We start from the raw sequence: 140,415 nt of genomic DNA on the forward strand, positions 1-140,415 counted from the left end.
GTAGGGTTGAGCACACAGCAAGAGGCACCTGTGACACAGTGACCCACCATAAAAAGCTCTCAAAAAATTAAAATATTTTAATTTTTAAAAAGAGGAGACGTGAATACTTCTGTCCTTAAAGCACAAACAAGGGAGCAAAAAGGAAGCTGGAAAAAAGCTAAACAGGAAGGAAGTTTAATTTAGACTGCACTTGACCAAAATAAGATTGTGAATTTCTGTTCCGTTTCTGAAGCACCTTCCACATCAGCCTCAGCTGACAGAGCAGGTTGTTTACATGGCTTGAACCAAGCTGCAATCTATGTAATGCGTCAGAAGGATACAAAGAATAGCAATACTTGATGATGTTTCACCGCACCAATCAATCCGACTAAGGCAATAAGGAAGAGGAAGATTCCTACAGCAATTGCCACCCCAACAACTCTGAAACTAGAGATGAGGCCGAAGCCAATTCCCCATGCCGCAATTCCAATCAGCAGCAGGCTTACCAGCTGGAGGGAAGAGAAAACAAAAAGTTAGTCTGCATATTAAAAGAGGCTCAACCTACACACAGCTACATTCTTTACATTAAAGTTGCTATTAGAAAGGTACAATTTTTCTTTCCAGTGCAAAGAGAAGCAGCACAACCCTAAACAAAGCAATCCTTCACTTCATCGTAGAGGTAACTTCAGTTCCAGATGTTTTAAGGCACACATATTCTTCAACACTGTTAATGTGGAGCTGTTACAACTTAATCTACCTACAAGTCAAGCCGTGTTGCGTTACCTGTGACTGACTAGAGACACTAAACTGAAGATTATAACAGAATTGACAAGTTAGCTAAAAATCATCGGCGTGAATTCACAGAATGGAAGAATGAAAATTCCAGATGTCTTCCGAAATAGAGGCAGTATATTTAAAGAAAATAGGATATACAGCTCCACAGCTCTGAACGTGTAAAAAAGTGCACTTTGCCCAAACTTACTGTAATCAGGAATACAGCTGTAATAATTCATTAGAGAAGCTTCTACATAGTTGATGATACAACACAACAGTTAACAAGGTCACACAAAAATACTTTTTAGATCTGTATCTCAAGGACTTCATGTAGTAAAACAATAAAGGTGCCCTGTCTCCGCTACATATTTCTTCAAGAAAATAGCTCTACTATGAAGTCAATCCTATTTCAATACCCAAAACAGTCTTATGCCGTTTCCTTCCTTTTAAAGATGGTATTCAGGGAAGGCAGGCAGAATCTGGTGCAGTTAGTTTACGGGGATTTATTGTTTATACGGGGAGGAAGCTCCAGCCTTTCCTGTTTCCATGCCAAAAACGCAGAACAAAAAAAAAAAAATTCCAACATGAAAAGCTGCAGAGAAATCTGTAATGAGGTACAGCAGGAGGGAAGCAGCAGACACAGCCAACCCAGATGTCCAATACACAAGAAGCCTAACACTCTCTTGTTTGAAAGTTAGACCTATGTGTAACATATCGCCCATTATGTTCTCTGTTAAATAACACCAATTCAACATGCAAGTTTTAACTTCCCAAAATCCTGACCTCACCAAAAAATACCCAGAAGTTGTATCACTATTAAAAAAAAACCAAACAACAAAACAAAACCGTAAGTGCTTTGTCTAGTCCAACTACTTGGCTTTATTTGACAAGTATAGAACAAGCACGTACACTTCCTGACCAGTTTCCATTCAAACAAGACATATCTCATGATGTTTTACTGCTTATCCAGCAGGGTGAAAAAAAAACCCACAAACCCCAAAAGAGGAAATTTCCAACTTATCATTTCAGTATACTTACCCTACAGCAGGGCATTTTTGTTGGTTTTAATACCAAATATGTCTGTATATTTTTTCAGCTTAAGTACCTTTTAGAAGACTGACCTATATAATGCTGCTTTTGAAACATGGAAATCTAAGATAACATCAAGAAAGCTAGTAAAACAAGTAGTGATGCTCATCAAGATCACAACACAGTGGGTGTTCTTTCCGTATGTTCACAGAGGAACACATCTCAAAAAACCATTTTTACCAAAAGCCAGTAATCCACACGAGAAATTTAAGAGAGTCTGCAAGAAGAAAAGGAAGGTATTTGTCATAGCTACACCTCTCTCTTACCAAATGAAGAGACAAAAGAACGATATAAAATTCAAAGGAATTGTTCAATACCAGTAGAGTTTTAGGATTAATTTACATTTGTCTTTGTTTCTCTTAAACAAAAAGCTTTAATCACCATGTTTATTTAAAACCAAAACACAGGGCCAAGACATCATGAATCTAAATTACAGAGGGGGGAAGAAAAAATAAAACAAAAAGCCTTGGCTCTGCCACAGACAGATTTCTCAATGCATGCTGCACAAGGCTATAAACTTCCTGATGTTATTACATTAAAAATTAGCCTTGCTAATCAGACAGTTAAGTGCAAGACCTACCAGTTCTGATCTATGCCCATTCACTTTATTTCATTGTCTCATACCACTGGGAAGATTTATTTTTCCATGTAAGCGTCAGAAGTGAACAACAAAAGAAATCCCATAACCCAATTTCCAACCAGAAAGTGCTGGCTGACGTCCCATGCTCTGCATCAACTTCTAAGCACTGAACTCACACTGCCACTACACAGCTCTTCAAAGTGTTATCTCATAACAAATCTCAAAGGCAATGTCAAATTTCAATTTATTTCACAAAGAAAAGCAGAAGAAACTTTGCTCCTAATGATTTTCACCAATACTTCTTTCTTCTGCCTGAGCTACGACTGCAAATCTTTATTTTCACCGATCTGCCTCCAGGATACCAAAATGTGTGTTTGTTCAGCTCTTTGCTCATTTCATAAGAGGTCTAAAACAATTAGATGAAATGAATTTTATTCTTAAAGCATCAAAATCAAAAGAAGAGACCTAAACAAAATCCGTGCCTAAAACACCTACTAGATAAATGCAGTGCATGAGCTGCAGGGTACCAGTTACTTCTTGCTGCTGTTACTCATCTCAGCTTCTATTATTCTGATGATATGTACATGAAAACAGTGTGTATGACACTAAAAGTTATTACCATGACCTCCTGGCCCAAAAAGCTTTTCTGGTAGAAATAGCCACATACTGAATCTAAAACTGCTATGGCTTTCAAGTGGAAAAAAAGCCTCTCTGGTTTTTAAATCCGTTGTTGAACCCCAGATGTTCAGGAATCAGGTGACTGGCTTTGAAAAATAAAATAAGTGAGTTTAGTTTCTCTTTTGATCACATTCTAGTTTTAGAGCCATCAGTCTCATTTTCAAGCTTTACCTCCATAATACCAAGGCTATACTTTCTCTTCTTTCACATGACAAAGTTGTCCCTTGTCTAATTTCTTAAAATGTCTGGAAATTTGGTATGATCACAGATCCATGCTACTGGGCTCTGGTTGGCAAGCTATGTGAAAGTGCTGTATCCAGTCAGGCAGATACATGATTTCGATCAAAATAACTATCGGCTACTCCAATTTTGTCCACTTAAAATTGTGGAAAACTGACTTCGTGTTTGAAAACTGAAATGGAGACTGCAGGTTTACAAACCATTCCAGAAACAGATTTAGTACTAAGTTCCTGACTACTCTGCATGTTGACTGAAAGATTAAATTATGGTTATTCCTCCATTTTCAGGTTTGGATTGGACTATCTGAATGTTGAGCAATAAAACTACATATATATATATATATATATGTAGTTTTATAGTGCCATAATGTGAAAAACTAAAATAAAAACACACACTACTACAAACAGGAAAAATAAGCTGGTTTGGGATGAGATTTTACAAGTCTGTAAAACAATGCAAGGCTCAGCATTAGGCACTGTTTAGCCGCTAGAAATGACTGCTCAACAGTGCTTAGTCCAGTGTTTCGAAACAAAAGGATTTAGATGCAATATTTCTAAAAGTGAAGCTGCTAAGACTTTGTAGTAAAACGTACTTGAAACAGAATCACTTAGTGACCCTAACTACTTTTAAATGAGTAATATGTACATTGTAAATGTACAAGCTTTATTTACTTATAAAAAAAGGTCACCTAAAATAAAGGAAAAAGGACTCTCTATGGAGCTTCTGAATGTCACATTTTATTTTATTGAAACCACATTTCACAGCACCAGACCTCCCCCAAAGAAAACAGCGTCATCCTTCGAAGACTGAAGTACATGTGAAACTCCATTTTACCTCTATGAGTTTACTTACATAAAGCTAGCCTTGGTTACTAACACTTCAAATATTTGCTTGACAAATCTACCAGAAATATATGAAATCATAGTCCAGTTTTTAGTGATTAGGACTGATCCAGTTTCCCACAGTAGTCTCATTAGTAAGTTGAAAAGGCATGAGTTGGAGAAATGGCCTGTCAGACTGAATGACAACTGGCTGGACTGCTGAGCTTAAAGGGTAGTAATTGATGGCTCAGCATCCAGCTGATAGCGGGTAAGGAGTGCCACAAAGGCTGACACTGGGGCCAATATTATACAGTATCTTCATCAACAACCTGGGTGATAAGATGGAATGAATCCTCAGAAAATTTGTGGATGATACTAACCAGGGAAGAGTGGTTGACTCTCCAAATAGAGATTCAACTCAGACGGACCTTGATAAACTTGACGAATAAGCCAACAGGAACCTCATCAAGTGCAAAATTCTGCTCCTGGGGTGCTTCAGTGGAGCCTGGGAACAGACTGGTTGAACAACAGCCTTACTGAGATAGATCTGGAGAGTAAACTGGTTGCCAAGTTGAATATGAGCCAAGAGTCTGCTCTCATTGCAAACGGGGAAAGCCAAGAGGAATGCAATCAAAGGAAACTTAATGCTGGTGAGACTGCAGCTCAAATACTGTGTCCTATTTCAAGCCCCCCATGTCGAAAAGGAATTTGAGAACCTGGAAAGTCACCAAAACGGCCTGGAGCCCTGAGGATGATGTTCGAGAAGCAGGTGATGGAGCTGGGTTTGTTTAGTCTGACAAAGAGGCAGCCTAGGGATAATCTAATAGCAACTGAAGATGAAGGTCCATTACAAGAACAACAGAGGCAAACTCTTCTCAGTATCACAAGTAACAGCTTAGGAGGTTCAGACTGGACATTAGAAAAATCATCTGTAAGGTGGTTTGGTGTCGTACTTAGAGAGGTGATAATCTTTGTTCTCGGAGGTTTTCATGACTCAGTAGACAAAGCCACAGCTGGCAAACAAGCGTTACTTGTAATCCTGCTCGGAGCAGGAGCCTGGACAGATGAGCCCCAGAAGTCCCTTCCAACCAACACTCCCACACACCACAGCCAGCTCTTTCACCATGGAAACTTTGCCACTCTCCACACCAAAAATCAAAGTTTTAACAGGCAGATAAGAGACAGACTTAGCACTGACCAAGGACTCTTCTGTACCATCTAGCTCATTAAATAGCTCCTAAACCCCATATCAACAAAACACCTTCTTACAAGCAGTAAGAAAGTGTCTCAATAAAAGAGCAATGAATGATTCTTCAAAAAGTACTTACACAGCTTCAAAAACACAAGTATAAGTCTTGTTCTCAGAAGTTATTTAAAAGGTCCCATTCACTTAAGGCATGTTTACATAGAAAGCCAACGGGCATTAAGAGCAAAAGAATTCATTACAATCTCAAGCTGGAGCAATTTGTCTCACAGAAAGATGCTACAGGCACATACTGTCCACAAACCAGAAAAGCAACACAGAGTCATGGGAAGTGTGTGTGTGGGGGGGGTGACAGGTAGTATTCTAAATTTAACATCCTCATTTACTATATACTATCTTCTCCATCAATACAAACCCTAGCAACCTTATTTAAAAAGCACACACGCAGACACAGGCTTAGTATAATCCAATATGTAAACTCATCAATTTGAAACTAAGTGAATGCTTTACCATAACAAACCTATAGGTAGCGCGAATCCTAAGTGAAGATCAGTAGTTTTCACTATGATATCGAGTACTTGTTCTACGGAGTCAAAAAAAAAATTAAGAAAATCAAGCATATTGCCAATAGACAAAACGTTACTCCAATGTCAGCATCTCTATAGGAAAGATTTTAGGGACTGAAAGTTCAAGATCAGTGGAATAGATCAGACTCTACTTTAAGTGACTTCCATTACGGTGTTTTTATACATATATATACACATACACACACATCTGAACCTCAGAGATATTTCAAAAATAACAATTTCTAGACAAAGAAGAATTTCTTTGTCACAGAGGTAAAGTAATCACAAGTTTGATTGTCCTGTTCTCCAGTTAACTTCTAATTGACATGATTAAAGCATTAGCCTTTACAGTACTTGTTGGGGTTCTCTTTTCCCTTACTGCTGCATAAATTACTACTTCTCCTACAAAAAAAAAAAAAATCTCCTAATTTGCTCTGTTCTTTAAATCCAAGTTTTCCTGTGCACATAGCTGCTCATTTCCCTCACTGTTGCACTGGAAAAGCTTATTTCTCTTCCCACTTACCCCTTGTGTACTTATCCACAAGCTTATAGTCTACATTACAAAAAGACCCCAACATACTGACAAATGATTTCTCTAGACAACGCCACTGAGAAACAATTCAAATGCCAAAACCAGTTCCTCCTTTCTTCAACAGCAAGCCACAAGCAAATCTGTTTTGACTAACTAGCAACTTTTCAGTATTTCAACTAGCTTGGACTGCTCGCGAGGAAGGAAATCATACACAGAAGTTAGTGTTCCCACTGTTTTCTTGTAGCCTCAGCCCAAAAAGGAATTAGTAAAAACTGCATTTCAGAACTTAAATTTCAAGAAATACAGCCTGGCCATTCCCAGGTAAAGAGATTATATAGCATTTACACTGGTATCAGCAAAGGAAATATTTACAGAATAGCTGTCAGGCTGGATATGAAACAGGAACTAAAACCAGAGATATTACACACATCATGAAACACATCCTCCCTAACCTCTCTCTCCACGTGTAAGTTCATATTCCACTTCTTTTAAGGGGGCTTTAAAATTTAAACCTCAAATGGTATGTGTTTTGAAGGTAGAGATTTCCACCACCCTCCCTTTCAATTTGGCCAACCATTTCTGCACAGTCATATTGAATCTAGAAGACAATTCTTCCGGTAAAAACACCACGTTAAAACAACTGGCAGTATATAGTGGTGCATCTTTAGCAAGTTAAGACTAAGCTAAATTGATTTCTATCACAGCTGTAAGCTAGCCAGCCTGTAAGCAACTTTATCTCCTTACAATACTTCTCCAGCTTTACTGAAAGCAAAGTAAAGGCTGAGCAGTAAGAAAAGCTCTGGGTACCTCCAAAGGATTTCTAACAGAAAGCAAAATCTTCCACCTTTAGATGACTTATTTAAATGAAGAGTGATCAGTAGTCTGGTGACTGAACAGCCTGGAGACACATGATGTGGAACAAGCAATTTATTTGCAAGGCAGCATTCCTGTCTCTTATGACGAAAGCCAGTTCTTTCAGTTTCAGGCCTAGTTCAGAGTTCTTCATGTTATTGGCCAAGAATTAGGATTGAATTGTTTTTGACCATGTAACAAGCTTCTTTCACATCAAAATGGCAGTGAATTTTAACCTGTTTTATACTCCCTGGTCTTTGGAAATGCAAGCTTTCTGCTGTGTAGCAGGAACAACTGTCTTCTGAAAGGTTTACTTTTGCTTGCTTGTTTGTTCATTGTTTTTTTAAGAAGTTACGAAACGTTTTCAGGAAGCCCGGTGATCCCACAGATCCTTCTTCCACACATGTATCTCCCTCAACAAGAAAACAACAGTAGAAAGAACACAACTAATGATTTAAGCTACAAGGCTACTACAGGGCATTCAAAGGGCTTCTCGATAATTGTTCTGGTTTTAAAGTGTCCATCTGCACCACCAGGATGGCTGAAAACATCAGTGGTATTAAAACATAGCATGCTCCATATAGCCTCCTTCTTCTGTGCCCTGTTCTCCAGTTCTTTCACTAAACACAGTCTGCCTTCCTAGCTCTAAATGCCACTATGCACTCTGCGCAAGACAAGTGAAAAAACAAAACCCACCCATATCTGGTCTACAGACCCAGCACATGTCTCAATTCTGACCTGCTACCACAAACCGCTGTCACTTTGGCTATAAACTGACACACAATATAGCTGAGGGCATTCCCAAGCACTGACGAAAAGTCTTAAAATACATATCTATATTTTTGCTTTAGTCACTCTTCCGTGTTTTGAAGTGTGAGCATAGAAACCTTCCCAAAAAGCCAAGGAAAACAAAACACACACACCCCACCCCCCCCCCCCAAGACTAAACTGACATGACCAACATTAACCTTCCCTGCCACATACCTAGGAGCTTCTGTACCACCGTTTTATTTACATGTCAAGACTAGATAGCACAGCTTATACTGCCGCCTTCAAAATGTCCTTGAGAATGACAGAAATGGCTCCAAGGAAACATGTCCCATCTGCTGAGCATCCAGTTAGGACGATGAGCTAGACCAGCCCAGCACAGGCTGGTGCTGGGGCAAAGTCTTGACGCTGTACTCCTAAATGCTGACCATAGACCGTCAGACACAGCAAACAGCAGGGTCTTTACTGGTCGTTTCTTACAGCTGAAAACAAGCGTATACAAACCAAAATGGAATTGAACTCAGAGATCACAGGTTTATTTACCACTGTGAAAGAAAATGGCACATGAGCCAAGAACTGTTTCTCTAATTCCTGTCTGCTAGCACCTGGCTCCGCGTAGCCACTACAGTGCTCAGAAATTATCAGAAAACATGGAAAACAGTCACTTTCCCTAGGAAAATCCAAATGTTCACCCTGCCACAAACACCAGGTTTCCCCTATGCAGAGAGAAGGAGATGGAGCTAGCAGATCTGCATGGAAGATGCAACATGCTCACCCTTCTGCATCAGGAATGCTGCAACTAGACAAACACTATTAAAAACCCTACCATGCCAAACACGTGCTGTCCAAACCTGAGAATTTCTGTACTCATCTTTGTATACTTCCATAATACAGGAAAAGCAATTTTGATAGAGGACAGAAATGCACTAATTACACTTTCAGTAAATATTGCACCCAGAGAACAACAGGCGGCAATAGAAAAAAAACCCTTTCAAATACAATGCTTTGGAAAGCGATGCAAAAACCAGGACAGTCTAGAAAACAAGTTCAGAGAACAAAGTGTTATAAAAAGTAAATGATTTTGATAAAAGTACTTTCTAGTGTTAAGAGGAAACATGGATGCTCTTGTGGAATGAACTCTGTGCTACTAAAAAATACACACTTTTCATGGTAAAGGTAGCATATGTTTTACTTTAAAGCAAATGGTCACTCTAGGTGTAAGAAAAACTGAAAGCCTGCTTATCAAAACAAAGGCAAGATGTTTACATACTGACAACAAACAGTTTATGTCTGCTGCTGCAGCAATAATTAAGTAGCTGCTTGGGTGACAAAAACAGCACACACCATCCAAATGAACTGTATTTTTTTTTTTTTAAATCTAAATATTTAATCTTGTGGCCCAGCTACCACTTCAATCTTTCATCACTAGGTACGACTTAGGAATTTCCTTTCCCTTTCTGAGAATCTGATTTGAAATAAGATATCAACTGTTCACACTTCCACACAATTACTCAAGACTTCCTTGGAAGGAACACTATCTACCTAAGGAAATCCTTGTCTGGTTAAAGTGAGCAAATATTGGTGGAGCCAGCATCTAGGGTTCTCATACTTGGAAGATTAGAAGTGTTGAGTTACATACACATCCTTGAATTTGGCTGAACGCTGTGGACAGGCATTTGAAACAGTTTGTATGGGTTTGCCATTTGATGGGAAATGTAAATATGACTGAATAAATAAAATTGGTCAGATACCCAAAACTAGTATTTTAAAGGTCCTTGTATGCAGACAGTTCTTCCATGTAAGACTTTATTCCAGCAATACACATCATTATATAGAGTCAACAAATTGTCTCAATTATTTTTCTCTACTCTTCCAATATCCATAAGGAACCATACTGAAGTCAGCAAGACTCAGCATAGATGCCAGAATTACTCATATAAAATAAATTTAAAAATAGAATCAGGGCCTAAGGACATTAACTTAGGCCAGAGAAGAACCAAAAGTCATCAGCAAAGTACCCCCTGAAAAGAACGTTAAGCGAGCAGTTAGGTTAGTGGGTTTCTGGTTTCTTGCCTTAAACCAGTAACTGATTTATTACTGCCACAACATGTGTTTTTCTTGGTGTACTACTGTAAAAAGTAAAACAAGACAGCATTTAAAAAAAAAAAATAAATCAAGCTCCAATAGTCTTTTCTAGGAGTGTTTTAAAGAAAGGCAGAATATAAACTGTAACCTCCAATATCCAGTTCTGAGTATTAATTCATTCCAAGCATATAATGCTAGCTAGAAAAATATCCAAGAAGAGTTACCTATTTGACCTTATATCCCTTCTTACCCCCACTAGTCCCTTCCCACCAATTATTACTGTGAATTAACATTGTTTAAAAAGATGATGATGAAGTTCTTGCTCTGGTTGTCTTCTGTATTTTTTTCCAGCTGGGAAAAAATAAGCCCATCATTCACTGCGCTGTTGCAACCCAAGTCCTGTATTGTCAGGTTTTTGTCTAACCAAAGAACAGAGAAGCCCACGCATTTTGCTAGATCAACTCCACCAGGCCAACTAAACACCTCAAATGTTATTTCTGCAACTCAGAATTTAAAAGCGTTAGTCTTGAACTTGCCTATAATTAGTAAGCAACACAAGCAATAACAATCAGATATTTCAGTTACTATAATTCAAAGAAGTCATTCCTTCCCTTCAACAAAAACATATGTTCTGCATAGGTTAGGTGAAAGATACCAAGTGACACCCACAAAGTAAATTCTACTCAAGGAGACATTAGAGCAAGATTAAGGTCATAGGTGCATTGTACAGGTACCACAAACGGAACTACAGAGGTCCCAAAGATCAACCCACCCTTGGCTGAGGCCAAATATGCCCAAAAGACCTACCAGATCCCTTACACCTGGTTAATATATGGCTGTAGGAATAAGTGATGGTGTCTTCAGAAAAAACACCTGCTGTCCACATGACATCAAAATGAGATTTGTGCATGTATTATGTTAGAAAGATCCAGATTTCTCTCACTCTTCTGTCACTCAATAAATAATAACAATAATAACAACAATAACAAACAGAAGTCTTGCATTAACCTCTGGTTGACTGAAAAGAGAAATCAAGATGGGACAATTCACCTATAACCCATCCATTGGGACGGGGCAATCCCACGAAAAGTGGGCCAAGATGATCTTTTGAGGTCCCTTCCAACCTGGGCTATTCTATGATTCTAACTTACCTCCATCATGACAGTCTCCATACACTAAACTTATCTCCAACTACAGATGCCAAACGAGGCAATGCCTACCTGTTCCACTCTATTGTGGCTGGGGGTAACATGGACAACCCATAGCATCACCGAGATCCCGGGTAACTTTCATAGCGGGTAGGCTGGGCTCCCTAAGCATGCTCCAGAGACTTTTTCAGGGACATACTCCACTCCGCACGCTCCTCCAATGAAGCATGCGCAATAGCACAGCCTCTCCTACACTACGTTTTTTGTTCTGGTCTTTTCTGAGGGAACGAGGGTCACCTCATACACCAAAGAATATAACAACAAACAACTCTGGCTTCAGCACAGGCACTTCTACATCCATTCATGCTCCATGCTGGTGATTACCATCAGGTCCAGTAAACACCAGCTATAAGAACTGTTTGTTCTGATGAACAGCGTTAGACCTGTTTGTTCTCCTGTCCTGCCTTCAGTCGAGATTGGGCAGTGCTTTCAGAAAAGCACTGATACAACTGCCCGCAAGCACTGGCTGACCCCAATTTCAGTCTGCCAAAAGTCATCCCCAAGCACAGTTATTAACATGAAACATCAGAGGACATACTACCTCTCCAGAAGTGCTGTGAGAGGAAGCCATTACACGTAGACCTGTTTCTTGCTATTTCTGTGTCATTTTAAAATAGATAATGAGGACAAAACCCCACAGCTATACCACAAGCGGAGATTTTATTGTTCTCTGTTGCAAACAGGTCCTCCAACCTGCCCAAACAAAAGCAGGCACCTGCCTGGAGCTCCCCATCAAGTCAGTTATTTCAGTTTAGCATACTACTTTTTTTTTCCCCCTCACACACGTTCCCACCACCCCGAAGCAGCCAGACTTTGTAACTCACTGGTCCATCCCAGGGGAGAGCAGGGAAGCCCGCTTACCAGGGGGCTGGGGGCCTCTCCAGCACACCCCCCTCCCTCTCCAATGTGCTTTGGTCTGTACGGGTCTCGTAGGGCCCAATACACCGACATGGCACTTGTCACTCACCGAACTGCACTCACTTCGGTGCTGCTCCTTGGCTGTGGAATAGCAAAACAAACCCTTCCTCGTTCACGCCTGGGTTGGCGCAGCGACCCTTCCAGACGGGGAAAAAGGGCACAGGCGGGCTGGGCCTGCCCTCGCCACGGGGCCGCCCCCTCCCCGGCCCGGCCCGGCCCGCCGGGGGAGCGCAGATGACGCCCCCGCCCCAATCGGGCAGCGCTCGCCGTGCCGCCCGCTCCCGGATCGCCCTAGATTTTGATCCCGGGGAGCCACGTCCCTGCGGTGACAAAGCTCGGCCTGACCGGTGTCACTTTCCCCACCCAGCCGGAGGCCGCGACCGACCGACCGGCGGCCCCGGCTCGGAGCTCCCCCCCACCGGCCCCTCAGCACCAGCCTGCCGAGAGGAGACCGCCTCAGGCCGGAGTGAGCCTCGCCACCTCCCCTCCCCACCCGGCGGCGGAACCCGCAGGGCGACCGAGACCCCGCCGGGGCAGCCCGCGCCCCTCCCGCCGCCTCGCCTCAGCGCGGCGGCCACGCACCGTGTAGAGCAGGTTGAGAGCGCAGAGGCAGTTCTTGGAGCAGGCGAAGCCCCCGCACACCATCGCGACGCTGACGCCGCCGCCGCCGCCGCCGGGGAACCGCGCACCAGGAGGCCGCCGCCGCCCCGCCCCCCGCCGGCCGCCACCAAGCGGGCGCGGCGGCAGCAGGTGAGCGGCGCTCGCCGCCGCGCCCGCTGATTGGCCGCTCCCGGGCGCAAAGGTAAAAACATGCAAATGAGGAGGCGCGGAGGGGGCTGGGAGGGCTGGCGGCCCTGGCTGCTGAACCCGTTACCCGTCATCTGCGGGCACCGGAGGGCTGGGCTCCACCCCGGCCTCGCCGCAGGGAGCCGGCTTGGCCTCCCGGGCGGTTTTCGATCGGGGGCGGTGTCGCCTCCGCACCCATTTCTCCCCCTCTATTGTTACGAAGGTCGCCGGGGCCTCTCCGCCTCGCCGGCCCCGGGGCGGGGGAACGGGGCTAGCCTGCTGGGAGCTGCCCGCTGCCCCGCCCGGGCCCAGGGCACCGGCCCCTGGAGCTGGCAGCGGCAGCTGCCCCGCTGCCGGAGGCGGCCGATGGGTGTGCGCTGGCTGTGTGCCTGCCTGCGAGATGAGCTGAGGAGAGGGAAACTTGCTGGGGCTTTACCTAAGGGTGGCTGGAGGAGGCTTGGCATCTCCTCGGCCATTTTGTTGTTTAGGGAACGAGAGGTTCCTCCCTGCCCCTTTCATGATAGTACGTGTCTGTAATCGATGACCTGATCCCCTGTGTAATCGAAAGGAAACATCCAGGGATTTATTTTTCCAGGGCATTGTATTATTTGGAGTACTGTTACAGTTTTACTAGCTATTCATCTGCATATTTATTTCTCTTTTTAAAATTTGTATTTAAAATTTTTATTAACAGTCATATTTCCACTGTGCCTCTTGTTACATAGTTACATCTGCATATTTCCTTAGTTTGAGGGTTAAATATTTTTATTTACAGGTAAACAAAATCCTTTATGAATAATTTCCTACTAGTCAGTACCAAGGTTTTGTTACTATTTTTAATTGGCTTGAATGGTGTCCCAGTTCACTAGTACCATCCAAAATCCTATCTCCAGACTCGCCATGGGCTGGACGCTGCTGTATGATGCTTTATAATAAATACAACAAATCTAATAACTGCCAGCTACTTCAGTGTGTACATGTGTTGCAGAAATAGCATCCAAGATATTTTCTTATCTTTTTGCTGGGCTTCACAAAGATACAAGGAGACATATGTTCCTCCTTTGGGACGTCTGTAAGGGTACATAGCGCACTAGTTTTACTTCATCAGGGTTTGGTGCCAGAGAAGAAGTGATGGTCAGTTCCTAGTAGGCAGAGGAAGCTGCATCTACTTTCTGGTGAATTCACAATTCTTAATAGGAACTTGTCATCAAAACAATTTAAGAAGGAAATTCCAAAAGCATTTTGTTTTATGTAATTTGGCTGGCCTTCGTCTGCTAAGGGAAGCCGCAGCAGGCTAATAATCCTTGCCAGCAGTGAGACAGAAAGAGGCTGAACAGCAGCAGGCTTTGTCTTTCCTGGTCTGTCACTCGGATCTTTTTTCTCCCCCCCCATCTTTTTTCCATGCTCTTTGATATTTTGCCAGACTTCTGCAATTAAATATAATACACATTTTTTTTCCTCATGCAATAACAAAGACTTGTTGCTTTTTAACTGATGTATATCTACCTCTCAGCTGCTAGCCAGGCAACAAATTAAAATTCTCCAATATTTGTGACCACAAATTAAATCTGAATGCTCAACAGCTGCTGAAGCTTTCTGTTTGTTTCTAAACTACACACAGACTATCCCTGCTGCTGGAGCTTTGTGAAGTGACAGGATGAGTGAAAAATCTGTTGTGTTTTTTTTCCCCCTTGCTAATTAAACTGACTTGATGTTGTGGCTAATTTGGCCTATTGGGAATGCAGATTTACTGACTGGTGCTACTGCCTTTACTGGGCCACGCTTCTGATCTTCTGGGCCCAAGTCTGGCAGAGCATAAGCCCAGTATAAAAAGTCACTTGATTCAGTGCTATTTTACCAGCTGCTTTTAATTTTGTTGTAAAGACCAGTTTCAGAAATTGTTTGATGCCTACTGGATAGGAAGGAGTATCTTGAATGTATACCCTTTCCTGAACAGAACAAGCCATCAGCATATCATATGTTTTTGTTGGATTTTGTTGCAAATGCTCACATCTAAAGTTACTGTGCCATTGTTCCTTTGGTTATAGTGCTGAATTATTCAATATTATCATCCACTGCCCTTCTTCTTAGAAGATCTCTTTCACTATTAATTATTAAAAGGTGTACCTCCACTTTCTTAATTAATGCTGGTGTTTCTTATTAAGGGACTCACCTCCTACAGCCTTTGTGGGTGGGAAGTACCTATTAGAGGTTTACTTGTTCAGGTAGGCATCTAACCATGACCAATGCAACTTGGTTTGTGCCCACCTCTGACCATAAACTCTGGGGCACAGTTCAGCTGGTATAAATAATCAAAGGCTCCAATTTAGTAAATAGAGCTATGATGAATGTAGCTGAGGTTTAGTTCCCCCCATCCCCAGTTCTGTTCACAAGTTATAGTACAAACTTGGAATAATATGGTTTGGATTTAGGAAAATACTTTTGCTGTTACAGCATTCAGCTGTGCTGACTCTTGTAATTTCTGGTAGTGGTCAGGAGTATGTCTGTGCTCCTATTCCACATCAGGCTGCAGAACTTAGCTTGTATTCTGGCTAGAACTAAATTGGCTTAATTCTTTTAAATGGATAATTACAAATTGTTAGTTATAAAAAGGCTGTCTTGCAGTTGGAGGGAAATCTTTCCTTCTCTGTAGGGAAAGCATAGATAGTGTTTATTTGATTTTTTTTTTTTTAAGATTATTTAAATAGCTGGTCCAAGTGAGGATCCTAAGTATTTGTCTCCTCACCCTTTGTCTCCGTAGGGGACAAATTCTGCACTCCCATCTGTTACATGAATCCAGAGCTGCCAGACATAACCAAGAGCAGAATATGCCTTTTCCTTTTCTTCCCTCACTTTTTTCTGACGCTTATTCTTTGCTTCCTTGCACAGTCTTTGTTCTCCTGCCCTTCTTTGGTGTCTTTCAATGGCACTGCTGGCAACAGGAGGAGCCATGAACAGTGTGAATGAGTTGTTCTTTCATGGGAAACTGCGATGGGGGGAGAGTACACTGGGCACTTGTAATGCTGCTGACGTGCACTTACAGACGGTACAAAAGTATGCAAGAAAACGCTCCTGCAAGGAGAGAGGGGAGTGAAAACACAGAGTTACTGGGGCTTGATGCTGGCATGCTGCTTACTAGTCAGAAGAACTTCAAATGGAGCCGTTTGGGTAGTTTACTCTTCATTTCCCTGTAAAGCTCATGTCAGCTGGGTCATTTTCAGGAGATTTTCTGCATGGGACCTTCTGCTGTGAAATACTCTGAATGCAAACTCAGCTTGTAGGCAAATCTCTTCTGTTTCTGTAGGCTGCGATCCCACATTATTGCTGCTGGTTTATGTTATTTATTATGTGCCTGAAATCTAAAGGTCTGTGTCACTTCTGAGGCACAAATTTGAAATGGGAAGGCTCAAGTATATACAAAGTTCTCTTAAAGTGTATACTATTGTCTTAAAATTAAGACAGTGTGACCTTTTTTCTTACTCTCTACTATTACAGAGTGTCTAAAACATTGTAAGTGAAACATTGTTTGCAGAAATTGATTTTTATCGCTTTATTTTTCCCAGGTTTACAATGAGCCGTTGACAGCACTTTGAGCATTTCATTTCACTCTTTGTCTTGTAAAGTCAATTTTTTTCCCCTGTTGTTTGTATAAAGTCTCTCATGCACATCCAAATCGGGGGTAGGGGGTGTAGGGGGGGAAACAGGGTTAAAAAAAGCCAGGTGTTTCCAGGAGTAGGAATGCCACATGCAATCTCTGTACTTGTAATTATTAGACTTTAATTTGACTTTCTCTTCTTAAATGTATAAGCAAAATACTTGTGATAGTAGGAAAAATAAACATAATGAGTCTAAATTGTATGAACTCCATTGCAAGACAACCAGGTGTGTTAAAACCAGTGCTAATTCCATTAGGATTTTAAAGAAACTTGGAATGCACCTTGCCCAGTTTTCTTCTCTGGCTACATTTGTCTTGGTACTTCTGTTTGTTTTGTTGTTGTTTTTTTAAAGTCTAGCATCAGTCTTTTTGCTTCCTTTAAGACATTATAGGAAAACTGCAAATGACAGTGTTAAAATCAGTAATTTTGTACTTGTTGCTATGATGATGCAGCATCTAGGGAATTTCTCATTTTTCTTTTATATATGCAAAAAGGTCCCATAGGATTGTTTTTAAAGCTTACTGCATCAGCCCTAAAAAACAAGCCAAGTATCTGCTGTCTGTCTAAATTGTTTTCAAAGTATTTATTGTATACAGTTGACATTTTTAGATATTAGCGTTGAGGTGAATAGTGTATATGCACAAAGGGACAGGGTTTCGGCTAGCTTACCTTGAGAGTAAATAAAGGGCTTATCCTGCCTTGGCAGTTGACCATTAAAGCGTGTTCCTGTGCTTGGACCGTAAGTGTGTCTGAAGTTTGATGATGGCTGTAGGATCTGTGTTATGGTCAACAAAGTCTGTGAAGTAAAATGCTGTTTATAATCTGTGTATGATCAGCTGTGTCTCTCCATGGAAAGTAGGTTCCAGTGTCCAGCCATTTCTTGTGTTACTGAAAAGGGAAATCTGAGTCATCTCGGTCACCTGAACCGCCTCAGTATTCAGTCATGTCAATTAGTCATCTTAGTTATCAGTAACGCAGCAGGTAGAATGTATGGAGTCAATAAAACGTACACTTAAAATGTTATCTGCAGTAACAATCGAGGTGGGTTTTGTTTGTTTGTTTTTTTAAAGCTGAATTCAGTGCAAATGTCCTGTGGACATACCCCAGTTATTTACTGACTTGTTTAGTAATGAATTGGCTGTGCCATGGTGTTTGCATGCAGTCGTGAATTTCTCTGCACTTCCTGGAACAACATCAGTTTCCCGGCAGTGCTGTTGTGCTTGTGCCATTCCACCCCCAACCTTAAAGAAGCCCTTTCTGGCACCAGGCAGTGAGGAATAGCATGGGTAGGCGTAGCTGTTGCATGGATCTTTGCTGTCTTAGGGGTAGACACACAAGGTGCTGGGGTGGTGTTTCATGTTGATGATCATTACGAGCCAGACACAAGGGAGAGATGATTCTGGCATACAGAATAAACTTGCCTGTGTTGTTTGGATCGGAGGCTCTTCTCTGCAGAGGAGAAAAAATGTGCAAAACTGTTTGGGATTTTTTTTTTTTTTTTTTTTTTAGTGAAGTGGAGCATTGTAGATTGAGAAAGGGAAATTAGGACAGGAAAATAGGCCATTTAAGTACACTGGCTAGAGCAACGCACAACTAGGTCAGAAATTAGCTCCTCCAAAAGCGCAAAGACATAGCAAATATTCAGTTTAATAAATCTAACAAGCGGTTACAAATGACTACTGATGAAATAATGGTTCGTTCATCTTTGCTCTTGGAAGGACAGATGCTGAATTTATTCCTTGAGAAACTTTCTGACCAAAATCAAAATGGCATAAAGTTCTTGGATTAAGCCTGGAAAGTTAAATCGCTGTTAGAAAACTACCTAGAAGAGAGGCTCTCTTCAAGCAAAAGCAGCTACAGGCAAGCATGAAGCCATTGTTCTGGATGGAGCGGCTGGATGTTCAGCCTCGCTTTTTAAGCCATTCTTTATAATTCCCACCAGATCAACCATGCAGTGGGTGAAAATAACATTGGAGTTTAACAATAGCATGTCTACTTGTTAATTCAGTTTATGCTCATGTCTTTTGAATCGTCCTATGAATAGTGTTTGCCAGACAAAAGATAGACTTGGTGAAGTTTGTCCCTCTAATGTTTATAGACAGGTGGGGGGGGGGGGGAAAATAGCACCAGGACACTGACTATAAAGTGAAAGTGTATTATTTCAGAGGTCAGCCTTCTAAAAACAGTAAAAGAGGCAAATACTCATTTTGTAGGTTCAGAAGCTAGTTCTTGGGATTTTCTGAAGATCTTAATTGTGAGAATCGCCTTTTGGCACATTTAAAATCTATTTTCAATTAAGCTGATAGAGGATAGGATAAGGAGAGTTTGTTGTATCTAATATATTAAAGAAACAACTGGAGGCTGCAAATAGCAGCATAATGATATTTTGAATAGTAGCACATGAAAGGCTTGACCCAAAGCCCAGTCCTTCTGTTCAAGACCAGGATTCGGGGATGTCCTGGAGTTGGGCTGGTTTTAGTTAAGTCTGGAAGAGAAAAAGGCAGAATTCTAGATCCAGGCAACAAAGTGGTCTAATGCTTCCTGCAGCCAAATCCAAACTTGCTTGTGCTGTTATGTACAAGGCATTTACGTGTCTCTCTGGAGAGGTGGATAACTGCTAGGAAGGTAGCCTCTTAGAGACAGTGTTTATCATACCCTGTTCTCATGGGAAGTATATCAGTGCAGTGTGCTGGTACCTGATGCACTGTCGCATCTGTTCTTCAGGTCTGAAATAAACCCAGCAAACTTCAACAGTAAATATAAGTTAAAGATGATAACTCTGTGATTAACAGGACATGTTAATGCCTGTGGACTAACAGTGGAGTGTAAGCAGTGGGGGAGTTAATAGTTTTCAGATTAATTGCAGTTTTTATTGGTCTTATGTCTGCTGCAGGTTCTCATTACCATTGTATCCCAAAGATTTCCTCTTTATCAGGTTCAGGTGGAAACCATCACCTCTTGGTTTTGGTTTGAAGGGAAAATGGATACCATCCGCTGAACACCTTCCCAGGTGATTCCCTGGGAGAGTTCCAAGAAATCTTGAAGTAATCAGGCATCAAATGCTAAGAAGTGGAAATCCGAAGTGTTTACAAGTACGTAGAAGAACAGTAGAGGACGGTCTGAGCACGCCCTTGTACTGTGGGAGCAGAAGGGTGGGGAGAAAAGCTGTGCATCACAAAGGACATTCAAGCACCAAGGTTCTGGTGTCAGCTGCTTAGCTAAGTGCTCTCACCAGGCCTGTCTGTTGACTGTCAGGGTTCATCCTGTGCATGTGAGCTGTGTGACAAGTTGTGTTGTGCCTGTCACAGAACCATGGAGAACACAGGTTGGAAGGGACCCCTGGAGGTCCTCTGATCCAACCTTCTGCTCAAAGTAGGGCTAACTCCTGAGCCAAAGCAGTTTGCTGAGGGGGAGGTTCAGTCAAGTTCTGAACATCTCTGAGGATGGAGGGCCGCAACCTGTCGGGCAACTTGTTCCAGTGCTTGAGTACTCTCACTGTGAAAACTTTTCTGTTATCAGAATTAACCTTGCTGCAACTTGTGGCCATTGCCTTGTTCTTTTGCTGTGTCCCTCTGAGAAGAGTTTGATTCTGTCTTCGCTCTAACTGCTTTTAGAGAGTGGAAGACTGCAGTCAGATCTGCCCCCAGCCTTCTTTTATCTAGGTTAAATAAACACAGTTCCATCATCATTCCTATGGCGTTCGTTCAGGAGCCAGAGCAGTCCTTCTTCCCCTGTGACATCATGAGCTGGTATTTTCCTTTGACTTCCTGCTGAAGTGGGATAGATCACTGTCGTGGTTTAACCCCAGTCAGCAACTCAGCACCACGCAGCCGCTTCCCCCTCCCCTCTCCCAGTGGAGTGCGGAGGAGGAAAGAGGAAAAAAGTGAAACTCATGGGTTGAGATAAGAACAGTTTAATAACTAAAGTAAAATATAATACTAACAATAGTAATAATGAAATATAATAATAGTAATGAAAAGGAATATAACAAAAAAGGAAGGGGAGGAAGGAAAAAAAAAACCAGTGATGCACAATGCAGTTGCTCACCACCCGCTGACCGATGCCCAATTAGTTCCTGAGCCGTGATCTGCGCCGCCCAGCCAACTCCCCACTGTTTATATACTGGGCATGACTTTCCATGGTATGGAATACCCCTTTGGCTAGTTCAGGTCAGTTGCCCTGGCTGTGCTCCCTCCCAGCTTCTTGCACACCTGCTTGCTGGCAGAGCATGGGAAACTGAAAAGTCCTTGGCTTAAGATAAGCGCTACTTAGCAACAACTAAAACATCAGAGTGTTATCAACATCATTCTCACACTAAATCCAAAACACAGCACTGTACCAGCTACTAAGAAAAGAGTTAACTCTGTCCCAGCCGAAACCAGGACAATCAGTTGCGAGAGAATAGAGACGTTTGGTCCAAACCAGCAATCCCCAGCTGAAAGAAATTCACAGGAAGAGGAGGAAGACAGAGTGCCAACTTTTGGTGTATCTGTTGTTTCTTTCTGTGGTTTCTGTAAAGCACAGTCAGTATGCTCACCCTGCTCCATCGGCATGCTATCTGTAGCAAAGTTAGCTGCTGTGGTCCTGTGATGATGTGAGAATCTTTCAGAAATGGACAACTTAGTTGTGAGCAAAACCTTGAAAACATGACCAGTAAATGGCTCAAAGTTCAGAAGGTAAATTTAAAGAACCCAGTTTCTTTCCTAATACCAAATTTTAAACCAGCATCATAACTAGACACCTGACATACATTTTGAAGCAGTTGCTTCAGTAATAATGCTATGTGCCCCTAGCAATTCTTCTTTCTTTAAAATATCTCATTATTAGCACAGCCTAGCTTCTTTTCTTGCAAAGAGAAGACCTACAGCCATGAGCAGCTAGTAATGTGAATGCAGTACTTTTGAGCGTGCATTCGGAGCATATAGAAAAAGCTATGACTCTTTCCTCTAGTTACAAAAACAGTCTGCCGCTGCCAGCCAGTTCTGCTGCATCACCACAATCATCTGTGTGCAAGCTGGGGACAAGCTGGGAAGCAGTTTCATCATTTGGTTTGTTCCCTTGGAAGCACTGAAAGAGTATCAGGTCCTCGCATAAAAATATAAAGCAACATGAGTGCTCAGGGGTATATTCATCTATGAGCACAGCTCTTTTTTTTCCAGTAGTCTTCTTGCGAGCAGATGACACTAACAGTGGAATAGGTACCTAGTAACTATGAAATAGAAGAAACAAACCTAGTTTGTTACTTGGTGTGTCAGGTGATATCCAGAGTTTGACAGTGAAACCCTAAAGTCTCATGCTTATTCTGAATTTACTGCTTTGCTCTTGAGCTATCCGTCCAGCTCCAGTACCATAGCAGACATATCAGTGTGAAAATCAGCCTGTTTGTCTTGGCGTGGAGTGCATTTCTGACTTTATGCAAGATAAGCAATATATAGGCTTATGCATTTAAACTTAGCTTCATATTTTATCCTACATGTTAGCTGCTTATCAAGTCTGCTGTCAGTGCTTTCTGCTGGCAGTGCCTAAACATCTGCATTAGGGACATTACAGAAGCTGACAGTCAGATACTGATAGCTGCGATAAGTAATTAATCCCTTAAGCACACAGGAATTTTCTGTCAGTTGAATTTGCTTGGTACAGTTTCCCTAAAAGAAAGATAAACGTGATAGGGCATGGCTTATCTTTCACCAAAGTTTCTTCTTGGAGTCCCAAGACGTGCCTCTTTCTGTTGTCTGGCTTGCCAGCCTGCATACCCAATTTAGGGTTCACCCTTTTGAAGCTGTGGTTTTTCATGTTTCTAGTTGGTGCTGGTTGAGACAGACATCAGTCAACAATGGTTTGATATGAACTGGTGAGGTATTAACTTTGGTTTGTTCATTTTTTCTATGCAGTTGCTTTTTTCTATGCAGTTTACACAGTCAAAGAGAAGCATGTTCTGCCAGTGTGCTAATACAGTTTCCATTTAATTATGTACTTTCACATGAGTCAAGAACCCTTGTGCAAGAGAGTAAGAGAAGGAAACAGTAAGGGATGAAGGAAGGACACAGTGGGTTTTATGCTGTTCTATTTTCTTTTCTTTTTTTTTTTAAGAAAATGAATGAGTGAAGAATCCCAAAATGAGAGAAAATTTGCAGTGACTGTGCTTTACATAAAGTACACTGAATTCCAAGCAAATGTAAAGGTATATCTAAACTTAATTCTGCAGAGAATTTTAACTGATGGTGGATTTTCAAGTTAAAAATAATTTGTTTACTTCCCAGTCTGAGCTGGAAAGTGTTTTTGACACCATCTTGTGTTTTATTTCCACCTTCTATGTATGAGTGAGAGATGTCAGCTCTGGAAGCTGCCAGCCTGTCACCACAGGAGTGGCTTTTCTTCTAGAATTGTATTGAAACTTGATGGCACAGTTTCTGTAGAGCAGCCGAAGTCATGGCAGCTCGCAGTATACTTGGTGCTGCTTCCCTTGTTGATGCCAGTGAGAGAGACACAGTAGCTGACAAAGCAATAACTGGGATGCTGCTGAAAAACAAGGCTGCTTCAGCAGTAGCAAACCATTTTCAATATGAACTTATCTTTTAAAGGATCCAGCCTTAAATGAATATGAAGTACTCAATAAAGTGCTCTTAAAGGCTGCTTTTTCCCAGGAGATATTTCTTCATGTAATTTAGGTAGAGCAAGCAATCAGTCGTATTAGGAGCAGACAGATCTGGAGCACTGACCACCTGGGAGTGCACTGCGGTGCTTCTTTGCAGCCGTTCAGTGGGATTGCTGGCGTGAGTGATAATAGATATTATGAGTGCTAACAGCTATTACAAGTGATATTACGATAGAAGCAGGCTAACAAAAGTCAGGTAGACTTTATGGCCCTCTCCTTGTCAACAGCAGGCCAATATTTGTTTCCAGTCTCAATTCTGACTATTGGTGCTAAGAAGTTTTTCTCTGAGACGACCAGCAGGAGTGGAATTCAGGTCTCTCTCATCTGCTTCTCATTGCTATATCTGCGTTGGGGCTGCGGCTCCACCACTTCATCCCCATAAGTCTCTGCTGTCAGAATGCGTGCAGTATTTCCAGGTATCTTGATGTCTGCCTTGAGTGTCATCTCTATCTCTGAGCCAAAGGACAGGAAGGTCATAGGTCTGACAGAACAAAGCAGAAGATACCTCAAAAGTACAGGGTTTACTCCAAAGACTGGGTAAATCCTTAACTGCAGAAGCTGCTAAGACAGTTCTTTTAAATTGTATGCTTGTTTTATTGGACATTGCTGTGTCAAAGGCGTGTGCCCTGCACTAACCAAATGCTGTAGGCACCTCTGCATTTGGAGAGTAGAGCACATCTGATATTTTTATTCAATAGTCGGCTTTTTTTCACAGTACTTTATCAGATCTGTTTAATATTATTTTACTGAGCTGGGTGATTTCTGTTTTTTTGTTTGCCTCTGAAGAAGAATATATTTCTGCACATTATAGGCTAGCACAGCAGTGAAAGATGGCTGGTGAGAGGTGGGTCAGTAACATAATTATACTTTCTCCAAAACTGGAAGGAGTTTCTGCTTCTGATGCCTGCATCTTGGGGGAATATCTGGATTTCCAATGTTTCCATTTTGTGGGGCAGAGTAAGAACCCTTGGGAATTCCAGAATATCTCTGGGTTCCTGATATTTTAAGTGACTTCTTGTGAGAACAGTTAGCATGAATTTCATCATGGAAACAAAATTCCAGCTTAAATGTCATCTACAGCATGGTTCGGACCCTCCCACTGTTGCAGGACTTCAACTGGCAGGTTGTTGCTCTGCTGTCACTCTCTCATGAGTGTTTGTAGAAGGCAGTGCTTTTGTGCTTTTCCTCTAGTTTACTTTTAGGTTCCCATCTATACTATTAAAGTTGTCCCTAGTGGATTCTTCTTTTGATATGGGAAGAAGTTGCCCTTTTTCTTCCTCTCTGAGGATTAATATTCCCAAGAAGACCACACTTTTCCTCTGTGCCTTTTTGATGTTAAAAATTCAGGGTTGCTTTGCAACATCAGCACCACCATGTGTTCCTCTTCAGTCAGTTGTCCGTATATCCACTTACAGCTTTCAGACCTCTCCCAGACCCTGCGGAAACTATTTGGAGTTTAGGGTCATGAGAACCAGTTGCTGTAGGACTTCTTTAGTAGATATATTCACGTATCTTTGATTTATCCATGCTGATTCTTCTTGCCTGCATCTGATTCTTGCATTTCATCTATCCTACTCAAGTTTAGTAATGTATCATCAAGGTGAGTTTGCACACAGGCAGAGCATAAACAAGTGGCTATTTGCTTTTTCAGTCCTTGAAGGGAGGATTGTGTTATTGAAGTTTAAATAAATCACCCAGATGTGTGCCTGTATCATTTGAGCTGCATGTTGCCCTGAGAATTCTTCAGTTAAAGGAGCACCATCAGCTGCTGTTTCAGGAACATTTCTTTTAAAAAAAAAAAAAGTCCCTTCAGTCGCAGTAACAGCCACTAAATTATAACACAAATATAATGACATAGATGCTACATAAATCACTAAACTATAACCAGTTGTTATAAAAATATTAAAACTCACCCACACAAACAAAACTAAGAAAACATGTAAAAGAAACTGTGAATGTGATTATGCACAAAATGCACTTGAAAGCTGAAATAAAAGGAAGAAAATTGAGATAAAGCAATCTCTGCTCATTGGTAACAGGGACCTAGGTGTGACTGTAAGAGGAACAGCACATGAGAGAGCAGTACATACATGCTATTTGGTGCAGAAGTGACAGCACATGACCTTGATTTATGCAGTTATTCTGAATTATCTTTCCGTCCTGTTTTTAGTATCCTGTACTTCTCTCAGGACTGGTACTTCTCTCTCTCTGTCTTTGCAGTGTTTCCAGGTGCTGGTGTTTCCCCTGACAAGCTACTGGCCTATTTGGGATCTCTGGAGACTGCATCCCTATGAATCTGGCTGCTGTGATTATTTTAGCACTCGACGCAGATTTCCCTGAGGAACAGAGGAATCGTGCCAGCAGATGTGGTTCAGGCGCCCTTCTTCCCCTAGGCCCGGCAGGGAGGCGGTGTGCAGGCTGGAGGGGACCAAGGGGGGTCCGAAGCAGCAGCCCTTGGTCCTGCCCCAGCCCCTGGGGAAGGGGGGGATCCCCCTTCCTTCCCCCAGGCGAGGGGCTGCAGGAGGTGCTGCTGCACGTGTGCTTCGGCAGCCAGCAGCGCGGGAGGACAGATGGCTCCGATTGCAGGTCCAGAAGTTGAGCCGAGGGTGACAAAATATTTTCCCAGTCTTTTTGGAAAGCTGGGCCAGCCTGTGAGGGAGAGGAAGGTGAGATACCATGGTGAGTGAGAGGTGATCTGTCTGGGGGCAGAAGGCATTTCCATGTTGGATTTATTGAATTATGTGTGTTTTCTGAGGGGAGAGAGCATTCAGGATGTTCTCAGCTGGGTACAGGATGAGATACCCTTTGATTAGAAATCAGCCTTAATGGTTTCTTCTGGAACAGCTTTACAGGTTCAGAGGTTTCTGGATTCACTAATGTCTTAAGCTCAAAGCAAAATGCAGGAGATATAAGTCTGTGATAGCAAGAAGAAATATAACGTTGTTTCTGTTAACCCCAGAATCCCACTGTCTTGATAAAAACCACAGAAAAATGTTTTTATTTTCAAAAGGTGGGAGAAGTGTAATCTTCCAGGTCTGTCCATACACTGCTTCCATCTCCTGACACGAGAAATTTCTGGTTGTGAAAGTATAGTCTCATCTCCAGGCTCTTTCAGAAGATGTCTTTGCATTGGCGTTACCCTAAGGGCCTGGATTTTAGGGACAGAAAGGGACAGACTTGATGCAGGGATGGGCAGCCAGCCACATGGTAAATACCATTTTTTTTCAGCTAGCATAGTGCTGCCTGTGACCCTTGAGCAAAGGTCGAAAAGTCTGAATCTCCTATATTTGAACTTCTTTAGGTCATCAACACAGTAAAAGAGAGAGGTTTTGTGATATCTTTTAACCTTTTCTTCCAGTGACATGTACTACTTATCCCACAAACTATAAATTATCTGCCTGTCCGCTTCCCTTTAGAATATCCTTCAGTATCACAGATACCATCTATTTTCTCTCAGGTGGTCTTATTGATACAAATCTAACTAATTCTCAATTGGTTTTTATTTTTTCAAGGCTGCTGCTTCTATTTTGGACCTGGAGAAGGACTGATGTACTTGAAAGCTTATTGATTTTTCCCAGCTAGACTAGTGGGTCTAATAACATAGGTCTGCCTACAAACCTTATTTTGGTCATATCCTTGGATACATCAACAATACTGTTTTGTTATTTCTTCTGGCGTAATTTATGGCTGTCAGTGTTATGCAAACATCCCAGCAATAACTATTAATGATATGGAGAGAGTTATTTTGGGTGTCAGCAATGTTCCTAAACTTCATCAGGGGAAAATAAACAGAAAAATCTCAGGCAACTGATGTACTGGAAGAGACTGCAGCACAAACGCATCTTATCATTATGAAGTTGCCACGATACAGCGATTTGTTCATTCTGGGTCGAATCTTTCTTTTTTTATGCCTGTGTGTTCCTAAATCAGAGAAATTTGGTGTTCACGGGTGTGTTTCTCCCTGTTAGTGGAGTTCCAGAGCAGTTTGCAGTTTCCCTGCAGTCCCGTAGGGTGAAGGGTGCTGGACGGTACGGAAGCAGACACTCGAGCCTTGTAATGCCATCAGTAGAAGTGCTAGTGATGAGTGTAGGACGCAGTGGCAGTCATTAACGTTGAACTGTTAAATGAGACACTTGGACTGAGGTAATTGAGTTTCTGGCAGCTGGCAGCCATGGGAGTGACAGATCCAAGTACCAAAATGTTACCTGTCAGTCTGCAGCTGTGTCACATTAGCAGTTCCAGCACTGGCCTCTTTCCTCGTGCTGACTGGGAGAAGGTGGTGGATCTTGGCATTTACAGTCCAGCAATGCCTCTCCAGTGGGTAGGGGACATGTCCTGTATGTCTGCAAAACGGAGCCATCCATGTGGTCCTGCTCAGTGATGGCTGAGACCGACAAGTGCATTTCTCTCTTGCATCCCTCATGGGAGAGGCAGCGGGAAAGCAAGCACATACTCTTCACTCTCCTTGTCTGGATCGCCTCAGATGGGTACTAAGGACACTGCTGTGCTGTACCAGCATGGCTCCTGGTGCCCCAAGGCAGCAAGGAGCAGTGGTGAGGTGAGACTCCAACCTGCACAGCTCCCACCAAAGCTCCTGAGGTCCCTTGTAAGCTCGGGACTTCTTTCTCATCAGAGAATAACATGGGTAAACTGGAAGGGAGAAACCCAGAAGGGGCCGAGCACCTGAAACCCCTGCTAGCGTGTGCGGTGACGTGAGCTACCAGGCCTCCGTGGGAGGAAACCGCGGCCGCCGTCGTGCTGGTGATCGGATCGCTGCCAGGAAAAAATAGCAAGTGAGCAGGTCATCCAGGACGCCAGCGCAGCAGCTCTGTGCCAAGGGCCAAATATAGGTTATGTGCACAGCCTGGGAGTGCTCGCCTGCCTGAATCACATCTTCTGCAGGTGTTGGCGTAACTTCCCCTCCCTGAATTTATTTCCGTTTACATGAAGCTCTGAAGGCCCATGTTGGCTGGTAGGGAGCAGGAATTAACTTTTCCGTAAATATCATAGCACAAAACCAAAAGCCGGGGGGGAGAAGCGGAAGAAGCTAACCCTGAAGATTTGCTTTTCCCACCCTCCAAAATCAAAAGATGTGGCTTTTTTTGGAAAATATATACTTATGTAATTTGTCCTCATTTTCAGTCTTAATAACCAGCACAGCTCAGCCAGCAGTGAATGGTTGGCTGCAATGAACCCATGTAATATTATTTGTGGCTCTTTTTGAGAAAGGACTGGTTTGTCTTAGCCCACGAGCCTTATTTTAGATTATCAAAAGCCCCATTTTTAAGTGCAAATGTGATTTTACAGGTAGTTATTCTTGTCCATGAACATGATGGGAACTTAAAGCCTTTGAGATGCCAGAGGAGATCCGTTGCAATTACCAGGCAGTTTACCAGCGCCTCAGTAAGGGCATGTTTGAGAGCGACAGGTTTTGTTCTTCTCCATGTGCTGTTCAGACAAACCCATCGAGGCTGAGTCATCACGTGCCCTACATCTGCCACCGCTCTGGGGCTGAACTCACCGGTTCTGAAAGCTCACATTTTGAGGAAGGTGTTCAAAATAGAAACCAGAGTTCTGCAGCCCCGCACCCTTACAACACTGCAAGTAAGGGATTGGGCCACATTTTCTTGCTCTCTTTGCTTGTCATGAAGTGCTGGTCTGTCATTGCTTAAGTGCACAAGCTGTCCTGAAGTAAAATTGTGCCGCTCAAATACAAGACGCTAAGAAGCTTGCTTCTTGCTGCTAATGCAGTACCACAGTTGCTTGGCAGTGCCCTGCCCCAGGCACCGCTGTCTGGGAGCTGTGCTGGGAGCTGGAGCCCCATGATGAGCTGCAGCAGGGACCCTAAGCCTGAGTGCTACCTGCGGCGGGAGGAAGGGCCTCCATCCCTCTCCAGTTCATCGGTCCCGTCAGTGCATGGGTGTTTGAAGACAGTTCTGCATCTTATACTGTGAATTATGGCTGCGTTGTGGGTAAACATGAAATTACTCCCCTCCCCACCCACCCACCCATTTATGAGACCTTGTTTAACATTACCTTATGCCTCTTAATGGATTGGGGGTGGCTTTTAAAGATTTTAGAAAATGGCTCCTTGTCACTTGAACTCCTGAGTGCCAAGTGATCATTTGAGAAGCAAAAAGGTTTCAGTGTTTTCAGCAAAAAATTTTCATAACTGCACAGGACTTAAGAAAAACCAAAACCTAGCTTTTATGAAAATTATGAAAACCGTGGAAGCTGGCTAATATGAACCCAGGGAGAGTGGGAAAAGCTGAACGCCACTATTGCCAAGGAGTGCGTGTGGCTTAAAGATGCTGTAGTGAGTGCTGGTGGGGGTAGTACTGAGAGCTTATCTTATAGCACTGTTTAGCATAGTTTACGCTTTTCACATTATACCACTTCCCTGTATTTATACTTAAGCTTGCTAACCCCTTTTGGCCTGCTCTCAAGAGCTGGAAAACGATGATGCAAGTTGCTCACGTGTTTCTGTTTATGTGCCCAGCTCCCCATTATATGCCAAGCAACAGGCATGAAGTGTTTGATACTTAGAAGTCCTACCCAGGAGCTTGGCTAGGTAAGTCATAAGAGAACCCAATACCTCATATCTGTTAATGAAGAATAGAAGCCCTTCTGGAAGGGGTTTCTCAAGCCCAAAAAAGATGTGGTAAGAGTAGATGGTTCTCCTGCACATATGAGCATCCATATGGCACAGTTTGCTCTGGGCCATGACTAGGGTTTCAAGGCATTCCTACGTTACAACGAAAGCTGTTAATAAATAGCATGTCCTGAATTATGCTTGAGGTAAGAATTGATCTAGAGATTTTTAATAGCCTTCAAATCTTTAATTGGAAAAGCTGCAGAGGTAAAATAATGCATAGCTTAGAGGTTTTAAAAGGAATCTGAAAGCAATTTTAACAGCTAGATGATCAATTGTGTGTGTTTTCTTAAAGTAGGTGCCCAGTCATTTCTTACAGCACAGGAAGGGAGAAGGCTGAATCACTTGTTTGTCTGATTGTCACCTCAGTTACTAATAGAGAGTAGGGTAAATTCCAAGCAGCAAGTGATTGCATTGAGGCTGAAAGCATCATGTATAAACAATGCTTCAAAATCCTGGTGTTCTGAATTTTCTGAATATTTTTATTAAAAACAAACTTTTCGAGTAAAGCCAATAATACTCTCAACAAAATTAAAATATGTTGTGAAAGTTTTGAAGTTACCCAGTAGTTTATTCACTTAGAAATAACTTCTCTCATGGACTGAAACTGAGTTGTAGTCAAAATATTCAGTGTCTATCTTCCCTTTAGTATTACACACATATCTTGTACTAGTGCAGTGACTTTCTCACACATGTACATTTTAAATATTTTCTTAAAAAATAATTTGGCATTTTATAAAATTGTATATTATTTAAAGATATTTTAATATTTAAATATAATGCATGAATAATGTATTCTAAATTTGTATAAAGTTTACCAATATTAGATAATTATAAATATTATTTCTATTGAACATACGATAGTAAGCATTTTAATAATTATATTTTATTTGTGATTCAAAAAGAATGTTCAAAAATAGTTTTTCATTTTTAAATCTATTTTGACAATGGACAGGGCCTTAATCAGAAAGAAGTCATTACTACAGCTCAGGGTTCTTTGTCGAATGAAAATATGCATCAGTTCACCAGTATCTCCTATGTTCTGAAATTTTTAAATACTAAAAGAGTAACTGGCCATTAATTTAATATATGCAGCCAGTAGATGAACTCAGTTGCAAGATGCGGTTAGTTTGTTAGAAAACTACTTAAATCCATAAGACTGAACAAAGAGAAGAGCCAAATCCTTAATTTGCTGACTGGCTGCTAGAATTATCGAGAGCCACTTTTGTGTAAAAATCTTAATTGTGCTCACACACATACACAGACAAAACCACCGATGTGTCCCTCCCTCTCCCAAGCATGGTCCTGGACTGGACCCTGGCACCCCACAGAGGGTCTCACCTGGTAGAAGCTGGTTTCTCCAAGTGGTAAGTGCCCTCCTCGCTCAGGGAGGAGCTCCCCTGGAGCTGCCTCAGGGATGAGCTTGGGGACTTTTCCACCACTCCTTTTGGCATGGGTCTGGCCACTGGGTTTGGGATGTGCTGGCCAAGCAGATAAGAGGGATGCTGGTGTGGAAGGTCATCACCACATGTCCTGGGGGTAAATCTCTATCGGTCAAAATATGGTAAGGGTGAAAACAGGATTGCTGCTGAAAATGCTGAAGGGAGTGTCGGCTCGATGATGGTTTGTGATCTGTAGGATTACTAACTGCTGTGGGGTACGAGCCCCCTTTGTATAGGCCCTGACATAGACAAGTCTGCAACACAATTAGGTAGTCAAAGCAGTAAGAAACAGGAACTGTATCAACACCTTTCAGATTTCTAACCAGTGCTTTAACCAAGGAGACAGTAAAACCTAACTCACTGTTGCATCCCAAGGAAGATGCAGTCCGTCTCCTGGAGAGCACCTGCATGCTAGAAGAATGTTTTAAAGCAATATAAATGGCGCTCTCAGTTAAAACCTCAGCATGATTTCAGAAGGGAGATGCCAGAAGGGAGGAATCACCTTCAAATTCAATAATCCCCATTTTAAAGTGCATCCTATTGCAATTCATTGTTGAGTAAGAGATGTACAGTTCTGACATTTAGATTCCACTAATGTTTCAAAATTAAATGCAATATATTATGTGAAGCACATTTTCTGTGAAGTATCTTTTTATAAGACAACTGATTCCATATTTGAAGAATATATTTAGCGTTGACTGTAACTTTCATTTCTCTAGCAAAGAAACACTAATTCAAGGGTTGGGTTAAAGAAATGCTTTGGGTTGGGGACATTTTTAACTGAAATGCAGGCTCTGTGAAGGCTTCCAGGGCAGGGTACTTCCAGGACAGGCCTGAAGAGAGTCACATCAAAAGCCCTGCCCAGCTTCTAAACCACAGGTTTCTTGAAAAGCCTAATCATTACACGTTTGTACTGAAATTCAGTCTGATGCAAACCAGGTCCTATTTGTGTTCGTGCCCCTACCTAGTTCAGTTACCAGCATATATATGAAATGCCAGATGAAAATACACATGTGCATGAAAAGTCCCCATCTGAACTGATCTCAAAGACTAACTGGGGAAGATTCCTGAAAACTAGATTCAGAAACACTTAGTGCCTAAGCAAAATAACAAATCATTGTGCTGGGGGAGGGCAAGCTGAGAGGGGCTCCCAGGAGCTAAACATTAGACACGATACAAACACAGAAGACGTTGGGTTTTGGGAGTTGCGTGACTGAAAATTGGACAACTACCGTCAGTCTCGAGTGCAACTCCTCACCCTGCTCTAAATCACAGGTCTCAACTTGGCCAGCCGCCCTGTCCTAAAAACACCCGTTTCTCTCCAGCACAACATCTGTAAATGGAGCCTGGGGCAACTGCGTCAGCAATCATAGAATATCTCAAGTTGGAAGGGACCCATAAGGATCATCGAGTCCAACTTGATGGGTGCCTGGCTTGCAGGTACCCGAACTTCAGTGAAGCGGGTCCCACTGAGCATGAGAGTGAGCTTTGCCTATATCCGCTGTACGCCGAGGACGCAGACGCAGCAGGCACCCAAGACTTGCTGCCTTTTGCCACAAAGCGCTTGCTGCCGACGATGATTTTTCTCTCCAGCAGATGGCCCAGCCAGCCCGCAGCCAGCCTTGTCCTGCCATCCCTGGCAGTCTCACCGCAGGTACGTTTCATGGTGTCCTCTGCCGGTTATTCTACCTTTGAAATCAGCCTGAGTTTTAGATTATACAGAAAAGTAGTTTTACGTACACCCAACTGAATATTCACTAGTACCTTAGAGAACCGCAATTTTGAATTTGAAATGTTTCCAGCAATAGTGGCTGCATATCAATGATGACTCAATACTACCACTTCACAGCTGCAGAGTTTGGGAACAGAGGGTCCCAGGTCAGTAGTGCCTGGCAAATTTATTTTCTGTCATAAGACAGACTGAAATGGAAAGCATGCAGCTAATGCATCAATTCTGCTTTATAGTATGACTATCTTACTGTCTCCTCTAAGTTACTGGAAATATCCACATGACACATTTCTCCCTTTCCAAAGATCAATACCTGTTAGAAAAATAAATGCTGTTCTAGATGGAAAGCTGGCATTCAACAGCACTTGAGTTTCACTTGCTATTTGCTGTTTCCAGTCAAGCTAAATACATATTGAGACAAGACATTTACAACCATATGATCTGTGGTTTGCATGAAGTGTTGACTTTTCCATAGAAAAATCTGTACTATCTGTTGGCTTACTGGTTTCTAATGACAAAATACACCACTTCATTAGTTAATTATGCTCTTTCATGCTTTTCCCCCATAAGAATACAAGCCTGTCTTTTCTGAACCTTACTAATGCAATCACTCATATTTCACGTGGATTTAATTCTATGTTCAAAGGGAAGGATACAGAGTGTTTTAAGTAACATATTCTTAAAGAGAAGATGAACTGGAGCAGTGCGATGTATCAGCAAGCTGACTCGCTGCCCTGGTCATTCTGGGCCACCAGCATGGTCAGAAGCATGGACAGCAAAGGGGGGAGTGGGGCAGGAGAAGACTACTTCCAAAGTAACTGGACTTGTGAGAAATAAAATGGCAGCAACTGTTACCTGATCAACTGCTGTGTGAAAAAAAGTGCAAGTTGGGAGATGGTGCTGCGCTGGACCTTTGCTGTTGAGTTCACATCCACAAGGCACAAGACGCGATTCCAGGAACTCTGATCCCAAGTGCTGGCTGAGTATTCCCACCACACCAGACCTCTAGGTCTGGGCTTGGGTTTTGAGACTTGCAGGCATGTACAAACCTGCACGTTTGCTCTATTTATGCAACATCCTAACCAGGTCCCAGGCACTGGAATTGTAAATGGCATCACATCAACGCACAACGGGAATATTAAAGAAAGTAGGATGGGTCTTGAGAAGTTTATATATTCATTTATGTATTTCAGTCAAATATCTAATTGTAACATCACACTGATGTAAATAAATTTCAGATTTCACATGTAATGTCTTCCAGTCATGCATGTTTTGAAGCTAATGCTTCTAAAATGAGATGTTTTTTCTTGCAAAATTTAGCCATCACCAATAACTGAGTGTAGTCTGAACAGAGAACAGCGTATTATTCTACTTATCATTTGCATCAATTTTGTACATGCAAAATTGGGACTCCGCAGATTTGTTCCTGTACATTTTATTTGAATTAATAAATTGAATGAATCCACATTTGCTATGGAATCTGGTTATCTCTCCAAAGTTATATGGAAATATGGGAATAAAGATTAGACAGCGATCCCAATTAACTACAGATGCTGATTTTGTGATTAAGAAGTATGAAAACTGTCTCTTGACATTCTTGTGTAATTTTCACTTGAAGAATCATAAAAACTTTGGCAAACCAAATTTAGAAAACATACACACTAACACCACAAAACTAAGATATAAAAGCCATTTATTCAAAAAAATGTGGTGGTGTCAAATCACATACACAAGCCAATATTGAGCTACAAACACAGACCAAACAGTTCTATAAACAGAAATTGGAGTGTTCATATACCATAGTACCTGAAAAAGACCGTTAATAAAAAGGAGTCCATAAGTATTTCATTTCACTTTTTCTATATGGCTCCTTGCTGAATGTCTTTGCCTAAGTTAGTGTACAATGAGCCAGAGGTAGAGTCCCAAGTAAAGCATCTAATGCCTCAGGGCTCCATTAAAAACCTTTATTCTTCTAAACAAAAGGAAAGCCTAGCCTATAATTTTCTGTATGACACTGAAGTAAAGCCTCTTTGCTTGAACAGTACGGCATTCCCAAGCGCATTTGGCATTAACCTAGATTGAGACTGTGCTTTGTTGAACCGTCTCAGTTCTCCTCCCCTTCAGACTCCGACTCTAGAAGAGAAGAAGGTAAAACACTTCATGTAGGTTGCACAAGGACAGTGATGTGAGTAATTCTATAAAAATAACAAGATATCCTTCCAAAATTCAAATGAAAATTTTCATCACACCTAGTACTTCCTAGGAAAGGTTGGCAGATTAAACAAAGTAAGCCAGAAAGAAACACACAGCTTCAGAAGACAAAGATCTACTCTGGTACCCTCCGTGGTCGAGCTCTTCATTTACAGATCTGTCACTAGAATTTTAACCAGATCACTACGAATTATTCTGGTCCTCATCTGCAGAGCCATGCAATGCGTATCTGAGCTGAGTTTAATAAAGGATCAGCATATTTGCTCGCTCTTCTAATCTCTATGAGTAGGCTGTAGTGCTATCATCCAGGAAGCACTCTTTAAACTATTTGCTCTGCAAATATCCATCATCATCATACAGCCCATCTAGAAAGGCATATGTGGTGTTACCCTACAGCAGGTACGAAATCTGTACAAACAAAATTTTTTATGATTTGTATACCATAAGATAAAAGTAATTTCGAAGTAGAAGCAGGAGAAGTAGAAGTAATTTAGAAATAGGAACATACATGGTGTTTTTGGCACCGAAAGCTACTTTGCATCATACTGTATTTCTGTCTGTGTTCACCTGACAGGAAAGGGCTTGGTGCCAACAAATATTACACATTAGATCAGATTTCTCAGAGCAAACATGGTCTGCATGTTATTACAGCAACATTTTGCGTCCATTTGTACTGGACTTTGTAATTAAGGACATCTGGCAGAGGGGACATGCAGGAAAGGATAAAAATAAAGAGCAACAGAAAGGCATACAAGCAGAAGATTAAAAGGGAAAAAATGCATAATTAGACCAAGATTGCTAGTCCAAAGCCTCAAGTGTGAAAGGAGCTACCATTTTTATACTGCTACCTGCACATGTGAATTGCTGCAAAGTCTTATCTGCTCCTTGGCATTACTACATATTCCCTCCAAATTTCTAAAATCAATTACATTAAAGGGATGCAAAGGAATGCTAATAATTATATCCCTATCTATTACACATGGATTGATCTTTCCAACTGATTTGGAATTCCTTTTCAAGGCAAAAAAGATAACCACCTTATTCAGTACAAACCAAAGTAATTTCCTATGCAGAACATGAGAAAAAAAAACAGTTAGGGACTAAAGAAACTAGTTCCCCTCCCCAGTAACTGTTTTAAAGCAGTAAATACAGACCACAGATCTTAGCCTGATCATTCAGCTAAAAGCAATTTCAACTGCAGTGGCACAGGCAGGCTTATGCTATGTTCATGTCACCAGTACAGATGATAATAGCGGAAAAGGCACTGATACAGAAAACTGTTTGGTTGTGCACGCTAACACCAAGGTACTTCATGCTGTCATCGGTGCAATGTTCCTCCCTGCAGAAGCTTAAAGAATTTATCTACAGACAAGTGGTACCTGATGACTTAAGGACTTCATAAGGACACCACAAACATTAAAAAGCAGCAACTGTTGTTAGGCTCGGGCATGGCTGGAAACAATTTGGAGCAGTCATGCCTGCTATTTTCTGTTCTAAGTCTGTATATTTCATATGCCTGGTACAATTAAAATCTAAAAAAAAAAAAGAAAAAAATTTGATTTGTGACGAGACTACACTAGTTCTTTAAATGAACCCATACCTTCTTCAGCATTTTGCAGCCACTCCACAAATTTCTTCATCTGGTCAAGAAAAACACTTTTGCCTTTAGCAACATGCGCTTCTTTATACCACTTGAGGATAGCTTCTTCACTCAGAACATCAGCTGAAATATAGATCAGTGTTTGTAAAAAATCAACGTATTTTTTAGAGGTCAGAAGATTTTGAACACGAGGGAAGAAGGATTTTTTTAAAGGCAGCATAAAATAAGTTAATATGATCGCAGTGGAACAACCTTTGCATGAACTATATTAGGCTACAACTACAGAATATCTGATATATATAAGGGATTCCAGATGCAATAAAATGTGTAACGTATTAGGCCTAAAATAAAGTATCAAATATTGTGCTTCCGTAAAGGAGAGTTCTCTGTTCATCTGGTTTAAATGCACCATGTAAGATGGTTGGATTAAAAAAAAAAAAAAAAAAAAAAAAAAAAAAAATCAGTCTGCACATCTTAGAAGTTACCACAATAACAAATACCATGCTTTTTCTTGCTGTTGGATCACAGAACTGCGCATGGTTCTAGAAGTCTGAAGTGACAGACACCTCCTGACTGAACAGTTGAAAGACAGCCAGTAGGGATTTTTTGCAATCATTTTTCCCTAAAGGTTTTATATTCTTTTTAGCTAGTAAGTTTTAAGGTCACTATTCAGACCACCCATTTTAAGGACCGGCTCAGATGGACAGCACAGCTGACATTTTTATGTCAAACATCAAGAACAAAATAGCTGTCAGTGAGGGAATGTGAGGCTGAGTGAGATTCAGAATAAAGAAATCCTAACAAACAGCAAGGACACTTATTGTTTCCAACAGATGCAAATTTAGGTCTAGCAACAGACCTCTAGCCCCAGGAACAAAGCTCCTGCGATCCAGCCAAGCCAAATATCTCAGTAATTGATGGCTGTGGAGGCAAAATCTGGGATCCACAATGGCATTTTGGCAGTTACGTAATGCAAGAGGCAAGAACAACAACAACAAAAAAATCAAACTGTATTTGTTCTATAAAAAGACTAAAGACAGCTTTCTACATCTCATTAAAATTTCCATTCTTTTTGTCTTTGAACAAACTACCCTCCCTTGCTCTGCAAAATCAACACATTTATGTTCAGTTCTTCACTGCTTCCTTGAGCTCCTTGGTGCCGTCCCACCCATTTGGCACTCGCTTGCTGAAACGCCGACCCTGACCATCACCTTCTACTTCAGCCTAAAGATTATAGCAGATGTGGCAGGGAAGGGAAGAAGGCAAACTGAAATAAATGACACCAAAACCCCAAAGCATCCGATCAAATGAGACAGAGTAGACACATTTCACATATGCTGCTGAATAATAAACAGATGGAAGCAACCAGGGATACATTTGAACTTAATCGAAACTATCCGAAGACATCCAACAGTAACTGAATATGAAGTCTCCCTGAAAATCTGGAATCTAGTGAGTGCGTGTGACTGGAGGTTACCTTGTCTCTCAGACACTATTCCAAAATAAAACCTCTTCTGCAGTTTGCTGCAACTGACAGTAAGCTGAAAACGCAGGGAAAACAGGACTGTGCTGGCTCTGGGCTTTTTTCAGTACATACAAAGTTGTGCTTGGTGAACGGCACAAAGCCGTATCTTCCTGAAATCACAACCCACCACAATGAACTTTTTCTCCAATGCAACAGAAACACTGGAGCTAAGGAAGAGGTTTCAAACATGTTGCATTAAATACTTGCCAGTAGTCTTTAGCAGCAGCTCAAAGGCATTACAGCATTTAACAAATCAGGATTTTCATTTAGCAAATGTGAAAATAATTCACACGGACTCTCATGAAACTGCAGTTTAACCCCTGCATGTAAAAAGCTTACATTCACCACAGACTCCTGAAGTTCACACAACTACATCTGCAGAATTACTCAGGGTGTGACAGGTATTATGATGCTTAGGGACAGGCAAGGAAAATCAGGAGAAATTTCAGAAAAAAACCAAACCAAAACAAAGAGTAGCGCAATCCCCTCCCAGGGCTCAAGCTGGCTCTTGGGCATTGTGGACATTTAAAAACATGAAGTTGCTGTATAGAAGAAGCTGCAGAAGCCCGTTGCTGCATTACAGTCCTTATTACAACACTGTACAAGGAAGCGCCTCCAGGTAGGCACATATCTCAGTCCACGAGTAATAGGATTTATTTTTTTGATTTGCAGACGGTAAGCTCAATGGGTTTGTCGCCAAAGAGGAAGGGGGAACTTCTCCCTCCCTCCCCAAAACCCCAAGCCTGATAATAGCAGCATGCAATCTCACTGTGTGCCTTGAAGATTAAAACATTCTCAAGTCAGGTGGATGAAAAATTTGCCTGCATATAACTCCATAGCAATAAGCCTCCTACACTAACAGAGAAGAACAAAATGCATTCAACTACAAAAACGACAACTGCAACTCTTCTTTCATTTCTGAGCAATATTATTTGTAATACATTCATGCCTCCAGTGCTCATAAGAGATTATATTCTCCTGTCAGTGCAGACATGCTCAATTAAACAATCATGCAGGACAGGGTGTAGTTAATCATACCTCTAGGTTGCTTTGAAGCAATGGGAACACTGGGGGGGGACAGGAGGAGGAAGGGAATGATTCATTTTGTATATATATATAGTTATTCCTCATTAAAGTTGATTATAGATATATTTCAATAGCTGAAGCTGAACACTGTGGTTTGTGGGTGTGTGCACATCATTTTCACTGCAGTCCCAGGTGATGTCAGCCCAAGAGCACTGGTTTTCCTGCAGGTGCAGCCAGCTGCCACTCAAACCACCCACGGCCAGAGCCTCCAGAGAGGTCCCTCATGAAAGGGGGAAGCTGCAGAGCAGAGAGACTGAAGAGCCCAATGTCTTTACTGCAGGGTTAACTGGAAAGTTACTTGAAGTTCCGGTCTCGGCTTTGTACTAAATCACCCAGTTCAAATGAATTTCTGCTTTCAACTCAAACTGCATAGCCATCGGCAGTAAAGGGAAAAGCACACCCTGTCAGCTGCCACCACAGTCAATCAATCTGCAAGATTCAACTCTATTGCAGCTAACTCAGCTGGGAGGACAGAGCCTTAAGGCAAGGGCTCTTTCAATGCAAGGAATGTCACCCACAGCACAGTTAGGGTCTTTATGGGTTGGTTTGGTTTTTTTTTCCTGGGAAAATTTTGCATCCAGTACCAAAAGAAAGTACTTGAATAATGAAGATCTTTAACGATAATTGTGTTCCATCAAAAAACCAAAACCCGTGTATCGAGTGGAACTTGAAGATTCAGTTCTTGTAAGCACAGGATTCCTGCAGCATTTGAGAAGACAGTCTGCATCGTTTGGTTACAACATCTCCGTACTGCAGAAGAGTATCTCTGAGGCCTAATTATGCTGCCGCAAACCAAGTACTACTGCACATGTACTTGTGATGGGGTTTTTTTTGGTATTTTGTAAATGTTGTCTTGAATTCTAATGCAAAAGTACACAGAGGCTTTGTGCCTGCTAAGGGTGCTTGCTGTTCAAAGGGTGAAATTCTGATCCCCATGAAAGGAATGGTTATTAATTTCAATAGCATCAAGATTTCACATTTGAAATTTCCAGGTTGGACACAAACTAAAAGAAAGGAGATTCTGCAAGTGAATACAATATATAGCATGTAATCCAATAACAACAATGCTTATTTTACCCACAGTTAAGGGACACACTGCAACACAGAATGGACTAAAAAACAATATACATCTTACAGTGCAAGCATAACTAGCAAGGAGGCTGGCAAACTTATTAGGTGTCACTCAGGAGAATTCAGTAATTCTTATTCTGCAACTGGCTTTTAGATTATTGGTCAAAATGCAGCTGGCAGATTTACAATTGCACTGGCTTTAAGTGATAACCAGAGAAGCAACATCATAGCCAGGGATCAGTACAGAACTGGACAGCTTATTTTTCTCTATACTGTACCAGGAACACAAAGATATAATAATAAGAATGTCAACAAGCTTTAACTGACTACAGAAGTGCTTTTGCAGATTATACCTACAACCTGGTAAGAAGCTGCTACCACATAAGGGAAAACAGGGCTTGGACTTTCATTGGGGGAAAAGTGGATATTCCTCCTTGTTTAGAGACAGAATGAAAAAAAAAAAAAAACCACCACCACCACAGGCTTTCAAGACCTTCTAGGTTCTAATGAGCCCCACTGTTCCTGTTAACATGTTTAGGTATTTCCAGGTAATTCCCAGGAAAGTAATCCAAGCGCTATTTTATGATGGAAATATGGGAAGGATTTAAATGCAAGATGTTGGACATGCTAATGAGAGTAGTCATCAACTAAACTTGTCAAAGCATGAGTGGCATTTGGTGCTTGTTGTCACTGATGACTACCTTCATGCCCAGGAAACACTCCCTCATAATGAGTAATAAGCAATAAACTGTCCACATTCATGCTTGTAGATAGCTGCATTTCTGTCTGCCCATCCACAGATACTTCAGATGCCTTTATTGGTCACTAGAAAAAGTTAATGAGGTATCCTGAAACCTCTCCAGATCCTGTGCAGGTTACACTTGAAGCACAACAGAAAGGGGAACACAGGTGTCTGCTGTTCCCTCACCACCGACATAGCCAGTAATAGCTTTTGCGGGCTATTTTCCTTGACTATTAGGGAACAGAAGATATGCTGTCATCAGCAACCTATCTACAATAAAGTGTATGTCTCTAGAAAGACTTGATGGCTTGTTTCTAGTGGATAGGTATGAACTGGGGAGAAAGAGAGAGTGAGATCTACCAGCACTGAAACAAAGCAGAGGCAGGCAGCATGACTCTGGACAAGCCAAAGCCATGAGCCATTAAAGCTCAATAACATCGTGCGGGAGAAACAGGAATTGGAGGACTAGCGCTCCCAGAATCTTCCCTGCTTAACGCAGTAGCATGTCCTCACCTAATGGACATTGTTTAACTCCAAAGCTGCCTTAAATAGATGGAGCCGATGACTTCCTTACTGTGTCCAGCGCTCAGAAGGGCCCTACGGCTAGTGGCTGTAAAGTCAGGGGAGCAGTTGCTAGTAGGCAGCAGTAAGTCTGCCCAACAGGCAGATCCAGCTTCAGCCTAAACGGGGCCAGGAAGGGCTGGCAGCTATGCCACTGCATGACTGCATCAGATGGCAGAGGCAGGTGCTCCAGCACGCCTGCCCAAGATATTCCAGGCAGGAATACGGGCACGGCGAGTATTGCACATGCTGGACGTGCTGAACTCGGGGCTTCCACTGACAGGCCATACTGTAGCTCCAAACACTCTTCTAGACATCATGCGAATCCTAAACAATATTGTGGCACCTGTACTGCTGAGACTAAAGTCTTCTCACCCTTCCTAACAAGCCTGCCTGAGTACATCTCCAGAGTCAGAACAAGAGCATGCGTGGTGAGTGGAGTAGATGGGAACTGGGTATTTGGAGCATGTTAAGTTTAACGTACAATTTATTGATTTATTTTCTTTTTTTTAAATACTTTGGAACTTCAGGGTTGCTCTTGCAGGCTAACACAGTAATGAATTTACAAAAATTTTGAACAGAATCCTACACAAGACTATTTCTGGTTTAATCATCCCTTATGGTCTGAGTGCACAGCAGTTACGGCACTCATTCACCATGTCCGAAGTGAATTTTCTTTTCCAAAGAAAACTGAATAAAGTGCTCACTGCAGGTTGCAGTTTCAAGTTTGTCCTCAGTCATTAATAGTGTTTACAAATTGTAGAATTTGAGGAAAGAGGGACAAGGTGTATTGCTTTTTCATTTGATTGTTGAGGCCACACTGTATTGACACAAGGATGGAAATAAATCCACGATTCACTTACTTCTGCCTTCTGAAGCCATGAAATTATCTTAACAGTCTGAACTTGTTTGCCTTGAACATGTACGTGGACACAACAGGGTGAACAAAGATCAATATTGGGTTCCTACTCCTGCTGATTTTTCTCCTTCAACTATTTATAGCAAGAATGTCAGAACAAACTGTTTGGCACCCACCCATCACACGCAGTGCAAGATCATTAGTCTGCATGACAACCCGATCAGAATAAACTTGCGAAGAAGTCAACTTCACAATAAAAATTAAATCCCTCAAACTATGGCACCTGCAAGAAATTGGCAGGGAAAGGAAAAGGGAAAGAAGAATAAGGAAAGCTCCTTCTGGCAGGGCGGGAGTAACAAAAAAATAAACCCCTGAAAAATCTTCCTGCCAAGAGGGTTTGCACTTTCAAGGTTTCTTAAAACCAAGCTCTAATCTACTTTTTAAATCTGCCAGGAATTTATAGAAATGTCTTCCTAGGATGGGTTTTATACAAGGACTAAACTGCACTTGAACAGACTGTGGATGGTGCTTGGATCCTGCTCATGCTTCTTGACTACGGGATAAACGCAACAGAGAGAGAAGGGCTTGTTTCGGCTTTTCCTGCTGCCACACGCTCCTTTGAACTATCAAAGCATAAGGTATTTCAGAGTTCAACTCCAACACAACCTTCTCATATACAATACCCAGAGAACATCTGTTTCCTATTACATCATAGGTGAGTGGTTGGCATAGAGAATCCACACACAGTATACAACAGTGGATATAGACTTTTACCTTTATAAAAGAGTACCACTATCTTCTGAAAGGCTTTCATGAAGTGAATGTTGTCGTAACAGTACTCCTGCACCTTCTGGAGAAGAATCAACTCTGACTGGCCTTGAGTGCTGAACACAGCAAGCAGGGGGGCATATTGCTGAAAGGAAGAGAGGGTAAAAAACAAAATGCATGTCAGTATACTGAAAATAAAAATAAACAAATAAAATTTTTAAATGTATGCATCATGAATTTCATCCCTGAAAATCTGTTTCACTGAAACCTTAGACTTACTGGCCAATTGCATTTACTTAAACACATACAATGCATATACATAAATATCCATGAGCTTTTGTAAGATGTGCTGCATGCTGTGAGCTACAATTCAGTACCACTTACAGATACTGAATTTTGTAAAATCAATTTATAAAATCCACATCTTGGAGTACTGCTGTTCATACATTTCACAAGGTAGCATGCTGCTGATTCAGGAGTGATGCTTTATTGATGTTCATAATGTAACACATCAAAAGATGAAGCACATGAAAATACAAATCTGTAGTTTCACAGGGGTTTCAAAAGTCCCAGGAAATTGAATTACATTAAATTATTCCAGGTTAACTGTGATCAAGTGTCATTATTTTTTCTCATTATCACCATCAGAGTATCATGACAACCTCTGCTTTGGTAAACAGCAATGTTTTCAAAGCACAGCATTAACTGCTAACTTTATTCTAACAAGACAGTAGCAGTACATTTCATTGTCTTTTCCTGGACTTTATTAATAGAATAAAAGATAAAGCAAAAACTTTTTTGTTATGAATTTTTTTCTCTAATTTCAGATCTTAAAATAAAAAATTGTCAAAGGACCATATCCTGTTCACTCTTTCCTTAAAAACTAGTGTTTATATCCATATCTCTCCAATATCCTTTCCTCTTAGCTTGTAGCGAGTCCAGCTAAGACTGCAAACTTAAATTTAAGGTAATGTTAATAGCATTTTTCAGAGCTGAAGGAAGACAAATTACCCTTAATCTTCAGAGCCCCCAGCCAAATATACATTAAGGTTACTGTTTAAATTGTTCTCGCAGTGCTCAGTTCAGCCTTTCTTCATTGTTTTCAGTAACACTGTTAGTTTGGCATTTTTCAGCTGGAGAGTTCTGGTCTGTGTGACCAGGGCTGCTGATGGACATGGTCAGGTAACAAACCACCCATCACCAGCAGCATTGATAGACACATTCAGAAGTACATACATTTCAGGACTTCTTTACAAGGGGCTAAATCTTGAGCGTTTTACTCAACATGATTCATGGAAAAAACTATTAAAACACACGAAAATTGACTAAAATATGAAAAGTTGGTCCAGAATGTCTTGTGCAAAATAATTATCAGCTATTAATTTAAAGACAGAGAGAGCAAGAAATCACACAGCAACTGTAACAAGAGCAGCTAGGCAGGCAGACAGTATTATTACTTGTGGAAGAAACTTCCTTACAAAGTAACTGAGAAACTACTAGATGTAGCTAACACCAGAGGTTGAGTTTTTCCACTTCTGGCAGATATTGCCACATCTTTAGAAACAGCATTACTGTTGTGGTAAAAGCAGTGCAAAACTTGTGCAGGCTTTGGGTAGCAAGACTCCCTTTTTTTCCCCTTTTGGCCCTTGAAGCATCCAACTGGTATCTAGGCAAGTTGCAGGGAGGCGGGGCAATATACATTGCAGTTCATTTATTTAACAGCATCAGCAGAACCCACTCCCATCCACAGGTCTGTGGAGTGCTGCTGTCTATAAGTGTTAAGTAATTTATTAAAAAAATCCTGTATTTTCAATTTAGAAGATACCTTCATTTTGCCACATCTGACTACTCCCTTCGCATTCCTCTCTCACTCCTCAACTGGTACAGACTTAGAATTATAAGTTTCACAAGTGTCTGACTAAGGAACCATAAAATTAGCTTCCTCTTATTGCTGGCTGAGCTAAGTGGCATTATTTTCCATTTGCCTCAGGTTAGGTAGCAGCTGATCAGCAGCTGCAGTGTCATGAACCTCACACCACAGCCTTGCCTGCAGTGCAAACTGTCTGGAGGGTTCTCCCCACCCATGGGGAATGTCTCTTCTCTGCACTGGAGGTGGCCTAGGGGGAAGCCCCAGTGTCACAGTGAGGTTACTGGGATGATGAAGAGCTTATCCTGTAAGATTCAGGGTTCAACAGCTTGCCCTGTCTCCTCCTGAGTTCAGCTCCTGCCAGTCCTGCCATGTGGATGACACACGAGGCATTTACTGGTTCATGGCTGCCCACCACCTCCATCAGGAAGCCACCCATCCAGTAAAGCTTGTTAAGAACTGTAAACTAGGTCAATATTCTGTGCCTTGACACATCTTTTCAGGGGTCCCTCGCATACAACTTACTAAAAGAAATATAATAAATTCAAGAGGCTGGTACCCAAATGTCAAAGCTTTGGAACTGTGCTTTGTGAAAGTTACCTGTCAGGTACAGCCACACAAGAATAAATCTCACCACCTGGCATGTCCCACGTCAAGTATGTATTTATACACATCCTGACTCACGCCACCAGGGCGAAACAACTCCATGATTGTTTCAGGGCATGTCGACACACAGGAGGTCACAGGAACTAGACTCTGTGTCACACTAACAGCGTTAATCTGAGTTCTGGAGTTGGCTCACACATTGGGTCAGCTGAGAGCCCAACGAGAGGAATCCAAGATCTGTCTCTACCTATCCATAGAGGAAGGATGTGAAACAAATGCTGTTCATTTTTGAACACTGAAATGTAAAGAAGCAGCTAGCAAAGTCTAAAATTTCTATTTCTACTGCCTCAGTTAAAATCTTACCTGTAAGTGCAAATAGTAAATACCCCATACAAATTTGTCCTCTGTTTTTAGACAGTAGATGTAGCTAGAAAGATCCCTATCTTATATAGGCAAGATGCCTTACCTAATTTAGTGGGGTTACATACATAGCTGATGGCTTGGGTCAGTGAGATGCATAGGACTAAGCATCCAGTCAACAATATTTGTACAAAGCCAGCTATGTTTCTCTTTTCCCAATGTTCAAATATTTCAAAAAGTGTTGTTAATTTGCCCTGCAGTACTGGACAATAAATTTCAATGGATACTCTGTTACAACTCAAAGAGATATGATCAATTTTTACATCAAAAGAACAAGAAAAACAATGTCTCCCCTCCTTCTGGAAACTATCTTGTCTTTCTACTGCTACTTAGGTCACTTGAGAAGACTTCAAGGCATTCAATTTTACCATCAAAGACTACACAAGATCCCAAGCGACTACATTTCTAGGATGACTGATTGGGAAACCAAATTCAGATGAAAGGACAGCAGTAGTAGGAGCTAAACTAACGTGGGAACTCCAAGTATGGAGAGGCATCCAATATGAAGAAAGGAATTCAGATCAAGCTTAAGATCCATTTTACCATAAATAATAAAGTACAGATTGCTTCTGTCCTAGGGCAAACCTTTGCAGCCCTGGCTATGAGGGAGTACTCTCTTGCTCATGGTTTACCAGCTTAAAAGGACTAGTTCTGCTGAAAAGCCTCTCTGCCTCTGTTCTCAGTTCAAGTGTCTTGCACCGCACAATTCCTTCAGACTTAGATGAGGAATACCAACCATGGCCATGACTCCGATGCCTCTGTATTGTTTTTAGGTTTGGGGTTTTTTTCCACTCCAAGTTCATAAGAGTTTTTTGTATCAACATGCAACTGTGATACTGCAATCTGTCATCACTTAGCAAACTACAGCCTGTCTTTCCATGCATTCAGTTCTCCCATCCACAAGGACAGTACCTGGAGCAGAGTAACCATGCTACACAGCGCCCACGCTCTCAAACCAGCTCCTGGCTTATTTGTTGTCAAGTTGCTGAGTATCCAGCTCCCACAGTCAACATTGGAAGCAACCATTTCACAGATTCTGAGCTCAGCAGTCCTGCCTGGATCTAACCAGCTCTGTGCAAAGCCAGCACAGGTGCTGCCTCACCATGCTCCCAAAAATTCTTTGCTTCTGGCAAAGACATTGCAAAGGCAGTTCCCGCAGGCTTAGTAGTCAGGTCTGAGCAGAGCTGAGTCTCAGCATTTGCTTAGCATTGTTCCCAATGCAAAGAGCCTCTCAGGATCCAGGCGCTGAGAAAGCACAACACAGAGGTGCTCAGGCTGTCACCACCTCAGTTTGCCCTGGCTCTCTGCACTGTATGCCTCAGGGCATTCAATAATCTGAACTACCTCAAGTTTGCATTCATTTGACTAAAGTAGAAGGGACTATACACAATGCTTACTGTGCTTCGTGTCAGCCCTCAAAACTCTAAATCTCCTGGATTTAAACAGGTAAAAACTCGACAGCTGTAGAATGTATTCTGTTAATTCACAGCAGCCCTTCCCCTCTTCACCCATGCACGCACCTTTAGATGTTTGAGGGCTTGCTCTGCAACCAGCTCTTCTTTCTTGTTCCATTCCACAGCATTCATGACACAGGTCCACAGGAGACCAATCACTGCCGGCTCTGGCAGCTCATTTCTTTTCATTTCCTCTTTTACATAAAGCACTACCTGGAGCAGGAAATAAACTGCTGTCTTAAGCAACATTTCCAATCAACCAGAAACGATGCTGACTTACCAAATACTTGCAGTCATTTACAAATAACACCACAGTATAGAAGTAATAAGAAACAAAATTAGAACAAGAATAATAAAAAGGAAGCATTTAGCATGTTTTTGTTTAGCAACATTACTATAACTTGACTACAAGTTTTGTCCCTCCCCTCCAACCTAACAGTTAATGCAGTTAAATGAAATACATTCTCATCAAGCATAACTGAACAAAAACCCCAAACCCCATACTCAGCTGCACTTGCAAACCCAGCGGATGTTTCGTCGCTTCAGTCTTAAGCACAGAGTGAACTGATGAATAAATTAAAATAATTTAAAAGAAAAACAGAGGAAATTATGAGGTGCTCATATCTGTTCCTCTGTACCTACTGTTGATTTAAGTCTTTGACTATTATTATATAAACAGAAGTTGTAAAAAAACACTCTTTACCTCTTTAATTGGGCATTCCTGAGAGAGACGTTCTTGTAGCTCTTTTTGAAGTTCTTTACGAGTCCCCAGTGACTGCTGAACTCTAAGGAAATCTGAGAGCTCTTTTAGACCTGCTTCAGTAAAATACTTGGCAAAATGGTCCACATTCTGCCGGTTGGCTGGAAATAGTTCCTAAAAAGACAGGAATGCTCGCCGTTAAATAAATAACCAACTATGACTCTTGACAGAATGGAAGGAACATTTTTTAAGAATGAACAGTGGGAATCACCTGGTACTGCACTTAAAAAGTCAATGCTTGTATTAACACTGGAAAAGTCAACACTTCATTCATAACGTTGTGTTTCATTATAGTGGAGGGAAAAATGATGGTCAGTTATGCAAAAAACCTAACACCCTCTCCACGTGAAGTACATGTACATATGAATAGCTGTGAGCTTAAGATGTCGCTCAAAACAGTCCTCAACGAAACTATACCTTTTCCAGATTCCAAGAGTCTTGTAGGGAAAGTACAAAGGAATAGATGGTAAAGCCATTATATGCGAAGCACATTTACCACGCTCTCCCAGTGTGTTCACATTAACCTCTTAAGAAAAATACAATTAGCAATACACATATGGCCCAGGCCTGATGTCGCTACTCTGCTGAGCAATGATTACCACTAATGCATCATTTATCAAAAATTACAAAATCCACTATGTACTGTTAACATTCACTCCTGTAGGCATTTCTAATTCAAAGACACTGTCAATCTATGATTTATGAAAGTCCAGCTACTTAGAAAAGTTAAAATTATTCTTAAAAACTGCTACAGCAAATGCCTTATCTTGGCAAGGATTCAATGGCATTTGCTTACCATCCAGTTCTTGGTGTCTAACAATGATTTGTGGGATGGATAGCACTTTTGTTTACAAAGAAGCTAGAGACCCTCAATCTGTTTACTTACTGAAAATGAGATTAAGAAGAAACTTTCATGAAGCCATCTATGCTAGGCAACATCATCTGATACTTTATAGTTGTTTAATATAGCAGCATAATGAGAGCCCACAGCTGAAAGTTTAAGTCAGTCAGGTTTGAAACAGAAATAAGATGCAGTTTGCTTTTTTCCCCTCTCTAATAAACAGTGTAATTAGCCCATTTCCCAGCTTTATGGCAAATATGACTTGGACTCTTAAAATCAAATACAAATTGAAGAGATGAAGAGGTGTGGGAGGCTGCTTGACTTTTGAAAGATTCTTGCTTAATCATAAATTATTGAGGTAGAAACAGGAAATACTACTGAAATTCTCCAGGCAGTGCTACACAGGATGTAGCGCATTTGATTGGATTATTGCAGCAGCAATCTTTCTGAGGATTAAAAAAACCCTATTGATCTTCAGAAAGACGCTGGGAGAGAAAGGCACATGACATTGTAGCAATGGCCTGAGGTATTTAGAGTATATATGAATATGCAGCAAACTCAGAACACAGGTTTTGAGTCCAAAGGCTGAAAGCCTTCCTGCATTGCTCCTACTAGGTCTGCTGTCATCGCTGCAGGACCATTTATGTTACCCAGATGGCTACTGCTGCAGAAAATTAACTTACTGTGCTTTCACTATACTATTTAAACACTCTCGCTTTGGAAACTTATATTCTAATCATAACCCTTTATACTTTCTTTATTATTTACAAAAGTAGAACATATTTAAAAAAAATAAAAGTCCTCACACACAGTTGCTGGTGGTGCGTGTTTTGTTAGCAGTGGTTAAAAAAAAAAACCCATTTAATTAATTCCCAAGCCCCATATATACAGTCTTTCAGAAGGCATTTAACTACAGGAAAAATAGAGACAGAATGTAAAAACATGTGATATTTAATATTCTTGAACCTGTATCAATGCTACAGCCATAACAATATTGCTGTGATTCAAAATATTTTAAAAATGCTAAGAGAGTCTGAGGGGGAGTTAACATGCTTACAGCAAACTACCATCTGCATTTTATTTCCTTCTCTTTCCCAAGGAGACATAAGGATTATTGAAAATACATTGTACTTACTAGCAATCTCTTATCGAGGTTGGCTTTTCTTAAAGCAGAGGTAACAGAATTGGCATCTTTCTCTGCCATCCATGCTTTAAAAAGCTTTACAGCAAAAGAGGCTGCAATCCCTGTTTGAGAAAAAACACAAAACATGCTTCAGCAATTTTCAACATGAATTAGAGATGGCTATAAGAATTACAGAGTTACAAAATGGTTACAAGAATATGGAATGAAAATACATTTATGACAACAGGACCAAACACATAGAGCTGAAATGCTCATTTTTTTCTTTAATGCAGTATGCTAGATTGTTGGAAAATCTTTTCATTCTGTATTGCCCATCTGCATTCAATTGTTCAAAGATTTTCTTTGCAATTATTTTTCCTACCTCCTCAATTTACAGACCAAGTCCAATGCAAAAGGAAAAATTATGCGTTAAATCAGTTAGGAAACGAAGGCACAAAATAATGAAGGATAGTCAGGAATAACAACTGAAGAAACATATCTTCAAAAGGCTTTTTAGCAAGTCCTGGAATAGGGTTAAATAACTTTGCAACTTCAAGGTAACCGATTGTACCCCATCCTCCTAGGAGGCATTTAGTAGCTGGTAGGACCAGGCACAAATACTACTTTAAGCAGAAAAATTCCTGCCTCAAGGCACAACTTAGTATTTTGTGCATTAAATCAAATGAACTCTACCTCTGCTAGCTGTAGCTTTCCCAGGGGAGCTAAGAAACCATTAGCTCCACACCTCTTATTTCCCTCCAGCACATGTTCCTAGAGCAGCACCACCAGGGATCTGCTCCGGCTTCTCGGCTGCAAGCAGCAAGTGCAGGGAGCTGAAGGAAGCGGAAAGGTCTCAGAGATGGAGACCCAGCTCATCCTTGAGGAAGGTCTCCTGTAGGCCAGTTATGCTTCTCCACACTATACTCATATCAACATTTACAGTGCTATTGAGGGTGGTGATAATGATAATGGTATACTATGCTACACCTGGTCATTAGAATTTTCTGTTTCACCGCCAAACAGTTCTGAAGCTCTGACAGCTAGATGGGACCTCCTGGTAGGAAGTAGCTTCATCATTCTTAGCCACTTTATAGATAGATATCCATTCTTTTTATTTCTAGGATACATTGACTAAGTAAGTCATCAAACAAGAACAGAAGAGGTTATTCCTGGAGCAGCATAAACTTCATTAACATTCATTACAGATCTTGACTGTTATGACAGTTTTGGCAACCTCATTTCAAGAGCTTAGTCGTAAGGCACGATCCTTAGAGAAGTACTATATGGAACCATGGATGCACAATGCCACGCCAAGAGAGGCCTACAAATACTACTTTGGACTTGTTTTACATGTTGTACAGCAGGTTGCAAGCGAAGCCAGCATGATGCAGCGATCGTAAGTACTGTAGGCTGACTAGTCAAGACTGACAAAGCCTGGTCAACCAACAGGGGACCTAGGCGTAACTTCCACCTGTAATTTCCGAACCTGCAAACACAGTTCAACATATCCAACATGTGCTTATGTGTTCAATACCAAAATTGAATGGAATGGTCTCTGTCACCAAGCACCGTCCCAATACCCATGTCCTAAACTCTTTTTCAAGTTTTAGCGTAAGACAATACAAGTTTTATGCCAGTACCAATATTAGAGGGAGGTTGTTCTAGGGCTTCACTACCCACATATGTTTTCAAACTTACTTCTAATTTACAGCCCAAATTTATCATTGGCCAGTTCCTATACTCTATTCATGTGCTGCCACTGTCTTTTCCTCTAAATAGCTCTTGTCTTTTTCTGTTTTTTTCCCTATTTGCAGAAAGTAACTTCAGCCATTCATTTTATTGATTAACCCCATTAACTGCTCTTTGCATTTGCACTGGTTTTTCAGCATGGGTGACAAGAAGGGTACACTCAACCCTGATGAGGTTCCACCACTGCCTAGACCTTTCTCTGTCTCTGCTAGAAATACGTCAGCCATCCCCAAAAGACTTTTTTTTCCCTCCCATCTATACATCACAGTAAAAGTAATGACAACACTAAAAAAGGGTAATCCTAAAATGAATTCGGTATTTGCCCTCAAACTTGATGGATCTCCTGTCCGCACAATCTACCCTTATCTCACTTTCAGCCAATTCTCTGCCAATGTTACAATTCCCATGCTGATCAACAACTCCCTCAGCTCACCTAATTGTTTCCTCATGTATTTTAACCTCATCTGCTTGCAGCATTGTTTTTTGTAAATCAAAGAAAGTACCAAGTTTATTCTTATATGAACTACCTGTTTTAAGCCTTGCTCTTTTTCCTGTTTTTCAATTATCTTTGCATCTTTAATTATTCTTCCATAAAAGATCTATTTCAGAACACTGATTGAACAATCGTTTCCTCAAATGCTGACACAGGTACATTTTTAGTATATATAAACCAAGAACCAAAAGTATATGTAAGCTCCTGACAAAAGCTTAGGGCTCCTAGAAACCTAAGTTCATAATGCAAATGGAATTTGTTCTAGGATTTGTACATAACAATTGTATTCCTAAAATGTTAAATTTAAAATATAACAAATTACTTGAGTTTTAAAAATTTGAGTTTTCAGATGCCTCTTGTCTTCCCATAACTAGGAACAGACTTTGATTTAAAAACATTGCAAGCAATCACCCTAAGACATGGATTAGTGCTTTTGTTTGAATTTTCTCCTAGTTTAATTCTGATTCCAAAAGCTGTGGGTGATGACAGAGCAAAGCTGCAGCTGTGGCTTTTCTTTCTGCAGCATTTGGAAAACAAATGTAATGGTTAGCATGCTGCAAATGAGAACACGAAGTTAGAATTTTTTTTTTTTTAAATGAAAGTTAGAATACATTTTAGCTAATATATAGCTCTTTAACAAAACCAAAAAGATTTCATGAAAACTGTTCAACACTGACAGTGCATTTGCAATTATTCCAGGTAGTCAGTAACTGGCAGAGAAAGACATTGTTGAGCAAGCATTTGGAAAATCGGGACTCCAACGTAGATGGCTATAAATAAATAACTGAATAAAAACCCTCAAAGAAAAAAAAGTCATCTCAAAAAGGCATTATACCCTAAGACTGAAAGAACAGTTACTCATCATATGGTAAATACAAGTCCATGAGAAAGTGTATCAATCACAGATCACTACTGGTATGAAAGCAAAATGAAGGTTTGATTTTCTTTTTTTCTTCTGCAATATCCAGTTGGCCTGCACGTGCTCTCTGTCCCACTTCACACTCACGTGCACAAGATATTGGCAACACCTGAAAAAATGCTAGTAGACATATCTCAGGAATAGACGTTATACTTCATACTTTTATAGTATCACAATAATACATATATTCTACAATTTTGCACACACATGTATAACTTCCAATAAACATAAATCCTTTGGGGTTTGTTTTTGCTTTTTGTTGCTTTTTTTCGTATGTTTGACTGCCCTCTTATTAGATTTCACAAAGTATGTTGGCCATTGCTGTCTGTATACGCTTCTGCTTTAAAAATACTGATTTCTGTTGTACAGTTACAGGCTTCCAACATATAAAATATGTTGCAATGAAATACATCTCCTCTTAAAGCTAATGTAAGAAGAAAGATCATACAGAAAATTACCTTCTTTGACTATATTGTCAGTGAAGAGGCTTGTTAAAATTGTAGCAGGAAGAGTCCCGTTGGCTAACAGGATGCCAGAAAGCATTGCCAGCTTTGTCTGTTCCGTCTCAGTAAAGGCTTTCAGAAACAGCAGAAGCTGTGGGTCAGACAAGAAGGGGGGGGGGAATATTTTTGAGCCATAGGCAATGATAACAGGTAGAGACGAATATTAGCAGGCAGTTTAATTTCTTATTTCTCAAGAAGTCCCACTATAATTAATAGCAATCATGTCAAAACCTGTCCTGGAGCATGGCAGTGCCATTTCACTGATCACTTATAATTTTGCTTTCTGTAAGGACGCACGCATGTGGAATACGGCCTTAGTCAGGGAGACCAGGCCTGTCTTCTCCAAACACACATATATATGTGTAAAAATAAAAGTGCTTGTTAAAGCCTTGAGACCTACAGAAATTACAGGATCACAGACTTGCTGATTTCAACAGGCTGACAGGAGCCTGCCCATTCACACCTTCAGACTTTGGACTAAGCCCCACACAGTTGCAGTTCATTTTCTAGCTTACAAAAACTGTTACTCATGCAAACAATAAAAGGATGAGAAAGTTTCCTGTTTTCCTTTTGGGGAAGGGAACACAGCACAATTACAACAGATTTTTCTATTGGCTAAAATAAGAAATATATTTCAAGTTCAGACATTCTTGATAAAGCTGACAAAGGACAGACAGGAACAAAAGCTGCTTTAAGACCTCGCCATTCCCACTACTAATTGCAAGAGGAAACAAATAGCTTGAGAAAAAATTACAAATCTCACCATCTTAAGTGCTAGAAGATCTGCAATACATATTTACCTCTTAAAAGTCTAAAAATGGCAGTTAAGTCTATTTTAAATATCTTAATTTCATATGTTAAAATGAATGACTTGAAAGCATATTGATGAAGTACATTACACCTCTTTTCCTTCACATCAGGAAAAGAGTTGTGCAAAATGAGATTTTATCAATAGCATTACTGTTAACAATAATGTTTTCTTAACATGTTAGCAATCACAAAATGGGCGATGGGAAAAAGGAAGGTAGACAGCAAAGGGCAGCTTCATGCATTGCAAAAAGCTGCTGACTCCATCAGAAGCTAGCTTACAAATTTACCGTCACCACAAAAAAAGAAATTAAAAAAAAAAAAGAGACAAAAAAAGGGGGAAAAAAAAAAAAAAAAGACTGCAGACATCCATTTATGGAGTTAAAAAGGAATTCTTATTTCCTTCTTCAGCTACCAGTGCTTTATTCAGCTACCTTCTGCTGTCATGACACCCTTTTTACTTCTCCAAATGAGCAACAGATGCAATCAAAGCAGAACAGCTCATTCTGATGGAAAATTCCCACCCAGTTTCCAAATTAAGGGTATTTCTTAATTACCAAATCCTACCCATACAAAGGGACAGAATATCACACATGTCCCTGTGCTTGTTTGTTACCATGGACAGTGAGAGCTCTTCTCCAAGATATCTAAGCAGCTTATCATTAACTGTAAAGCTTTCTGAATGTAGTGATATTTTAAAAATCCGGATAACTAATGAAGTTATTAAAACTCATGCAGTGTTTTATGAATAGCTCTGCTCTGTGTCAGTGAACAGAACTGAAAAAACCTCATTCATACAGTAGTACTTACATAATAACATCAGCTTTAAATTAGAGCTTACACAGGCCTGAATGATTCAGCCACAGACAAATAATTTGTTTTTGTTTTTTTTTTTTTAGTGGGCTTCAGCCAAATGATTGCAACATGCAGTTTTAGCTTAAAAGAAAAATTATGAAACTATAAAATCTCAAGGTGTAATTTTATATCAACAAACTGTGACTCACAACCAAAAAATGTACGAAAATTTGGGATGCAGATGAATGGAATTATTATTTCTAAATATACGGATGAGAAACAAGCGGTGTGCTGTATTTCCAAATGCAGCAATTAACTGGTATATATAATGGTGCAGGTAAAGGAGCTCCAGGGCCACATTTAATGGGAAGACTGAAAACATTTTTACAGAATTTCAATATAAGCCCAGTGTAAATTGGAGGCCTGGGGATTTAAAGCTTTCTTTATACAAGCTTTATCAACAATACTGTACTAAAATGAGATCTGTACAAGAAAAAATTCGGAATTAGACCTTTTGCTCTTTACTGTAAGTACTGAGACTGTTAACAAAGAGGAAACAGCTTTAGATTTCTGTGTAGCCTACTTAACTCTTTTTCCTCCTGCTCCCATATAAGCAACAGATGAGGACTTTGATTAGAAAGTGGTCACACTGACTACTTTAACATGACAGACCAGGTTTTGACATACTTCTGAGCTGTAGCGTCCACTGGGTTCTGTCAGTAATGAGTAGATCATGAACAGCTATACTCATTCGTGTCAGATTTGAGTCATGAAAGCAACAACGGCAGGAAATCCAGCTGCAAAGCCAGAGTTATGCAGTCCAAGGTAGAGAAGGATTCTAAGAGAAGGACATCCAAATATTTATCAACTCTAGTTCTGAGAAATCTGTATTTGTTCAAATGTTTTGGAAGGTCTGAAATCACGTATCTATCAAGTTCACAGCCTCATCCTCTTCCCTTTCCTTTGAAAAATGCTTCTTGCAAGTCTCTTAGCATGAATCTGAATTATGGTGTTCTTGAACTGTACCCCACTGCAGTATGTTTTGAGCAGGAACCTCGTCTTCTACATGTCTCTCACTACTTCAAGTATTGTTGGTGCTACTAGCATAATTTTTGTTTTACTGATATTTTTGAAAAGCAGCTCAAATAAACTTATACATGTCATTTTCTGCTGTTGAAGGATATTATTCTATACTTTCAAGCAATTGTGAAATATAGTCTAATTCAGGGGAAGACTGGGTGAAGAATCAAAGGAAGAATCAAAACCTTTAATAAACCCACTTAAAAACCATCAAAAAGAACAAAACATTCAGTTCAAAGCTGTTGTTTCAGATTTTTATTGCTGATTACTTTAAGAGCTCTTCTTTTACCACCACGATTACAAACCTCAGCAGGGAAGTCACAAAATGTCCAAGTCACTTCAGAATAGTACCAAACCACCCACAGAAAGTTCTCCAAGCTGATGCTTCCCTGCTGTTAGCCAAGCACTGGCATTACTGCTTTTGTTACAGATACAAACTGATGCCAGGCATAAAATGCGCAGTTCTGGCTCACAATTTTGTATTTCTATCATAGCTGTAAGAACTCCCACCTATTTAAGTGGGAGTTCAGAATGCCTAATATGCACAAGACCAGACCTAATGTGCTGTTCCACACTATTTTTGTCTTTAAAGTCTTTTAGGCACAAATTCTGCGCATGAAAGATACGCACAAGTAAAGACATGCACACAACATTAAAAAGCATACAAGAAAAACAAGTGCTTCTGCTCTCCTCTTGTGATCTGGAAGCCTTAACAGTGAAAATTAAGGGGTTTTATCCACACAGGGAGCGTGGTGTCTTTTTATGTCTTCATTATCTGAAGTGGTCTGTTGCTTTAGCATCTGACAGTTTGTCACATTGTAGACAGCACTGAACTGTCAGCAATGGAGAAGGCAGCTAACATAACAGAGACCTGCTGATTGATTCTTGCCTTTCATTTAGCTGACTTAAAGCATCTCTGTTTACTCCCCATTTGATCTCAGAATGTTAGCCTCCTCTTATTTCATAATTCCCAGCTTGATTTAGGGCCCTTTCACTAGGAAAATACGAACACGAACAAAGGACCTCATAACATCTCCCAGTACTTCAGACGTCATCATATGACTCAGTAATATTTCCCACTGTTAAGACCAAAAATATACTTATCTGTACGTCATCCCAATTTTGCTAATAAAAAAACCTATATCGAATGCTAAACATGCAAACACACTATATAGACAGCTAATATTGCATTCTTCATCCACTGACCTGAACAGAAATACACATGTAAGAAAGATGAACACAAATTTGGAACTGAGAATTTCACTGAAATTATTGCAAAATGTTGTCATAGGTCTATGCCAGTACACTGAGCAGTGCTCATATGAACTTAAGCTGCCTATATCAAAAAACAGCAGGTGAGCAATGCACTTAAACATCTTTGCTTTCTGTGGAAATTGCTTGCACAAAATAATTTAGATGTAAAAATTTAGATGTATGGTTTGCTTATGTCACTAGAAGAAAGAATAACTGGTAATTTTGGGGGGAGAGAGTTAAGAAATAAAACATTTGAAAGCCAGAAGCAGAAAAGAAGGGAAAGGTGCTGGGAAATAATAATGTCCTAATGACAAAATTATGAACTAGAAGACATAAAGCAAATACTTGTACAAATACTGCCATTTAAGACAATCTGTCTTGAAAGAGAAGTCTCACTGACACCATCTGCTTCTTTAGAGTGAAACTGCTGGTATTGCCTTGGTTTTTTTAGCATGACTTTTTCTGCGAGAAGAGCTAATTTTCCCCCAAGTGCTCTAGCCGCCTAATGAGTCTCCCAGAAAAATCACTTTCATTGCTGGGACAGTGACCCATGAAACAACATCAAGGAGTCGCTCTCTTGCTTTTCTAACCACCAACTAACTGCAGTAGTCTTTGAACTACTAACTCTTGCAGAAACACCTTCTAGAAATACTAATCTACCTTCTGACAAGCTACGAGCAGCTACTCTCATACAAGTTACCACACACAGAGATTAAAGCATTAAAGTTAAAAACCCAGCAGTCTCATCAGCAAGACAGCCACTTGGTGGGTTCACACAAGCAGGTGGAGGGAGAAGGTAAGCAAAAGGTATCTACGAATAGTCCTCAAGGGTTTTAAGGCAGTAACAGTGCAGGTGCGATACAGAGGCCCAAACACCTTCACAACCACCTTCCTAGTTTCTAATTCTCAGATAAACTGCATTAACCGAGGAAGAGAGCACACCCAGCACCCATGCCGAAGGCCAGGTCCCCAGGAGCCACACCAAGACTCGCACCAGTGCTAAAGGTGGCGATAGAAGGGCAGATGGAAAAATTTCCCCTCAGCCTAGGACCACTATGCAAATCTAATCTCATGATTTGTCATACAAGATGTAATCTGACACTGAAAACTATACAAAAAGCATGTACATAAAATTGAGATTTGCAGTCTGCAAGGTGAACAAGCCCACTCCGACCCTGTGCTGCCATGGCTAGGATGCTTCCAATGGCTTTCAATGAGTAGCATGACTCCAGTCACACTGTACCTCAAATTATTGCTTTCTCTCAAGCTAGCGTAGAGCTAAACTTCACATCAGAGGCATTTGTTCCTCAACTGAAGAGTTAAATTATTATATATTAACCACAGTCTCATCTTGTCACTAAGTGTGCAAAGTGAATTCTTAAAAACTTAGAGGATTCAAAAGCAAGCAAGTTACAGAAGAGAGAGGAGGCGGCTTGAATTGACGTGGCATTTGCTTAACATGCTGAACACTCTCAGAAACTTGAATGCTATGAGTCAGTGCTTCTCATGTCAATGATTATAGTAATTAACAGCAAGAACATTAGATTTGTGTGGGGATAGAGGTAAATTTAGGTCTTTAGAATGATGTATTGAGCAATCAGCATCAGTTAATAGGCATGCTGGCCACAAGCGCAAAAATTATTTCCTATACGAGCAAGAAAGCATAAATCAGAGCCAAATTTATTCAGCCACAAGAGGTGGTAGTGAGGCTTCATGCTCCAGACTTACCCTCACTTGACCCTTGCAGCAATCTTTCTAACGTTTAAATAATATGGAAACACACTTTTACTTTTAACAAACATGGTATTGTAGTCACAGGACAGGTTTTGCCATTATCAGTATGCCTGTTAACTTACAGCACAGCACAGCACAGCACAGTGTTTATTACTTATTCCGGCCATCAGAAAAAGATATTTACATCTGTTATTAGGAACTCAAAATAGACAAAATAAATCTGACAAAAAATTTCTACCCAGGTTTCTCCTGTCTCCTTAGAATTCAGTATCACAAAACAAAACACTATCCACAAATATCCACTACAGTCTAACAGGCAAATCCTGAGCACTTTGCCAGTGGTGACGACTTTCTCTTGCACATATCTATGGCCTCGAATACAAAAACTTGTGGTTAGGATTCATTCCACAATGCAGGAGCAGTTTAATATTCATACATCAAATGACATTCTGCACAGCAGATTTGCATTTATTCTATGGAAAAACCACAGAGAGCCGTTCTGTTAGCAGGATAGTAACATCACCTCTCATTAAGAACTATACCCCAAAGCATATCGAAGTTCTGCACAAAAAAGCCTGGGACAAGAAGGTGAGTTCGGTCAAAGCAACCAAAGGAAGCATTAATTCAGAATTACTCTACACCAAGTGCTGCCAGCAGTATTCCCACAGAGCTAAATCTACCGACTAAAGCTGCCACCTGTAGATTCCATTCTCTTTTCCAGTAGAGCTAAATAAAATACGTAACAGTACCACACTTGTACATATACAATTATATTAGACATAGGGTAAAAAATATCAACGCTCAAGAGGAGACTGCCACCAACATTACCTTTTTGATTTCATCTTCAAATGCTTTCTCCAGATATTTGTATCTCCTGATAAGTTTATTGAAGACCTAAAGATAAACACAGATTAACTTTAAATATGTAACAATTGCAACCACAAAAAAGGCAAAGGGAAACAAGACTGCCACTACTGAATCCATAAAGAATATCTTTGACTAATCCATAAGACAGTTTTTTCTTTTCATTATCTCCACAGCAGGAAAGAAAAAGTAGGAAGCACTGCTGTCTTTTCATACTCTAATATTCCACTGCGCAGTTTTCCTTTAGACGTTGTTTCCAGGAAATAAGAAGCCAGCAGAATGATATTTCTGCAGTTATCTGTTGCGTTGTCTGTCTCATGGCAGACCACAAAACACCCTTCTCTATTAGTTTGTTCACAAGTGGAAAAATACAAGTTTTGCAATTCTTGCTTCATAGAGCAATGTTTGCATCAGAGAATTCACTGCAGTTTGAGAGTCGTCTTTTTCTTATTTCTCAAAATTTTATTCCTACTCTACTTTTCACCCTATCCACATATCAAAAGCGGGGAAAGGAGGAGGAGAAGTAGGTTAACTCTGCACCCTTCCCCTGGTAATGCAGCCTTCTGGGGAAGTTGTCAGGTGTAAGCTGATGGAGTGAGGCAGTCAGGTAGCACTGTTGGGCATCTTCAGTAGATGCAGGATCTTTGTCAAATCTACTAACATGAATGCTTCCAACAAAACACACTACTGCCAGGGAAAGAGGAAGAACATTTGACAAAGCTTTTACAACAAGTATGTTCTTGGAAACGCTCGTTCTCCAGTTTTCACCGTTTGTTTCCCATCATGCAACCACAGATTATGAAAGCAGCAGCAGCACAGGTGCAGGGTGCATTCAGACGGAAGAAGGGAGAGATAAGAAATTAAATAAACAAAGCACTGGTCTCACTGCTGTACAAAGGGCACAAAACATATGACTCACTGTCACAGGTGAAAAGGTTTATGTGGGGAACAAATGACATTATTGTCAGGCTGGATGGTGGTGGTGGGAGAAATTAAGTTTAGAGAGTTTCAATTCACTTTTCAGAGAACGTAAAATACATCCAAACATCCTAAATGGTACTATTTTGACTCAGAACTAGTGAAAATCAAGTTGTGGCCATGCTGAGAGGCAGAGACACACAGAATTCTAATAAGGTGCAAAATAAGGTGTAAGACGAAAGTGTCAGCTAGCATCTTATTCATATTTCCAAACAAAATTTTGTATATTTTTATAAGTCCCTGTAAAGGACAGAAGTACGCTTCATAAAATAGCCACACTACTGGTTCATTTGGGAGTCAGAGTAAGTAATTACCTAAAAGACAGGAAGCTCTAAACACTATTTTAGCCTAACTCCACTTTTTCATAATACAGTAAGAGCTCCATTCCCCATTATGCATTAAAAAAACTGGCGAGGTCTATAAAAGGATATATCTCTTCAGGCATCAACTACAAAATGTTGACTTGTTTTGGTGGCTTTTGGTTTGAAATGCAGAGAACACGTTGAAAACTCCACTGCTTCAAATCCTGAAGCCTTCCTTTCCATTTTCCAACATGCAACCTTTTACTTTAAAGTTAAATTTCTCCTTGGAGGACTGGTACTGCCAATTTTTATTATCAAACCACTAAAATATTAAAATTCAAGAAGACAGAATCAATGCTCTCACCAATAACAGAGATTTCCCTGAAGCAGAATACCCTGTTTTTAAGAGATGATAAAGCCGATACACAAGATACATTGACTCCCTTTCCAGAAATAAGTTTATTTCACTTCTTCAGATTATCAAAGATGTGTTTTTAAAGGAGCTTTCTGCTATTAAGCAAACATCTGTTATCAATGCAGATTCTGATCCCAGCACCCTTTAAAGCAACCATGCACCTTTTCAGCAACTTACCACCCTCAACACCTTAGCAGGGACAGTGGCTTTTATGCTTTCACTTACTGTCTCCAGCATCCCAATAATAACTAGCTATTTAAAAAGATAAATATGTTACTCAATTAACAATAAACTTTTGACACATGGGAGTTTCAATGGTATTGCATTTTTATGCAATCCTACTTGTATCCAGAATTGCATGGTGGCTTTGAACTTTCAATAGAATTCTTACTGTACTTTCTCATATAATTATGATCTTCCATTAAGGAGTTACGCAACGTTAGCTTCTCTTCAATGTTTCAGGCTTCATTGCTTTTTTGTGTTAATTTCATATAGGCCTATTTGTGCAAGCCTTATTCCTGAAAAAAAAAAAATTATATATCGCATACATAGGAGAAATGAAAGCTTTTGGAATATATGCCCAGTTCCTAACTAGTTATACAACTAAAGGTTAGAGGCGTGAACTTTATATTTTTTGTCATTCATATACTTCATGTGTTTCTAAAAATATGTTCATACAAATCTTTCAGGCTGCATACAGAAAAGGTTAACAAAAATAATAAGGATGGTGTCTAAAAATATACTGAACCAACAGCAGACTGAAATAAGTAAGACTACTTTCTGTAAAAGAAAGTGTTGTCAGCTGTGATCAGATTATTTTAGACATCCTATTTTCTTACCTAAAATTTATAGGTTAGGGCAGATTACTGGTTAACTGGATTTTCAATTGCCCTGTAACTAGCCTATTGCAGCCTAGACAGTCTGCAGATGTTCCACTGTAATCCCTTTTGATACATAAATAGAAAACAGTAATCAACCATGCCTTTACTGACCTGAGCATAATTTCGGATGGCATCATGATCTTCATCTGCAAAAAATACACAGTGGCTGGTCATCTTCGTCTTGTCATTGTCATCTATGCGTGTGCCTCCAGGAGCTGAAAGAAAGCAAAAAAAAAAAAAAAAAAAAAAAAAAAAAAGCAAGAAACAATTTCTTACTTTAGAGAATGCTCTGTAATTATAAGATTTAATAAGTCTAATAAGTCTTATGTTAGTATCACTGAGGCAAGTGGCAAAAGGCAAGGGTAAGAGCTAGCAGGGGAGAGGCGGGGAACAGAGAGAGACCAAGCTTTGCGAGGCTGCGGTGGCAACTGACAGAAGGGACAGCTGGCCGATATCCTGCACCTTAGATCACACAGACCTCAGAGGACTGAGAGATTCAGTTCACACTAAGGGATCTTAGCTGTTTTTCAGAGCACTGAGTGTTATCAAATAAGTATGGGCTGGAGCATAACCCTTGCGCATATTTTAACTACTACTATAAACACCACAATAATGTAAATCCTTTCCAAAGAGAAAAGTATTAGCACTCTGTTACTAATCTGAGGACTTGGAACATCCTCCTAACCCCTCTAATGCTTACCAGGCCCACGTAAACATTCAAAACACTGCTGCAAAAGTCTTCTCTTGGCTTATTTTGTTGAGAGCTTTTTTCCTAGATATTTCCACTGGCTTTTGTTTCCTGCATTACCTCAAGTCTTACAAAAACATCTTTTCTTCTTACATACCAAAGAGCAGGAAGCAGGAATCAAACCAACGTGACCAGTAAAAAGAGCCAACTTACTCAAAATACAGAGGAAGGTGAAAGGCATGTTTTTGCCCAAGCTGCCACCGACACCTGGGAGAAACGTCCCATGAACATCCACAAAGCACTCCTCATTATCCTTTACTTCTCCTCTTAGCTAGCCTTTGTTGCAACGTCTACAAAGCAAGCTTTGCAACAGCTAATAACCTGGAGTGTTGTATTACACCTTTTTATGCTAATAAATTCCTGTTTCCCCTAGTTAGCGTCTCTCTCATTTTCTCTGCTGTCGCATTTATGTGCTGTTTCAGCTGAGACTGAAGGCTTCTCAGAGCAGTATCCACTTTCTGTGATATTTGCAGAATGCCCCACACAATCAAGTCCCTAGGTATTACTGCACTACAAACAATGCTATGATACGAGATGCAAGAAGTATCTAGATAAGTGAAACTGTAATACAGTTTATAATTTCCACTTTGCAAAGGAAGACAGCATCTTAAAAGAAGCAAGGCTCATCATCAAAATTCTGTATCAGGTACACTGCAAGTTACCTAGCATGCTGCCAGCTACCAAAATATCAAAGAGTGTGTCAGCATAGCGGCGATAATCAAGCCGTGAGCCTGTTGCGTCCAGAAACTTGGCTATAGCCTCCAGGTCACTCCCAGCTTCATTGAGGCCTTGGACAATCGTATCCCTGAAGACTGTGGGTTCAAATTTCTCCTTTTCATCTGGAACAGAGTTAAAAGAGAAGGAAAAGGAGAGAGAGTCAGTTTTTAAACTTTGTTAAAATCCCATATCAGCCAGCAATTGAAATGACCATGGCACCTAAACATACTCTTCCCATTCTGGTCAACACACCAAAAGTTTGTTTGTTTGGCTTTTATTGCCTCTGGAAATTTTAGTGTTTACCCTTGCTTCCCTCTCCTCCTCATCCCCCCAACACCAAAACACACACAAACACATGGGAATAAATAAATAAAGGGGAGGAAAAGCAAATATTGAAATTGTTTTCAAATTTCATACTCTTACTTCTCTTGTTGAAGATATTATCGAATGTGCATATCATTATGCATTGCTAAATCTGATAACAGAGTAAAGGGAATGTCAGTTATGTGTACATAATCTCACTGTAGGAACACTCCATTTTTCATTACTTGATATTTTTCTTTAAAGAACTATAGTCGCATATCTGAAATGTTTTCAAAAAGACAAGTCTTCAGGAAAAGAGGAGATCAAGGTATTAATAAAACTAGTTTTTGCGTAAACATTTAGGACCAGGCAACGCAGTGTAACCAAGAATTTATCTTTCATATTCGCAGACCTAAGCAGCACTAGGAACACAGAAATGCAGCGCTCACATTGCATTTTCTACAGCTGTCCCTGGTTGAACTCAATTAAGGTACAGCCTGACCCCCAGACAACATCCCTATGTCAAGGCCATTAGCCACAACAGATGTAACTGCAACCTCCAGATAAAGCTAGGTAGATTTACCCATACCTCCTGCTGCTTTTTCTTGCAGGCTGTTAACAGCTTACCACAGACACTTGAAGCTTCTTAACAAAACAAGTCCTGGCTTTATATAAGGGCACATATGAAATGCTTGTTACTGTCAAAATAACTCTGAACTTCAGAAACAAAACTGTGAGCTGTTCTGTGGCACTCAAAAAGCAAAGGTAGTTTGTTATCACCTGCTGACACAAATGTTGATGCAATTTCTTAAAAAACCTGCACATATTACATCTAGAGGATAAATCCAGAGATTTTTAGTTACTAAGATGAATGAGGATTGGTAAAATTCCTGTCTAAACATTTGCTAATGCAGTCTGAAACATGCCAGCTGCAACTCTTGCAGACTTTTTGGGAGAAGAGATTCTGGACTTTACACATCCTCTGGCTACAGGTTTTCTTTCCCTGCAACTCACAGTGCAGCTTTTTATCCCAGTCGTTAAGCAAAAGACCTTGGTTTCTAATGGCCTTTCTTCCCCCAATCTCTCTCCTCCTGCCACCATAGTCTTATGGCAATTAAATAACTATTCTACACACAATGCCTACTTTTATTAGCTTTATTATTTCTAATATAGAAAAGTTTCTCTCTCTTCTTGTTCCCCTGCATGTACCTGGGGTGCACTCATTCTACCCTCTTCAGTGCATCACTTGCACGTTCTCCCCCTCTTCCAATGCATCCCCTTCCCCCATAACAATCGTATCTGGAACGCACAAAGCAGTCCCTTCCACTCAGTGTCCCAGGCCACTAGGACGTTCAGGGGACTAGTCAACCGGTCCTTCCAAGGAGCCTAGCAGCACACAGCCAATGGCAGCTCCAGGGCTGTCTGTCAAGCGCTCAGAAGCACTGGAAAAAGTGAAACATCACCTTATTTTCCAGAAATCCCCTGCTACACCTAGCTTTTAGTGGCTTGTTGACTCTATTATGCATCTCCATGTGGCTTGCTGCCCCATCCCCCAAATCTGACCTCCTCAGACCAAAGCTGAAGATTACTCAACTCCATGGATACCCATATATATGCTCATGAAACCACCTGCTCCCAACCCCAGCTCGTCCTGAAGCGATGCACACAACCATAGTGCCAACCTAGCTTCTCCTCTACCACACTCTTGTCATCCAATAAACTACTCAATATGCCCCTTCTCTGGACTGCAAGCGACTTCTTCCCAGGCTTTTACTTCACCCCAGACCTTGGAGATATTCAGGCTCTCAGCTGTGTTACCTCGACTTTCAGCTGCGATGAAGATCTGGAGTCTGCCGTTTTGAGTAACCATCTCTCATATCTGCAGGGCATGCCCAAAGTGGACAAACCAGAGAGGGTCGAGTGGGGAAACTGAAGAATGTGTCTCTGCTCTGGGGAAATGCCTACAGAGAACCATACCACTGGAATCCCGTCTGAGCTATCACATCGGTTACCAAATACTCAGTTGCAGCTCTCTTCCAACTTTAAGTACTAGAACAACCCAAAACAAGCAACAAACCAACCAACCCACAAACAAACAAGCCTTTTACTGAAGTAAGTACTTCAGTATGTGTACTTCAGGCAGTTTTATTTGCGCACAAGAAACCCAGCTCCACCCATAAACAAGTATCTGAGTATAATTATTCTCTTTCGGGTTACCAAATAAGTACTTATTATTTGCAGGGTAAAAAAAAAAGCTTGATGACTCATTAACCAGTAAGAAGACAGAGTTCTGTCTTAAGAGAGGAGTTAAAAAAATAATCCTATTTTACTTTTTCAAATTTATTTTGTCAAAAAATTTAAGATGTTTACATCTAAACTGAAAGGTGTTATATGCTTCGTATCATGGGTACACACTGCTCAGTACAAACACAAACACCATGATTAATATTTCTTAGCTATTTTAAAGAGATTCTTCTCCTGCCCCAGAAGTCCTCCTCTCATCTGGAGTACCCTACTATTTTCTTGTCTATCACAATCGAAAAATTTACACAGGAAGAGGAGGTGAACTCATTGCATGAAAAATGATTTAGAATTTTATTGAAACATTTTCCTACCAAGCTAACGTACTGAAGAGGAATATGCTGACGTAGTACAACAGGGCGAGTAAGAAGCCATCATCCAGAAGTAGTGACAGTATGTTGAGCTGTCAAGTACACAATTACTAAAGAAGCACAGTTTCAATCACAGGCTAGTGGAGGCAGGTGTAGCTTGCAGATGTGACACATACAATATCCAATGCAGCAGTGCTACACACAGCTTTTCATTTTCATCATGTTCCCAGATCCTTATTTCCTTTCTTTTGCTTCTAAGGAAATCACAAAGTACACTTGTACCCCTCTCCTTAAGAATTAATCTTAACTCCTCAACAAAAGGCCCACAACTGTATTTCTGTGGAAGAAAAATGAGATGCCCTGTTTGGGCCCTCTTCTGACTTCATGTTAACGTAAAGCTGTTAATATTGACTTTTTACTAGATAATTTTCTTCCTGAAAGTAATACGCATCCTTTTGCTTAGCTTCTTTTTATGCTGCCATTCACCTTTTTGGACCAGTTTTTTAGCAGATATTAACTCTATGTTATCTATACCATGGGAACAAACTTGGGTCTCAGGTATTGCCTGTCAGCTTACTTTAAAAAATATGCACTGTTTGTTCCTGTTAATGCTTTGGGAAGCTTTTTGTCCTGTAGGTATTTGTCAACTGTCTGGACACATAAATTTTCCTTACTACGTACTGGCATTTTTGCTACTCCTACTTCTTCCTCTTCCATTTCAGAACACACAAAGACTTCAATTTGTATGCATGCAGTCAATACAATCCACATCCCATGTATCTGCACCATAAGAACAAATACTGGCCAGATGCCAACCGGCCAGTTGTGACCAGGGTGCAGACCCTCACCAAAAAAGCACTATTCAACAGGTACAGAGATTATACTAAGAACTAACCAAACTGTTTTCTTTGCCCAGATTGCTAAAAACTTGATATGAAACTGTGAGATGCCTCCTTCACTCAGAAGGTTCTTCCCTTCAAAACATCATTTTTCTTCCTTCAAATCTTTTTAAAGTGATTTTAATGCCTGCCACTATATATGCTGGAGGCAAGGTTTATACCTTTTATTAGGTCAACTGATAGAACTGGAAGGAGTGGGATTTACAAGCTCCTCCTTCATAGTCCTCTCTCAAAAGTATTTTAGACACTAAGCACACTTTCAACCTTTAAAGAAAAAAAAAAATTGTGTTCTTCCTTTTTTGCTCTCTGAAAGCTCAGGAATTGTTCACATTCAGCAATTAGTTGCGGCTAGCTGACCAGTGATAAGACTTCATATGGACAATTATTTTTATGAGATGCCTGACTGCCATGTCGCACCTCACTGTCTCCTCAGATGGCAGCGCTCCTGGAAGCTGCAGAAGGGGAAAAAGAGTATCATGGGACACAAATCAACCGGTAAGAACAAGCAGTCATCTCTCAACCAGCTCATTCCCCCCAGCATTTGCGCGTTTCAGACCCCCTACCTGCCTGCCTGTTACACACAACAGAATAGTCTCCGATGACTGAAATGCCATGGTCAAACCACAGCCACTGCACTCTGTCCTGCCTGGGTGAAATTTCATGACTCCCTGATATACTGAAAGTCAGCATAAAAAAACCTAATAGTATCTTCTAGTCTAAGTCCAAGACATAACAGTCTGTGACACTGGTATGATACAAAAAGTATATACAAACAGAAGGGAATAAACATGCTAGGAAGCCATTTCTTTTCCTCAAGCCCTCTGCCTCTAGAAAGAAAACAGGTACCTACAATTTTCTAAGCAGGATCCTCAAATATTAAGGCAACCAGGATCCCACCATATTTGAAGAAGAGATTTTATGCTTTAAGCACATAAAGAAGTGTTTGTATGTTAAAATTTCTATAAAGCCATTTAATATCCCCAATCCCATTTAAGTAATCTCTCAAAAAAACAAAAAAACATCCTCCCAATCTTCCAGACCCCGCCAAGTCTTTTCCTTCTTCCATGTAGTCAATGAGTTATCTAGTGCCACTTCCAATCACTGTAACAAAAATTCAAGAGGTAGGCACAGAATTACAAATAAAATTTCTTTATTTATTCTAATGATTACTTGTATTAAATAGGAGTCAAAGACCAAATCTGTATTAGGATCCATTATGCCACATACAGTGCAAAACATGGACTGAAAAAAGTCTTTATGAGAGAGAGAACGTTTTCTAAGACAATTTTATCAAATAACATATGTACCATAACTGACTGACCTAGACTGAATAATTCGTTGGATCAATCCAGCAGTATGCATATCTGATTGCTTTTACTGGTTGATCTGACAGAGGTATTTCTTTAAGGATTGTTAATTCCACTCCTCTAGCTACATCTATGCTGTTGCTAGTTAATGCAGTGTACAGCTCCTACTGCATAATGTTCTGGACCATGCTGACAGAAAGTTAATCCCACTAATTACTGGAGCATTGTGACATTTAATTACAAACAATACAGGTTTCCTTTTTTAATTAGTTATAGCTACAAACATTGCAGGTGCATCATAGAAAGGACTTTTTCCATTTTAAGAGACCATACCAGTCAAACGAATTGAGGATGTGATGTGTGCAAGGGAGGAAAGACGAGAGAAAGCTGGCACTGCTTTTTAACATGACTGAAAACAAACTATTTTGCAATTCTCATCCAAGCTTCGTGATCATCCTAGATCTTAAGACACTCACTCAGCTCTTCAGACTCGTGACAGAATTCGTAATTTTCTGAGAAAGGTTACCAATTCTTTTTGTTTCCCTCATCCACACTGAGAAAATGCTCTTATTTACATTTTCTGTCACAAGACTTTAAGACCAGGTGTTAGCTTTTGATCAGAAACAGGAAAGTCAAGATGGAAAGAGTCTGTTACATGACAGACAGGAACCCTACCTGTGTGTGCTATAATAACCTGCTATTGCAACAACAACAAATCTAAGCCTTCTTTTCACAAACCAGACTTTTTTTTTTTCTGAAAAAAATAAATCATTTATTACATATATTTTTGCTCTCTGCCTCGAAGTGTTTGGCATTCATCTCAGACACCTAAACCATGACAAATGAACTCTGAGTATAGTATGAGCAAGCATGTTAGGATGACACTCGCTGTACAGAATACCTGGATGATCAGTATAATTAACACCACTTAGCTTTCTTTAAAAATTGATGCAATACTGTACATAAGGAAAGACAGTGTTGGTCATGTTTACAGAAAATCAGTATCACAATGAATAAAACGGGACTTAGGCAACGGCAATTGTTTCATTTTAACAATAAAAAAACCAAACTACACTAACACAGCAGAAATAAATATTTGTGAAAAAGGAGCTTTCTGACCTCTATTGTTACAGAAAGCAGGGCCAATGAGATGATCTGACCACCTCATGGAGAAGGAAGGCGAGAGAATTGCTTTTTAGATGCGAAAGGTTTATTTATAGAGATGGCACTGATTTGAGTCAAAGAAATAAAAACAAAAATCAAAACCAAAAAACCCAGATAATTTTCATTACAAAACCTTTAAATAAAAGCTCATATTTTGCTTTCTTAGTTGAAAAGGACATTTTAAGAAACACCTGAAACAAACATCTAATGTTTTCTTCCTCATATGTAAACACACTATAAACTTAGTTAGAATCTGTTTTTTTAACTGAGGCTTCTACAAGACTTAATAGCTAATAAACCCAAATTTTACAGAAAGTCCTAAGATATACAGCGAAAATAATAAAATTCACAGAGCTTAGTTAAAAATAACATCTGCACTCTGAACATGGCTGAAGAGGAGAAAAACCTTAATCGTATTGAACTTTCAGTTATTCCACCTGCCCTGTTTCTAGTCATTTTAACAAAGAGGAAAATAAAGTAAAAAATGTAATGTGACCTACCCCTCTTCCTAGTTTTGAACCGCTGGCCCGTTAGCACCGGCTTCTGATTCTTATTCATAAAATTTCTGGAGAAAAAAAGAGAAAAATATATTTTTACTATGGCATTTACAGACAACAGTTTAACCTAAAGGCAAAATAAACATTCAGTGTGGTAAAATACCGACACGTGAAAGGGAAGGTAAGTTTTTGATGTATACTCAAAGAATAATTCACATTATCTTAAAGACGAAGAGCACTACAATCCAAGAATAACTTCGATGAGATGTGCTTCTCTCAAAAGCTGGCTCTTAGCATCCCTATAAAAAACCCTGAAGGTTCAAATCCAAGCAGGAAGGTGATGGAGCCTCTGCCCTTATTGGCAGGGCAGGGGTACAGCAGTGCTCCCCACACAGCTCACAGGGATGCTCAGAGGCACAGAAGCCACTCGGGCACAGGACTGGGAACCATCCTGGGGGGGGCTCGGCACAGCATAGGTCTCACCCTCCAGCATGTTCACCAGGCAGACAGACTTCCAGGGCTATGCACCGTTCTGCTGAAGACATGACTGCGGTCTAACCACAAAGACAATGTTTTAACCATCAAATCCCACTCAAATGTTTCTTCCAAGCATCACTATCTTAGTAACTTTCAATTCCTAAAAACATGTAGGTGTTGTAAAAATAATAAAAGATAACCAAATCCCTCCCCACATCAACTTTGTGTATAAATACGTAGTTAAGGACATACATGGCACATCATATAATCACAACAACAACAGTGAAAAACTTCAGACCTTAATGGCGAATCTCAACATGCAACGTTAAAAAATTTGGGAAGAGATCATATATTAATGCCATTTTATCTAAAGAAAACAAAACTATTTTTCAGCTTTGGATATAATTAGTTTAATCACACGAGATGCAGCTTGCACAATGAGCAGCTAAACTGACAGCTGAATGCAAACAGCAGCGAATACAAGGAAGCTCCGCAGCATGTGGCAATCGTCACGGGTCATCCCCTGTCCTGTCAGCAGGAAGTGCCAGCGCTGAGACTTACAGGCCACCTATTTCACACTCTGCAGGTCATTAGGTCACTGTTAACGTATGATTTACTCATCCAGAATTACGCCTTACCATGCAAGAAGCTTCGTCCTTTGCGCATGTTCTTCTAATACCTTTAGTTTTACAAAAATTTGTATTATTTGTAGTTCTTCATTGTGGACTCTGCAGGTCTAGTTTAAAAGTACATACATTTGCCAACACTTCTTCCTACCATGATTGAAGAGAAACTCAAGCTCCGTGGCTAGAACAATGCCATCAATCACATGTTACTATCCAAGTAATGCTCCCTCTACCCCTGAAAGTTCATTTAACAACTCTGTTAACAATGCTCCAGCTATACAATATCCTCCCATTCACCAGACTACCTCTTGTAGTTGCAACATCACTAGCTGGCCACTTCTGCAGCATTTCAAATGTTTAACTTGGCAAACCACTGCTTTCTAGTCTAGGTCTACCACTTATCCGCAGTCAAAAACTGCTCACATGCACTGGAAATAGCTGGTAAAGTTCAGAGTCAAAACTGGTTTTGCTTCCTGCGAGTCATAAAAAACACAAAGATGCAACAAGCAGTTAAACTGAGAGGTTCATATTCATCACTGAGATTTAAAGCCACAGTTTTAACAGACCAAGGAGCATTTCAAAACAACTGGAACACTAAATAGGCTTCTGGAAAAATGATTCGCCCATCTGCAGAGAGAGTTAAAAATGGCAAACCATGGTATCACAGGGTCTTTTTAAAGTGCTGTAGGATCCAAGCCTCCCTTCACAGGAGAGCTTTTGAGCTCTTTCTTTTTGAGCTTTTGAGTCTCTTTCCCCCACTTAGCTGTCTCGGTGGCAGAGGAACAGGAGGTGCTTTACAAGTTAATTAGGCAGATAATCTAGCAGTCAACAGGGATAAGTAACAGCCCAGCCTCTAGCCAGTGACCAGCTAGATTTGATGTACTTATCTGGTTTGCCTTTCTGACCTTCAGTTATTTGTAAGAGACTGATTTATAATATAAAATATTCGCCCAGGTATTATTATTTTTATGCTTGGCCCTGATACCTTACACCTTGTTCTGGGTCTAAAAATGTTCAACAGATTGCAGGAGCAGCCCATGAGGTTTGGAAAGAAAGCGTCAAGCAAGCCATGCAGCAGGTAAGAATTAATCCTCTTGTCACAGCTCTTTCAGAGCACAAACATGCCATCGGGCTGGGATGGACACTATCCACTTCCTTAATGAACATACAAAAGCCTTGGGGGCTATGAAATGAATGACACCTGACCTTCACTGCAGCCATACTGGTACAGTTTCCCAGTTGCTATAAAAGATATAAATGCATATGCTAAGTTTCTAGCACTAGACTTCTCCTTTCCTTTAATGCAGTGTCTTTTTAAACTGCGAGAAGAGTTGCATGCACCTGAAGCTTAACTATCAGATTTTAAAACTGTTCCCTGTGAATATAAAATATGCCCTTTAAGACAGCTGGGAACAAGACAAAAAAAACCCCAACAGTTAGACTCACCACTTGTGGCAGATTTAATGACTAGCAGTTCAGTGCAACAGAAGAGACTCTTGAATAGTTAATTACTAGGAACACAGGATCTGCCTTCTTCTATATTTAGCTTTAAATGCACTGCGCTCTAATCTGCTCGAGTGAGGGTCAGGCTTTATAAGGCACTCCTTCAAGCACTGGCCCAGGGAGAGCACAGGCACTTTCATCAAGAAACTCCAGCATGAGCCTGAGCAAAACCAACCCAGTGATCTATATGACAGCCCAGGATGTATCTATACTACAAATGACACCAGCTACTGCAGATGAGATTTTTAAAGTGCTGTTGCCACCACAACAGGTGCCTGTATGATAGTTTAAAATTTACAAAAGTGAATGCAATGCAAAAACTTTTTTTTTTTTTTTTAAATCAAGAACACACCGACAACAGCACAAAAGTGATGGCTGAAGGTTGTAAATTCATGGTGGCAGCATATAAACTTTCACAGTACATTTGATTGCAGTGCAGTGCAGTGCAGCCTGCCTCTCAGGTGTCATGTAGCTATAAAGCCCTGAAATCATAAAAGACCTTGAACTATTACATATGCTCTCCATTTTGAAAGGTACAAGATCTGGGTAGGTCAAAGCCAAAGGCAAATTTTGAAATGCCAGCTAGAGAAGTCATAACAGTTTCAGAGGAGTAAAGATCTTAAGGATGGGTATGGGTAGGAAGGAAACAGCCTCAAAAAGAAAACCTAAACCACCAGTCAAACTTATATCTTGCAGCCCAACATCCTCCAGGATTCATATGAATTGCCAGCAGGAAAGAGAGCAAGAGATGTGGAAATGATAGGTCCTTAGCACACTCCTTTCACAGACTCCACTCTTCTACAGAAGATGGGAGAGGCTCAGCAACAGATGCTTTACTCTTGGTTCTCGCTTTAGGATCCAGAAAACCTCTTGTAGAAAACTCATGTGTTCAAATTGCATACCCAAATACTTTTTATTTTATAAGCAAGTAAGTCAGAAGCTAGGCTGGGCTCAAGTGGGAGATGTCAGAGAGCAGTACAGGACCAGGCACCATACTCCAGAATGGGCTCATTTTCCATACAAACCTCAAAATGTCTAAACCTGCTGATAACTAACTTGCAGCTACAAAATTAATCAGAAAAATAAAAAAATGCATGACTTAAAACAGTTTCCCAAATTCCACTCCCACTCTTGTTAACAGGCGTCTACAAAACAGATTCACACTTAAAAAATACATAAGTTGTTGAGTTGGTACATTCTCCTGAAACTGCTTGAAGTCCACAAGTTCAGCTTTCTCTACAGCTGCTTCTCATTTACATGCTAAAGACCCTAAACAGTTAAAATAAAACTGAGGGACATCTACAGCTGTAGATATCTAGACATATATGATATAGCAGTTTCTATAATCGACCAATCCTTCTCGCACAATTACTAAAAATTGTAACATTTAAATAATAAAAACAGCATTAATTAATAAAATTCATTTATAAAACCAGCAATAGATGAAGTAAAAGTTACTTCAGAGCTTCAGCAAGTTTGAACTTGCTTAACAAGTTAGAAAAATGCAGTCTTTTATCCACACCACAGGGAAACTCTTATGATGATTAACTCCTAAATTATTTAAAGTCTTGATAAGGCTGAAGTTTCTACCAAGCTAAAATACTGGAAACATTTGTTCTTGGAAACATATTGCTCAAATTGGAAAGAAAAAAACCAAACCAAAACAAAAAACCAAACTGAAAACCTTTATCCAAACCAATATTATTTTTCTAAGCATCATTTTACACTTCTTTTAACCAAAATCTCAGAATCATCTGAGATTCTTCAAACATTAACACGCTCATGACGAATTCAAGAACAGTTGCTTCACAGCAGCAAAACTTCACTGCCCTAGTTACAGAGAGAGGGAAATCAATGCCAGACAACATCAAAAAAAGAACTGTTTAATAAAACTCCCTACCAAGATTTTATGGCTCTATGTACACAGGGCACTGTAACAATGGCGAGGAAGCCCACATGGACAGGCAGCGACCCTTCGGGCAGCCCACCGGCAGGCTCCAGCGGCACTGCTCCACGGGATGCTGATGCTGCTATGGGGACTCGTGCTGATGGCATTTGATTGACAGGGTGCTAGAGAGAGCTGCCAGAGCACCACCAACACAGCACCACCAACTTTCACAGGAACAGATGCTTGGCAGGAAATATTTCCATCTCCTTCCCTTGCTCAGACATCATGCAAGACAGGAGCACTCATCACCAAGTCAAATAAAATAAAAGCATAGATGGGGAGAGTTTCTGTGAAGGAAAAACCCCAACCCACATATCAAGGTCAATCTTTTTTCCCCCAGGAAGTGGAATATCCAGGACATCAAAAGGCTTTATTGGGTCTTTTTCATCCAGCAATGTTACTAGGCATTTTCATCCTCTCACTGTTACACTTCCAGGCTTAGGATGAAAACCTAAAGAGGGTTTTCCTCTTCTTTCAGCAGCAAGCCAAGGAGTTATGTTAAAAGCAAATCACCAAACTCGAGCAGCATGGAGGAAGAGCTGCCCTTGCACTTCTGCTGAAGAGGAAACATGTCAGCACAGAGCCAGCAGCTGTCTCCGCTCCCTAGGAAGGCAGCAGGCAGCTAGATTACGAGCTAACAAAATCTGTAGGTGGAAAACTCATAAATCATCACCAGTACAGAGGAACAGAGCAATGTAAGGGGACAACAGGACAGAGCGGATGCAATGCAGCCGCCAGTTCTCACCAAATCCTCGTCAGGCTTCCCACTTTCCACCCAGACACTGAGTCCCTGCGAGGACTCTCGCAGCTCCTCCTTTTCCACAGGCACTTCCCAACACCCGGGCGCTACAAGAGGCAAGCGACCGCAATGCATGTCGGTCATGCAGCCCGCACGGTTGCTGCAGCGTTCACTGCTGCGACAGCTGTGAAGCATTTTCTGCTTTAACACAGTTTTCGCACCCTCATAAGGCTATGAAATCCACCTCGGCTGCCGACATTTCCAAGGTTCGGTCAACATGAAGGAAAAGTGCTTTGTTTACACATCTGAGGCAGTACGATGGCTAGCCTGCAACGTGAAGAGTGGCAGCAATGCTCCCTACCTCCTGCTAAAGCTCACTTTGATACTGTTGAAAAATAAGGAAATAAGAAGTTCTGCTTGCTGCTTTGCAAGTGCTGAGGACAGGACCAGAGCAGCACTAAGAAGTCACCCCTCCTCTCTCCTTCATTGCACATCTGGGGAGCTGGCAAGACCAAGCCCCTAGACTTAGTGAGACACACCGGGTTTTCTTTACATAGGTTGGCTTGTGCTATTTCATCACAGTTTTCCAACTCTTGCCCTCTGTTCCTAAAACATTTTTTTTTTTTTTAAGAAGTGACTAATAACCTGGAGGTCTGTAACTTCCACCATGGTACAAATCAGCAGGAAGGGCAGCACTGGCAGCTGGAATGTTTATCTTGCTATTTTGCCCACAGAGGCCACCAGCAGAGTTAAAATGTTTATGAAATCTTTATCCCAAAAGTCCCACTCATTACAAACAGTAAAGCCAGAGCCAGGCTCTCACCACATTAAAATCCTCTCACGGATTTTATTGCACAAACGACCTCAATGGCAACATGTTGGGACTAAGCGGTCACATAACGATATGCAGGGTAAATAGAATCAACCTCATGTTTTAATATTTACATGAAAAAAGGATACTGCTAACCCACGTGTTTATTGCTGAAAAACACATCTTCTGTTATGGATTAATTTTGCTTATGACATTACAGTACATGAAGCAACTAGACACCGACCTTTGATTTCATACTTGGAAGCATGCCCTAGTCACCAGTGGCTATCATGTGTAGTATCTTAAGATAGTGTTGTAGCAGGTTTTTGACACGCACTGAATGCCCTGTCTTTCCCAAAAGAGCCTTCCAGAAGCTCTTAAGGCACTTAATCTTTGGGGTTTTTTTGGTTTTTTTTGGTTTTTTTTTTAATCACAGGACAGTGTTTCCACAGTAAAGAGTAAGTGTCCACTGCAATAAAAGTACTTGTCCTTTATTAGTATGCCTAGTGGGAGAGAGAAAACAAAGAGATGAAACAAGTGGAATTGGTTTCATTCTGCAGCAAGTACAAACAAATACCAAAATAGAATGAAACTTACCACACATTAAATAAAAAATTAAAAATTGTGCTCATGCAGGATTCTCCAGCCAAGAATTGCGCATGCAACCTGTGAGTAGTTATCCAACTGAGAAATAAGTAAGCCCAGAAAAAAATGAGAAGACAAACTCACCAAAATTTGCACCATAAATCTCATCACCTAACTGCTAAACTGGGATGCATAGGAAGATGCTTCTTGAAAAAGTCAGAAAAACCCACTGCCACCAAATAATGTACAATCATACACTGCATTAGAGATCCAGCTCACTGCACGTATTTCAGGAGAATGGGTATTTCTTAGGTCACTAACCACAAAGTTCTACAGAAGCGGCTCAGCTGAATACCGAGGTAAAAACAACACAGAAACCTTCCATGACCAAAGCACTCCAGATGCACTTCACAAGGTCAAGAGAACTGTAAATTGAACCACCGAAGCAACGGACTTCTCTGTCTTGTAATCAGCAACCATATGAAAAATGCATGAGTCATGGCACAGTCAGTGGGAAAAAAAAAAAACAACAGAGAAAAAAATTCTTAATCATTGATAGATGAAAATACAAGTCAAGAAAATTAAATCATACACTTGGTTTGACATACACAAAAAGTTATCTTTTGGTAACAAGGTTTCTTTCAGCAACTAAGAGGAGGAATTAGATATAATTCTTCAAGGACAAGGTATTAGTAGGAGCTTTTCTCAGACTGCTGAGAGCTCTCTTAGGCTGCTGTGCTCCTAACTGGAGTACCCTGAGATAATGGAGACGATGTATTGCTACAGATCAGTTCATACCCAATTAACATTCATTTTAAGGTGATGACTAGTCATCCAACTCCAAGCTTGCATGCCTTGCTAGCAGGAAAACCTCTTAGAAAAAGAAGGGGATGAAAAGGATCAGCAGAGAGCAGGGTCAGGTGAACTTAGAAAACAAGCAGAAGATGGTACTCTTCCAAAGCTAACAAGGTTTTTTCCGTATACAAGACACCACTTTCAATGGACTGTACAGATGTTAGAACAGGATTCTTGAATTTGGAGGGACACTGGATGTGCTGTTTATCCTGGAAAATGCAACCATTTCAGCAATCGCCGTAAGAGATGATATTGCTAAAGGAAAAACGGTGTAGCTGAAATTCTGCAAAAACATGATTATAAAAGTACTGCTGTAATTTAGCTCAATCCTTCATTAATGTTTGGCAGAGAGAATTGTACTAGCCACTGTACACTTGGAAGAAATCATTAATAGAGTTACTTTATAGGGTCCTCCTGAACCAGGTCTCCAATAAACCAATAAACGCAAGTATTCAGAAGAAAACGTGTTTAAAAAAATTACCAGAGAGGCTTCATTCCTAGCAATGAAGTCCATCAGACTTCACAAGACAACACAAGAACAGCTCAGTAATGAAGGCCAGTGCACAAAGAGCAGCTTTCTCATGTAGAGTAGCACTCCTCTGCTCAAGTCCACCCTGCTTCTCTTTTTTTGATGTATCAGCCCACTGAAAGTTTTCACAGTGTTGACCCTACTCATACAATTCAAATATCACAATAATAAAATCAGAAGATGTGCCGCTTCCATTTTTCTTGCTACCTCAGAGCTCTGAGCAGCAGCAAAAGCACAGGAGATCATAAGTGCCTCCAGGATACCGCACTGCAGCATTTGAAAACCCATAAATTGTCTTCAAAATTACAAGGGCTAAGCTTAAAAATAAAAAAAATAAATACAAAATGTGTATTCTCCAGAAAGCAATGCCTCCCAGTTGCTAACAGTTTATTATTTCATAAACTAAATACAGTAATCGGAGGAGGGATGTATTAATAGCCAGCACCTCCTACACACTTGCAAGCGGTGAAGGCCTTGGCTTTAATGAAACGACAACTGCTGTAAGCAGTAAAGCAAGTTTTAACTTAGAACTCCCTAATTATTTCTTCAAAGCATGTGCAAGGGAAAGGAGTTCACCAAGTTAACACATGGCTTTTTAGCTGCAGGACTGTGAATCAGCTTCCAGATACTTGAATTCTGGTATTTCTGGCTAAAAAGAGATTGCACAAAGAGCCAGCAGTGGAAACACACAACGCTTTGCACCATGTCAACTATTCCAAGCATACCAGCTAACACTGATTATGCTGTTAGCAGTATTCACTTGGACAGAAAAGGAGTCCATAACTGACTTGTATAACTCTGATCCCAAAACCAGTCCCATGTTCCCTGCAGCTGCTTCTTCCTCCTCCTCAGAGCGGGCTGAACATTTTGACAGAACACACTAGTTTTGGTGAACAAATTCCTGGAGTGGGGGATAAAAGTAGTCAATGCTCAGATTGCTTCAACCTGCAAATAGTTATTTTCTAGGCAGTGATGGATACAATTCCTCTCAGACCAAGCCAAGATAATTCTATGGCAATAGATATTGATTCATATCCACAAGTTGGGTGTTGGGGAAAAAAAAACAAAACCCACCCAACAGTGTATAGCATGGGGTGCCTACACAACCAACTATTATCCTAGGTGAGTCAGAAAATTAGCTATTACAGACTGAACACGCAGAGAGGGGGCACACACTTGCTATCCCTCCCACTGCTTGGTAGCTCACATACCAGCGCTCTCAGCCTTACTTCAGAAAGGCATTTCTTCACCTCTGTGCAGAAGCCTGAAAGCTTTTAGATGAATTCATGGAAAAAGAGTCTATCAAGGGCTATTAAACACAGGGATGATACAACCTTCTAAGCTGAAAATTGCTGTAAGTATGACAAGAGCATGAAAGAAAGAAACATAGCGCACCCATCTATCTATATTTTTACACCACCACATCCTTTCCCTCCTTCCCCTTGTTTTTTTTTTTTTTTGACACGTACACAACTCTACAGGCCTCTTTCAGAGACCAGACTCTCGACCAAAGGCCAATTTCTCCCAGTAAGTCAAGCTTTGGTATGAGGTGAGGTAACTTATAGGCATCATGTATCCCACGTAGCTCCTTCTCACTCTGTACTTCAAGAAAGGCTGTCTCTTAAATCCACAAATGCACAACACGCCTTACTCGGCCATGACAGCATACTCCACTTGGGAGTACAACGACAACAGCACTGAGAGCTGGGTGGCAATTCAGTAAGGCCAGGTGAGGAGGAGAAGTAAACAAAAATCCCAAGAGGACTGACCTGGGTCAGCATGTTGTATAACTAAACTTGTAGGAGGACTTTAGGTTGCTTCTTTTAAGATGAGGGAAAACATTCAAAATAGTTGTCTTCAGTGATGAAAACAAAAAGCTTTGACCCAGTCTGCACAAAATATTGTGATTCAACCCACATATTTCTTCCCAGTGATTGGGGATGCCCAGCGTCGTGACAGTGAGCATATTGTAGAGACTGGTAACAGGAATCACATTGGTATTGTGATTGAACTGTGTATTGCAATTGCTTTACTTTGTTACGTGTAACTTACATTTGTATTGCGTTTTCAGTATATTTTGTATCACTCTACTAAATCAGAAATCCCATGTAGCATCAACTATCTTCACATAAGTAAATTAGATATTAAACATCACACCCTCCATGTGTGGAATATCTAAAAGAAGCTGGTCAGAGAGTATTGGATTCTGACACTATTCACACATCAGAACAAACTGGGAGATCAGTCTCGGTTTAGTAACCAAAAAGCTCAAATGCTAAGCAATCATATATGGCAAAGTTTTCTCTATTTTGATACACCATGCACGGACACAGTCTCATAAGTGCTCAAAACACCACATCTTCTCTCAACTTCAACAGTTCAGCTTCCCTTTTCTTAATCTTCTTCCATGCTGTATCTGGACATAAATGACATTAAATGCAACACTTACCTGAAAATATAAATACATAAAATCAAGAATATGTCTTTGTTGGTAATCCAGATTCAGGAGACTTGGAAGTCCATCAAACTAACCCAAAGAATTCACAGTCTATCTACAAACACAGCATTGCAAGCAATTACTATTATGAATGCATCTCAATAGTTTTGCTCCTCAAAAATATATATTTGTAAGCAATTTTGATCATAATTGCAATCAGATGAAAACTCAGTTCTCAAAAATACATTTATATACACAGGTGGCCAGAATCTCAGAATTAAGAAACATTGCCATAAAAGGAAGTCAAATAAAGTAGCAATACAAATAACTGGGCTAGGAAAAAATAGAGTAATTAGCCTGTTGCTTCACTAATTTGTATCTATTTTCCAGTATTAGTGTCCTGTGCTAACAGCATAATCACATTACAAAAAGCTAGTAGAAGTTATTGAGTGAGACATCTGCTTCACCCAGACGTAGACCAGAGCAGGTATATAACATTTTACCCGACTCCATCACAGAGGCAGCAAATCCCACTTGCGGGCAGCACAGTTTACACTGCTGCAGTTCCTGAAGCACTTCGTGCCCACACACTGGAAATGAAAGCACTGACAGCTGTCAGTCAGCTCAGTTCAATGCAAAACCCGACAATTTTACTGATGCTATTGGTTGTGAGGACCACTACGTATTTCACTGTCGATCATTCTAGGAGGCAATCGGCTAAGCCAAAACCCATATCCACTTTTCTTGACCCAACAGCCAGCTGTCAGAACCCAAAAATGGGGTGCATTTGACCTAACTTTAAAAATGAATGACAACAGACCTAAGTCTGACCCTGTGATCCTTGCCTTTTTTCACCATCAATGGAGAAACATAAACATGTCCAGAAAATAGCTTATCTAAAATATTCTGCTTGCCCATCTTAGGGTGAGATCTTAAGGGAGTCTCTCGTGAACAGCTTCACAGCTTCAGCTTTAGGCACTTTTTAGATACTTGAACTAGATCAAACTTCCTGCATCAGTTTCTACAACAGAAATTCACACCTGCAGATCGGCAATCTGTGTGAAAGTCTATAGCTCAGTGACACCTAAAAACATCTCAGGCAGAGTAAAGAGTTTAATTACACACCCAAAGTTAACAATAGGACAATTACTAATGGTATATTACTCAGTTCTACAGTTAATTCAGTAGACCTGCTTGTTTATCTTTCTGAAATGATTCATAGAATTTCCATTGTTGGCTGAGAAGTTTCAAAATCCAGCGTACCACAAATATGCTGGGAGAATAGTCTCAGCGTCAGACCACAACAACCCACCCACACCCAACCCAGTTTCTGAAGCCAAGAGTTACTGCAGGAGTTATGGATTTCTAACCAGAATAGGTTTAATATCTTTTAAAATGGGCATAAAACATCACTATGCCAGCCAGCCTGGCTTCCTTCAGCAGGAAAAGCATACATCCGCTTTGCAGTTGTTTGGGCTGTATCAATGTCAGCTCGGCACAGTGATATTTGATGCTATTAATAGGGAAATCTATTTTCTTGTTTACGGCATCATTGTTCATGCACTGGAAAGACCAGTATCAGCAACCTACTTCTGCAGATAACCTAATAAAGGTTCCACAGGATGTATATCTGTAGGTGTACGCATACATATGTACATACAAGAGAGTAAGAATGTCAATAAAAGCTACGTTAGACTTCTACAACTCACTTCCTACAAGGATGCAAGATAGGAAGAATTTAAGAGGTTTACTAACGAGACAGCTAAAGGATTCTTTTTTTTCTGGGCTGAGAAAACACAACGAAAGGCTTCACTGGTTTCTCTGAGGACTTCAGAAAGACATGCCAGTTAACCTAGGGCTCTTGAATGTGGATCTAGAAAAGGATTCTTCAAAATACATTAACTTTCAGTGAAAAAGGGGCATATGCCTTTCAGTGATACACCTCCTGTCCTTTTGAAAGAAACAGAAGCTCTTCAATAGCCAAAGAACTGTTAACAGCTACTGCATCTATCATACAATGAGGAAAATAAAAAAAATAATTATTTCTAATTTTAAAAAGTGAATTGATGCTAAATCCCAAAACGTAGACCTGTTCAGTCATGGATATAGCCAAACTCTCAAAGTCAATGAGCTGTTAAAGCCCATGCAGGCCAACACATTTGTGTCCCACGTTGAATGTTGCTCTGCCTAGTATGATATGCTCTGTAGAGTTGAAGAACTAGAAAACCTGGCACATGTTCTTTGCTAATGGAAGATAAAATGCAAAGGTAGCAAAAGTGTCAACCTAAATTTATTTTTTTTTAAATCTAAAATAAAAGAAAGCAGATATTCAACATGACTCTCAATCAAGGGCTTTGCAATAGGTGGTATTTTTCCTCTATTCTTGACAATGCTGCAAAAATAGAGTTGATGTTTCAGATTAAGAATATGTTGATATGGACCTTTATTAACCAATTGTTGAGAACGCTAATTAAGGTAGCTATTCAGTAATCTAATAACCTAGTTATTAACAGGAACTGAGTAACTTATACTGGGATTACAAAAAAGAAAAGTAACAAGGATGTTGAAAAGAATAAATGGGGAACATCTTGGTCTGCACTAGGAAGACAGTGCCCTTTTCCCCATCACCGACATCTTGCTCTCCCTCAGCTTCAAAAGATTTTTTTGTGTTGTCTCCTCATACCATAACACTGCTTTTGCAGTGCTGATACCTACCAGGTCAGACTGAAAAGGTCAACAACTGTTTAAACTGACAAGACAAAGGAAAATGGGGAAAGAATCAGGCCTTCCTATACCCAGGAAACAAAAACAACTCAGGGAGGGCATTAAGCTACTAAACTAATCCTAGCATCAAACAGGGTGCCCATGAAATGCTTTGGCTTGACACATTTGGCTTCAGGGAGCTGTGGACCCCTGCTTACAGATGAAAGTTCAAGAATTGCACAACTTCATCACAGGAGAGACCTGATAGTCTGATGCCTTGATGATTTAGCAGTGTAGGTCACTAAATAACCAGTCCACTATCATAAAGAAGGATCTTGGAGGCACAACAGCAATGCAAATAAATTGACATACTGATAGCAGGGCCCATTGGGAAGAAGGCACTTGTCAGCATACAACAATAAACATTTAAACAGGAATAAAACAATTGAAAATATAAAGCCCTTCCCTTCACTCCTTTGGAAAAGTAAATTATGAGTATGTTTTCCTTTCTCTAATTCAAGGAAAAGTCTTCCAATAAAGTTCTGCAAAACAAGATAGCCAAACTCAAAACTTGGCAAAAGACCTCATCCACGTACTGGAGCACAGGAGAAGCAGGTGTTTCCCTGTGTGGGAAAGGGAGCTGAGACTGATGTGCACAACAATGACTCTCAAGGGCAGAGCCAAGGATTCAGGTGGCCCTGGGGACAAGCTGACTGGAGCCTCTTTTTGCCACAAAATGTAAGAAAAAATCTTGGACAGAATATGAGATTCAGCAGCACAACACCGGGCTTCCATAGCACAGGCTGATGGTTTGGGGATACTCAGGTCTTAGTCACAGGAAACCACGCGTAAGTTAATATAGTTAAAGCAGACCTAAGACAGAAAAGAGACTTAACAGCACAGGCTTCAGGAGCAACCTCAGAGAGGTGCAGAGACATGGGACAAAAGCAGCAACAAGACTCTAACCGAACTCATATCAATATTGGCACATACAGAGAAGGCTGTAGATTGAAAAGAAACTCACCATCCCCTCTTCTTTCTAAAGAGTTGACTTCTCCTTGAGTATTTAAAACAAATAATGCACTTTGTTTTTCTAATTTTCTATTGCCTGAAGCATGAAATGGTAGTGAAAATAAATGACGAGCCCTGTATCTGCTAATGCTCAGTAACACGTTCCTAAGATTTCACCCCTGTGCCTTATTAGAAGAAAAATGACTAATTTATAACTTGAATGCACTGAATTAATTTTCCCTCTTAAAAACATTTCTAGAGAAGTAGAGGATTTTATTTATGGAAACAAAACCTAAAATGAAAGGATCACTTAAGCTTGCAAATTACAAACTGTTGAACTGCTTAGACTTCTTTTTCTGCGTGAAAAGAAAACACATTTAAGGAAAACACATGAAATAGCGGTTATTACAATGAAGTACAACCTCAAGGCCATATTTAGTTGTTCTGCCTGCAATCGCTGAAAGGGTTGTAGAAGAGTGTAACTCGTTCGAATTCAAGACGACACAGGAGATGCTTCCTTCCTGTGCTCCTGACCAACCTCTCTGTCCCAGACTGTGTCTAGCATTTTCCTTGCCTGACCTGTCTGTCCTCAATCCTAATTCTCACCAGAGGTAATCCATCCTTCTTACAGGCTGACTAAAAGCAATAATCTTTGTCTGCTACTATGAGTCTGCAATAACTGCAAGCAATCTCTATACAAAACTTCTCCATCTGATCTAGGAATAACTCAGATTTTGCAGAGCAAATCCTTATACAGGACTCCAAAACATGCCTATGTATGAAGTACTCAATGAATTTTAAAATTCCTACAGAAAACTCTATAGTTTTTGTACTAGGAAAAACCACATTTCTAATTTCAAAAGCTCTTAGATGAACAGCAACTAACAGCTCTTATAGACAAAGTCCCTATTACAGTAGGAATCACTACTGATTCACTTCCTGGAAATATTTTCCTGACTTCTGGGAATTTAAAAACCAAAATGTGTAACTCAAGAAAAGATTATTTGTTTTATATGGCACATGTGAGGAAGTTTTTTTACTATATTAAAACGTACTTAGTGATAAAAGCATATCTAAAGATGGGGTGGGAACAAGACTGAACAACAGGAAAAAAAGCTCTTACCACATGTATCAACCGTTACCCAGGTTTCAGCTTCTGTACTGACTCATGACCAGCTTACCTCTTAACTACTTTCCCTTTGCCTAGGAATTATGCACCAAGCACCTCCTAGTCTTGCAATCTGATCTACATGAGCTGCCACTTGCTCCTATCCAACCCCATCGCAAAACTGTGAGCCAAGTCGGAAGGTTTACCAGCAATATGTTCAATATGTTACAAATATATAATTTCCCTTTATTGTGCTTGCACTATACAACCACACTTTACAGAAGACCAAAGCTGTTAAACCCTGAAACTCAAGTGTTTTGTTCTGCTCTCAGCTTACAGCACGTAAGAATCTCGACGAGCACTACGGTGCCGTAAATATGGTCACCACACCACTGTAACCACCCCTTTGGTCACTGGACTCTCTCCTTATTTTGCTTTTTATTTTGGAATAGCTTTTGACTTTTGCAGTCTCTTACAAGATCTACAGCTAGATTTAAGAAGTATGGTACGGCAAGTTTAAAAGGGTTTTCAGGCATGGCAGAATATTATTGCACTCCACAGACTTCTCTCTAGGGAGAAGCAATAGATTTTTTCCATTTGTCAATTTTCCTCTCACACACCAGCGTTACCTCTGAGTAATCATTGAGTATTTTAGTTATCTTTGAACAGATAATTACTATTTTAAATTAACAAGTAAGTACTACTGCAGTTGATGGGAAGACTCATATTTAATCAACAACGGATCACATGGAAAAAGAAACAGTATCAGAAATCAAATCCACAGTTTAATGGGCAACCGTGGCAGCTCACAGGTGAAATTTATTGCACATGAGATATCAGAATGGAATGACTTTACCTGTAGGCTCAGGCAGCGAGACAAATATAGGTGACAGCCTATTGCCTTATGTGCAATACAGACAAGAATTCTTGAATTTAAACAGGAGGAATGAGGACAGAAAATAAGCTGAGGAGTAAAAGATGATGACTCTTAAAGCAATCTGAACTTAATTGCACATATCCATTCAACGCATAATCTTATTCCTCTGCCCTAAACAAACACCTTAAGCCTGCAAACAGGTACATATATCTGTAGATGACTGTAAGCAGAGGTTAAATAAACTTGTCCTAGGTTAAAAAATTACTCACAAATTAGATCTAATTAGACATGTTTAACCCAACTGCCTCCACCATTCTTCACCAGATAAAAGGTTTAATTGTCACTGACTAACTGCTGCTGACACTCCCAGGGTCTTTATTTTTCCCAGTATCGCACTCATAATTCCCAAAAGGTGGTGCAGGGTCTATATGTGCTGTAAATTTTTTCAACGTCCTTCTACATGGAGATGTATTTCCCTCACAGCTTTATATAACTTTATTTACTTTACATCTCTGAAGTTTTGAATTTATTTTAGCAACACCTGTCTGAAAAGCCATTGCAAATCAACTCTTACAGAAGCTGTGCTAATGCATGATTGGGTTATTGCCATCACTTGCAAAGCTTAAGTGGGAAAGAACTTAGTCTTGCAAAGGTGCTCAGCCGGCCCTCTGACACATACTGCTCGGCAGTCACTAAATACATCTCAGTCCTTTATCAGCAAAAAGCTGCTTGTATGTCACTTCTTCTATAACATTTACAAAAACTTTGAAGTACCTACCTACATGGAATTCATATGCATGAAACAATTTGTTTAAAGCTAGGATTTCTCTTAATCAGAAAGAATCATAATGTCTTAAAGTCTCATATGAAAAGCAAAAAAGATGTATTGTCTGAGCAAGTTGTTCATACTAGGACCATATAGAACAAACGATTAAGAGAACATGAAATTAACCTGCAAAGGAGCAATTGATTTTTTTTCCTAAATTAGAGATCCAATGTTGAGTATATAAATGGAGCAAGGGGTACACATATCTGGTTTTGTTATGAAAGTAATGCTGATTTTTTTTAAAAAGAAGCTTTTAACCAGGTAGTACAAATGCACATTTATCTAAGGCACTCACATTGCCCTCATTATCACAATACCTGAGCACCTCAAAATTCCTTCTTTGCACCGCTAACCCTTACTATCTGTGGGAAGATGATGTGGGTTGCCCTTGCATGATTAGCACTTAAAGATATACACAAAAATAAAAGCATATACTCAAAAATGCACTTTGCAGCCTATACAAATAAACTTGTGAGCAGTTTTCTCTAAAGAAACCTCTATAGATGGCTGCTATGCTGGCTACATTCTGGGTGCAAAAACACCAAAGCTGGCTCTGCTCAGTCAGATCAGGTCTAGGAGCAAACCACCACCAGTCACGCTAAAGCAGACTAATAAACCCTGTCAGGAGGACCATAACATTATATGAACCTTCAAGTCCCAAACTGGTACTTTCGCGCTGCTCTGTCCTGTATTTGCCACTGGACAACACTGCTCACCTCAACCCTGCTGACCCAGTAGTCTGGACCAGACAATCTTTTGGAGGATATTTTGGTGTCCTTCTGTCCCATATGCTCGAGAATCCTTCAAGTCAGGGTTCAAGAGAAGATGAAGCGAGCACAGGTCTCATCTTGCCAAACTTTGGATACAGCTAGAGTCAAGTGCTGGAATTTGCTCCTAAATTTTAAAGTGTAGAGAAAGCCTAACTTTGTGCAAGGTCCCACAGGGAACTGGTAGCAGATGGAGATCTCTATCCATGTCTCATGGGCACCTTGGCTATAGGAATACCTTGTCATTCAAAGATATACCCATTGCGTTCAAACACGGATCATGCTTGCCGGTCCCTGGCTGCTTTCAGTTATTCTTTAGCGGTCTTTTTATGACCTACCTTCTGGTACAAAACAAGACTTAGCAATGTTGACAGATCATATCATAGATCCAGTGGCTGTCCTGAGATCCAAAACCAGATGAAACCTAAAAAACCCCCACTTACAATAAAATAAAAATACTTAAGGAAGTCAAAGAGTTATACAATGCCAATCAACTGGGGGGGGGGGAAGTAATCTATCCAGATTAGTATCTGTGAGATCTGAGAAGAAAAAACAGAGGATGTTTCTAGCAATAAAAAACCCTTAAACTTGCATGAACTTGAATTGATCTAAACGAATAATCCTATTAGATACTCCTCACTTTGGCCAGGATATAAGGATTGGAGACAGCAGGACCAAAACCCAGTAGAGGTCTGTCTGAAAGGCTCAGCTCCACGTGAAGGAGATTTCCCATAGCCGAGGCCATGCAAAAGACAGAACCATTTTACAAAAATGCACTTGAGAACCATATGAAATGGCTTTTATATAGGAATGACTAAATAGACCTAAGACTTCAGCTTGGCAAAAAGATAGTGGCAGGGGAATAACACAGGTCTGTCAAGGCATGACTGCACATCAAGGGTGAGCAGGGAACAATACTTCATCGTCTCCCAAAACAGGAACTGGGGGTTGGGGGTGGGGAATCAAATGAAACCATGAAGTAGCAGGTTCAAAAACAAATAAAAAAACGTCCTTTTTCAAGCAGCTGTGAAAGTTACAATCACAGGATGCTACAGACACAAAGTTTACCCAAATTCAAAAAACCCACCGCAGGTTATCAAATACAAAGGTAAACACAAAGATACCACTTTTTGCTGAGGAAGTCCTTAGCTGTGAACCAGTGAGACGGGAGCTAAGAGAATAAGTCATACGAATTATCAATACTTGTTTGACCTATTCTTTTATTTTTCCCTAGATAAAATGTAGCAGGTCAGACTAAGTTTCTCACCGTGCCAAGCCCAGGCACCGAAAGAGGCTATAGGATCTTTGACCCATGCTACAATTAGCAGAGCAGCAGAGTACATGGCCATAATTCAAGGAAGCCTCCAAGACACAAGCAAAGGTTAGTCATTTGAGAGAAAACAGCTTGAAAGCAGTGAAACCAGTTAAGCATATCCTTTTCCTCTCTTCCATGTCCAAAGACTGAGAGTTTCATGGTGCACTCTCCAAGGCATAAGGCAGTCTTCTCCCCTAGCCTGACCCAAGAAAAAGCTTATTGTTTTGTACATTCACCAAAAGTGAATGTTACTCAATTAAAGAAATCTTTGTTATTTTCTTGCATGAATCTTGCTCTCAACAACTGCAGAAAACATCAGGTGTTTAGGATCACCTACACATTGATTACAATAGCCATCATAAATTCCCACAAGCACACCTGCACACACTAGAACCAGCAAACCACAGGGGAAAAATGTCACCACTGCTACCTGCTTCACAAATCAAAAGTATCAGATGTATCACCTAACGAGGAAATAGTGAATTTTTTATATGTAGTACTTATCATTTGAAATCTAAACAATATATTGAGTCGCAGTGAGGTTAACATTTCTTTCTTCCTCTGTAATACCCAAAACTTAATTACCACACAGTAATACCCACAATTTCAATATGTGAAACAAATAGATACAGTAGATAAAAGAAAATGCATTAAGGGGCAAGACACAAAGGTACAGAACCTACATTTTCATGTTCCAGTTCCCTGCCCTGACAAAGATTCCCTATGCTGCCTTGGAAAAACCACTTGCTGCCTCCTTGCTTCAAATTCCACACATAAAATGGAGGCAACACCACTTCATTACCTCATCATGATCTCACAAGGCTAAATCGAAGATTGTGAAATGTCTGCATATTACGGGACTGAAGGTCATTCAGAAGCCTTCCATAGGTAAGAGTAAGAAACACTTCTAACCAGTGTTAAAGTATTTTATTACCCTTGCAGATGGAGCACTCCTGCAGCCTTAGTCACTAAGTGAGCTCTAGTGAGGCTGCCAACGAAAAACTGCGTTTGCCTGTTCACTCTGTGAACTAGGGTGCAATGACTGTACTGACATCCTTACATTAAAAAAAAGGAATGTAATATGCACACTTTTGTACATTGAATGCCTGACAGGTTTTTTTCGGAATATGAAAGGAAGCTTGTAGGCTCCTGTTATTTAATAGTACCACAGAGATTATCAGCGTACTATAATATCACAAAATTTGTTCACAGCAGGTAAAATTCACACCCTGCAGTGAACCAACAAAAGACCACTTAAACCCTAATTTCAGTCTTCACGGTTGAGCCAGTGACAGACTTCTGTTAGCACTACATGGGGCTATCTTTCTGGACCAGAATATAAAAAGCACTTTTGTCTTGAGGGCATTTCCTTCAAGGCATTTTGGTTTCCCACAAAAATAGTCAAGGGAATCTGTTATAATCTGAAGTCCAAAGCAATTTCTCTTATTTACACTTGTTGATTCAAGTAAAACTAGATGGTGGTACCTCCCCGTATTTCCGTGATTTTTAAAATCAGGAAAACATACAGAATTTGGCTGTTTTGTTAAAATCGTCTCACATTTTGGTTTTGTAACCAAATAGTTATGAAGATACACTAGATTCAGAGAGCGTGCTCTTCTATGAACCAAGAAGCAAACAACTGGACTTCACCATTCCTGAAAGTCACTCAAGCAATTAACAAATGTGAAAATAGAGAACAAGATTAGTATTTGAGAGAGAGATTCCAATACATAAGTAGCCATGAGATGACCTGCAAGTACTCAGGAAAGAAAAAAACCAGCTTGCTGATAAAGCTATGCCTTCAAAAATTAGTTACAGGAAAAAACAGGTTCCTTAAATAAAGGATACAAAAAAATATACATTGAAGAGCAGCACAAAGGAGGGTAAAAAGTCAGCACCAAGTACGAGGGTTCTGCTTTTCTCTCTCGTACAAACACATGCACAAATCAAGGATGTTAAACCTCAGCCTCTGTCCCCTGCTAGGGATCTGCAGGATCATCCCTGTGCCTACCGAGCTTCAACTGGAGGAGTGGAAAGTTGGATCCGTAACAAAGATCATTTTTCCACCGACGGTTTAATTTTAGAAAGGCGCTAACAAAAGGCACCGCTCTAAACACCCCAAACACGTTACTTCCCTTACCAATTCATCAAAGTCTGCTTCCTTTTGGAGACACGATGCCGTGATACAACCAGGGCTTTATTCGGCCGCTTTAGCCGAATAAACAGCTTTTCCTGCCTAGAAAAAACACACCCCACAAACCGATGCCATAAAAAGGCAAGAAAGCAGCCCCCGCGGAAGGAAGGACCGCCGGGCACCCGGACTAGCCAGCCGCGGGTGCCAGCCCGCACCGCCGCCCTCCCGCCAGCAGACCCAGCGCCGCCCGTTCCGCGGACCCCGGGGCTCCCAGCGGGCTCCCCCGCGCCCGCAGCGGGCGCCCAGGCGATCCCCGCGCCCGCCTAACGCAAGGGACGCTTCGCCCCTCGCAGCGGCCGGGGAGGCGAGGGCTGCCGGGGCGCGCAAACCCGCGCACGGCGGCATTTCCACGCGGGGGCTTCCTCCGCGGGCACCCGGTCAATGCCGCCGCGGCGCACGCCCGGACCCGCGATGGCCGCCGCGCGCAGGCCCCGCGCCTCGTTCGCTCGCCCGCCGGGAGCTGCCCCGCCGCAGCCCGCGGACGCCGCCCGCCGCCCGCCCGGGCAGCGCCGCCGCGGCGTTGAGGCGCCGCTCCCGCCTGGCGGCGACCGCGCTTCTCCGCGGAGCGGCCCGGCCGTGAGGGGCGCCCGCCCGCCGCACCTGTCGGGTGGTTGCGCGGTCCGGGGAGGGGAGGGCAGGCGCGGCGGCGGCAGCAGCAGACAATGGAGGAGTGAAGGACAGACACATTGACACACGGGCGGCTCTGCGGCCGCCCCCTCCGCCCGCCCGCACCACTCCCGGCGCCTCCCCGGGGGGGCACGGAGGAGGAGCCGCAGGGAAGCCGGGGGAGGGGGCAAAAGAAGAGCAAAACCCCTTTCTCAACTTCACACGACGGGAAAGAGAGGAACAGGCTCCTTCTGTCCGGCAGCGCCGAGCTGGGAAGTCGGCGGAGGGGGACAGCCGGCAGCCAACCCCCCCCACGCCTCAGCGGGAATGGTTTACCCCGCGGCCGGCCCCTGGCAGGGCGGAGCTGTGGGAGGAAGTCGCCATGAGGAGCGGGGCGGGGGCGGGCGTCGCTGGGCTCGCTGCAGGGAGGGGGTGTTTGGGGGGCCCTGCTGGGCCCAGGCTGTCGCCGCGACCGGGTTGAGCTCGCCTCGCCGGGCGGCACCGTCCTGAGTTCGCCTTACCGTCTGCGGGAGGCAGGGGGGCGCGATGGCTCCCCTCAGGAGAGGTGACTTGAGCCTAGAGGAGAAGGACTTGCTGGGAGTGATCGCCACAGGTGAGCCCGGCCCGGCCCTCGCCCCTCCGCGGCGGCGGGCGGTAGTGCTGCCCTGGCGGGCCTGGCCCTGGCGTCTTCACCTGTTCGTCGTGGGCTGGCGAGGCTGCCGCCGGCGCCCCTCTCGGCGGAGGCTGTGCAGCGCTGTGCCCTGCCCTGCCGCCGCGGGCCGGGCCCTGTCGTGTCGCAGCTCCGGCGGGACTCGTAGAGTCCGGGCGGCCCCCCGCCGAACCCGCCCCGCCGGTTGTACCCTAGGAGGGTTTGCTTTCACACCCGCCGCCGGCGGCGTCAGTGGTGGCGGGCGAAGGGCAGGCCGCGGCCCCTCGGCGGGGGCGCTGGCGGCCGTTACTGGCCGCGCTGCCGCCTCGCGCGGGCCGCGGGCTCCCCTCGGCCCCGCGCCGCCGGCACGGCAGGGCTCCTCGGGTCGCCGTTCTCGGGGGCCCGTGATAGGGGCCTGCCTGCCTTCCAGCCCCCGCCTTTGGGCCCCGTCCTCCTTCTCCGTAACGGGGAAAATGGCTGTTCCCCTGGAAGTGAGAGCGCGCTTCTCTCCCGCACTGGCTGTATGTGGGGCAGGCCTGTGTCATCCGGGGAGTGCAAAGGGGGCTGCTTGCCAGGCGTGGAGGGAGTGCGCGTTGCTGTATAGTTCAGGCTGGGGAAGCCCAACTGTGACAGTCTAACTCTGCCAAGGAAAGCTTACATCTTTCTTACGTGTATTCATATTAGTAATATACATTGACATTTATCTAATGACTTGTATTACTGTGCTCTGAAAAAAAAAATGTTTTCTTGGGGGTAATCCAGTTCTTTAGCCTGTTACAGGTTTCTCTATGTGCTGTTGCCAGACCAGGATGTCCTTGCAGACAGGATGTTCTTAAATTAACAGAACTTGAGCTTGTCCAGGGTATTGTGCACCTCTTATCCCTTACGCTGTTTTGTTTTGCATTTCATTTAAGCGTTGCCGTTTCGCCATGTTATGTGGCACACATGCCTAGTGCTGGGGGGCTTTCTGTCACACTTGCTGTAACAGTTGGGTTTCATGGTCCAGCAGCATGAATTTCACAGCCCTGTGTAAATAGTTATACTTCAAATGGTATTTTGAAAATTGTGAGCGATGTTTGTTAGTTGGAGGTAAACTAAAAACACCTGATACGCTCCATGCATTTCTATGTGTAGTTTTGAGGCAACTTGAACCCATAAGAAATTGTATTTATAGTTTTGCAGCTTCATTCTCAGTTATATTGAAATGTACCTCTGTGTCAGAGACATAAGCATAGGACAGTCAGCAATGAATTTATTGTGGATCAGAATCAGTTTGATTGACTCACTTTAACCAGAGTTTCAGGCCTTTGTCTTGCAGACACTTCTGTCCAACTTACCTGATGCTTATGATTAGGGTCATGGGTTAATTCGGGTTGGAAGGGACCTCAGGAGGTCTCTAGGCCAACCTCCTGCTCAAAACAGGTCAGTTGTGAGGTCAAATGAGATTGCTCAGGGCTTTATTCTATCAGGCCTTGAGAACCTCCAAGGATGGAGAGTGCACAGTGTCTCTGGGCAAGCTGTTCTGCTGCTTTACTGAGCTCATAGTGAAAATGTTTTTCCTTGTATGCAGTCTGAAGCTTCTTTTTCTTTCAGCTTCTGCCTGTTGTCTCTTGGCCTCCTACCATGCACCACTATGAACAGCCTGGCTCCAACTTTAAGCTCTAGCCAATTCTAGAAGTCTGACTTCTGTCAGTTTATTATCTTGTTTGGAAATCCTTCAATGTTTTGTCATACAGAACTCTAAACTTGTAAATGCAACTTTGCTTTGCTTTACCTGCATTAAAGTTTACTTTGAAGATCACCCCTTGAAGACTTGCTCTTTCTGATGTTTGTTCTTTTGCTGGGATGTTCTTCTGAAATCTACTCCAGGTCTCAAGAAGCTTCTTACATGTTTAAAAAAAAAAAAATATATATATATATTTGGGGGAGTAGGCTAGTTCACAGTGCCCTGGCTGTCAGTCAGTATATTTTACTGGGTTCTTATCAAGTATGTGAGATGACTCAGGTGACTGGCTTTTTTCCCTAAAATAATTAATTAAAGAAAAAAAAAAGAGTAAAGAAACCTGTTTAGTATAGTTAAAGCACACCAAAAGCTTTATGAAAAGAAATTATTTCTAGTATTTGTAATGTTTTTTTGGAAGAAAATGAGCCAAAACTGAAGTTGCAAGAGCTGCTTTGCTGAAAATTTGCTGGAAGAGCACCTCCTTGTGATATAGTGAAGATAAACATGAAGCCTGTCATTAAAATGAGGGATGTCATGCTTATTTTTATTAAGCACATCACTGCTGAAAGAGCTTTGCTTATAGTTGAATCAGTGATCAGAAGTTTCTGTTAATTTGCAATAAATTTAATTCCCCAAACTTAGACTCTTTGAATGTTCTTATATTTCTGTTTGTTTGAATGCCTGTTGAAGCTGCGTTAACATGACTGAATAGTCCTTCAATGGGCTTTAGATCAGGTGCTTAGATCTGTGGCTTAACTGAAAGGATTCTTGTAGCAAATTGAAAAATACAAAGTTACAGCCTATTTTTCCTTGCACAGATTTTTTTCAGACTTCAGTCTACTTACACATTTGGCGATTTTTAGAAACGTCAGTGATCAAGCTACCACGGTCCTTGTCCTTTCCGCCTCTATTCTCTATTACCAAAAGCAAATTCCTTCCACTTTTGTGGAACTGGGAGGTGGAATGTTGCAAATTTCAAATTTAAACGGGAGAGATGTGAGTAAATGATAAAGCATGTTTCATTCAGACCAGAAAAGTCTTTGAAATGGGATAATTTCCTATTGTGAGAATTTAGATAGCTCTTGTAGACATAAGGTGCTCCAAAAGAGGTCGAAGTACAGAATGTATTAAAATGCTTAGTATCATTTTACTTACTCAGAATTGTTCTGGTGCTGTTTTTGAAGAGGCACATTAGTGTCCTGTTCTTGTGTGTGTGAAGATCAGTTACTTCACAAAAAATGGATGTTTACTTCTAGTGCATGCTCTCAGACTTCTCTTTGATGTTGTGACTTCTTGGCTTTTAGCTTCTAGAACAGAACACTGTTCATTCCTAAGCCTCTTCACTAAATGCGATTGATTTATTGGTGGTTAATCTACATCCCAAGTGGTTAATCTACAAAGATTTTGATTCTAATCAGGAATGGAACTGATCTTTTTCCTCTTGATTCTCAATTTATTCCCTTTCTCACCCTACTTTCTCTCTCTTTGTGTCTTTTTTTTTTTTTTTTTTTTTAATTAAAGGAAACACCGAGGAGGCTGGAAGGCTACTGGGCAGCAAGAATGTCCGTGTCAATTGCTTGGATGAGGTACAGCGAAACTGTACAAGCTTTATGCTGGGTTTAGCAAGGAAAATACTAGGTCTGAAGGCCTTCTTGTTGTTAATAACGTTGCTGTATAGACTCCTGGAAATCAGAGTTATTCTGAAGATATTTCCAGCCTGAAGCTCAATAATGAACCTTTGAAGAGCTCTTACTTTTTTTAAAGAAATTTAAAGGTTAATGTTACTTAAAGTACTACACTGTTTGTATTTTCTCTCAAGTTCCAGCATGAACTTTCGTGTCTGTAAGGTAAGATGAACACTGCAGCAAGACACATGGGGGTGCTCCCTGACTTTTTGTCACCTCCACCAAACTGTAGTCCCTCTGCTTAGCAGCAGACAGTGTGGATAAAGAATACCTGTCCCCATCTCATGCTTGCATCTCGTCACCCAAAGCCTTATCTTTGCAGAACCATAAACATACTTGGAGAGAGGGCAACTATGTCAGAAGTAGAAAACACACTGTCTTTTGCAGAGGCAGATGTGATAGACATGTAGAAGATAAAATCCTTAAGTGCTTCCTGAAGATGGGAGGAAGTTCGTGGAGAAAGGAACCTTGTGTGATGTTCATATCTGTTTCTTCTTTTTCTTTTTACAATGTTTTTCTAAAGTGTGCAACATTAATATGAAGTGTAACATGAAAGCAAAACTGTAGTTGCGCACCATGCATGTTAGATCCATGTGTAATGTATCAATTTAAATGTCAATTTGTGTTTTTTCCCAACTTTATCATTTCATAGGATCACTGGGAAATTCAGGCTAGAAGGGACCTCAGAAGGTCTCTGGTTCAGCCTCCCACTCATAGCAGCTTCAGCTCTGAGGTCACATGAGGTTGCTCTGAGCTTTATCCTCTCTGGCCTTGTAAACCTCCAAGGATGGAGACTGCACAATATTTCTGGACAGCTTGTTCCACTGCCTTACTGTGCTTACGGTGAAAATGTTTTTCCCTTATCTGTGAACCTCTGTTTCAACTTAGGCTTGTTGTCTCTTGCCCTCCTGCTGCCATAACTGAAGAGTTTGGCTCTATCTTATCAGTGGTCTTCCTGTAGGCACTGGCAGGCTGCTCTTGGGTCCTACCAAAGCCATCTTTTCTCCAGGCTGAAGAAGCCCAGTTCCTACAGCCTCTCTTCACTGCACAAGTGCTAAAGTTCCCACCATGTCTTGGTGGTACTCCGCTGAACTCGCTGTAGTTTATCCATGTCTTTGTTGTACTGGGAGGCCCAAAATTGGACAGGGTATTGTAGATGTGGTCTCGTGAATGCTGAATGGAGGAAAATTATCACTTCATCTACTGGTTATATTCATGGAATATTGTTAGCCTTTTTTGTGCTGCCAACAGATCAATCTTCTGATTGTTCCTAAATACAGTTAAATATTTAAACCTTAATTTCTAATGTATGAATTTCAACAGGCTTCTGACAAACTAGTCAAACTAAGCTTTACAGTAAACTTTAGGAACTCAAGATACAATGTAAGTATGTGTGCAAGTGTGCTTTATTGTATGGACTTTAAAAGCTTTTCTTTTAGTGTAATTGCTGAACTAGTGCTGAATGACTGCACCCTTGATGCAGTATTAGTGCAACATGCAGGATTACTGTTGAGAGGATGTGGTTTATTAATAGACACCATAACTGAGTTATGCCTCAGGCTATTGTTAAAGAAGAAACAGCATTAACAATACTTGCTTAATGCTCACATCTGACTAAATACACCCAAGGCACGTAAGACTTAAAAAGTTCATGCAATGTACTTCTTGCAGTCTCCTTTTTATCCCCGAGAGTGGTATGTAATGATGCATATTGAACAGGAAAGGGTTCAGGTTTGTTTAGGATTCTTAATCCATCAGTCATCTCACGTCAACTTTTAGAAGTTTTCTATTATAAACCATTTTCCCTCTTGTGTGTTATTCTAATATCTATACATAAATAGAGTGTGTGAAATCCCAGTTAAACATTAGCTTCATCTGTTACTCAGTGTTGCTGCAACTGGAGACTGCTTTGAATGCATCAGGTCTTATTTTCTTCCTCTGCTGCCTTAGCTGTTTATCCTGAAATTCACATTATTATTTATATTACTACTGTTACTTATTTTATTAATGTTAAGAAATGAGGAAACAGCCCTGAAAATTGAATGCTTAGATATTGAAATGGGAGCACTATTCAATTGGGAACTAAGAACTCATTTCCTTCCTTAAAGTCCTTTTTACATGAGAGAATCCACAGAATGAGCACAGGTTTAATGTTATTCTCTCTTGTATTTGTGGTACAGCAAACATGCAGTCACAATTTAATAATTTCCACAGGCTGGAGAATCCACAGCATCCAGAAGCACGCTGTTACATATTGCGCTTCCTGATTTTAAAAAATAAACACATAAGATGTCCCTGTAGTTTTTGGTTTGACCATATATTCTAACTGCTTAGATCTGCTTTCTTCTAGATTAAAACTACTGACAATCCGCAATCTTTTCTCTATGTACCTTTAGACAAGGACCAAGTCACATTTTAACATCTTCCAAATGCATTGACTTTTTAAGTGTCTTGCTTAAACTTATGTTTCTTCACCAATTGAGCTATAATCATGGCTCTTTTCTGAATCCTTTCCAGTTGTTTCAGCTTCTTCCTTCAAAAACGTAGGCATGAGCTGGACACAGTATTTCAGCATTGCTTCTGCTGTTGTTACATGTATTAAAAAAAAAAAAAAAAATTGCTCCTCTAAGTCTATTTGCTTTTCCTGCCCATATACCAAGACTCACCCTTCTTCTCCTCCTGTCTGCAGTGCTCTACTGGGAGCAGTAGGTCACTTGAAAGTAGAGTAAGACCCCTTTATTCAAATTAGTTTCACAGATGCCCGTCTTCCAGAAGGTTGTAGATATCCAGCAGATACAGTCCTGGTTTTTTCCCAGCATCCTTTCTGGCCAAATCAATTTTTTTGTTGTTGTTTCTTTGTGGATTTAGGTAGTTGAAGAAAGGAAAGATATTTAGGCTTAATCACTGTCTTTATGAAAACAAAGAAATACATAGCTCTTCCACAAAACTTGTCTTTCACAGTTTGACTCTGGCAACTTTAAAACTTCAGGGGCATTTAAGCTCAAGCGTCCCAAAATATTAGGACAAATAGATGGGCAGTGGAAATGGATGCAAAATAAGCACAAATATATTTCATTTAAATGCACACTGCTTAGTCAGTTTTTGTCCTATTTTAGATGGAGTGGTTGCTAATTTGGAAACATAGTATGGAAGAAAGTATTCAGGAATTTTCTTTCCCCTGGGAATACAGAGCCTGTAAATAGTGTTGTGACTTCATGTTGGCAGTTTGCTGACTTTAATTCCATCCATTTGCAGGGTGTGGCTAACATCTTTCAGATTATTACAGAAAGGCAGTCTAGAGGAAGCACATGGGTTTTTTAGCTGTGAAAGTTCCCTCCAGTCATGTGGTAGTTAAGGTTGCAAAGGAACACTGTAGTTCTACAATCCCATATTTTCTGCAGATCAAGCAGAGGGACTTGACCTGAAAAGGCTTCAGTGTTTTTCTGTATTTAAAATAATTTTAAGGTAATTCATAATCTTCTTAGATACAGAACTATCATTTGGCATTAGCAGCATTACTTTTTTCCTCTAGTTTAGTAATTCAGCTGTTCACTTCTGTAATAAAATATATCTTTTTAGAAACAGTGCACTTCTATATGCTAATTACAGCACTGAATACTTTCTGGGAATTACAGCAGCAGCCTGCTTATTAGTGTATGAGATATGTGTAGCTTTACTCGTACTGATTGTGTTCAGTGGAGCATTCTTCAGTTAATCTGTTTTGCTATTCCACTGTGAACTTCCTATGCTAGTAGAAAATGCCCAGATCCTTGGCCTTTATTGAGGAGAAAGAGTTCTGTCTTTTTACATAGTATTTCAAAATACACAAACCAAAGAAAATTCAACAGCTATTAAGAATTATCTGGTTTCAGTTCAGGTCGCTGACTGATGTAGAGTTTAACTTTTCATCGCTGCAGATCAACAGAAGGATCATCAGAGGAATCTAATGCGTTACATATGTGAAAACAGCTCAGCAGGATGAATATAAAGGAGGAAAACTATAGCTATGATTGACACTGAACAGTATTTCATATTCTAATTAGGTCATACTTAGCTACAGCTAAAATCATTCATGCATGTATCTGTTGACTACCTTCCAAATCCTGCTTGCAGTAAGTTTAAGATAGGTAAGGGCAATCTTATTCAAAAGCTTTAAGGGTGAAATTTCTAAAGGCTTTCGTCCAATGAAAATTCAAGTCATGTATTTCTAGACTAGCAGCATTCAGTACAATTGCTGTTAAAAGTCAGAGATGCTTTTACAATCAAATTCTCAATACCTACATGAACCAGCCTTAATGAGTTGGTCTAATTTCGGTAGTGCTCTTCCTTTTTATTCAGGAGAGTTGATTTTGAAGACATACACCAACTAGTATTTCTGTGTTCCTTGTGACATCTGCTCTTTTTGCATCATTTGTTTCCCTTTTAGTAACTTCCCAAATATTGTCTCAAATAAAAGCCAAACCTACAGTCTATGTGTTTAGTTTGTAATTTTCTGAAGTAATAGAACGGGTATAGTTGCCTGAATCGAAATAATAAAATAAGGTGCTCTTCCCATGTTAATGGGAAAGGGAGATGTGGATGCTTCAACATTGTCGGCATACAAGTGTCTACAGCAGTTTTTCAGCTAGGGTTTTTACAGCCCTTTCCCACTCTATTTAGGTAGCTAGTATTCACACATGCAATGTCACGGTGTACCCCAATACCTGCTGAGGGAGCCGCTCCAGTGTGATCCAGCCTCTGTGTGCCACCTCTTGCCAAGTTACCACGGTTGAGAAGGGTGAAGTGAGCATGAGAAGTGTAAAACACTGAGAGTGTTGGGACCACTTGCATTCCTCTCTTCTCTTGTGTAACAGAAGTCTATGTGGCTCCTTCAGTAGTGAATCATCAGTGTGTTATCCACAAAACAATGGCTTTTAAAAACATACATGTATCATGGTTGTGTTCTTACACAGTCAGCATGAGTGTTTAAATGCTCGCAACATAGTTTTTCTGCCAAATATGAAGAGGTCACTGGGATGCAAGATGGTCTGTGTATTTTTTTGTTTGTTTGTCCTGACTCTTGTTCCCTGGCCACCCCACACTCCCCAATTCCTCTGGTCAATGAAAGCTGAGAAACAGTGTTGTTGAAAATTTCCCCCGTAGTTCCTAGAAGGCGGAAGGTTGCTTTTCCAGTTTATTACCTTGATAAATTTATTTTTATTCATCCTGCGGACACACACCTCTCCCAGGTGCTGAAGAGAGAGAGACTGACGTGCTTTCTTCTTCCCCCACTTCGGGCAGTGGAGTCCAACCCCTCCCTGGTCCTGGTACTCCTCTGCCCCTCCTGCCTCCCCACGCGTCCTTTTCTTCCCTTGTTAGCTGATGCAGCCCACTGACCCTGTAGCATTTTTTTCCCGCCCCCCCCCTTCAATTGGCTCCCCCACCATGGCAGCATTAGGTCAACTTAGCTCTTGGAATCCCATCCCTCAGTCTGTTTCTGGTATATTTTCAACATCAGGAACTGGGAAGGGTGGTGTGTAATGGCTGGGCTGGCTGTGCCATAAGGCATAGCCCCGTTGTGCCAGGGAGTCCTTGTTGGTTGATGAGCTGAAGAACCTGGTCAAGGGAGGTGCCAAGCAATTTCTAGAGGCACTGCAAACTCTATTCCCCTTGTACAGTCAGACATACAGGGAATACTTATAGCCCTGCAGAAGACTGGAGACATTAATTTTGCTCCCTGTAAACCATGTAACGTCCCTGCAAAGTAAACAAGAAACTGGGAAGGATTAGTTTTTGTCCTAGGGAATGAGGTTAAAAGACTGGATTTTTGGTTAGAAGAATCTTACATAGTAGATGCTAGAAAATGGATTCTTCATCCTATGTTCCATACTGGAACAATAAATAATTTGTTTCCTCTGTATGCTTAATAAACTGGCTGCTAGTTTAATCTTTTAAGTATGTTGTATTGACAATACAAATGTCATCTGTTAGAAAACAGACTGTTGCTGGACCTGTCTTTGATATTCAGCCTGAGAATAGTATTTGCAGTCATTTCAGTTTCTGTATAGGGACATAAACAGGATACCAAGCTTTTCCAGATAAGCTTGTGTCTAGCCTGTCCCTTTTTTGTTTGCTGTGAATGTGAAAGGCTGATATTAGTGTGACTTTAAATCCAATTTTCGAACAACTGTCCACATGTTTTCTGCTTGATATGTTTTTTTGGTCCATACCACAGCCTGACACTCAAAATTTAATCAAAGGCTTTTAAAAAAAGTTTCCCAGGAGGAGGGGATGACAAAAAAACCCCCAACCCTTTCCTTTGTCCTGTAATCTTCAGACAGATTTTTTAATTAAAACAACTGACATTCGACATAACCAGACTTAAAGTAATTATTTTCTTGAAGTTCCTTCTCCAGTCAAAAACCTTACTGTGTTCATATCTCCTTACAGCAGTACTTTTCTGCGCTGCTAAAGGAGGCGAATCTATACTATGACTCCAGACTGGGATTGGCCCATAAAAATTGATGTCAACATAACATAACACAACATATTTTATATATTAGGATAGAAAGCCTTTACTTACCTTTGTAGGACCACAAATGAAACCTAGCAAAAACAATCACAAATTTGTTTCGTATTTGTGAATTGATCTCTTCAGGTCTCTTGTTTCTTTAATGGGAGTTTATATTGCAGTTTACCAAAATATTTTGAGTTACTAAAATATAATGCATCAAGTAATCATTTTTTATTGTTTTCAGTTAGGATGGGGAATAATGAAAATATAATACTTAAAAATTGTTATTATAATTTTAACTTTCCCAATTTCCCTCACCTTTAGGAATTTTTTGAAAAGTTTACTGATAAATTTAACTCAATTGGGTTTTATTCTAGCATAAATTGAAACAAGAAATATATTAGAGCTCAAACTGACAATTACATTATTTCAGAGTGTCACATTACCATGCGTTTACAGAACTGCAGTAATGGTGTACATGAGTGTATTCATGCACACAGCCTTAACCTGCAAAAAAAGGAAGAAAATGCCATTTTGATTTCCTTCAGGGACAAACTAAAGCACACTCCCTTATATTCAGTGTTGGAGAATGGTCTTGGGCAATTACTGTGTCTTGGCTGATAATATGATAACATAAATTGGCAGACGACACCAAGTTGGGCAGGAGTGTTGATCTGCTTGAGGGTAGGAAGGCTCTACAGAGGGATCTGGACAGGCTGGATCGATGGGCCGAGGCCAATTGTATGAGGTTCAACAAGGCTAAGTGTTGGGTCCTGCCCTTGGGTCACAACCCCATGTAACGCTACAGGCTTGGGGAAGAGTGGCTGGAAAGCTGCATGGCGGAAAAGGACCTGGGGGTGTTGGTCGACAGCCAGCTGAATATGAGCCAGTAGTGTGCCCAGGTGGCCAAGAAGGCCGATAGCATCCTGGCTTGTATCAGAAAGAGCGTGGCCAGCAGGACTAGGGAAGTGATTGTCCCCCTGTACTCGGCACTGGTGAGGCTGCATCTTGAATCCTGTATTCAGTTGTGGGCCCCTCACTACAAGAAAGACATTGAGGTGCTGGAGCGTGTCCAAAGAAGGGCAACGAAACTGGTGAAGGGTCTAGAGCACAAGTCTTACAAACTGGGGTTGTTTAGCCTGGAGAAAAGGAGGCTGACGGGAGACCTTATCGCTCTCTACAGCTACCTGAAAAGAGGTTGTAGCAAGGTGGGTGTTGGTCTCTTTTCCCAAGTAACAAGCGATAAGAGGAAATGGCCTCAACTTGCACCAGGGGAGGTTTAGATTGGATATTAGGAAAAATTTCTTCACCGAAAGGGTTGTCAGGCATTGGAACAGGCTGCCCAGGGAAGTGGTTGAGTCACCATCCCTGGAGGTATTTAAAAGACGTGTAGATGTGGCGCTTAGGGACATGGTTTAGTGGTGGACTTGGCAGTGCTAGGTCAACGGTGGGACTCAATGATCTTAAAGGTCTTTTCCAGCCTAAATGATTCTATGATTCTATGAATCCTGACTTGATGTTAAGTGAAAATAAACAGCATATTGGAAAAAGCATATCAAATTCTAAAAACGGAATGTCATGCAATTTTCTCAAACAGAAATGTGCTTCTCCGTGCCCTTTGAGAGGGAGAGAAGAGCCTGCACTAACAATGCACCCTAGTTCTGAAAATTTCCCCTAGGCTTTGCCCGGGTTTGTATTTATAATTACACCAGTGCAACTCTAATAAAAACTCAGTGCCTCCCTTGCTGAAGCTAATCCTTTTTGTACTGGTGCAGATTATCAAAAGGCAAGGTTTGAGACTGTGTGGTTGTTAAAGTCTAGTGAGAGCTGTGTGTCTTTACAAGGGCTTTCAGAGCTCTGGCTGATGTAAGATCACAGACACAATACCAAAAGGGTGGATAAATGGGAGAGAGGAGGATAGCACAATTACCAGTAATCATGACTAAAAATGAGCAAGATGGGTTTCAGAAACTGCAAATCTTTGTAATAGCAAAACCAACAAAGAGCCTATTCCTAATTTTCTTGTTGCTTATCATATAATGCAGGGGAGAAAAGAAATAACCTAGGAACCTAACAAATTTTCTAAAACAAGCTTTTTCCACTAGCAGAAGCATTAGTTGTCTTTAACACTAATGTCTTATACAAAAGGCCAATGACAAATCAGTGGTAAATGGTTTTCATTTATTCAACACTGGTCTGTTTTCACATAGATAGCACAGCATAATCAGAAAAGTGACATGGAAATGGAAAATCTATTGCATGTTAGTAACCATATTTTTTCATGAAGATTTCGTGAGCTTTTTTGGTGTTGCTAACTTAAATATTACATGAGGCTTTGGTAGTTATTCTGAATAGGTGTGTACAAGCAAAAATTATCAATGGTATGAAGGTCAAGAGATATAACTAATTCTTTTTTGTATGCTACTTCTTTCCTCCTTCTTTTGTTAGCATGGCATGACCCCTCTAATGCATGCAGCGTACAAAGGGAAAGTAGACATGTGCAGGTTGCTCTTGCGACATGGAGCTGATGTTAACTGCAATGAACATGAGCATGGATATACTGCCTTGATGTTTGCTGGACTTTCAGGTAACTTCTTACTAAACTTAGATCACTGATTTTTATGGCCTTGATGGGTACAATTAGCCATAAATTAATAATTTAAAGGAAAATGTTGACAGGTTTTTATTGTTAAGGTTTAGTGTTACTTATGTGAACCATGTGAATATGTCAAGACCAGCAGGACAGTGGAACAGGAGAGCTACTGTTCAGGCTTGGGATCTTTTTTCATGTAAAAATTGATTTTGTTAAGCGTTTTGAGGCATATAGTCTATCTGCACTTAGTGTTGTTTGTTACAGATCTCAAAATTCAGTCTCCTGTGATAGTTTTCTTGTGCACTGGGGTACATTCTGTTTAATTATACAGTGTTACACTGAAAAAGATGCTGCACCAAACTGCCTTTTTTAGGACTATAGATCAGTAGCTTTTAGTAATATTTGAGGCTTGTCAGATCAATCCAGTATTTTTCAAATTCTGTCTTTCTCCTGCATTATTTTTGCAATTATCTTGTGGGCTTTCAAAAATGTACTTAGTAAGTTTTAAAAACATGTTTTCTCACATTAATTTTCCCTCTCTTCTTACATTGGTTTTTTTTTTCATGAGAGTGCTTATAGCTGTATATATCTTCTCCTTTCTCAAGTGGTGGTTTGCAGCTTTCTTCTTGCTATTCTTTTTCCGTGATGAAAGGAACAATTATTTCGTTGGGTGAGAAAAAGACACTACATAAAAAACGTTGTTCCTTCTGGGGAAAAGATTAGATTTGGGAATATTAGGTTATTTTAAGTCTCTTCTTTACTAGGCCACTTACATCTTCCCAAAAAGGAGATTCTAGGGAAGTAAGATTTCTTAGCAGGTAGAGTTTAAACTCTGCCTCTTTCATCATAAGTATAAAAAAAGAAAGGCATATGTGTGTGTATGAACATTAACTGGATCATCAGATAGCTTTTCTGCTAGAACTTTGGTAAAAAGATTTGGGAAGTTTCAGCGTTCTGTGGCATTGAGCAATATCAGACCTGCAGCAGATAGATGGGAACAAACTCATAGAGGTTGTTAAGTGACTGCAGCTTTATGGAAAATGCTGGATTTTTACCATTTTGTCACAGCTGAGCATTTAACCTGTCATCCTGGGTTTGAATGCTTCTGAATGTTGACTTTAAGGTCTGTTATCTGTGAGTGCAAAAGGTACATGAGCACTACTGATGCAATGCCTTTGTTTTTAAATGAGAAACATTCATTTCCATCCACCACGCCTTTCTTTTTTTATATTCACTTTTCTGTACTTAGTATATGCACAAAAACTGATAAAGTAAGAATACCTTTGAAAGCAGAACCAGCATGAGTGGTGACAAGTGTCCTTATTAGTCTCTGAAGGGCACCAATTAAGTCATCTAATCTTCCCATCAAATTTTAGCTTCATTTTGCTTGGTATTTAGCCCAGTCTGAACACCCAGTTCCCGCTGTGGAGAAAGGAACAATCTGTTCTTTTCTCTGTGCTCCCACTACATAATAGTACTGGATTTGTTTTTCTTCTTAGAATAGCCAATGTTGTAGTTGAACTGTCAAACTAGATTAGTGGAATTTGCTTCTATACTGCTATCGAGAGGGACCAAGCTCTGGTGTGGTTACATGTATATGACTCCCATAAGCTCCACAGGGAGCTGAACGTGCATTACAGAGAGCAGAGTTATACCCTGCCTGAATTTAGTTTTTACTTTGATTTGACCCTCTGGAACCATAAATAAGGAGGCAGGACCGTGCATTTCTCTTAATCCATTCTTAAAATCATGACATTAAGAACATTCATTTCCCTCAGTGTTATTCCTGGTCTTTAAGAAATTCACTCCTTGTTTTTCTGCAGCATAAAGAATTACAAGTTCTGGTTTGTACTCTCTCATTCCCCATATCTTCCCCTCAAATTCAGGAAACAAAGAAATCACCTGGATGATGTTAGAGGCTGGAGCAGAGACTGATGTTGTTAACTCTGTGGGAAGGACAGCAGCTCAGATGGCCGCTTTTGTGGGTAAGGTGAAAGTCTATTATCATTTCCTACATTCCTAAAGTAAAATGTTAGATTCTGATGCTTTTTATTGGAGAAACATTATTTAATGACCTGTTCTGAACTGATGCAGTTGTTCAGCTTTTTTTCCACATCTCATCCTGTAACAGTCAATTTGTGTTCTATTCCCATGCTTTGTTTCATAAAAGCACAAATGATCTTATCTGTAAGAATAGATGCTGCTGTTCTCCAAGTGTGCAAGCTTTTGCAATGTCATCACTTTTCAAGTAGTAAGAGGAAGCTGGTAACATTTGAGGTGTCTGAAGTGCAGTACAAAGTGCATAATTGGAGCTTCCTTTGTGGGAAGGAACGAACATAGCGCTAGGAGTCAGGAACTCTCATCTGAGCTTTGCCACGAGCATGCTGTGTGCTAGTGGTGAGTCACCTCCCGCCCTTCTCCCTCTGCATTTGAGAGAGGGCAAAGTCTCGGAACCTGTTCTGAGGTAGTCAGTACTTGTTGACCTGAACTTGACTAGAACAAGATAAAAGATTTGTCATTCCAGTATGCTCTCTGATCCTGGGCAAAACATGGAACCAGGCTTTTTTCTGTTGTTATGTTTCTTTTTCTTGTCTTTTTTTCCTAAACCCTTTTTACTTCTTTACCCATCTTGACAGTGCTGGGAGATTTCTGGATTAACGTTCCCAAATATACCACTTTATTTCTAGCAAGGACATGTGATAAAATATTACCAGAAAAAAGTGGAGTCACTTTAATGACTCAGCTATTGCTGTCCAGATGACCTTCTCAACAACCAAAAATGAGGACCTGTATTTTCACTTCAACACAACCTTCTCGTATTGTTTAAACGTCTGAGAACTCTCTTGCAAGTCCATTAGGTGTTCTGGATTCAAGAGCCTACCTTGCCTTTTAGATTTACATCCTTGAATAGTGAGTTAGTGCAGTTTCAATTTCAATCATATCTCATTCTGGTCTTTTAAAGAGGAAAAGATTGACATTGCTCACTTGAGGTTCAATCAGCAAAACCTTAACTATTCACTTAATATGTCAGAGAAGTCCGCTCCTATTAATTATACTTTGGATTTGGAGAGTCTTTTCTAATGTGATGCTGAATTGAGTTATTAGTGAATGGGGAATGCTATCTCCAACATAATTTTGGAGAATTCTTGTTTAAAATCTCATCACGTCACCAAGATAAAATAAATATTTTCAGGCATACTGAGATCTGCTACTCTGTGAAAGTCTGAACATTGGAATCCATTCCTGTTCTTTTTTATTTTATGTCCAATCAACATAAATGCATCTGTCTGTGTGTGGGAAGTGAGGATACTTCTTCCCCTGTCATTTGTCTACACTGTGCTCTACTAGCTTAGAACAGTCTCTTCTAAAACAGTGGAGGGTTTTAAATGCTGGAATTTGGTTGGCTGTGTCTTCTTCTACTGATTAATAGGATTAGTGCCAAGATAAATCAATCAATTTAAAGAATGGGGTCCTGAACTGGAGAAGCTAAATTTTACTTTCCCTTTAGCCAAGTAATCCATCATGTTGTCAGATGTAGAAAACAAGAAGGGGATGTAACTTCTCTCACCTTGTTACTTTCATCACAGGGTTTTTTTTGGTAAATTTTAAGCATGTTCTGTTCTTATAATTTCTCCCACTTTAGGTTATTACACTACTATGTTTCAGGTCTGAAAACTTACAAGTCTCAAGGCAAATGTAATTAATTTTTGAAAGTACAAAGTGGAGAGAACTTCTCTTGAAAAATTTTAACACCAGTATGAGACTACTAGTATAGTATAACTTTGGGCAGAAATACCTATTCTCTTAGTTTTGGCTTACCAGGGAAAGAGGATGCGGGAAGGGGACAGAGTTCTCAAAATGAAATTTCATGAAGTCATTCCCTGCTGGGAGTCAGTAAGTTACACTTACTGAACATAAAAGTTACACGCAAAAGAATGGCAAGAGTTGCCTGTTACCAGTGCAAAGCATATCATGCTAAGCTCCTTTGTGGGTAATTCTCACCTGTATTGCTTATATTAGATTTGGGTTTAGGTCTTTTTTTCTTGGTTATTATTTCATTTAATTGCTGATTTTTTTTCTTGTGTGCCTTTAGGTCAACATGACTGTGTGACCGTCATCAACAACTTCTTTCCACGTGAAAGGCTGGACTACTATACTAAACCACAAGGCTTAGATAAAGAACCAAAACTGCCAGTAAAATTAGCTGGGCCTCTACATAAAATTATTACTACTACTAACATGCATCCTGTTAAGGTGGAGTAATACGTAAATTGTATGTGTTTGTTGGCATGGGAACTGTTTCTTTATGTCAGAAAGCATTCAGCTCTTCTGAGAGTCCAACTGAGATCAAAAGCATTATCCACTACTTCAGATGCTTCTGAAAATGAGGAAGAATCAGGCTCAACATTTAGACGTGATTAAAAAATGAAGCTATTTCAGTGTTTATATACACCAGAATCTTGAACTAACACCTTGTCATGGTTTAACCCCAGCCAGCAACTAAGCACCACGCAGCCGCTCGCTCACTCCCCCCACCCAGTGGGATGGGGGAGAGAATCGGAAAAAAAAAAACTCGTGGGTTGAGATAAAGACAGTTTAATAGGACAGAAAGGAAGGAAAAATAATGATAATAATAATAATAATATGACAATAATAATACTAAAAGAATTAGACTATATAAAACAAGTGATGCACAATGCAATTGCTCACCACTTGCTGACCGATGCCCAGTTAGTTCCTGAGCCGCGATCCCCCCTCCCAGTTAACTCCCCCGGTTTATATACTGGGCATGATGTCATATGGTATGGAATAGCTCTTTGACCAGTTTGGGTCAGCTGTCCTGGCGGTGTCCCCTCCCAGCTTCTTGTGCCCCTCCAGCCTTCTCGCTGGCTGGGCATGAGAAGCTGAAAAATCCTTGACTTAGTATAAACACTACTTAGCAACAACTGAAGACATCAGAGTGTTATCAACATTATTTTCCTACTAAATCCAAACCACTGCACTATACTAGCTACTAGGAAGAAAATTAACTCTGTCCTAGCCGAAAGTGGAGAGATTCTTATTTTTTCCATCAATAATCATAAATAGCTTTCTTTTCTTCCTAGCCCCACTTGAAGTGAAAACATAAAACAACTTCCTATCTTAACAAAATCTCATTGTTCTCTCAGTGCTTGTCTCAGCATGTATCTTCCTACCTTCATCACTGGTTCACCATAGTAACATCTACTGCTGCTGCTGTTTCTGAACGTATGTGCAAGAGATGTTTATTTTTACTTCCCAGTATATTTGCTGAAAATAATGTCTTTCATGGTTTGCTCCTCCAGTGTAGTTCAGAGAAATTAATACACCTAAATTGAAAGACAAGTTCCTTGGGCTTGCCATTCAAAGTCAGGAATTTGTCAACAGTTGCCAGCCAGGTATCTGCGGTATGTACAAACAGGAATGCACCAGTGGCAGCTAATTTAATGAGTATACAGTTTCCTCTTAAAATGGTTAGTTCAGTGCTTTACTAGTCTACCTGAAGTACGCCAAGATTATGTGACGTTGATGTGTTCTGTGAAACTGCTTAAATCATACAAGTCCAGTTTATTTTAGGTGTTCAAAAGGAAATAGATTTTAGGACAGTGTATGGTAGTCTGGTAGAAACAGTCTGTAACTGTTTCTTTTGAAATGGTTTTGATTCTTCAGTTCTTATTCTGAAAAAAATCCTTCTTATTTTTAATACCAGTCTTAATTTTAAAAGTTTCTGGTATGGGAACTGTGAATTACAGTATACTAAATAATAATACTAAATAATGACTGAAAAAAGAAGGGGAAGACTGCATAAGATGGAAGTAGAGGAATATTAGAAACTCCAATGAAATTTAGCTGCAATGAGCTATATAACCTTTAATGCTAATCCACAAGTTTAAAAGTATTAGTTCCTAATTGGATTACATTTTCTTCAATCTTTCTCATAGATTGTGTTGCTGGTAAAAGAGAACCCTCTATTGGCCGAAGTAGAAGCACTGCAGAAATGTTATAGGGTTCTGGATCTAATTTGTGAGAAATGTATGAAGCAGAAAGATATGAATGAAGTACTTGCTATGAAAATGCACTACATCAGTTGCATCTTCCAGAAATGTATTACATTTTTAAAAGAGCGAGAGGATAAACTAGATGGATTTATCAAAAGGTATGTATTTCTACAGAGAGGTCTGAAGGCATATGTTTGAACCAGCTTTACAGATATCAGAAAAAGACAACTGTAATAATAGATTGGATTGTCTTGGATAAAGGCTATGCCAAGTAAATTTTGAAATAATCCCAGCTGCAAGCACTTCAGGGTGGCACTGACTCCCTTTTTTCTGTCTGAAGTGGCATTGTCCTTTCCTGGGGTACAAAGGAAACATTCCTAGAGTTTCAGTTCCCGGCTGGAACTGGTTAGAGCTTGGCAATCACACATACGCTATGAAGCAGCAGAGCGTAACATGTGGTGGAGAAAAAGGGGAGTGATGGGCTTGAAAAAAGAATTTCTCAATGTCTGATATGGATCATCTGGGAACATTTCTCTTGCCATTTTGCTCTCCAGCAGTCATACAGGGTGAGATTTTTTTTTCAAAAACACTTAAGCAACCAAGAACTGCAAATCCCACTGGCTCTGGATGAGACTTGGGCTCTTAAATCACTTAGACAGATCTTCAGAACCTACTCAGAGTTACAAAGCCAGCTGCCTGATCTTAAGTATCAAAGTAAGTGGCCTGACTTTGAGAAGGATCACATTCCCCATAGACCTCTGTGGATTTCTACGTGATAACTGAAAATAAATTACGGAGTCAGCTCTCACGTACTGAAATCAAATAGTTCATCAGTGATCCGTATAAAAAAGTAGGAGCCAACCAGATAAATATAGAGGCATCAGGACTATAACACGTTATTAAACATAAGTAAAGCAGAATTTGTATCTGAAAGTATTGTGCATTCTTCAGTGTTTTATTTTTACAGTGCTCATTTTTAAACACAACAAAGCATTTAGTTGCTTTAGTCAGATGTAAATACTAGTCTACCTGTAGATGATTATTTTTCTGTGTGGTTGGATTACTAAGTAGTGGTTTCAGAGCATACATTTAGTTGTTTTATATTTCATAATGATTGTGCATTAGAATAAAAATAATTTCATTTGCGTTTTAAACACTTTTATGTATGAAGTTGCCAAATTATTTTGAATTATAATTCTTCTCTATAATTTGAAAGAGGACAGAGTACGGCATGCTGTGTATTTTTTATTGAACATTTACTATGTGATTTCTTATTTGACTTCGGTTTTAAAAAATTTAGTCTCTTGAAAGGGAGAGATAAAGATGGTTTCCCTGTATATCAAGAGAAGCTAATTCGAGAAAGTATCCGAAAGTTTCCTTACTGTGAAGCTACGTTGCTCCAGCAGCTCGTGAGAAGTATTGCTCCTGTTGAAATAGTAAGTTTTTCCTATCAAGAAAATACTTTCTAAGCAACTTGCATAGTAAATTCAGTTTAAACTAAGCCATCTTTCTGTTTCTCAGCTTCTGCAATGTATTATATTAAGCAAAAGTTTTTGATGTCCCTGAACTCTCTGGCAAACTGGAATTTTATTTTACATGTTGCAGGGAAATGCTCTAAAATACTTCAACTAGTAGATTTTTCCTGTGCCCATAATGAATGCTTAAATACCTCAGCTTTTAAAGAAAACTGAAACAATTTGTTTCTTCTCTGAGAGCTTTCTTTTCCTACTCTGGGGTGTCTATTCAGTTTTTCTTTGCCAATTCGCTTTTACGAATTGTAGATTCAGACGCAGATGAAACTCATTTTGCACTCTTTTTTCACAATGTCTAAATTCAATTTAAGATCGAATCATTTCCTAGATTTAATGCATTCATTATTTCTAGCATGCATGAGAACTTGGTAATATATGATGGTAGAAAAAGAAAAAACATTCTGTGAAGCTGCTTTTATCACAGGGAGAGGCAGGATGATGCAATGTAGAGCAAAATGTATATCTGAATTAGGAAATCAAAATTATAAGTAAAAAAATCTAACTTCAGTTTTCCTCATACGCCTTTGCTAACACACTCTTCATTATAGTACTATTAATTACTTCACAATAAATCTTACACAAGAGTTACTGTTCTTTTTTAAGAATGTTCTTTCTGGTCTCTGAGAGCTAGATGTTATATGCACTAACACTGGGGAAGTGGAACAATTTTGTGACGTGTTTGGATTATGCTGAGTGAACTAAAAATAGCCTCCATCTTAAGTGGCTCCAAGTCTGCTAAAATGTCCTGAGGCTTAATGCAATCCCTACTGTTTGTCTAAGCCAGAAAAATAAACACAGTGTGAAAACATAAGCCATCATGATGCATTAAGACTTGCTTTAGAGTAAACATTTTCCTTCCTGTCCCTTTTTTCTTAGAAGAGTCTTTTCTGCCTTTAAAGAAATACGGTTTGTTACATTGGATTTCTGTCCATTATGCAGAACTGGAAAGGAGGAGATGCTTTTAAATTTTTATCTGTCTGGAAGCCTGTGAGCTGTGGCATGCACAATTACTTGGATTCAGTCTGGGCATCTCAGCATTGTCGTAGTAGTTATGATCGTGCATATTCCATGGTAGTCTAACAGTTTAAGGATTTACTTAGACCTGGAGCAGCTTGGCATTTTTTTCCTCTAATGTTTACATCATTGCCCAAAAGAATAGTCTTAATTTATGGTTACCAGTAAAATATACTAAGTCTTACTTAGTATACTGCTTGTATTGCATGGGAAAGATACTGCAAATAATATCTAAATAATACTATGCAAATAATTGTTTTGAAGATTTCGAGTTCTGATCATTGGGCCTGTAGCATCTGAGTACACTGAGCACAATAGTATGTCAGTGACAAGTAAAATATCTTTCTGTGTGCCAGCACAGAGACTAATCTGCAAAAACCTGCTGCATATGATCTACAAGCAGGTGACAGTGTGTAAAGAACACTGAGTTCATTAATAGTATTATTAATAGTTTACAGAGTAAAAAAATGATAATTTTTGTTCTCCCTTCTACAGAAGCTAAGGACTAAGTTAACTTCATATACAAAAATTTATCTAACCGTATAAATGTTAAGTTGTGCATTTTAGTCGAAGTTCTGTGATTTAGTTTTATGTTTCTTGCTGCTACGGCATCTTCAGTGAGACTGCAGCTGGCCGCCTGGAAGCTTGCATTGCCTGTTTTGTTTTTCTCTTGCATGTCCCTCTTCATGACAGTGGTGGTTTTTCATCTAATTACCACCTCTTGTCTTACCTTTCAGGGTTCTGATCCTACAGCTTTTTCTGTACTTACACAAGCTATTACTGGCCAAGTGGGTTTTGTGGATGCTGAATTCTGTACAACTTGTGGGGGAAAGGGAGCAGACAAAAGATGTTCAGTATGTAAAATGGTAAGAATCCATAAATAGTTATAATGAATCACAAAAAATAGTGCCACTGAGGTGCTGAGGATTTCGAATGCTTCACTATTTACTGTGTAGACTGAGGAGGAATGGCATGTATGCCTACACTGGGAATGTGCAAGCCATTTACTTCTGGGAGAGATGCCTGAAATTCACAAGTAGGAGTACTTGGATTTCCAAGTGTGTATGTTTATGAATGAAGAAAGAGTAAAATTTCTGTACGTTCAGAATTAACAAACCAAACTATTCTTTATAGATTTTTATATAGGTTAGAATCACTCCATATGACCTTACAAATTGCTTAAAAATACCATTAAGTACTATACATAGAGAGATTTAACTTGGTACACTAAGAAATGCAAGAATAGTGTGTATTTTTTTAGTACATGAAGATGAATTGATAGCTCTGGTAACTTTCAGGTGATGTACTGCGACCAGAACTGCCAGAAAATACACTGGTTTACCCACAAAAAAGTCTGCAAGACCTTGAAGGAAATTCATGAGAAACAAGAACAAGAAGCTGCCAAAGAAAAAAGGAAACAAGAAAAAAAGCAAAAGAAAGGTTAGGATCTATAGTTTGCTTGCTGAAACTAATGCTGCATTAACTGCACCACAAGGAACAATAGTCACAGGTCTTAAAAATCTGTAACAGCTGAGGTTGAAAGAAAAATCTTTGTTGTAACATAACAGCATACCTGCATTTGTTGGAATTCTAGTCTTTCAATTTACAAATGCTGTGTACTTTCCAAAATCTGGTTTTTAATGCTAGAGTTACACAGGTTTCTACAACTAAAGCATTCTGAATTACGCTGCACTGTTTCAAAATCCAAATCTTTAATCAAAATCATGCAGAAGTTTCATGCTACTCTACCTTTCGTTGGAGGTGTCAGGACAAATTGCATAATAAGCAAGTAGCCCACTCCTTCCAGTTGCAAAGGTTAATGTAGATGTTAACTCTCCTGTAATGCTTTCTTCTTCATAATCACAGTATCAAGTTAATTGTGTTGTGTACTTTGAATGTGAAGAAAGAAAGTGTTAGTCTTTGAACTGTTAATGGTGTTCTTCTCCCTTCAATAAGCAAATAATTAATACATAACAACAGAAAAAACGCCTTATCACCCCCACCCCCTTAACTTACTCTTATACAATGTTTCTGGAAGTGAAATAATACGAAAATTGGAGATGAAATCACTTTTTTTTAACTTATTAGATTCCCTTTCCCTTGTTTTAAGGATTGTAGAAGTGCACTGGACGAATCACACTTGTCTTACAATGGTAGTATTCTTCAATTCAGCTGGACTCTAAAAACTATAGCAGGATATAAATTAGTAACAAATTAGTAATTATTGACGTTTTCAACAGCTTTCTGTGATGATCCTGTTACACCAAGAGTTGCTGTTGCATGGGATCAAGATGACTGTGGAAGTTGGAGGCAAGGATAGTAGAAATCCCTGAATATATTGCATACCAATACGGCAAAACATAATAGGCTGTGAGCAGTGTGATGCCTCACACTGGTGACAAATACCCACACTTGCAGGTTCATATTAACTGAACAAGTCAGTGGCCAGGTGCTGTCCTCTTCAGAGGGAGAGACACGATCTTGGTGGATAGCTCTTCTCCCTCCCTTCCTAAAAAGGGAAGCTAACGTTTTTTGACCTGTTGCTACTGCACTATCTACATGTTAATCTTCATTAACTTCTTCAGATACGTGGCCAACACACTATAGACCTTACCAGATTATGCATTGTTAGCAAGACAGTGAATTCATCCTAGCTTCAAGTCACCTTGTGAATGGTGGTGTATCAACGCTTTTCATATCAACAGCAGTTTTATTTCAAAAAGCTAATAATACCCTGTCCTGGTTTGGGCTGGGACAGAGTTAATTTTCTTCTTAGTAGCTGGTATAGTGCTGTGTTTTGGATTTAGTGTGAGAATGATGTTGATAACACGCTGATGTTTCAGTTGTTGCTAAGTAGCGCTTATCTTAAGCCAAGGGCTTTTCAGTTTCCCGTGCTCTGCCAGCAAGCAGGTGTGCAAGAAGCTGGGAGGGAGCAGAGCCGGGGCAGCTGACCTGAACTAGCCAAAGGGGTATTCCATACCATGGAACGTCACGCCCATTATATAAACGGGGGGGGTTGGCCAGGAGGTGCGGATCGCAGATCGGGAACTAACTGGGCATTGGTCAGTGGGTGGTGAGCAGTTGCATTGTGCATCACTGTTTTTTTTTCTCACCCCCCCCCCCTTTTTTGTTATATTCCTTTTCATTACTATTGTTATTATTATATTTCATTATTACTATTGTTAGTATTATATTTTACTTTAGTTATTAAACTGTTCTTATCTCAACCCACGAGTTTTACTTTTTTTTTTTCCCTTTCCTCCTCCTCACCCCACTGGGAGGAGGGAGGGGGAAACGGCTGCGTGGTGCTGAGTTGCTGACTGGGGTTAAACCACGACATACCCCTACAAATCCTATGCATAAGGGGAGGGAAAAAAAAAAGAAATCCCACAGCTGCAACTACAAGCAAAACCAAGAGTTTAAAAGTTTCCACTGTACAAGGGTGAGTGTTAAGGAAGTCTATGCTTCAGGCTGTGCTTAAGGCAGTTAGCTCCATAGCCAAATGAGACCTTGGCAGGGCTTTGGCAGTATTGTGGCTAGCTATGACAGTGTTTTTAGCTGGCTATCAATCATAACAGAGAATAAGAAACCAAGATTAACTACTTCTAAAGGTGCCTGGGCCCCCAATTAGGCTTTCCCCTCTTTCTTTTCAGAATTGCTAGCACACAAGCCCTACTTAGCAGAATCAGGGCAAAAAGTTATTTAACAATTTTTTTTCTCCAAAAACATTGCTTGAAAAGTAAAGGTGCAATAGCTGATTCCGTTCCATGCAGTCAGGTTATAAATTTTAGGATGACCCAACCAAAGTTCATTGTGGTCAACTGTTCATTAGCAAACAATTTCTTCAGTCTCTTATCTGCAAAAATGCTTCCTACGTAATCACGTACATGCCTCTTTTTTTTTTTTTTTAAAGAAAAACAAAACCCACTTGTACTCTCTGTTTAACTGGCCTGCAGTCATTCTTTGAAAAGCTAACTGTAAGAATAGTGCCAATAAAGCATGTTTGAATTGGAAGTTAGAATAACTGTAGTGTCCTACTCTGCTCCTCTACATATTAAAAAGAAGTATGGCAAAACTGAAGGTAAATTAATGAGCGCGTTGTGTAGGGTTAGTTTGAGAGTAATCTTACGCCAACTTAAGCAGAACTCAAGTGTCTTAGGTCTTTTTTGATGAAACTTGGTTAAATTAATCACTTTTGTAGTTGATGCAAAGTTTCCTAGTGTTTATTATTCTTCAGTAATAAAAATGTTTGCTTGCAGATGAGTTCAGTGTTTACGGATGATGGGATTTCTCTTTTGTTTAGATGAAGTGCAACTAGTAGAGGATACTTCTACAAGTGAAGAACAGTCAGATCCTGGTCCAGATGCTACCAAAGAAGTGGATCTGAATCATGCTACTGACCGAACGGAAGAACCTGAATTTACCAAAGAGACGGAGGCACTAGGCCTGCACCCTGAAAGTCCACTGGAAAGTGAGACTGGCTTAGCTGACATTGCTCTTCAAAAAATTCAAGATTCTGAGGAGTAAGAAGAGGGTAGGAAGGGACCAAGAGTTCTGGCTATGTCCCTGTACCTCAAGGGTCCTAAAGAATTTTTTATGCTGACCATGTCTGAGTTCTTACAGCATGGCTTATGCAAGACTCCCTTTGAAAGACAGCATGTCTCTGTTCATCGTGAGATGAAATACTGGCTAATTTGTCTATAAATACTTCAGGTTCTGTTGTAGATTGTCAAAATAGGTATTTACTATCTGATAAAAACTAGAGTGGCACGGACATCCATCTGTATGTATACCAACAGTAAGCATAGTAAAAATCTATGAGTATCTGTGGTTAATCAGCCACTTAGTGAAAAATAAAAAGCATTTGATTTGGATTATTCAAGTTTTCAGAACCTAAAATTTATTTTAATTGTAATTTAAATATTTTTTTCTGCAAGTACACAGAACTGTAGTTAAAAGCATTGGGAAGCCAACTGTTAAATTGCTTTTTTACACCGCTTTATGAAGCTTTATCTGAAGGAAATCAGTAGCAGTTAAGTTTCTGAAGATACTCATCTGAATTCTCAACTTTTCATGGCATTACTGTAAATATTTTTGACTAGTGAGTGCACAACAATATGTCTATTTTGTGGCAATTTTATTAAATGATACTGCTGTTTCAGATATCTCAACCTGACTGTGAAATGTGTGTTTCAACAGAATTATTTCACTATTGGTTTAGTCAAAAATATTCCAAGTTTATCAAAGTCTAATGAAGGGAAGACCAGAATGACTGAAAATATTTTGACTGACAAGAATAATGCTTTCTGCATCTCAGCTTTCAGGTAAAGATGCCGTAGAGCACACTGGGATGTTGCTTATGAATTATTTCACAAACGTAAAAAGTGCTTAATATTGTTCATGCTGAACCTGGTCACAGTGAATTAGATGGGAAAATTCATGTGTGTGTTGATACAACTGGGATTTCACTTAGGCTTTCAAGTAAATACCATATCTAGAAAATAGCTTCCCTTAACTATGCTGTTTTCACTCAAGTTGACTACTGTGTCTCATGAAATCAATGGGAATGCCACAACCGAAAATACCGCTTGCTGCGTAAGGATGGCAAAAATTGAGATTCTCTAATTGTTGGACGAATAACTGGTGTTTTGAACATGGCAATATCCTTCAACTTAGAGGAATAAGAACCATCCTCAAAACAGAGGAAAAACGGTATTAATTTTTTACTATTTAATATATTGAAAGTTTTTGTTTAATATTCTGAAAACTGTAAGAGTGAGGATACATAAATGCACCTGTGCAGGGAATGTACCTGTGTTTTTATTTCAAGGATTAGTAAATTGTGAAGAATAAAGGGAAGTTTTTTAAAAGAAGGGAGCTGCGTGGCAATTCTCTTTACTGCATCTGTAACACCTGTTGGGACAGACGGTGACATTCTCATTTGACGTGCGTGGGCCTGCTGTAGCTCGGGTGTACAAGTTTAATTTCATGACAGTTGGCAAGCAAGAGATGCATGCCTGGAGCTTACATATGGAGTCATGATGTAGTCACTGTCCACTCTTGGATCTGGGAATGCCAAAGTGCTGCTGGTTCCCTATTTGACACGTAGCATTTGGGGCTCACGGGGATGTGTTGCTCTTTAAGGTTTCTCTGAAAATGCAAGCCCTTCAGGACAAATGATTCAGGATTTTAGAAGTACGATAAAATCCACAGCACAAATCCTGCTTTCATTCTGCCAGCCAGCGCTTTTTCTTGATGAAGAAGAAAAGCCCAAGCAATAGGAGAAAGTATGAATGTTGGAAATAGGTGTGAATTGTGGGATCGTTGACGCAGATTATGGAGTTGCATTTGTTCTCATTCTAATTTGAAAAGGCTTCAAAGTCATTTTGAGCAGAGGCTGCCACACTTCCCTCTCTTTGCAGCGAGTCTCGGAGGAGAGCAGTTGCAATCCAGGTTAGGGTCCTGGTGCGCACCGACACTCCAGAGCTACCTCTGCCTTCTTCAGCTTGAGCTGGCCACAGCTCTTCTGTTGGAAGATCGTGGTTGATAGGTCCTGCATAAACTTGGGATAATGACTAGCTCTTGCATAATCATGAATGGGAGGAAAGATCTCGTGACATGTTACTTAGAAGGAACTTGAATGAAAATTCATATGCAATTTACTGATTCCTTAAGCAAGGTTTTAAGGGACAAGGCAGCTGTGGAGTGCAAAGCCAACAGACACACTCTTGCACCTTCAAGGGTGTGTGATTCAAAAGACTTTTCTCCCTTCCACTAGGAAAAATGGAACTCTCACTTCTTCTCCAGCTGTTTGCTAGATATAAGAACATAGCAGCTGTGAATCTGTCTAGCTTGCTTCATCACAGCTCTTGCTCCCTAGTTTACTTTTAGGCTAAGTGGTTTTTAGTATCTACTCTCTCTTCACCCTGGGAAATCTGATTGAATTAAGAATATATAAAAGCTTCTGAAACTATCTGAGCGTATCTTCTAGTGAACTAAGTGTTGCATGTTCAAATCACTTTAGATTTTTCATGCAGGTAGATTTTCAAGGTTTTTCTTCATCTAACTAAAGGGAATTCTCAGCAAAATTTGAAATTACCTTTGTAATTCGAGTATTTCTTCATATATAAATAGCTAACATTATTCCTTTTTGACTAATGGCTCTAAAACAGACTCAAACCTTTTGACAAAGCTCAAGTGGATGAGTATATGGAAAGCACTGCCTTTGAAGTAAGGTGGAAATGTTGGCAGTCGGTGATTCTACTGACCTGTGGCTTGTTGGACAGCATCCAACATTTACAAACTACAATGTGAACAGGTAGCAAACATTACAATGAAGAGCTTCTGGATGCCATGGTAGGGTTTTGTTGTTTAATCTGTGTATTCCTGGGACGCTTGTGTGCAACAGTGGGAGGGCCCAAAAATCTAAGGAGTTTTGATGGACTTTTTACTATCAAAGATTATATGTGTATAAATTAACTCATTGTCTTCTCTGAGCCCATCTATATGCTCAAAAAGATTACAAGAAGTCATGTTAAAATTCTGTAAGTTACTCCTGTAAAATGTATCTTTTCTTTTCAAAATCTATAGATTTTGAAAATCTATAAAAAATCTATAGATTTTCTTTGGGGAAAATGTTAAAGTAGTTGTTAAAAAGGATTCTGTAATAAAATTCTTTATGTTGAAACATTGCATTGCAGCGTTCTCAGAGCAGAAAACTGAAACAATTCTTCATTTTAATGTTTCTTTAATCAAAAGAAGACAGAGGCAGAAAAATATTCCAGGCCAGAAATACTGTGCCTCTAATTCGATGCAAAAATTTGAAATCAATGAAATTTACTCTGAAATAACATTGCTTACTACCTTCGTCTAGCTCCAAGTTCCAAGTGGGATACAGTCTGCTTTCAGAGAAAACCTCTTAAATTCAGCCTTTTCCATGTCTACCATGACATGTAAAACCTACAGATTCTGGGATTGTGAAATTGCTGCTATGAAATTATTACATCAGAGACTACGTCCATGAGCATAGTCACCTGTCAGAGTTCAGAAGACTCAAGACAAACTAGGGATTACACTCAGTAAATCCTAATGGACAGTTACTTAGAGAGGATCTCTTTAAGAAAACATGTTAGCCAAAGCTCAGTTTGGTCTAGCTTCTGTGTAGACTGATTCAATTTGAGAAATTAAACATTCTTGAAACCTAACTGAAACCAAGGTGTTGATCTACCTTTTAAACCACAAAGATGAGGCTTATTTAAGGGCATTTACAAAACACATGGAACTTCAAGCAAGAAAAATAGGGAAGCTGAAATCAAAAAGGAAGGAATCTAACATCAAAACATCAAAAAGGTGAAAGGAATTATGAGTTTTAACAAAGATGAAGTCCTGCATCTGGGATGGAGCAATCCCAAGCAGCAGTACAGACTGGGATCTGTCTGCGCCTGCTGAAAGGGACCTGGGGGTCCTGGTGGGCAGCAAGCTCACCTGGATCCAGCAGTATGCCCTGGCAGCACCAAAGGTAAATGGTGCCATGCCATCCGTGGAGACAAAAGTATAGTACAGCCAGCAGATCAAAGGTGTCATTATGCCACTTGACTTGGCAGTTGCTAGGCCACAGCTGGAATACCGTGCCCCATTTTGGTCAACTCGGTTCAAGAGAGACACTAAAAAACGAGAGAGGTCCAGCGAGGGTGCCACCATGAGGGTCGGAGGAGTTTGGTTGGTTCAGCCCAGAGAAAGACGACTCGGGGAGATCTAATCAGAGTCTTACAATACCTAGAGGTAGTTATAGAGAAGATGGGGGATGCACAGTGACAGGACAATAGCCAACAGGCCCAAGTTGTTGCAGGTGAAATTCCATCTGAATATAAGAAAAATGCTCTGGAGTGCAATAAAACACTGAAAGAGATTGCCAAGAAGTGGTGGTACCTCCCTCATTGGAAATGTTTGACTCACCTTGACAAGGCACTGGATAACCTAATCTCAGACCTGCTTTCAACAGGAAGGTTGGACTAGATAAGCTCCAGAGATCCCTGCCAACCTAGACTGTACTGTGACTCTGTGCTAACTTAGGAGAGAAAGAAGGAACTCAGAAGACAAGCCACAAGCTGAAGAAGGGCTTTGATACGTCAGATGATAGCATTGACTTTAAGCCTTTGGCAGAATGGAGGGAGAAAGACGTGAGGAAATGTATTATTTTCCATCCATATGCACATCTCCCGCTAGCTTCCTTAGTGGTAACAGGCTTTGGGAGCCGAAAGTGTCAGGTGTAGCGCTACAGCATTGTATGACCCATGTGGTTATAAACGAGAGTGTGTTAAAACCAGTCAGCAGTTTTGGGGCAGTGCATTGTGTATGGCAAGTGCTGTCTCTCCCAAAGGACCAGTAAGCAGAGGCCTGCATCCTGGGAGAGTATTAGCAGCCACAGACGAGAGCTAGGTATCAGCATGCTTAAGAGCTCGCGGTTCCACTGTATTGAGACCAAATGAGTATCCTCATAAAACTGAGAGTTTTCAGTGCATTCATGCAGCACACAAATTAGCAAATTGAAACTTTAATCCCTCTCAGAAATGAGAAAAGCTTAATGGTTGCTTTCTCATATCTTTATTTTGATGGAGGAAGACAAATTACTGCTAGTGAACACGGTAAGTCTAATTCTCCAGTAGAAACTATAAGAAATGAAATTCTTTATCCTTGGTTTCTTAAAAATTAATTTGCAGTTTAGCTTTAATAATTTCTGATAACAAAAGTATGGTAAGAATTGCATTTCAAGCAAATTTTATTGTAACGTTGCCACTATTTATCATTTGTTTTCTTAATTTCTTCACTCTCCACATTACATATCTAATGATAAAAGGAATGTTACACTAATACTTTTTTTGCTGGAAGTTCATTTAATAAGATGCATGTTTTAGTGTACTTGTTCTATAGAGATACTAACTTGCTTAAGGGGCTTATCTCCACACTAGAGAGAGGAGTCATTTTTTTCTTAAGGAAGAAAGTATTCATCTAAATTGGACTGTCAGCTTCTCATGGGGTTCTTCTGCTTTGTTTTCAAGCTGTCTTTCTTGACAGGTGGCTACTTTGTTCCAGTCAACAGAAGAAAATTCCATTAGAGATCTTGTCATTGCCCGTAGTAAAACGGCATCTTCGGGGTTCTCAAATGGTACTCTGCAAAAAAATGCGCATTATCTGAATGTTTCCAGACTACTTTGGAGCTAATTTACTACATGCACTCTGTGTAGAAAGTGAAGTTAGAAGTCATGATGACACTAAGAGTGAGGATTTGAAAATTTTAAATTTTTGGAAGGTTTCCTTCTTTTACCAAATTTAAGAAAGCAAATCAAAATGAGAAAAGGTCAGAATCACAGGACTCTAAGGAAAAAAAATCATGCTATAAATTATTTAAAATACATTTATAGCAGACTTAAAAATGTTATTTTGTTTTCACTGCTATTTTTTCCACAAAAATTATAATTGTTGTATACTTTTAATGCTCTGATTCAATGGAAATCATAAAATTAATTTTATGATTTCACAGTGATATGATACCCGTTAATGCAAATGCACATTTATTTCACCGTGGATCTTTTAACTAGCCACCATGCAAATATCCCTTCTCCAAACTCTGAATCTAGAACACTGTGAGCTTGTGTTGTTCATGTATCCTGCCACAGCTGCAGGCTGGGAGAGAAAAGTGGCAGACGCACAACATCAATGCAGAATTGACAAGGACTTCATGTTAGACCAAAACCTTTTAACTCAGATACAATATGAAAACCTGATCTTACAAGAATTTATTTCTTAAAGATGTACCTGTACTAACACACACCTATCTCCACCGAGTATAACACACTTTGTCATGAAAAGGTACCTTGCAAAGCTCAAGCATCTACATAAATAAGATGGAGAGGAAGCTGTACATCCATTCTATCAATGAGGACAGCTAACTCCACTGAAAGCAGGTAAAAATTAATTTTTAAACATAAGCTTGATTGTAAAGAGCTGAACTCAAAGTGAGTAGCTATATAAAATCAAATTGTTAAAGGATATCATCATGTGCAGGCTTTTATTATCTCCTTCAATAAATTTTTCAAATATTTTCACATGTAAAGCTAGAAAGTAAAAACAAGCCTGATATCTGAAGTTTGTAAACTTACTCTTATAAAGATAGCATCTAAAATGTCATCACATTAAAATGCAACCTTTATACTGCCTCAATTCAAACATAGAGGTAACAGAGGTAAGTTTTGCATTTATTTCTATGATTACGAAACTGAACAGAATAAAAGTAACAGGAAGTACAGACTGAAAAAGTTTCATTCTACAAGTCATAATATTTTCCAGAGAGTATGTATTTTTGAACAGCCAGTAAGGAGAAATTTTTCTGGGCCATAATACAGAACAGCTATTCTGATGCTCTAATACTTAAAGCATGCTTTTTGTAGTGATCAGTTATTTGATCTTATAAATAAATAGCATTTTATATACCCATTTCCAAATGTGGAATACCTTTCAATATTAAATTTCAGACAGCAGGTAGGTTGTCTCATCAGAATAGTATAGAGTTGCAAGTATGTTAAATAAAAAGACCAGAAATTTTTTCAAAAGCTCATTTTTACTAGACGTTTTCTCTGGTTAGGGTATTTTTTAGGCACAAGAAGAGGAAATTCAGTAAATGCTTCAGAGATGCAAAATAAAAAAAAAATCCAAATAATTACTTACTTATTTGTGTGATTTCCAAATTCACAACCTATAACAAAAAGTTCAAATTAAGACATTAATGGTCGTACAGCATTTTGATTAGCTGAGGATTACCATCCTGATCCTAAATTACTTGTTCAAATGAACTGAAAACTAGCAGATGATCTGAAATGTTCACGATCATCTTTTATTAAATTACTGTGGAAACAAATATCTGTTGGGTTTTTTTTAAGTTTATGTCGTTCTTGTATTTTATTTCCCGTAGACATACATTTCCATACATTTTTTTTTTCTTTCACAGAAAAATGATGCCACTGTCTATATATGTGAAAGATTGCATGGTGGTGACAAAAAGACAATTGTATGCCTACTTTGATAATTATCAGCAAAACAAATAAATTATTAAATATGCTTAAACTATCCTTTTTTTCCCAACCTTTTCAAAATTATTGTTAAATACACTGCTTTCAGGTTTACTATTGTGATACATACGTTAAAAAAAAAAATACAGGTATTTTATTACTATTCCAAACTTCATCTACACTACTGTTTAAAATGCTACCATTTCAGTCATCTATGCACAATATTGTTTTTCTTATCTTTAAAACATCAAAAAAGCAGACAAGATTGTGTGGGATTTCAAGGTTTGTTCTGGATTGTCATACGGTACAAGTTACAAGGTTCCACCTGCTTTCTTGTGCCAGGATCATGCTGTCTTCCAGATCTGAATGTTTTAAGAACTCTAAAAATTACTTTATATGCTATTATAAGACATCATTGAAATATTCTCAGCTTGGAAAGCATAAAAAGGAATCTGCTTACAAAACTAGGCAAGATATGTAAAATTTAAAACACTATTTAGAAGAAAATACTTTCTTCAAGAGATTATTTTATAAAAGCACTAGAGGGCATCAAAACTCTATGATGCCGATCGCTGTCTGAAACTCAGCCTAGAAGTGTATTGAGATGTTTTTAATTAAATAGAAGTAAAACTAAACACTCACAAGACACATACTGAAAAAAATGAAATTTTGTTTGTTCAGCTACCTTTAAAGACAATTCTGTAACTACAGGGAGTGACGAGAACTTATTTGCCACAATACTCTTAGTAGAAGGATTCATTTGTTGCCTGTTGCTGCTACTATTACTTTATGAAGCAATTTGGCTGAGTTCCTGATGCATTTATACTTTATTACTAAAACCAGTAACTTTTTATCAGATGAATGAAAAGAACTTTTTCTAATTCAAATCACCTAAAAATGTATGCTTTTCCTTACATTATTATAAATACCTGAGGGCATCATCAGTCTTCTGGCTGGTTGAGTGCATCTGCTAGATCCCACTGTAGTCCCCAGCGGTGTATTTACTCTCTTTCCAAAAGCTACTGACTGCATGACACAAGACCTTTCGTGGTTATAAAGATGAAGCGCTGACTCCCTTTCTCTTTGTGTAACTGCTGTTAAAAGGGACATACATACAATTTTTTTTTTCTACCAACTGAAAAGGCTGGTATTATCTATCTGCATGCAGAAGGTGATTCACTTTTTTTGTGCCGAGTTTTGTAACAATAGCGGTGTAAATCTGCATAATTTCACAATTCAAAATGGGAACATGGAGTGATACTTCCTAAGGCTTTAGGGTGAAGCCCTGTCCAATAAAATACAGTTTTTTCTTTTGAGTGCAGTAGGATCAGAAGTTTTAAACCAAGAAACTAGAAAGCAAGACTTTTCATACCACTTACGTGAGATCTACTGCAGAAGTCAGTAAAGATTTGGAAGTTTCTTTATGAATAGCAAAAACGAGTCCTGGTTCAAGGCCAGTTCAATTCCCATTGCTTAATTACAGAGAAAACCGTAGGAGTGCAATCAAAAGAAAAGCTTCAAATTTTCCTGTTTTGCACTTCAATTCAAAAATAACTTTAAATCTTAAACAAAGAGTTTGAGACTGTTAAGTCAAATAGGGGATGTTAACTTCAATGATATGAACTGCATACTGATCTAGTACTTCAGCTATGGAACAGAAGTGAGCTAAAGGTTTAGAACAAATAACTCTGGCAGAAGCATTTTGAATTCAGGGAAGTTTTTAAGTCATGGTGTCTAGGGGACCAATTAGGAAGGAACTGCAGTAGTCACGCCTGGAGGTAACAGAAGTGTGAGCACATGTCTTGTGTAAAGGAGACAGCCAGGACTATGCTGTGGTCATGTTCCACAGATGGTGAAGAAGCTTTGTAATGTTAGAGAAATAGTTCACTAAATAGAAAGCCCAGGGTACAGCTTGATACAAATTAATGCCTCAAGTCTTAATCCAGTACTGCTTACAGTATAACTGTATTTAGGAGATTAAGTCCAGGAAGTTTTACGGAAGTGTTTCTAGAGCTGTAAATGCAACACGTTATTTTCCAGCACATTAAGCTTCAGTCATTGCTCCCTAGTCAAAAATGATCATTAATAAAACAGTCTGACAGACGTGCTAAGCATAGGTGTAACACAAGACCAAATATTCAAGAGACCGAAGGTACCAGTGCAAAATGAACGCGTAAGCAAATGGCCATGTGGTCAGATCCAGCAGCTCCTCATCAACCCCTGACACATGCTGTGGCCCATCCACCAGCTTTCCTCCATGACAGAGCTACACAGTCTGCCAGCACCTGCAGATGTCCTGTGGCTGCCTTGCTCAAGTCCTGCATCCCGATTCTCCTAGAGACTGGGAGCAGGTTTTCAAGATGACATTGGTTTTCCTTGCTACTTTCTTATAAGGTAGAGCTGGGGTAGGAATCAACACCTTTCTCAGTGCTCTTCAGTATTTGTCAGTCCTCCTGCCAATCACATAGCTCTCCAAACACCAGAGACAAAAATCACCAAAGTCGATCTTCTGGATCCGCTGTGGCATGTTTATGGATTGACTGATTTATCATCTGGCTATTCTTAGGACAATTTTTTTTTTTTTCTGTAGAATTTACAGCAGACAAGCTGTGAAAGATCTTTTGATGATTTATGAAGATTTATATTTGAAAGCTTGGTCAGCATGTACCTCATCAAGAAATGTGCATATACATATTTAAACTGTACAGAAACATGTAGATAGCTGAGGATATTATCCATATCTAAGTAAACACGCTTAGCCACGTGAATATACCAGTTTGAATGCACAAATGTAGGTACGTGTTTCTAAGCACAGGCTTTTATCTGTCTTACCCAAAAATATATAGACCAAGATACAAGACAAACATACACAATTTAAAAAGAAAAAGACAGAAAACAAAGCATTTGGCAAAGTAAGTAAACTGTTTATGCCATGCAAACTCCATTTGCTTGACAAATCTTGCAAAAAAAGGGTATCTGTTCATTAGATCTTTTGCTATATCAACAAATGCATGGAAAAGAATAGGCTAGATTAATTCACCTATTTTTCCAAACTGATTAAAATCAAAAGCAACTGTCAATGCTTTGTGAGAAGAGGAAAGCAATCCTTACACTTCCTGTCAAGGAGCTGTACTGAAGGAAGGAAGTATATCACGTAAAGCCGGTAGTCTGGGTCTTGTGCCAGAGGGTTATGGAATAGGTCTGCAAAATGTATACAGAAAAAACAAACAACATCACAAAAAAACAAACCCAGCAAAAGAAAAACAACTAACTTAGCAAGGCAGGAAAATTGAAGATCACTAGTAGCCAAAGATTTTGTACAAAATAATATGAAATTCTAATTGTTCTTATGCTGGGTAAACAAAGCACAGTCTCTTCACACATGCAAAATCAGTCACCTAAACACCGACTGCAAGAATTGGCTTATTGCAGAGTACGCAAAATACCACAGGCAAGAACTGAGTAAAGGTGCCATCATGCACTCCAAACCTTTGAAGTTTTTTTTCTACTTTTTATGATATACAGACAAAACCACTAAGTGTTTGCCTTTGATTTTCTTACGTATTGTTAGGTGATGCCTATTTTAAATAAGAGTAGTCTTTTAGGTGTGACAGCTTAAAGATAAGACACAAAATTCGTAGGGGAGAGAGTTATTAAAACCAGATGAGCTTTAGGACACCTAAGGCTTTATCATAGCTGATATAAAGTTTTTATCCCATAGACACAATATAAAATGTAAATACCCGGTCTTCTGATGTTTTGACAGATGATGAGTTTGAAAACTCAAGAAACTTAGAGTAAAATGTTTAAAAGGGCCTAAGTTCCTGAGAACCCGGGTCCCACTAACTTTCATTGAGACCTGAGGTACTAAGCTCCAAAAGCCCATTAGCAACTTGACTTACGTTCAGGTTCCCATTACCTGAATAACCAAACCTTTGCAACACAGAGACAGGTATCAATCCTGTGCTGCTGCCTTGTCAGATGTGGAACATTTGCCTAGCTGCCATGCCAGATCAGTTTGTTTCATGAGAGTGATTATCTGAGGTTGATTAAAATAGAAACTGGCTCATTCCCAGATCAGCTAACAAACAAACAAACAAACAAACAAAGTGTTGTTGGGTGGGGTTTTTTTCTAAATGAAAAACATAATAATGCTATTTTTCTCCTTATACAAATGCTGTTCTTCTGAGACAGTAAAAATAATCAGGAGGCTGCTACCTTGAGATCAATGCAGAGAAAAAAAAAATCTTAAATTAATAATTTTGACAACTTCTACCAAGGTCTACACTGGCCTGTTTTTCTCTTTTTGAGGAAAGGCTGTGGCTAATATTTACTCTAGGGTAAAAAACCCTGTTATATGTAATTTTAGCAGTTAGGGAGGGAAAGATGGTATCACAGAAGCAAATAAGAGATACTAGAAGAAGAAAAAAGTCTGGAACTATTCCACACAGATTTGTAAACTACAAGATGCCATTTCATGTTCTTCAGGATAAGTATGACAGCCAAAGAGGGCACAGTGCTCAATGCAATTTAGCAGTTATTTTGAGTGCGCAGTAAGGCTGGAATGGGCATTTGGTATCTCCTATGCAGAAAACACCTGCTCATGTATTCAGAGAAGAACTTAAAATATTTTAATTCTTTAACAAATTTTAAAAAATCACTGTACTTAGAAGTAGTAAGAGACCCACAAGGTGGCAGCAAAAGAAAGTTCCATTTTTCCCGAACAAAGTAGTATATAGCTATTTTTTCTAGAAAGTGTTAATCAGAAAGAATATTAGGTATATATCTGATAAGTCTGTTCTTGAGTTAAGAAAATACGTGATAGCATTCCAGAGGGAAAAATGTTTCAGAAAGATCTCTAAAAGCAGGTACGTTTGGTAGTGGAATGGAATGCAGATTCAAGAGAGATTTTTCCATGGCACAAACCGGGATTGATACTAAGTACTTTTGAATTTGGATGCTACTTGGAGCACGTCACTCCTCATCAACACTGATTTGTAGGTTTGTTTTAGAGTATATGAACTTCTCTACTGCTTATTCTTACAATAAATCCAACCATTGTATGGGTCAAGATGGTCTTATTTTACAAAACATCTGGCATCGATTCTTGGCTCTGCTATCTACTTTCTTGTCAAGGTCATGCAATTTTACTTCTACAAATTAGAGGTAATGCTTTCCTTCTCCACAGTTTTGTCTGTTTTCTCTGTTTGGAGTGTAGGAAAACAGTGTGCCTATCCCACATGGGGCAGAAAGGAATTACTGTGGTAGAAACATAGTGAAGAACAAAAAGAGTTTTCTGAGGTCTAGCAGCAAGATGTTATCAGCTGCGGATAATAAATCAGTTGAGGCAATTTACAGAGTACATAACAAAAATCTTAGATTCCAAAAGGGAGATGTGAGCACAAGGTGAGCCCATAAAGAAACCCTTCCTATCTCCCAAAAGGCTGCAGTTGTGAGCAACCCATCCAGTAAATCTTTAGAAGCTGAGTGTCTTCCCTAAACGCTTGATGAAGAATGGTGTTATGCTACAAATCCAGTGAAGGGCAGTGGCTAAAATTCACAACAGAGCCTTAAGGAAGAGAAATGCAACATTTTGGCAGCTGGATGCTACTTCTGAAGTGAACAATAATAGTGTATTAGACCGCCCCATTTTAATAGTTCTAATGTCCCAAGAGCTACAAAATAACAAAATGTTATTATGCATCCAGAAGCTCTGTTGAAGGCTAGCAAGTGGTTTTTTTTAATTGGATTGTCTGGCAATAAAAAAGATCTACCTCACAACAGTCAGTACTCTCCCGTTCCCAAAACAGTTTTTATTTTATAAAGGTGATTTATGGGCGCAGCCCTTTTCAAAGCTACACAGTGCAAATTCTGCACCCATTTCACATTTCTTAAGACTGCAAGAAGGCATATAAATGATATAGTCATAGGATATGATATATAGGATATGACTTTTAAAATTTATTTTGTTCATTTACTGCTGTAATTTACTTCAAATATGACAGTGCCTTTTATTAAACCAATAGAGTTCTGTTAATTTGAGAACTCATTATTATGAAGTCTCTTCGAAACAAACACATTGACAATTTTTTCATGGCTGCAAAGGTCAAAAAGGAATGACTGTAAAGTTAAGGTTATTAAGGTATTAAGTTTTTTCCACTGATTACCGTTTACTCTCATATCTTTGAACTAAAGAACAATTTTTTTTATCAGGGTAGATTGGTATATTCTATATATTGTTCGATAGTTCTCTTAAACACTTGCTTTTCTATGGTGGTGGCCAGTCCAATATGCACCCAATTTTCAATGTCTTTGTGACTGCCATTCATAATAACTCGGCAGCACTTTAACTATCTGTTATTTGTCTTTATTTCCCACAGATGGTTGCAACAAGTACAACAAACTCCCTGTGCTTGTTGAAGCTCCTTATTAATTTGTAGGATTATAACATTAAATTCAAGTGACTGCACCATTCATACATAGGATGTCTGTCCAGACTTTGCCTAATCACTTCAAACAACTGCATTCTTAAATGCACTACTTTTCCAATCTTGCATATAATGAAAAAAATTACAATAATTTGGCTGGCATGTTGTCTTCCTAAACACTTGATTTGTTTTTTAATTTTGACCTAGTGTCAAGTTCAATTAAACGTGTACTTTTCAAGCCATATTTTCCTTTCCCGCAATCAGACATTCAGTTTTCTGAATGCATAAGCTGGTATGGCTTGATGACATTCACCTCTGTTAACTGTGTCACTAAGATGCGAAACTTGTTTCCTGTTTTCTCAAAGTACTGAGGGTTTGGCATGACCTATGATGACATTCTTTTAGGAACCATGGAAAAAGACTGCTTACATTTTCACTTTCAATAGGTTAATAGCATATAATCCTACTTTCCCTGGAGGCTACTTCTTACATTGTAACTTAGTGGCGCCAATACTGTCTTGTATAACTTAATTTGAAATTTCAGAGCCTATGCTACTTTCATTTCCAGCCAGTATATCAAAAACTATGCTACTTAACAGATATTGTTATACTGAATATCTAAAGTATATTTAGTCTTAGACTCTCGAAATCCACAGTCTGCCAAAAAGATGCAGAAAGTTCTATGAGCAACAGAATTAATGAGGCAGGAATTGGGGTTCTATAACCTATCACTCACACTCTCAACAGCAATAACAGCTGTTTCTCAACTCCCTTCACCTCTATGATAATCTCACTGTATTCCCATGTTCCCTTACAAAAAGGCAGCAGTAAACTGCTTTGACTGCCTCCAAGCTACCAAAAAACTCAAGGAAAAAAAGAAACCAGTGATGCACAATGCAATTGCTCACCACCTGCTGACCGATGCCCAAGCAGTGATCTGCCCCTCCTGGCCAACTCCCCCCCAGTTTATATACTGAGCATGACGTTCTGTGGTATGGAATATCCCTTTGGTTAGTTCAGGTCAGCTGCCCTGGCTATGCTCCCTCCCAGCTTCTTGCTGGCAGAGCATGGGAAACTGAAAAGTCCTTGGCTTAAGATAAGCGCTACTTAGCAACAACTAAAACATCAGCATGTTATCAACATCATTCTCACACTAAATCCAAAACACAGCACTGTACCAGCTACTAAGAAGAGAGTTAACTCTGTCCCAGCCGAAACCAGGAGAGCTTCAAAAGCTATTGGCAAATGATGCGGAAACAGACAGGAAACATCCTGATAAGAAACACAAAAAAACTACCGCTCGCTGTTCTGCAAAATAAAAATAAGGTATTACTTAGGGTCTGCAAGCTTATGATTCCTTTCAATTCCTTCACTGTTTTGCCAAGTTTTTTTAACTGGTTGTTGTGAAGCAACAGAATCTGTAACGCACGTAAGTGTTTCAGAGCACCTGAAATAAAATGAAAAATAATTAATTATTCTCACCATACCTGACTGCCTTTATTAGATAATTATTGTGTTATGCTACACACTGAATTTGATATTCTAGTTAGCCATCTATGCCTGCCTTTTGGTAACACCTTGCATGAGATTAGTAAAAAAAAAAATTATCAGATTTCAAGATCGCTTTCATCTTTCTAGTCACATCCTTTGAACATATGCCTAATTTTTTTCATTCCAGTTCCTTCCATTTGTCCCCATCACCCTTGCTTCAACAAATCAACATCAACTGCATCCTCTCTTCTCCCTCCCTTCCCTCCTCCTATATCCCAGTAATCTTTGATTAATTCGTCTTCACTTCCTTTTACCCTGACCTAATATTACCTTTGCTTCACAAACAGTAGTATATCCCTAATACTACCTTTGCCTCACAAGCAACAAATAGTGAATTCCTTAGAAAATAGTTCAATTTCAAATAATTATTAATGTATTAAAAAGTTATTAGAAAATATTGTTGTGGCTGACCCAGACTTATACCACATCAGGCTTAGACATCTCATTTTCCAAATTCTATACAGTATTTCTCATCCACATTTCTCTACCAATGATACTTGCCCTTCTGTTTACCCATATTTTGTTATCTTCTGTATTGTCTCTTGTGCTCATGTTTCTTTCTTTCAAAAATTCAGTTTTCTCAAGATCTCACAGAAACTAATCAAGATCATTTCTCATCCCAACATTTTATAGGGACAGAGAAAAGTAAAATATTAACATTTAAAATGTCTAAAATATACACAAATTTATTATGCTTTGGCCTCTTCATTCACAAATTCACTAGTCTGGTACAGCCACTTTAATCTACAAGAGCAAGCAAAACTGCAATAGAAGTGTAAGACAGATGCAATTTTACAATAAAACAGTTCTGCAGTACCTTTGCAAAATACTTCTGATTATAAATGTAACTACATCATGAAGAAACTGCAGAACCTTAGTGACTACCTTACAAGTGGGACAACTTACTAATGTATTACCCTTTTATTTTCATGTTAAGTCTGTTAGCACTGCTATCAGTTTTTCATCATATAAACAAAAATGGCTCTCAAAAGGTACTTCTATCAGCTTATGGAGTACCTGATCAGCAAGAGGACTACAAATCATCATGTAAAAAGAGCTTTGCATGTTCATTTCAATATGAAACATGGTCATGTGAGATCAAAAGTATTTTACAGTTGCCTGACATTAAAGTGAATGACATTTCATCTCTTAGACCAGGATAAACATATCACCTTACTGCCACTCAAGTATGCTGGAACAAGTAAATCTCTAATAATTAACATGTATTGTTACGCATACGTAGGAGCTTTCAACCATTAAGTTACTTGCTGTCGTCCACTTTTATAAATTTGAATGCCAATACACAGAAAAGAAAGTATAGGCCTCTGCTCAACAATTTAGAAAGGGAAGATTGGTACCTGATATATCTGTCAGTTCATTATTGTTGAGATAGAGTTCAGTCAAGCAATAGTTTTTGATCAAGAAAGTTAAATCCTGGATCTGAAATTAGAGTTAGGAAAACCATTAAATGTCAGTCTAAATTTAACTTTGGAGAAGTATAAACATGACCTCTTGAAAACTGTTTAACTACAGGTAGTTTCTCGTATTTCTGTTTAAGACCCTTGGTTTAAGGATTCTCTTGACAGCTGAACCTTCATTAGAAATACTAATTACACATAAAATACATGTAGTACAGCCTTACCCAATTCTTTGAAGTACAGTTTTAATATTTGTATTTGGAAACAGATTTCATTGAATTACTGGTCTTCACATTTTCTTTTACTTCTATTCACATTTGAAATACTTTTTATTGCGATGACACCCTTGTAGGATGTAATAATTCTATGTTGATTTAAGAATACTCCTGAAATATATCCTTGGAATAAGCCCAGCATCTAGTTTTAAAATTACTTCTTCATCAGCAGGTCCAAGGAGCATATATTTGTTCTAAATTTCCAAAAATGACATTTACTCAGATTTACAGAATCAATTACAATTACAGAAAAAAGAAGTATGTATGAGTATATTCCCAATAAAGAGTTATCTTCAGTCCCTATGAAATCTTATCCCCTTGCTTGGAGAAGCTCAGTTCTAATATTGTCTTGACTTCAATGCAGAGTAAAGTATATGCAATGGGATACCAAGCTGACCATTACAATAGTTGAGAACTGGGACTACTAATGATGCCTAAGTATTTATCCTACAGTTCAAATGCAAGAACAACAAACAGAATTTTATTCCTGACACTACTTTGATTTCTGTGATGCAAAGTCATTTGTTAGTGGGGGAATGATTTCAGTCCTTGACCTGTGCCACTGATTCTAAAACAAATGTGCTTTGCTCTGCGTATTAACAGTATCTGAAAGCTGGAAGGAAGAGAATAAGACAGAGGTTTTTCCATTCCTAAAGTTCTCTGAAATCCTCTGAGAAAAGATACTTTAAAGTTCAAAATAATACCATTCTCTGAGTCTTGCTTCACCTCAGAAAAACCTGGTTCAGTGAAAACAGTAATATTCTACAACTAAAAAATCCTGTTCTTCACAATGATTATTGTATCTTGTATAGTGTAAAGCCCACACATACCTATTGTATATAGTGGTGTTTCTCTATCTTTGACAAGTTTGGGTTTTTTAGGATAATCTGAAATTTACTTTTTTGTGATAAAATTATTGTGATGCATTTTTAAGGAAAGAAAAAGAGATCTCAGATCTTCTGAGTTCAGAAAAATACGCTCCCCCTATTAGAGCATTTAGCTGAGACTTCTCCTAATGAAAAGCCATCAAGTGGCTTCTCCACACAAGTTATATAGAAAATCACATTTCCACACAAGTTATATAGAACAACAGAAGAATGCTCTTTGTTACTGCTTAGGTAGGAAAGTGAGATCTGTGCAAAAATTAGATTTATTTATCTTTTATGGTCAGCAAGATCAGTTCTGCATAGTTATCAGGCCATTTCTTCTTATTCTTTAGCGTCCTTTAGAAATACAAGGGAAAGCCTTACTATACCTGTGACTTTAGTTCAACCTTTTAATGTATCCATATTTTTGCTTTTTTTGAAAATAGTTGGATAACCACAGGTCTTTCAATGAAGTAGACGTAAGATGCTATATAATTGATGTTAGCCTGGGGCAGCAGATATACATACACTCCTAAGTGACATGGAATGTAAATTTATTTTTTCTGCTCACAGAGCTACTTATTTACCTGTGCAAGCAATTCTGGTGTTCTAAGAACTTGAGCCCATTGTGAAAGTCATGTAAACTACTGTACAGTAAGATATTTAAAAGCAGGTTAGAATTTCGTGGGTTTTAACACTTTTCTTGCTTTTTAATTACCAGTGGCTAATGGTGGAAGTTTGGATTCAATTCAGCCATTTAATAATGGTTAGCTATGTATTTGGAGATTTCTAAATCAGATAATTCTACTGTCAAGTATATGATTTTGTGTAAGATACAATGTGCTTAGACTCGGCTGGAAACTGTAGCGTTCGGAGATTTTGACAGAGCATTGTCTTAAAACCCCTATAGGATATAATAAATACTATAATCTAGATTTGCACAGATGGAGAAAGTAAGGCACGTGGTTTGTGTAACTGATTTAGGACCACACAGGGCATTGGAAACAAGAGAAATTAATGTGGCCTAATGTCATACTCCAACCACTCGCCTGGAAATCTCTCTTAAATCGAACAAGTTTAGGTGACACAACGGCCTGCGTAATGGCAGAAGATACCCCATCAACCCTAGCATTGCAGTGCTACTTCCTGTGCACAGGGAGAAGCACATTCGAAAGAGTTATGTGTCATTCTTGTGTGCACGAGGGCAAAAAGGAGTCTCACCCCAACCACCAGCCTGCCAGGAAATAACCTGTGAATGTCTGCAAGGGCATGAAAAAAGAGCTACGCATTTCCTGCAGTCCACTCCTTTCCTGAAAAACTAGGAAGCCCAGAAGTTGTTCTAAGAATACCTTACAGCCGTATCATCCCTTGGTCTGTTCCAAGAGCTGCCCACTCTGGTGGGCAGGGTACACTTGCTATGAGCTACACTGGAAACTGCTATCCCAGACCTCAGGTATCGGTATGCTATCAATCAGGCAATTTTGCCAATAACTTAGTTCTAAATATACTCAGTCTTTCTTTTTGTTGCTATGGTATTAGCACAAAACCTCAGCTTCTTAAATACACAAAATTTATAAGTGTGATGTGAACCTAAAGGAAAATATATCAGCTTACACTCTATATTGTAAAAAAAAATACTGTTTCTTCAAATCTGTCATATTTAAATCAGATAAATTTGCCTGGAAATTAAAAATCATTTATTAGCTTGACAATTATATAATACTTTATGTTAGAAAAATTATGAAATAATAATCAGGGAGTATAGAAGCATTGTTCTGCTCTTTAAAGGAATACCTTATTACCTTATTGTTGTTAATCCACAAATACCTTAACCTATGAAACTGTGATAGACTTGGGATACTTCTTAGTCCTCTGGTGGAAGAAAAAAAAGAGTAACAAATTTCTTAACAATAACGGTGCTTAATCACTTTATAAACGGTTGAATTTTTTATAAATAATATTATACAAGCACTAAAAAGCCACAATTCTGTAGACATCATAGCAGAGAAAGATGCAAAGAACAAGAAGGCAGAGATAGTGTAAGCATTCTACACACCTGAAAGCATAACAAAGCAGCAGGTGGTAAAGAAATGGGAACAAACTAAGTGATACATTAATTTTTTTTCCATAACAGCATTTATTTTCCCAGGGACTATGAGTCCCATGTACTTTGCAGTTTGTAGGAATCCAGCTCAGAACACAGGAGGAGAAGCCTGGCATCCTGGGGACACAAACCTTTGCAGGTGCAGTGTGGATCGTTCAGCCACAGTGCCAGAGAAGCCAACAGAAGACAGACACCAAGCACATCAATGTACATTTCTTATTATTTTTCATATTAGGGCATATTGTGAAATCTTTTGCCCCTTTTTCACCCCTCTTCTCTCTTGTCCTCATATAAACTTAGTATTTACTCATATTCATTAACAGTCTTGTTTTCAATCAAACTGCACATCCACTGAG

At 39.9% G+C, this 140,415-nt stretch overlaps 4 protein-coding genes across 8 annotated transcripts in view; 1 reads left to right on the top strand and 3 right to left on the bottom strand.

Moving 5' to 3' along the window:
- Positions 1-12,961, bottom strand: part of TSPAN13 (tetraspanin 13) — an 18,338-nt gene extending 5,377 nt beyond the window's left edge. Inside the window, exons 1-2 of the mRNA XM_050891732.1 lie at positions 12,877-12,961; positions 321-488 (exon numbers count right to left, since the gene is read on the bottom strand). Of these exons, the coding sequence (XP_050747689.1) occupies positions 321-488; positions 12,877-12,939 (231 nt within the window). The 5' untranslated portion in view covers positions 12,940-12,961. The remainder of the gene's footprint in view (positions 1-320; positions 489-12,876) is intronic.
- Positions 12,962-34,890: 21,929 nt separating this feature from the next.
- BZW2 (basic leucine zipper and W2 domains 2) lies at positions 34,891-94,186 on the bottom strand. 3 transcript variants are annotated; one of them, XM_050915697.1, is made up of 12 exons: positions 94,168-94,186; positions 71,733-71,797; positions 64,893-65,069; positions 63,594-63,697; positions 60,871-60,936; positions 54,328-54,463; positions 50,721-50,830; positions 48,688-48,858; positions 48,051-48,197; positions 43,644-43,782; positions 37,026-37,148; positions 34,891-35,347 (listed from the first exon to the last, which is right to left on the bottom strand). In XM_050915697.1, the coding sequence occupies exons 2-12, from the start codon at positions 71,788-71,790 to the stop codon at positions 35,319-35,321; spliced, it is 1,260 nt and encodes a 419-aa protein (XP_050771654.1). In that variant the 5' UTR covers positions 71,791-71,797; positions 94,168-94,186; the 3' UTR covers positions 34,891-35,318. The 3 variants fall into 3 exon arrangements, with proteins under 3 accessions (XP_050771654.1, XP_050771652.1, XP_050771653.1); XM_050915695.1 differs by lacking the exon at positions 94,168-94,186 and adding an exon at positions 93,864-93,887; XM_050915696.1 differs by lacking the exon at positions 94,168-94,186 and adding an exon at positions 93,641-93,688.
- On the top strand, positions 94,152-121,435 carry ANKMY2 (ankyrin repeat and MYND domain containing 2). Of its 3 annotated transcripts, none has more exons than XM_050915691.1 (10): positions 94,152-94,259; positions 97,540-97,604; positions 106,645-106,783; positions 108,676-108,774; positions 110,883-111,043; positions 112,750-112,964; positions 114,107-114,242; positions 116,090-116,218; positions 116,651-116,792; positions 119,656-121,435. In XM_050915691.1, the coding sequence occupies exons 1-10, from the start codon at positions 94,193-94,195 to the stop codon at positions 119,877-119,879; spliced, it is 1,377 nt and encodes a 458-aa protein (XP_050771648.1). In that variant the 5' UTR covers positions 94,152-94,192; the 3' UTR covers positions 119,880-121,435. The 3 variants fall into 3 exon arrangements, with proteins under 3 accessions (XP_050771648.1, XP_050771651.1, XP_050771649.1); XM_050915694.1 differs by lacking the exon at positions 119,656-121,435 and adding an exon at positions 117,593-118,358; XM_050915692.1 differs by lacking the exon at positions 97,540-97,604 and having other exon boundaries at positions 94,195-94,259.
- Positions 121,436-124,994: 3,559 nt separating this feature from the next.
- LRRC72 (leucine rich repeat containing 72) overlaps positions 124,995-140,415 on the bottom strand; it is a 20,129-nt gene continuing 4,708 nt past the window's right edge. The window contains exons 3-9 of the mRNA XM_050890924.1: positions 139,758-139,827; positions 136,755-136,836; positions 135,179-135,292; positions 130,529-130,618; positions 128,347-128,511; positions 127,077-127,104; positions 124,995-125,522 (exon numbers count right to left, since the gene is read on the bottom strand). Coding sequence (XP_050746881.1) covers positions 125,357-125,522; positions 127,077-127,104; positions 128,347-128,511; positions 130,529-130,618; positions 135,179-135,292; positions 136,755-136,836; positions 139,758-139,827 — 715 coding nt within the window. The 3' untranslated portion in view covers positions 124,995-125,356. The remainder of the gene's footprint in view (positions 125,523-127,076; positions 127,105-128,346; positions 128,512-130,528; positions 130,619-135,178; positions 135,293-136,754; positions 136,837-139,757; positions 139,828-140,415) is intronic.

This window comes from Gymnogyps californianus, chromosome 2, assembly GCF_018139145.2.
Source record: "Gymnogyps californianus isolate 813 chromosome 2, ASM1813914v2, whole genome shotgun sequence".
NCBI lineage: Eukaryota > Metazoa > Chordata > Aves > Accipitriformes > Cathartidae > Gymnogyps > Gymnogyps californianus.

Excerpts from the sequence above, each read along its gene's own strand:
- BZW2 (XM_050915697.1), bottom strand. The coding sequence starts at position 71,790 with ATGAATAAGAATCAGAAGCCGGTGCTAACGGGCCAGCGGTTCAAAACT. Across the intron at positions 54,464-60,870 it reads TTGAAGATGAAATCAAAAAG|CTTCTGCTGTTTCTGAAAGC; the intron begins GTAATGTTGGTG and ends TCTGACCCACAG. Across the intron at positions 48,198-48,687 it reads AGGAATGCCCAATTAAAGAG|GTAGTGCTTTATGTAAAAGA; the intron begins GTAAAGAGTGTT and ends TTCCTGCTCCAG.
- ANKMY2 (XM_050915691.1), top strand. The coding sequence starts at position 94,193 with ATGGCTCCCCTCAGGAGAGGTGACTTGAGCCTAGAGGAGAAGGACTTG. Across the intron at positions 106,784-108,675 it reads GATGTTTGCTGGACTTTCAG|GAAACAAAGAAATCACCTGG; the intron begins GTAACTTCTTAC and ends CCTCAAATTCAG. Across the intron at positions 114,243-116,089 it reads GTATTGCTCCTGTTGAAATA|GGTTCTGATCCTACAGCTTT; the intron begins GTAAGTTTTTCC and ends CTTACCTTTCAG.